The sequence below is a fragment of the Ursus americanus genome, chromosome 21 (assembly GCF_024610735.1).
Source record: "Ursus americanus isolate L20-20 chromosome 21, mUrsAme1.1.p, whole genome shotgun sequence".
Taxonomy (NCBI): Eukaryota; Metazoa; Chordata; class Mammalia; order Carnivora; family Ursidae; genus Ursus; species Ursus americanus.
In genome coordinates, this window is record NC_142147.1 from 39,588,139 (window position 1) to 39,730,144 (window position 142,006).

Here is a 142,006-nt window from a genome sequence, read left to right on the forward strand (position 1 = left end):
GGAGATTTTTCAGATCTACGTGCTATGTGTTTTAGTAATTTCCTGTTCTTTCATTGTTTTTAGCCCTTTTACTCACTTAATAATTTAGAACATAATTATATTATCTTTTTCAGGTTTTTCCTGTATTGCAGGTTCAGAGAGTACTAGTCCTTCTGTTTGTTTGTCCGCTGAATTTTCCTTCTGGTGAATCATTTCCTTGAGCAGATTATAATTTTTTTTAAGATTTTATTTATTTTAGAGAGGGGCAGGGGCAGAGGGAGAGGAGAATCTTAAGCAGACTCTGTGCTGAGCGCAGAGGCAGACACGGGGCTCGATCTCACGACTCTGAGATCACTACCTGAGGCAAAACCAGGAGTTGGATGCTTAACAGATTGTCCCACCGAGGCGCCCCCAGATTATAATTTCTATATGATATTCTAGGGAAGCAAAAATTATCCAAACTAATTTAAGATTGGTGATTTTTTTTTTAACTTTTTATGGTAGCCCTGTGCTTCCTGGGTGGTACAAGCATTGCTTCAGAACATTTTAAAAATTGTTTCTGCCCGCAGTCCCATGGATGCCTCAGTTGGGACCCGTTTTTTGCATTATTTCTGTATGTGGGGATTCCACACTGCATAGGGAGTGTACGTTTGGACCTCCAGAGCCACGGTGGAAGCTTGGGACTGCCTTTCTTTCTGAAGACTGCCCTCCCCCCCAAGATTCTTTGTATTCCCCAGACTGGAGTTGAGTGCTCCAGGCCCGTTTCACTGAATGGGATGCTTTCTAGAGCCTGAGTTTTGTGCAGGACCTCAAGTCCAGCCCCTTGTCATGGGAGGGATGAGAGCCCAGGCTGGATCCCTGCCCCTCGTGGACACCGGCGTCCCTGTCCTGGCCCCTGGGAGCTGCCATCTGTCGCTCAAGGCCTCTGGGGCACCAGCTGACAGTGTAGGACTCCAGCGCTCACATCTCTTCATTTCGTGCACCTGAGGATTTCCTTTTCTTTCCTTCAAGCTCAATTATGTCTTTAATTATTTTATATTGTGCTTTAGCCAGCATTTCCGTGCATTAAGACCTGGGGGTGTTAATGGTGGGGGGGATGCTATGCGTGTCGGCCATGATCTTTTATTTAGGATTTTTATATCTAGAGTGACAAGCAAGATTAGTCTGTGATTTTCTTTTTGTTTCATCTTTGGTAGGTTTTGGTACCAGGGTTATGTGTTATTCATAAAATTAATTAGGAAGTTTTCCTCCTTTCTTTATCCTCTGGAACATTTTAAATAGCATAGAAAATTTCTGTTCCTTGAAGGTTTGAAATTTTCCAGTGAAATCTGTCTGAGGACTACGCCTCTGGGGGTGGGGATGATTGTTTTCCATACTTATTTTCTGGTCGGCTTTTCTACTTCTTAAATCCGTTTGTATAACTTCTGCTTCCCTAGACTATCATACATTTAATCAAGATTTGAAAATTTATTAGCATAAAGATTCCACGTGGTATTCTTATGTTTAATAATTTTTTTTTTTTTTTGCATCTCTGGCTTTATCTCTTTCTCATTAATGCTGGTTTTGCTCTCTTTCTTTTCTCAATTGGACTTTGCCGGAGATTTATATATTTTATTGACCCTTTCTGAGAAACAGCTGTTGAGTTTATTTATTCATCTTACTATTGAATTCCTAAAAATCAGTACTTCCTCCTGTCATCTTTAATTTCTTTTTAAGGTTTCTTATCTTGCTCTTTTTCTAATTTTTTAAGTTGCATGTCTAGCCCATTTATTATTTTTTTTCTTTAAGAATAAAACACTTTAGGCAATAAAATTTCCTCTGAGTACAGTTCTGGGTACATTCCATAAGTTTTGGTGTGCATAAATTGTCACCATCATAATTTTTCATAGCTGAAAATTGCTATTTTTATCTCCTCTTTGAGTATTTCATAGCTTCTAAGTTTCCCTCTTGTTGTTAATTTCTAGTTAGAGTATAGCATCCCATCCATTTTATCAAAACCACCATATTTTTTCATGAAATCGGAATGATCTTGATTGTAATGCATACCATTATTTTCCATACCATGAAGAAAGAAAAAAAAAAATCCGCCGGTACTTAAGTTCTAACATCCCGTCAATTGTAATATGTGCCTTGGTTTCAGAGATGATGTGAAAAAAGTACATCTTAGAAAGTCTGAAAGGTGGAATTCATCGTTCATTTTCTTTCTTTCTTTCTTTTTTAAAGTAGGCTTCATGCCCAGCGTGGAGCCCACCTCGGGGCTTGAACTCACCACCCCGAGGTCAAGACCTGAGCTGAGATCAAGAGTCAGATGCTCAACTGACTGGGCCACCCAGGTGCCCCTGATTTGTTTTAAATTTAAGTACATTGTGGTTTGAGACTGTGACCTGTATTGTATTAGTTCTTTGCAATAGAGTTTAACCTGGTATGTGGTCAGTTTTTTATAGAGGTTTTACAGATATTTGAAAATAATGTCTCTTCTCTATCTGCTGGCTAGAGGAAGATACACACACATACATATTTCTGTACATTCCATATATATACACATTCACACACATGCATATATAAAATTGATCTTGAAACAGTGCTTTTCGAATTTTCTGTATCCTTGCTAGCTTTTTCTAGTCACTTGATCTTTTCCATTTCTAAATGAGACCTGTTCAAATCTTCCACTCTGGTGGTACATTTGTTCATTTTCCTCGTGATTGCCATTTTTTGCTTTACAGTTGACCCTTGAATGATGCGGGAGTTAGGGGCACCCACCCCCATGCAGTTGAATATTACAGTAACTCTTTTGACTCCCCAAAACTTTACTAACTGCCTACTGTTGACCAGTATGACGATAACGGAAACAGTTGATGGACGTATTTTGTACATGTATTATATACTGTATTCTTACAAGGGCACCTAACTTTTCCCTAATGTTTTTGCTATTTCTAGGCTGTGTGCAGTTGAATATTACAGTAACTCTTTTGACTCCCCAAAACTTTACTAACTGCCTACTGTTGACCAGTATGACGATAACGGAAACAGTTGATGGACGTATTTTGTACATGTATTATATACTGTATTCTTACAAGGGCACCTAACTTTTCCCTAATGTTTTTGCTATTTCTAGGCTGTGTGGTTCATCTGTGAGTTTTTTCAAATTATCACAAATTTCTAAAAATTTCCTAATATACTATTTGCAAAATATTTGTGTGTGGAGGACCCTGCATAGTTCAAACCCACGTTGTTCAAGAGTCAACTGCGTATATTTCGAGGTGCTTTTGTTAGATGCCTACAAGTTCCTAATTGTTAAGTCTTCTATTTTAGACTGTCCTTTTCCTCGTTATGTTGTGCCAGTCCTTACCCCCCCCCCCCCAATTTCTTTTGGCCTTGAATTCAACTTCGTCTGATAATAACATCACAACATCAGCTTTCCTTTGGTTAGTATTTCCTGGCATTCCATTCAACATGGACTTATTTCTGTTGCTTTTGAAAGGCTTTTCCACCAAGATTGATGGCCTTCGTCCGGCTGGCAGTAGGCTCGCTCTGTGTTTAAGCGCGTGTTTCTGAAGGCAGCAGACAGCACAGGGAAATGCACAGCCTGGGGAGCCCCCATGCCTGAGTCTGGTTCCTGGCTCTGTTCAACCAGGAGTAGGCACTCGCACATATTCCTTCACCTCCCAGGGCCTTAGTTACCCCATTTATAAAATGTGATCATAACAGTACCTCGCTCACGGGCTTGTTTTGAGCATTCAATGTGACAATGCATGGAAAATGCTTAGACTGTGGCTTGACATATGGCGAGCATTGCTACATGGCAGGTGGGCCTAATCCCTCAACCATTTATTGTCGTCACTGATATTTTGGGTTTATTTATTTATTTTTTTCTTCCTTTCTTTTTTTAAAGATTTTATTTATTTGAGAGAGAGTGCCTGAGCAGGGGGAGGGGTAGAGGGAGAGAGAGAGAGGGACCAGCAGACTCCCCGCTGAGCACAGAGTTGGACACGGGGCTGTATCCCAGGACCCTGAGATCATGACCTGATCCGAAGTCAGGTGCTCAGACAACTGAGCCATCCAGGCGTGCCTTTGGGTTTATTTCTATCATCTCATTTGTGGCTACTACTCTCCTCTCTTGCGCTCAGTCTAATCGATAACATTTTCTTTTTTTCCTCTGTTGATTTGAAAATGGTGGATTTTTTTTCTATGCTTTGAGTACCCTTAAAATGTTAAATACATATTTAAGTATAAACTTTTAGCATGTCTAAAGTTATTATCTCGGTCATCCTTCAGAACAATCAAGGATCTTCACACGCGGGGACTGCACACTGAATAGTCTCTCCCTCTGTCTTCCCTCTTGTGAGAGTTGAGGATTTTTTTCAACCTTAATGCAAAACTGGTGGATTACACACATATCAATATGTAGAGTCAATGGTTAATTCAATTTTCTAATAAATTTTTATCAATGCTTGTATTTTTTAAATCCTGCTCATTTCTCTCTGGGTTCATTTCTCTTGCAGAAATGTATCCTTTTGTTGTTTTCTCATTAAAAGATGCAAGTTTTTTCATTTTTCTTGTTTTTCGTTTAAAAATTAGAATGACCCCTATTTACCTATAGCACTTGGAAAAACTGTATACTACACTGTCTGCTGTTGTTCAAACCATTGGTGGGTAATCTGTCTTTTCTTTCTGGTAAAGTTTAAGATTTTTTTTTTTGTTTTTTATTGTGAAGTTTTACCAAGATGGTTGAGCCCTGTGTATATACTTTCTGTATACGAAATCATGTGTTTCTTCAATTCCAGAACATTCTTAGCCATATCTCCTCAGTTTCTTGCTTTTCCTACCAGTACCCCATTCTCTTCTTTGGAAATTCTGTAGTCAGGGAATGGGGTGATTTTTTCCAACAATTGCATAGGATTCCAGAGTTTGGATGGACCAAAAAAAATTTTTTTTAAAGATTTTATTTATTTGAGAGAGAGAGAGAGAGAGAGAGAAGGAGAGCACAGAGGGAGAAATAGACTACCCTCTGAGCAGGGAGCCCAATGTGGGGCTCGATCCCAGGACCCTGAGATCATGACCCCAGCCGAAGGCAGACGCTTAACCAGCTGAGCCACCCAGGCGCCCCAAGGTGGACCAAAACTTAATTAAACTTTCAGCTACTGATGGGAATTTATACTTTCCACCTTTTTTTCTATTAAAAACAATGCTGTAGCCAACATTTTAATCTCTTTCTTTTTTCTTAGATTCTATTTTTATAGCATTCTGTTAGATAATGACTTCTATTGAGGTTTTCTTTTCCTGGAGTGTAATATAAGCCCATTTTTCTAAATATTCTATGAGTGATTGAGAAAACTGTATTCTTTTTGCTGAGTGCAAAGGTATAAGTGGGAGTGCCAGAGTTTTATTAGTCAAATCTTTAATATTCTTACTTAATTTTGCTTGCATACTTTGTTCATTTAAAAAGTGTTAAAACCTTTATGACTGGGATTTATTAAGTCTCCTTTTGCCCTAATCATTTGCTTTATAGACTCTGCAGCTATGTTGTGAGATGTATCAGTGCCTATCTGGAGAGGTCACTCCACAGGGTTGACCCCCCCAGTGTCCCCCTGAAGCCACCTTTTTTTTTAAAGTTTATTTTTTATTATTTTAGAGAGGGAGAGGGGCAGAGGGAGAGAATCTCCAGCAGGCTCCCTGCTGAGCGGAGAGCCCACCCCAGGGCTCGATCTCATGACCCTGAGCTCATGATCTGAACTGAAACCAAGAGTCGGATGCTTAACCCACTGAGCCACGACCTAGGTGGCTTGGACCTCCTTCATGGGTGCTCGGGCTCTGCCAGGCACCCTGACTTCCCAGGGGCTGCCCAGTCACCCATCCTGTGCCCACTGCTTTAGGTTTGCAGGAATTCCTGGTGGCACCTGCTTCCCTGCTGTACCTGGCACAGCTTTCCTCCATGAATACAGGCTCCGTGCCCCCGCCCCGTTTTTATATCAATTGGGTGGGAAAGGAATTAGGCTATTGGTGCCTGATGCCACCCTTGGCACAGAAGTCCCTTTCCTCCTGACGGCTGCTTTCCAAGCATGAACGTTCTTTCCCTTACACAGCTTGACCTCCTTCCTGAGCTCCAGTCTACCCATGTATCCAGGTAAACGCTGTCTGTGTATGCACACGTTCATGGCAGGAAGGAAGGGTGCCAGCACCCTTGGCTGCAGCGAGGGGACACAGAAGCTGTGTGGCACTGACAGCCTGGGCTTGATTCCAGGAGAGAGGCTTCCCGGCTTGTTAACAAGTCCCGGGAACTCGTTCTGCTGATGGGATGTCGGCGCGCACCCGCAGCGGCATCGGCTGAATACCTGCGGTGGGCCCAGCACTTGGTCGGGTACAGTACTGTGTGACCTCACCTTGCTCTTAGAGCAAAGCCCCGAGAACCGCTAATGCAGAGGAACCCGAGGTTAAGGGCCCGTGTGTGTGGTCTTCCAGCCAGTCAGAGGTCCGGTGGGGTTTTCACCCGGGGCCTCCATTCCTGGCCATCGCGTGAATTTCAGCTGGGTCAGAGCTCAGTACCTCTTGGCCCCACTTTCTCTCCCAAAGGGAGGGTCCATGGAGCCCTTTGCCACGGCTGGACCATCAGGGGAGAGGCAATGCCCATGCCCAGCCACACTGCCCTGCAACCCGCGCAGCCCCTGCCCCAGCCGCGTGTGGGAGCCCCGCTCCTTTGGCCAGCCAGGCGTTTACCCAGAGCTACTCAGGCTGCCTGTGGGTGGGAGGAATGGACAGGTGGACAGCAGCCCTCCCTTCCCCAGATCTCTTCTCCACCACCAGCCAGAGTGGGTCTTTTAAACAAGAAAATTGCATCCATCTGGTGGGAGAGGTTCAGGCCCCTGCTACCAGACCTTTGCTTGGGGGTACCCCCATCCCTTACCTTCCCCCTCCTTTAGTTCCCACCTTGCACATCCTAGGCACAGGCGCCTTCCTTTGCCCAGACCAGGGCCGCACACCACGGGGTCTTGCTTCAGGACCGTCTGCATGGGAACCCCGGGAGCGGGGGATGTACCGGCCGCACATGGCAGGTGCAGTGCTCAGCGAGGATGGTGCAGCAAAGGGGATGAGGTGAAGGTGGGGGAGCCAGTGAAGGCAGGGGGGAGAGCAGGATATAAAAAGGTGGGGGAGGCTGCTCTTGAGCCAAGCTCCCAGCTCTGCCTGTTCTGAACGCCTGCCCGCCTTTGCTGCACCGTTCCCAGAGGGTGCCAGCTCTGAATGCCTGTTTAAGTCACTCCGCAAAGCTCAGCTTCTCAATCTGTTTTTTATTTGCAAGGGCCAGATTCATCTTCCTTTTTTAAAAGTCAAGCTTCTGAGAAAGTCATTTAAATTCACAGTGATTCTCCTTTCAAATAGCTCCTTTTGAATGGGGTTTTTGGAGTCATGGATCTTAGGGGCTCTGCCAGGAGAGGCTGAGGGTCGCGCAAAGACTCACTGACAGGATGCTCATTGTGGACAAGGACCCAGGGGCCCCCAGGGTGGGGGGTATCTTCCCACAAATGGGGTGGGCGCCAGGGGCCCGCAGGCCCTTCGCTGAAGGTCACTTTCCAAGGTGCCCGGTGGTATTGATTCTCCTAGGAAGGAGAGCCTGTGTTGCCAACTCCAGATGTTTGTGTGCGTTGAGATTAGACTTTGCAACACCCTCACCTTGGAATATTCTGGACAGTTAAAAAGCATGAGGTAGATCTGTAGGAACTGCCTGGGAAACACGTCCAAAATGTATTATTAAGTGAAAAAGCCAAGTAAGAACAATGCATACATGTATAACACGTATGGCTAAAAAACACATACGTGTGAAACAGCCGCAAGGATCGCTTCACTATGTACATATTTGTAAGTACGTATCTAGAGAGGAGTCTGGAAGCGATTGCACCGCATTTCCCCCGGGTGGAGTGGACTGGATTGGGGTGACTTCCAAAGGGATGTTTAATTGCCCTGTTTGGGGTTTTTCCCTGTGAGAATGTATTCCTGTGCGTGCGTGTCATTTAAAAAGATGTGTGGATCTGGAGTTGGGGTTTTTCATGATTTACCATGAGCTTCTGGGATATTCATTTTTATTTCTTCAAGTGATGGTGTTGAATGACTTACCCAAAGTTTATTAGACATCCCCAAGTGTTATTTGATGATTGATAAATAAGTCACATTTATAGTTCAGGTCAGAGGTCAGCAAACTTTTTTCCTAATGGGCCAGACAGTAAATATTTTAGGCTTCATGGTCCAAAAGGTCTCTTGCTGAAACTGCTCAGCTCTGCCACCTTCCTGTGAGGCAGCCATGATGATATGAGGACGATGGACGTGGCCGTGTCTCAATAAAACTTTATTTATAGATACTGATGGCAGGTAGGTTTTGACCTGTGGACTGAAAATGGCTGACCCCTAGGGGTTTAATTGAACCTTAAGACACAGATGGGTATGAAAATAGAGAAAAATGGCAAATGGAAATATTTTAGGAGTTTAGTCAGAACTATCATGTTGAAAGCATTGTTTGAAGGGCCACAAAGTTAAAAAAAAAAAAAAAAAGTAATGCTTTTCTCAAGTACTGTCCTGCATCCTCTTCCAGCCGGACCAGGGTGAGGGTGTGGCTGCTGGAACCCAGGAGAAAGGCCCCAATGAGTGCGTTCGCTGTGGCTCTGTGGGGAGCAGGCCCTCTGGAAAGTGCTCTGATCCTGTGCAAGTCTGTGAGGTGCCTGACTTTGCACACGGTTGGCCCTCAGTAAGCTTTGGTAATGTGAACAGGGCTCCAAGTGACCCAGGCCACCCCCCCACCCCGGCCCGGCCCTGAGGAGGTAGTGGACAGGGTCAGACTTGGAGAAGATGAGTGGCATCGCCAGGTTTGGGGAGACACTATTGGCATCCCCTGCACTTAGATGCTGAGAGCCAGGCCTCTCCCAGGCTAGCCTCCGCCCTCCTGAATGGGGTGTCGGAACCCTTCTGCCTCAGCTTTCTCCAGGGTCAGAGGGCTGAGGTTAAGCACCGTGGGCTGCTGGACAGGAAGGACTCATTAGCATCCAGCTGTCTAGGCCACTCTCATTAGACATGTCGCTAGAGATGGAACACTTGTGTCTAGCATTGAGCATTTCACACCGCACGTGACTTGGAAGGTCAGGGGACCCCCACAGAGTGTGTTCCCTCTTGTCCACACCCCCTGCAGTCTTCCAGGTTGAAGGAGTGTGCGTTCGCGGGCACAGGCGTGCCCCTATACATGCAGATGAGTGTGACAGTGAAATAATCACTAACAGACCAGGACTGGCACGTCCCCTCCTCCCAGCCTCACAAGGAGAATTCTGCCTGCCTGGCATTTCCTGGGCCTCTGTGTAGTCCGGGTAATAAGAAAAACGAATCCTGCTGGTCCTGGAAGCAAGAGGGGATAGGGTTACTCAAGGAAGAGCAGAGTTATCACAATGGAGGAAAGAAGGGAGTAGAAGGAATGGGAGACCATTGGCCAAGGAGGCTGAAAGCTAGGGGCAGACGGTATTTGGGGTTGGCTGCTGTGCATACATAGGAGATCTCGAGGCAAGATGGAGACTGGGCTCTAACGGGCAGCCGGGCATTACCAATGGGATCCCTTTGGTTACCTTAGTGAGCTTTGGGGATAGGTTTAATTAGAGGTTGGTTGTTAAATGGGTATTTTTTTTTTTAAAGATTTTATTTATTTATTCGACAGAGATAGAGACAGCCAGTGAGAGGGAACACAAGCAGGGGGAGTGGGAGAGGAAGAAGCAGGCTCATAGCAGAGGAGCCTGATGTGGGGCTCGATCCCGCAGCGCCGGGATCACGCCCTGAGCTGAAGGCAGACGCTTAACCGCTGTGCCACCCAGGCGCCCCGAAATGGGTATTTTTAAAATTCAATTTGTTTAAACTACAAAAACAAAAACAGTTCGTTTCTTCCACCCCCCGCAGCGCCCCCACCTCTGGCAACCACCAGTTTGTTCTCTGTACCTATGAACTTGTTTAAAAAAAATAGATAGATAGATGATAGATAGATAGATGATGATGATAGATAGATAGATGATAGATAGATAGATGATAGATAGATAGATAGATAGATAGATAGATAGATAGATAGATGATAGATAGATGATAGATAGATAGATGATAGATAGATAGATAGATAGATAGATAGATAGATAGATGATAGATAGATAGATAGATAGATAGATAGATAGATAGATAGATAGATAGATGATAGATAGATGATAGATAGATAGATAGATGATAGATAGATGATAGATAGATAGATAGATAGATAGATAGATAGATAGATAGATAGATGATAGATTTCACATGTGGGAGAGATCCTATGGTCTTTGTCTTTCTCTGATTTATTTCATTCAGCATTATGCCCTTGAGGTCCATCCCTCTTGTCACAAATAGCAAGATTTCATTCTTTGTTATGGCTGAATAATATTCCACTGTGTGTGTGTGTGTGTGTGTGTGTGTGTGTGTGTGTGTATCACATCTTCTTTATCCATTCACCACTTAGGGCGTTTCTGTATCTTTGCTATTGTAAATAATGCTGCTGTGAACCTTGGGTACAGACATCTTTGCAAGTTAGTGTTTTCATTTTCTTTGGATAAATACCCAGAAGTGGAATCACTGGATCATAGGGTAGTTCTATTTTTAATTTTTTTGAGGAACCTTCATACTGTCTTCCACAGTGGCTGTACCAGTTTGCATTCACACCAACAGTTTATGAGGGTTCCCTTTTCTCCACATCCTTTCCAACACTTGTTACTTCTTATCTTTTTGATAATATCCATTCTAATAGGTGTGAGATGATATCTCACTGGTTTTGATTGGCATCTCTCTGATGATTAGTGACGTTGGATATCTTTTCATGTACCCGTATGTCTTTGGAAAAATGACTATTGGATCTCCTGCCCATTTTTTAATTGAATTGTTTGTTGTTGTTGTTCTTGCTATTGAGTTGTATGAGTTCTTTATGTATTTTGGGCATTAGCCTCTTATCAGATATATGATTTGAAAATATTTTCTCCCATTCAGTGGGTTGCCTTTTCATTTTGTTGATGGTTTCCTTTGTTGTGCAGAAACTTTTTAGTTTGATGTGGTCCCACTTGTTTGTTTTTGCTTTTGGTGTCCAGTTCAAAAAATCATTGCCAAGACCAATGTCAAGAAGCTTACCACCTATGTTTTTTCCTAGGAGTTTCATGGTTTCAAGTCTTTCATTCAAGTCTTCAATCCATATTGAGTTATTTTTTGTGTATGGTGTAAGAAAATGGTCCAGTTTCATTCTTTTGCATATGGCTGTCCAGTTTTCCCAACACTGTTTGTTGAAGAGATTGCCTTGTCCCCATTGTATGTTCTTGGGTCCTTTGTCATAAATTAATTGACCATATATGTGTGGGTTAAATTCTGGAATCTCCATTGATCTATGTATCTATTTTTATGCCAATACCATAATGTTTTAATTACTATAGTTTTGTAATATAGCTTGAAATCAGGGAGCATTATACCTCCAACTTTGTCCTTCTTTCTCAAGATTACTTTGGCTATTTGGGGTGTTTTTATAGTTTGGTACAAATTATAGGATTGTTGGTTCTATTTCTGGGAAAAATGCCATTGGGATTTTTATAGGGATTGCATTGAATATGTGCATTACCGTGGCTGGTATGGACATTTTAACAATATTAATTCTTCCAAGCCATGAGCATAGAATATCTTTCCATTTATTTGTGTCTTCTTCAATTTCTTTTCATTATTTCTTAGAGTTTTCAATATATGTCTTTAACATATTGATTAAATTTATTCCTAGGTATTTCATTCTTTTTGATGCGATTGTGAATGGGATTGTTCTTTTAATTTCTCTTTCAGATAGCTCATTATTAGTGTATAGAAGTGTATCAGGTTTTTGCATATTGATTTTGTATCCTGCACTTCACTGAATTCATTAGCTCTAACAGGTTTTTGATGAAGTCTTCAGGGTTTTCTGTATATAAAACATTATGCCATTTACAAAGAGTGACAGTTTTATTTCTTCCTTTCCAATTTGGATGCTTTCATTTCTTTTTCTTGCCTAATTACTCTGGCTAGGACTTCCAATACTATGTTGAATAAAAGTGGCAAGAGTGGACATTCTTGTCTTGTTCCAAATTTTAGAGGAAAGGCTTTCAGAGTTTCACTGTTGAGTATAATGTTAGTTGTGGGTTTGTCATATGCAGTCTTTGTTATGCATAGATACATTCCTTCTACACTTGCTTTGTTGAGTCTTTTTTTAATCATAAATGGATATTGAATTTTATCCATTTTTCTGCATCTATTGAGATGATTATATAATTTTTCTCCTTTGTTTTGTTAATGTAATATATTACATTAACTGATTTGTGAATATTGAGTCATCCTTGCCTCTCTGGAATAAATCCCCCTTTATCATGGTGTATGATCCTTTTAATGTATGTTGAATTCAGTTTGCTAATATTTTGTTGAGGATTTTTGTATCTGTGTTCATCAAGGATATTGGTCTGTAATTTCCTTTTCTTGTGCCATTCTTGTCCATTTTGGTATCAGAGGTTGCGGGCCCTATAAAAAGAGTTTGAAAGAGTTCCTTCCTCTTCTACTTTTTGGAAGAATTTGACAAGGATTAGTATTAATTCTTCTTCGAATGTTTGGTAGAATTCACCAGTGAAAACATCTGGCTCTGGACTTTTGTTTGTTGGGAAGTTTTCCATTACTGATTGAATCTCCTTACTAGTTATCAGTCTGTTCAGATTTTCTATTTCATCATGATTCAGTCTGGGTACCTTCATGTTTCTAGAATTTATCCATTTCTTCTAGGTCACCAAATTTGTTAGCATGTAATTGTTCAAAGTAGTTTCCCAAGATCCTTTGTATTTCTGTGGTATCAGTTGTAACATCTCCACTTTCATTTCTGATTTTATTTATTTAAGTCCTCTTTATTTTTTACTTTTTTCTCTTTATTTTTTTCTTGGTGAGTCTAGCTAAAGGTTCATCAATTTATTTTTGTTTTATCCTCAAAGAACTGGCTCTTAGTTTTGTTGATCTTTTCCATTGTCTTTTTAGTCCCTTATTTATTTCTGCTCTGATCTTTGTTATTTCCTTTCTTCTACTAATTCTGGGCTTCTTTTTTTTTCTTTTTTTAGTTCCTTGAGGTATAAAAGTAGGTTATTTGAGACTTTTCTTGTTTCTTGAGGTAGGCATTTATTGCTATTAACTGCTCTCTTACACCTGCTTGTGCTGCTTTCCATTTATTTTGGTATGTTTTATTTCTGTTTTCATTTATCTCAAGGTATTTTTTAAAAATTTCTCCTTTTATTTCTTCTTTGACACATTGGTTGTTCAGTGGCATATTGTTTAATCTCCACATATTTGTGAATTTTCCAGTTTTATTCATGTAATTTCTAGTTTCCTAGATGGTAGTCAGAAAAGATGTGTGATATGATTTTAGTCCTCTAAAATTTATTAAGACTTGTTTTCTGACCTAACACATGATCTATCCTGGAAAATGTTCCGTGTGCATTTGGGAAGAATGTCTATTCTGTTGCTTTTGGGTGGAATGTTCTATAAATATCTAAGTCTATCTGGTTTAATGTGTCACTTAAGGCTGATGTTTCCTTATTGATTTTCTGTCTGGAAAACCTAATCCATTTATGTAAGTAGGGTATTAAAGTTCCCTACTATTATTGTATTGCTGTCTATTTCTCCTTTAGACCTGTTAATATTTGCTTTATATATTTAGGTACTTGTGTGTTGGGTGCATAAATATTTATAAATGTTGTATCTTCTTACTGGATTGACCTCTTTATCATTATGTAATGCCCTTCTTTCTCTTACAACTGCTTTTATTTTAAAGTATATTTTGTCAGATATAAGCATAACTACCTCAGCTTTCTTCTGGTTTCCATAGAATACCTTTTTTCACTCTTTATCTTCAGTCTATATGTGTCATTACATCTGAAGTGAGTCTCTTGTAGGCAGCATATAAATATATCTTTTTGTTTTAAATCCATTCAGCCAGTCTATGTCTTTTGATTGGAGAATTTAGTCCATTTACATTTAAAGTAATTATTGACAGGTACATGCTTATTGACATTTTGTTCACTGTTTTCTGATTGTTTTTGGAGTTCTTCTTTGTTCCTTTCTTCTTGTGGTTTGATGACTTTCTTAAATGGTATGTTTATATTCCTTTCTCATTATCTTTTGTGTATTTTCTATAGGTTTTTGCTTTTTGGTTACCATGAGGCTTACATATAGCAACTTATATCTATAATAGTCTATTTTAAGTTGATAACAACTTAAGTTTGATCCCATTGTAAGCTCAACGTTATTATTCTACCTTCTCCAATGTCTTACGTTTTACATCTTTTTTTTATATACCCCTTAACTAATTGCTCTAATCATAGTTATTTTTACTACTTTTGTCTTTTAACCTTCATACTAGCTTTATGAGTGATTTTTTTTTTTTTAGATTTTATTTATTTATTTGACAGAGAGAGAGACAGCCAGCGAGAGAGGGAACACACGCAGGGGGAGTGGGAGAGGAAGAAGCAGGCTTCCAGCGGAAGAGCCTGACGTGGGGCAAGATCCCAGAACTCCGGGATCACGCCCTGAGCCAAAGGGAAACGCTTAATAACTGCGCCACCCAGGCGCCCCTAGCTTTATGAGTGATTAAAGTGGATTAAGTAGGTGTTTTTCTGAAAGGGACCTAAGGATGCCAAAGGTGGCCTCATGGGCTAAGCCCTATGTGGTCACAGTTGTGTGTGTGTGTGTGTGTGTGTGTGTGTGTGTGTGTATGTGTCTAGGTTTGGACATACTGACATTAGCCCAAATGGGTATAGCCGGCATCATTTCACCTTTGCAGAATGGTGTTCATAGAAGGCGGGTGAAGAGTGCCTTCATTTTTCCTGTGTCCTGGCAGGCAATGGCCAGCCTCATGTGGATGTTGCCCAGAGCCCTGGGTCTGGACTTGGCTGTGGGAAGGGCAGTGGGAGAAATGACATAGGAGAAAGTCTTCACGCAGCACCCAAACGGAATTTCCTCCCCTGCTAGAAGTTAGATCCAATTCACACCCTCGCGCAGCTTGAAGGCTGGCGCTGGCTCTGTTTGGTAACATCACAGCAAACGGCTGCTTCGTCTCTATTTTGGTTCTTGCCACTGCAGCTTCTTTCTGCACCTTTCAAGAAGCGTTCCTTCCTACTGGAAGGCTGGGGTGCCAAGCTCCCCCCAGCTCCTTCCCATTTTGGTAAATTAAGGAACAAATGGTGCCAAATTGTCCTCGTCTCTTTCACAAGATTATTCGTAACCAGCTTATTTTCTTTCCCTCTATTGAGTGAACGCATTAAAACTAAAATTAAATCATTACCCGAAGCACAGACTACGATCCCTTTCATAATTACATCCTCTTAATTGGCATCTGAGGGCCCAGCTCATTTTAATGCTTGCTGGAAAATGTCTCAGACACGTTTAATTTTTTTTTTTTTAGGTTTAAAGGTCAACAAGAATATCTTACCTTAATTTGACAAGAGTGTAAGAAATAAGGTAAGACTGGTTTATGTCCAGGTAATGCACAAAGAAATCTATAAATCAAGCTGGGCGAATATTAGATGATGCCATATCGGAACCATCTGCCTTCATTCTCAGAAGAATCGATACCACAGAGAAAGCGCCGAAGATGTAGTGATTTATGCCCTTGTGTCAGGGGAGAAATATTGGCCATTTTTAGAGTCACTTCATATCATCCTAAAACAACAGGGCCGGAGGGAAAGAATAAGAGTGACCATAACCCCACACGTGTCGAGGAGCAAATCTGCTGCTTGGTGTTTGATTATTTCCGCTTGAGAAGGGGTGAGTCTGAGGTCCCTTAATGCCCATGACTCTGCCCCCTCTGCTATTGTGTGTGGGAAGGCTGCCATGAACGCTGAGATGGCGCGGAAGGGAATTCACTGAATTGCATCTGAGTGATCGTTGCCAGGGGATGGAGGCTTAGAGCTTGGGGACTCTGGGTTTTCCATGCTAGCACGCTGCTTAAAACCCTGTCTTCCTTTCGAGAGCCTTCCCTGGCCTCCTTCATTACTGCGCTGGGAGGACGCATAGCTTCCAGAAACTCCACCCTCTGTTATGTTGGATGGTGGGGCTTGGTCCCCACCAAGACGTCTGCAAGGGGAACAGGTGCTGTGTCTATGGTAGGAAGATAAGTCTCTGAGCAATTAGGGTTTAGAATAACAAGTGACGTTGTCTTACCGCCTTCCCCAGAGGTGGTGGTCGACAGCGGGACTTCTCCAGGGAGACAGAGGAGGAGGGACAGATCAGGTGAGCCTCAGGCAGGTGTATCCATGTCTGGGGAGGGAGAGGAGGATTTATAAGGCTTGAAAAAGAACACTTTGTAATTGGAGAATTTTTCTTGTGGGAGGGGTGGTTCGAAGCATACAATTATATTTTCATACTCCAACTAACAGAAAGCAAAGCTTTTCATAATTTTCCTGGTGGGTGGGGCTCTGCAGAATCTCAAAGAACAGAGATTTGGCGGTTTCGCTCTGTGACACCTGTGGTGGGTACCTGGTGGACTGCCGTTGTGTGTTTGTGTCGCCACGTGTCCTACGGCTCCCATTCCATGTCATGTACATCAGAAGCGGTTCCTGCTTTACGCTGAGGATGGGCTTTGAGGGAAAGTTTGATTTTTCTATTTACTACAGAGCAGCACAAAAAAGGGACTGGGAGCCTGTTACACCTCCAGTTTTATCCTTTCCGAGAGTCGAAGTTGGTCCTAACACTACAAACTGGAAATCAAAGCAAGATCATTTCCATCGCCATGGGCGCCAGTACGCTGTGCTCATGACTTTTTTGTGCGAAACAAACCCACAGACACATCCTGCTTCTTGGAGCCTGGGCATGGCTGGATGCCTGGCCCACCACACCACCCTCTGGCCGCCGGCCATGGAGGTCACATTGCTGTCTGCAGACCAAAATCGAGCATCAGGACTCCCGATTTTGCTTTTCTTTGTCTCTTTTGGGGGTAGCTGATGATACTTGAGGCTCAGATCAAGGACGGTTTATATCTATTGCAAAGATGGGGCACACCTTCCTTGAGGTGTTGGCAAACTCTGGGCAGGGATGCCAAACCACCCTCATCCCTTAAATAGTGTTGGACCAAGATCACATGAAATTTATTCTAAAACCTGTGGGTTTCATTTTTGCCTGTAAAACATCATTCTCTGCTTCACATGAAAGAAACCGGCCGCAGAACACATCATCAGGATCTGAAATGCTTGTCACCTGTGTGTGCAAACCCCTTGGTCTCCTTAAGGACACAGACCCTCGCCTTATTGGAAACTCCCGTGAAACATATACCGAGGGCTGCCTGACCTTGCCTCAGAGAAGAAACTGAGAAACACAGCCTGGTGAAGTTCATTGCCAAGGCCAGACTAGCGACTTAGTGAGGGCAGCAGGTTGAAAGTTTTGCCTAAAGTGGGGCTCCTGGGTGGCTCAATCGTTAAGCGTCTGCCTTCGGCTCAGGGCATGATCCTGGGATCAAGCCCCACATCAGGCTCCTCCACTGGGAGCCTGCTTCTTCCTCCCGCACTCCCTCTGCCTGTATTCCCTCTCGCTGGCTGTCTTTCTGTCAAATAAATAAATAAATAAAATCTTTAAAAAAAAAAAAAGAAAGAAAGTTTTGCCAAAAGTGAAATGTATTATTTGGCTATTAGTTGTCATGAATGGATGACAAAGGACCCCATGCACACTACCTGGGTATAGGTGACCTGTGGCTAAAAAAGTGGATTGGAGGAAATGCTGTTTTCGTGAGCCTTCGAGACCACTGATAGAACTGGTTATTTGTCTGAAGTGAAGTCAGATTTCTTGGAAGTGAATGAGCTTAATTGGAAAGTAATATTAGACTTCCATGATAGGTGTTTTTGCAATGCCAAACTCAAGATAAGGAGTGTGCGTGCATGTGTGTGTGTGTGTGTGTGTGTGTGTGTCTGTTTGTGTGAATATAGAGGAAAACCTCACAAATATTTTCAGAATATGCTCCATCATTCCTTGGCAAGCTTTAGCTTCTAACAATTTTGCCAATTTTTAAAGAAGACTTCAACCTTGCTTGCAAAGTAATTAATTATGTACAAAAAGAAAGGAAAAGAAAAAAAAAGAAACCAACCAAAAAAATACCCACCAAAACCCAAGGCCTTGAACGCCATGCTGTTTTCCTAATTCTGTGACGATCTGACCGCCCGTGAGCTCCCAGCACATACTGAACTCTTTGGTTGAAGATAGAAGGTACCAAATTTTTAATCATCAGGGAAAAGACCAACTGCATTCAACTTTCAAAATTGATCATTCTGACATGCTTGGCATACTCAGCAGACGAGACTGAAATAGCTTAGCCAACACGGAATGTCAAAATAAATACCAACCCCTTTGCTGGGCATGACCTGCACTGCAGTGGTAGCCCAAGGCTGGCGCTGGTGGCAGAGGCGGGGTGCCGAGAAAGGCTGCGCGTTCTCCCTTCTTGGTGAAGTGCTCAAGGGCCAGTTTCATGGAAGCCCTTCCCAGGAAGGTCACCGTTCTCTGTGGGGCTGCCTGTAGCCTGGGCTCCTGAGAGATTCCCTGGAGAGCCCCATTCAGAGCCTCCATGGCGCCTGTTTCTTGCTGACCTTCAGGCTTTGGCGGGTGATGACCAAGAGTGGATTGTTGCCCCAGCTCCAGGTTGACGGACTTGCCTGGGAGAGAGCACTTTGAGGAGCTCTGGTCATTTTCCCAAAGGAGTCACTAACACGATGGAGCACTCCCTGTGCGCCTAGGTCTGCCCCTTATTGCTCAGCTAGTCCTTAGGACAACTTGTGAGGTAGCCATTATTACCCCCATTCTGCAGGTAGGGAAACTGAGGCACCAAGAGCTGAAGCAGCTTGCCCAGAGTGAGGCAGTCAGTGCCTGACAGAGCTGGGATTTGGACCCAGGCTGCCTGGCAACTCCAGGGCCCTGTTTCCAGTCCTCACCAAATGTCTATATCCCATGTCCATTTCACCCACACGTACCAAGCCCCTGACTTCCCTGCACTTCTGGCTCTGGAAACGAGAAGGGAGGGCCAGGCTCAACGTTAAGAGTGACTTACTGATTTTTCAGGATCCTGAATCCTCACATCAGAAAATCTCATGGCCCAGCAAGTAGACCAAAGACACATAGTGATATCAGAGCATCAAAGTAAACATGTAATTTTCAATGTCAGAATAAAGTCCTCTCGTCACACTGCTAATTCTCATAAGAATGGCAGACCTGCATTTTCACATCATAGCCGAAATCTCTCACCCAGGCTAATTTCCTCCCTGGCCTTCCTGCTTCTGCCCTTGCCTACCTATGTGGCCAGAGGGGTTCTGCTGCAATCCAAGCCAGATAATGCCCCCATTTTACTCACAGTAAAAGCCAACTTCTTTTCAGTGGCCCACCTGACTGGCCCCCTATTACTTTTGTGTGTCTTCTTTCCCTCTTCTTTATGTTCATTCCTCTCCAGACACACTGGGTGTCAGGAATGCTCCCACCCCAGGGCCTTTGCACAAGCTGTTCCCTAGATATCCACACGGTTCAGATATCACCTTCTCAGTGAGGCCTCCTTCTATACGCTTAGGTCTTGAGACTTGCCTCTAGCCTCCAGCCCCTAGCCCCCCTCACCTTGCTCTGTTTTTCTTTTCTTCGTAGCGCTTATCACCCTGTCATGTTAAAATAATTTGCTAATTTCTTTTGTTTATAGTACTTACAGTACTTATACTGTCTGTCTCTCTGCTAGTTGGAATTTAATTCTATGAGGGCAGGATCTTTATCTCTTCTGTTGATGATGGATCCTGATTGCTTCAAACAGTGCCAGGCACATAGTAGGTGCTCATTAAATGTTTACCCCACATCTGGTTACCTCTAGAGGGGAGGGAGGGGGGCAAGTAACAGGAAGGGGTGCAAAGGAGACTCCACGTATTGGTCATTGTTTTATTCTTGAAGTTGATGGTGAGTGCACTGGTGGTTCTTCATGTTGTTTTTCCTTTGAGAGCAAGAGAATGCGTTCAGGTATGCAAGCAGGCTTGGGGAGGGCAGAGGGTGAGAGAGAATCTTAAGCAGGCTCCATGCCCAGCACAGAGCCCAGCGTGGGACTTGATCTCAGGACCCTGAAATCATGACCTGAGCAGAAATCAAGAGTCTGACATTCAACTGACTTAGCTGCCCAGGGCCCCGTTCATATTCTTTATATATATATATTTTTGTGTATCTGAAATGCTTCATTTTGAAGAATCAAACAGGGTCAAAAAGTATAATTATCACGTGATTTGTGTAAGTGGAATAGTCTCCTTCCCCGTGTGAACATATGGCCTTATTTGGGGGTATTATCTTGTGTCAGTGGCCCAAAGTAGAGGTCCTTGGACAGATGCATTTGTAACAGGGAAGCTGCAGAGGGATGGGGGAAAAATGGTGAGGCAGGGGCTCTGACCATCAGGGCAGCTTGGCTTGGAGGGTGAACAAAAGGAGGGGTGCCCCAAGCTGACTTGCAGAACTGTCAAAGCATATTGGGGACTGTTGAGAAACACGACGGGTCAGCTAAGATCACGACTGCCTGGGACCAGCTTCCACGACAGCAGGGTGCCTGGGGGCAGGTGTCTGATGACTCTTGGTGGAAGGGCTTGCGTCTCCTCTGTCTGCCGGAGGAGAGCTGGAGAGAGGGATGCTGTTTCCTGAGCCACGGGGAAGGGCAAGGCCAGAACGGGAAGGGCTGGGTTCAGGGATCTGGCCAGAGACATCAGACGGAGGACTCCTCTGGGTCGGAATTGACCCGAGCAGGACAGAACTCAGAGCTTGGCCCATTGATACCTGTGGCCCCTTCAGATCCCCAGATCCTCAAAAGGAAAGCCAGTTTCTGGATTTGTTTTTAATCATGTTCGGCTTACATCTGTGACACTGAAGGAGTGAGCGTTTCAGCTGCGGAGGAAACTCTGGCCCAGCCCAGGGCCCGTGGTCTACGGGTGAGGTGAGCTTGTCCAGGCTCTCAGCGGGGCGGACACATGTCATCCCTGCACACGCCGGGAGCTTCAGTGCCCCTGATGAGCACGATTCCTTCAGAGAAGTGCCATTGATCAGGCCGGACGGAAAACAAGTGGCCAGGACAGGAATGAGTGAATATTCATTTGGAAATGTCACTGCGCAAGGGGAGATTATGCCTGCGGTGACGTGCCTGGCAGGATCGATTCAGGAACTGAGGTGAATCAGATGTCTGCAGGGGCTGAGGGCTTGGCCAGGATCCTGAGGAGCGTGGGGGAAAAGGGCCCTGAGAACGTCTGGAGCAGTGAGGTCAGACATTTCACGGCTGTTCCACCCCTCCTCACAGATCTCGAGATGCTGATGGAAGCTGGGGCTGCCTGTGTTTATGGGCTGTGGGTATCCTGTCCCGGCCTTTGTGTTCAGGGGCCACTCCCCGCACAGTGGCCACCAGGCCTGGGGACATCTGTATGCATGGCTAGGGGTTGAAGGACCCCAGGACACACAGTTGCTGGGGGAGAGGGGGCCTGCCTAGCCTGCCTCAGTCTGAGGGTCCACTTCCCTCCTGGGCACCCTGAGGGGAGGGGCTTCAAGAGGTCCAGCTGGGGCGATCTCTAGTCTCTAGCTGAGCCCCTTCTCCCTGCTTCCATTAGTGCAACCCCACTGTGCACAAATGGGGCCTGGGGCCAGGGGAGGCTGGGAGATTTGGGACCAGGGTCCAGTCTTCCTCCCCTTGCGGTGGGTGGGTGGGTGTTTGGATTTACCCACTTCACCCTGGGAGCCCTGGTCCCTTGCTGGAAGCCTCCTAAGCAGAGGTGAGAGGTCATCGCCACTGGCCTGGGAAGCCAGGACCCCTGCCAGCTCTTTGCCAGGTGCACTGTCACCTGGGTGTGGTCTGCCTCTCCCCACCAGCCCCAATTAACCATCTGCGGGAGCCGCTATCGGCATGGGGGAAGGCCGTGGTCCCACTTCTCTGTGCAGACTGCTCAGCTAATGAGGGGGTTTGTGAAATTTTTAATTATGGCTTCCATGCCTGGCTTAATTATTTGCATATGGCTTTTACAAGTGAGAAGAGGACGCCTGCGTGCAGCGCTTCTCCTCAGCCCCACGTTTGACTTTAATTAAAGGCAGAACCTGAGGTCTTTCCATCACTAATGATCGTGGAAAATTAGCTTCCAATTCCCAGGGGTCACCGGAGTGATGCACCCTGAGGCGGAGAGGGGACGGAGGGGGAAGCGGAGCGGGAGGCACAGATGGCAGATGGCCCTGCTGGGCTGCCACTTCGGAGCCCCTCTCCAGCCCACCCTCCACTGCCCCCCCCCCCCCGCCGCCTGCCCTCCAGGCCCCCATGGAAAAGGAGGCCTTGCTCGCCTCTGCCAGGAAGGAGGGCTGACCCCAGGCAGCAGCTGGTGGGGGGAGCGCCTCTGAGCTGGGGGTGATGGCTCCTCATGGTCATGGTCCTGGGGGCCACAGGGCAAAGGGCCGGGAACTTCTGAAATGCCCACACACATGCGCACATGTGTGAACACACATCCCCTCACACACAAGCTCACCCAGACACACAGACACGAGCCCTCACCCTCTCCATTCACAGGATGGAGTCACAGACATGCCTCACACATGCATGTGCTCAGACGCACAGTCACAGACTCGTTCACAGGTGAGCCGAGGGCTCTCGCGGAGGCCGGGGTCCCCGTGGGAGCCAGCAGGCTAGTGCTGTGGGCAGGACGTGGGTGTGCTGGGAGGGCAGGCCAGCAGAATGGGTGCACAGAGGGCTTCTGAGAGGGATGGAGTGGCCCTGACCCCCTGCCCGCGGACAGACCAGGTCTGTGCTGGCACGTGTGTAAGGTGCGGTTTCCTCCATCACAAGCGGCAGGGTTAATCCTGGGATGCAGCTCTGGGGAGCGGCAGACAGCTCTGCTCTTGGACTGAGACCTGAATTCAAATGTGCCTCCATCACTTCGCCATGGTGTGGCCTTGACCAAGTCACTCAGCCTCTCTGAGCCTCTTTCCTCATCTGTAAAATAGGGGTCAGAGTTTTTCACGCAGCTTTTGTACATAAGGGACTCAGTAGCTGACTCTGGGTCACGCCTTCCCCTTGTCTCCCGGTCTTTGAGTTTGGAGGCGCTGACCCCACTCCCGGCACCAAGAAGGCAGTTCCATTCCACTGGTCCCAGGCCTGCGCCCACCAGCACGGGGCATTCCCCCAGCCTCCGGCACTGGGTCAGGGAGGTGCCCTTGGCGCAGGGTCTAGGAGCTTTGTTCCACGGTTAGGGACCGGGCTCCCCGCCGGATGTAGTGAGGATGCCCAGAGGCCGGACTGTGGCTGCAGCCGTCCAACAACCACGCAGAAGCCATCTGAGGATGAAACCTGCCCGAGTACAGAGGAGTGGAGCCTCAGGAAGGATCCGGGTCCCGATGACTGTGGAGCTGCAGGATTCCCAGTGAGATAGGTTTGCTGTCACTCCTCAGCACATCCTGCTTGTCACAAGCCTTGTGTCAAATGCTGGCCTGACACTGTCTATAGCAGTTGATAGGAACCACTGAAGCAGGCAGGAGCTGGTCTCCTGGCAGCAGGCCAGCCATGTGTCCCCCTGCCCCCCACTCCCCGATGGCGCCGTGCACGCTGGGGCTGAGCCTTCCCTGCAGGGGCTGTGGTGCTTGGCTGGGGTCGCTGTAACAGCTCCACTCAGACGAGGGGGCTTCAGCAGCCGCAATGCGTTGCCTCTCAGTCCTGGAGGCTGGAAGTCTGAGCTCAAGGTGTCAGCAGGGTTGGCCCCCTCAGAGGGTGGTGAAGGGAGAAGTCTGTTCCAGGCTTCTCCTCTAGATTCTGGGGATTTGCGGGTAATCTTTGGCATTCTTTGGCTTGTAGATCTCTGCCTTTATCCTCGCATGGCGTTCTCCCTGTGTGTGTGTCTGTCCACATTTCTCCTTTTCATAACAACACCGGTCGTATTAGGTGAGGCGTTCAGCCTACTCCAGCGTGACCTCCTCTTAGCTCGTTATCCCTGTGATGACCCTTTTCCCAAATGAGGTCATAGTCTGAGGTACTGGGGGTTAGGATTCCAACATGTGAATTTGGCAGGGGTGACACAGTTCAACCCGTAACTGGTGCGTAGGAGTGTGACTGTGGGTGCGTGTGTGTGTGCGCGCGCTGCTGGGTGGACCATGTGACACCGCAGTGACTGTCCTCGGGCACAGCCAGATGCCCTGTGCTGGAAGCCCGTGTTTCTGCGTGAGCGCCATCCAGCTACAGAGCTGTAGGAGCGGCTCCTGACCAGCGAGCCTGCTGCAGCCTCCATCCACACCAGCTGACTCACAGGCTTTTTCTCCTCTCAGCTGTTTTTGCACAAAATTCCTTGAATCGTTTTTATCCTGAGGCCAGGTGCCTTTTCCCGGTCTGGGCGATGCTTTTCATGGCTGCAGTGGCCATGCGTGGACCCCTGGCCAAATCCAGCTTGGACACGAGTTTTAATTGGCTTGGGTAGGTTCTAAAAATGTGTGTTGCTTGCTGATTTGAGAATCAAGAAATTTCAAGTTCAAAATCCAGGTTTCCAGGGTGCCTGGGTGACTCAGTCAGTTAAATGTCCGACTCTTGATTTGGCTCAGGTCGTGATCTCAGGGTCATAAGATCAAGCCCTGTGTTGGGCTCTCCCTGCTCAGCAGGGAGTCTTCTTGAGATTCTCTCCCTCTCCCTCTCTCTCTGCCCCTCTCCCCCTCAAATAAATAAATAAAAATCTTCAAAAAAAAATCCAGGTTTCCAAATTGGAAGATCTGAAGGCCTGGATCTGCTACCAAGGGTCACTGGCTATGTCATTCTGAAAATAATTTTCACTACAGAAGTGTCATATAGTTAATATAGGAAATGGACTGCTTTCAACAGGTGTGCTCACTGAAGACTGATGATTGGCTACTCTGGATCTCATCGTAAAAATGTGTATTTCTACCTGTGTCTTTCTCCTTGCAGCACCCATGCAAGAAATTAGGGCTTAAATGCACCTTCATTTGACACGGTGACACAGGGACATGGGTGGGACCTGCATGGATGCCATTCTGCTGTGGGGTGCTCCCAGTCAGCTGAGTGCTGCCTACATCCTTGGCCCAGCACACATACCATAAAATACCATGTCCTGGGATCATAAAGACTTAGCACCTTTTCTGTGTCCTTGAGGTGGAGAGACGAGAACTCAGGGACATGGGACAGCAGGAAAGAGCCCAGAGCTCTCACCTGTGTTAGAGGAAAGTTCAGGGGCTCTGGGAACACACAGGAGGGTGCCTCACCTGTGGGGGCCATCAGGGAATGGTGAGAAATGAGACTGAAGATAGGAGAGCAGCAGACACTGGATACTCAGTGGGCCTTGCAGGATATGCTAAGACATTAAAACTTGGACCACTGGGCAACTGGGGGCCCTCAGACCCTTTTGAACAAGGGAGTGACAGCAACTGTCCTTTGGGGACTGGAGTGGAGGTAGGGAGCTGTCCAGGCCCCCGGTGCTGAATCATCCTCACTGAGGGGCTGACAAAAACAAACATGGACAGGAAACACACAGGAGGCTGTCTACAGGGGGAGGGGCGGGAGGGTTAGGGTGGGCCCAAATTTCTGGCTTTCCAATACCCTGTGGTGAAAGAGGGGGGAGGCACTGGAGGGTCAGTGGGGTACTCGAAGCACAGGATGTCCGCTGGAGGGAGACATGAGGCAGAGCCTCATGGAGAAGACAGCCTCCTGTCTTTTGCACAGCCACTCACTAGGACTTCCAGGTTACTCACAGCTCTGGCCCCCTCCTGGTAGCCTGAGGGAGACCCAATTCTCCACAACTGGGATACGGTGAACAGACTTGATTGCTCTGCCATATTCTTAGTCTTTGAGCCCTCAGGTTGGAAGACGTGAGCTGTTCTGAGGAGAGCTCCAGGGAGAATCATGCTGGACTAGTGAGGATCAAGAATGTGATGGTTAGCCATGGAGCCATCTTAAAGAGGCCAGCCCACTCCCAAAGGGGATGGCCGTGCATGCTCACGGTGCCCACACACAGGGCACCCCTGCTGGACTCCACATGTCCTCAACCCAAAGGACTGAGCTGGTCCCAGTGTGCAAGGATCTCTTCCCCTTCTCTGTCCTCTTCCTACTCTCTCTTTGCTCACCACGTTGCCCGAGCACCTACTCTCTGCCAGGCATTCTTGGCAGCTGGGAACACAAAGGCAAGTCCTCTGGGGCCTCCCTGTGCCAGCCACAAGGAGAGGGATTCCCTGGAAGAAAGCCAAACCTCTTTGCCATTCTCTCTTCTTCTGGAGTCTATGGATTGCCGTTTGCAGCTTGGAGGCAGCTGCACCCTACCAGGGGCCAGGACATTCTAGGTTTACTCATACACTCCTTTCTGTCCATATTATACCCCAACTTTCAATTTTGAGAAGTAAATATGCAATTTTTTCCTCCCTGTAATTTTCCCTGCTGTGGCTGTGGATGTCAGAGCAGCTGGAAAATGTGAAAAGCTCAGTGCTTTCTAAAAGTAAAAGGAGGCTGTGCAGCAGCATACATCATCTGCTGCTCTTGGCAAGATCCAGTGGTTCTGCCAGGGGGTGGGGGGGCAGATGCTCTCCAGGCTGTACTGTCAGGGGAACTTTTAACCCAAATAATCCATGCCCCCGCTTTCCATTAGCAATGAGAGAATCGCCAAGAACTAAGCATGTGTGTGCACACACGCGTGCGTGTTGCAGGGATGTTAGCAGAGGTGAGGTAAGGGTATCTGCTTACGCAGTCAGACTTTCCGTGTGTTCCTCTGGAGACTTTCAGACCTTCATGTCTCAGTAGCTGAAGGTCAGGACAGTCTGATCTATGCTTTTGTTTGGGAGAAGCAGTGAATGGGGTGCAGAGAGGCAAGATTTGAGTCAGGCAGATCTGGGATGGCTTATGTAGAATGTAACCTTGGCTGTGTTTAGTCTCTCTGGGTCTTAATTTCATCGTCTGTAAATGGTGGTAGATTTGGAAATGTGCTGTCCAGATCCCTTTCCAAGAAGGACTCACTGACCACCCACAGGACATGTGATCAGCAGCCATCTCCCAGCTGTCAGCTCCTTCAGGATCTGCTTTGGCTGCAGCAAACTGTCCTATTTGGGGTTGTGCCTTTCCCTGGGCATGCCACATCCAGTGACTGAGTAGGGTGACGCATGAAGGTGCAGCCATTTCTGCCTGTTACAGGACACTCCCATGGGCTACACCTACCCACCCAGGCTGGGTTGGACCTGCAGCCCTGTCTAACTTCTGCTTGCTCTGGCTTCCTCCCTTTTCCCTTCACAGGTATTGATCCTTAATAAACGTTTTGCACCCTAAACTCCATCTCCGCATCTCCTTACAGAGAACCGAATCTGTATCAAATAGGGATAATGATTTTACTTCAAGAGGTTATTGTTCAAAAGCTAAATGGGATGTTTATATAGTACCCAGCATGCTACCTGGAAGGTTAACAAAGCATGATCTACATCTATTCCTTCTCCTTGCCCTAAAAACTATGACTCTAAATCCCATCCAGGCCTTGAGCAGTCATTCACAGCCTGTGCTTTGTAATATTGGCTTGGAGAAAATGGCCCTGTGAGTCTGTGCTGTCTGCTAAGTTTGAGGGCCCGGCAGAGGACTCTGGAACCAGTCTTGTCCCTGTGAAGTTCATTATCCATGGATCACATCAGCCCTCTTCAAGGTTCCTCACTGAAAAGAAATTGAGCATGCAAATGCTCTTTTATCATAATCACCACATATCCACAGGGTAATTCATAAAAGAGCTGGAAATATATTGAAATTCAATATTGTTTGAGTCCGAATCAATATTAATAATTGTTTGCATTTTTAAAGTGCAATTTGCAATTGAAAAATGCACAAAGATCAACCAGTAGTTGCTAACACATCAAATTTTCCTATTAAAGGCATAGTCCCTTAACTTTAAAATGTTTTTTATACAACAAAGGATGGCGCTGATCCATGAAAATGGTTATCTATTATTTACGTGCACAACATTAGAATTTGCTTCCATTATGCATGAGTTCAAAGGCCAGTTACTTTCAAGTTCTTGATTTTTAAGAAATTAAACTGTTCATTTTGAGATAGTTTCAGAGTCACATAACAGTTGTAAGAAATAATACAGAGTAATTTCAATGTGCCATTTTTCCTGTTTCCCCCAGTACATCTAATAAAAGTATAGTACAATATCACAAGGAGGATGTTGACATTGATACAGTCAAGATAGAGGACATCTCTGCCACCACAAGGATCCCTCATGTTGCCCTTTTAAATTCTTTAAAAACTGAAGATACTTATTTATTTATATATTTGAGAGAGAGACCACGTGAGTGGGAGGAGGGGCAGAGAGAGAATCTCCAGCAGACTCCCCGCTGAGCTTGGAGCCTGACATGAGGCTCAATCCCACGACCCTGAGATCATGACCTGAGCCAAAATATAGAGTCGGATGCTTAACCGGCTGAGCCACCCAGGTGCCCCCCCAAATTAAAGATTTTTAAATGACAAAGGTGACTGTGGTTACAGTGGGATCCCCATCATTAGCCCCATTTAGATTTCTGCCTTGAAATGAATTCTCACTCAATGAGGCACAGTCTCAGCTGGGCTCAGTGTAGATGTTGTAACAGAGAGCCATGGTCATGTAGGGAGGGAGTGGCCTCAGGTGGGACTCACCTCAGCCAGACAGGCCTCCAGGAAGCAAGGCTTTGAGGCTCAGAAAGAACCTGAGAACACAATTTCCAGATTAACACTTGCATCAGAGGCCTTGGCTCCCTCCACAAGGACAGAGTTGTCTTAAAGGGAAAGAGATTGGCAGCTTTGGTCCATAAGAGCCGAGCAGTGATCCAGATTCGTGGCAAGGACAGGTGAAAGGTGTGCGTAAAGGACGTCTTAGCCGAAAGGCCTCCTGCTTTGCCTGAAAGTGGCTTCGTGCAAATGAAATTCACAAAAACACCTTTCTGTTTGGACATTTGTTTGACACCAGAGCTGCAAGGAACTGGGAACTCATCTACAACAGATATTTTGGATGCAGGCTGATTCTGAGGTTAGGAAATCAAGTCGTGAGAGTCCCACAGCTTGGAGGGACAGCCAGGCCTAGAACCTGGGCTCCCCACTCTGAGCCTGGTGTCCAACTCGTGACATCTGACTACTTCGTTCAGGCTGCCTGGGCCGCAAACCCAGCTTCTGTGTGTCCTGGTCATGTTTCACACGGTCATGAACTTAAGCCCTCTCTGGTCCTCAGCTCCTGAGCCCACGTGCAGTCATCTGTGGGATGAGGGAAACTAACAGGTAGAGGCTGGTTTCTGCTCAGTTTCAACCTGTAGTTTACTTTTGTTGATTTTTTTTTTTACTGTGGTAAAATGTATATAATATAAAGTTTACTGTTTTTTAAAAGTTTTTATTTATATATTCATTTAAATAATCTTACACCCAAAGTAGGGCTCAACTCATGACCCCAAGATCAAGAGTCACATGCACATTTGACTGAGCCAACCACACAGTAAAATATACTATTTTAATCATTTTTAAGTCCAGGGGCATTAAATACACTCGTGTTGTTGTGCAACCATCACCACCCTCCATCTCCAGAACCTCATTCAATTTCCTCAACTGAAACTCTGTACCCATTAATTAACAACGCCCCATCCCCCTTCCCCTGGTAACCAGGATTCTGTGTTCTGCCTCTGAATTTGACTGCATGGAATCATAGAGTGTTTGTCCCACTGCTAGTTTCTTTCTTTCTTTCTTTCTTTCTTTCTTTCTTTCTTTCTTTCTTTCTTTCTTTCTTTCTTTCTTTCTTTCAATATTTTTATTTATTTATTTGACAGAGATAGAGACAGCCAGCGAGAGAGGGAACACAGTCAGGGGGAGTGGGAGAGGAAGAAGCAGGCTCCCAGCGGAGGAGCCTGATGTGGGACTTGATCCCAGGACCCTGGGATCACGCCCTGAGCCGAAGGCAGATGCTTAACAACTGAGCCACCCAGGCGCCCCTCCTGGTTAGTTTCTAACCATGTGGAGGACTAATGTCCTCAGTGCTCCTCCATGTTGTAGCACGTGTTGTGTTTGTTGACTTGTTCGTGTGTTCATTTGTTTTGTTTTTATTTTTATTTTTTTAAAGACTTTATTTATTTGACAGAGAGAAAGAGAGAGAGAGAGCACAAGCAGGGGGTGGGCAGAGGGAGAAGCAGGTTCTCTGGCTGAGCAGAGAGCCCGATGTGGGACTCGATCCCAGGACCCTGGGATCATGACCTGAGCCGAAGGCAGACGCTTAACCGACTGAGCCACCCAGTCACCCCGTTTGTTTTTAGATTCCACATGTAAGTGAAATCATATGGTATTTGTCTTTCTTAGTCTGAATTACTTCACTTGACATAATACCCTCTAGTTCCATCCCTGTTGCAAATGGCAAGATCTCATTCTTTTTTATAGATGAATAACATTCCATTGTGTGCATGTATGTATGTGTGTATATATATACAATATCTCTATCCATTCATCTATCGATGGACACTTGGGTTACTTCCATATCTTGGCTATTGCAAAAAAATGCTGTAGTGAACATAGGGGTGCATATTATCTTTTTGAATTACTTTTTTTCATTTTCTTTGGGCAAATACCAAGAAGCAGAATTGCTAGGTCATATAGTATTTCTATTTTTAATTTTTAAAGGAACCTCCATACTGTTTTCCATAGTGGCTGCACCAATTTACATTCCCACCAACAGTGCATGAGGGTTCCATTTTCTCCACATCCTTGCCAGCATTTGTTGTTTCTTGTGTTTTTATTTTAGTCATTCTGACAGGTGTGAGGTGATATCTCACTGTGGTTTTGATTCGCATTTCCCTGCTGATTAGTGATGTTGAGCATCTTTTCATGTGTCTGTTGGCCACCTGTATGTCTTCTTCGGAAAAATGTCTATGCAGGTCCTCTGCCCATTTTTAAATTGAATTATTTGTGGGTTTTGTATTGAGTTGTATGAGAGTTTTATATATTTTGGAAACTAACCCCTTATCAGATATATCATTTGCATGTATCTTCTCTCACTTGGTAGGTTGCCTTTTCATTTTGTTGATGGTTTCCTTCACTGTACAAAAGCTTTTTCATTTGATGTAGTCCCAATTGTTTGTTTTGCTTTTGTTCCCTTTGTCTGGGGAAACATACCTAGAAAAATATTGCTAAGGGGCGCCTAGGTGGCTCAGTTGGTTAAGCATCTGTCTTCAGCTCAGGTCATGATGCCAGGGTCCTGGGATTGAGCCCCCACAGCGGACTCCCTGCTCAGGGGGGAATCTGTTTCTCCCTCTCCCTCTGCCACTCCCCCTGCTTGTGCTCTCTCACACACACTCTCTCTGAAATAAATAAATAAATAAAATCTTTATAAGAATAAAGAAAACTGTTGCTAAGACCAATGCCCAAGAATTTACTGCCTATGGTTTCTTTTAGGATTTTTTATGGCTTCAGGTCTTACATTTAAGTCTTTAACCCATTTTGAGCTAATTTTTGTGTATAATGCAAGGGTCCAGTTTCATTCTTTTTGCATGTAGCTCTCCAGTTGCCCCAACACCCTTTATTGAATAGACTGTCTTTTTCCTGTTGTTTATTTTTGCCTTTTTTGTTGAAAATTAATTGACTATATAATTGTGGATTTATTTCTGGGCTCTCTGTTTTGTTCTGTTGATCTATGTGTCTGTGTGCCAGAACCATACTTTTTTGATTTCTATAGCTTTGTAGTATAGTTTGAAATCTGGGATAATGATACTTCCTGCTTTTTTCTTTCTTAGGATGGCTTTGGCTATTTGGGGTCTTTTGTGGTTCCATATAAATTTTAGGATTATTTGTTCTAGTTCTGTGAAAAATAATATTGGCATTTTGATAGGTAGCGCATTGTATCTGTAGATTGCTTTGGGTACTATGGACATTTTAACAATATTAATTCTTCCAATCCATAAGCATGGTATATCTTCCTATTTATCATTGTCAGTTTCTTTCATCAATGTCTTATAGTTTTCAGAATATAGGTCTTTCACCTCCTTGGTTAAATCTATTCCTAGGTATCCTGTTCTTTTTGATGCAATTATAAATGGGATTGTTTTCTTCATTTCTCTTTCTGTGAGTTATTAATACATAGAAATGCAACAGATTTCTGTATCTTGATTTTGTATCCTACAACTGTACTGAATTCCTTTATTAGATCTAATAGTTTTTTGGTGGAGTCTTTAGGGTTATATATGTCTACTTCTGTATATAGTATTGTCTGCATGTCATTTACAAATAGTGACATTTTGCTTCTTCCTCATCAATTTGGATGCTTTTTCTTGTCTGATTGCTGTGGCTTGGACTTCCATTACTGTGTTGAAGTAAAGTGGTGAGAGGAGCATCCTTGTCTTGTTCCTGGTTTTAGAGGAAAAGCTTTTGGCTTTTCATCATCGAGTATGATGTTAGCTATGGGTTTGTCATATGTGACCTTAATTATGTTGAGGTATATTCTCTTTATACCCACTTTGTTGTGAATTTATCATGAATGAATGCTGAATTTTGTCAAATGCTTTTTCTGTGTCTATTGAGATGATCATATGACTTTATCCTTCATTTTGTTTTTTTTTTAATATTTTATTTATTTATTTGACAGAGAGAGAGATAGCCAGCGAGAGAGGGAACACAAGCAGGGGGAGTGGGAGAGGAAGAAGCAGGCTCCCAGCAGAGGAGCCCGATGTGGGGCTCGATCCCAGAATGCTGGGCTCACGCCCTGAGCCGAAGGCAGATGCTTAATGACTGCGCCACCCAGGCGCCCCATCCTTCATTTTGTTGATGTTATGTATTATGTTGATTGATTTGTGAGTGTTGAACAACTATCCTATATCCCTGGAACAAATCTCACTTGATATGTTGAATGATGCTTTTAATGCATTACAAATTCAGTTTGTTAATATTTTGTTGAGGATTTTTGCATCTGTGTTCATCAGGGATATCGGTCTGTTATTTATTTATTTATTTGTTTATTTATTTATTTATTTATTTATTTATGTCATGTCTTTTGTCTGGCTTGGGTATCAGGATAATGCTGTCCTCATAGAATTAATTTGGAAACATTTCTTCCTCTTCTATTTTTGGGACTAGTTTGAGAAGGCTAGGTATTAACTCTTCCTTAATTGGTAAAATTCACCTGTGAAGCCATCTGGTTCTGGACTTTTGCTTGTTGGGAGTTTTTTGATTACTCATTTAATTTCATTACTAGTAAATAGTTCAAATTTCCTATTTCTCCCCGATTCAGTTGTGGAAGATTGTATGTGTCTAGCAGTCTATCCATCTGTTCCAGGTTGTCCAGTTTGTTGGCTTTTTTTTTTCTTTTGTAGTAGTCCTTTATAATCTTTTGTATTTCTGTGTTCTTGGTTGTAACTTCTCTTTTGTTTCTGATTTTACTTATGTTAGTCCTCTCTTTTTCTTGATGAGTCTAGTTGAAACTTTATCAATTTTATCTTTTCAAAGAACCAGCTAATAGGTTCATTGGTCTTCTCTATGGTTTGTTTGTTTGTTTTATGGTCTCTATTTCATTTATTACTGCTCTGTCTGATCTGTATTATTTCCTCCCTTCTACCAACCTTGGGCCTTGTCTCTTCTTTTTCTAATTCTTTTAGGAGTAAGGTTAGATTGAGATTCTTCTTGCTTTTGGAGGTAGGCCTCTATCACTATAAACTCCCCTCTTAGAACTGCTTTTGCTATGTCCCAGAGATTTCGAACCATTGTGTTTTCGTTTTCATTTGTCTCCGTGTATTTTTTGTTTCCTCTTTGATATCCTCTTTAATCTATCGGTCGTTTAGTACCATATTGTTTAGCTTCCACACATCTGTGTTTTTTCTAATTTTTTTCTTGTAATTGATTTCTAGTTTTACACCATTGTGGTTGGAAAAGATGCTTGATATGATTTCAATCTTTAATTTATTGAGACTTGTTTTGTGGTCTAACACATGATCTATCCCTGAAAATGTTTTATGTGCATTTGAAAGGAATGTATATTCTGCTGTTTTTAGATGGAATGTTCTGTATATATCTGTTAAGCCCATCTGGTGTAATGTGTCATTCAAAACTACTGTTTCCTGATTGATTTTCTGTCTAGATGATCTATCCATTGTTGTAAGTGGGGGTGTTAAAGTCCCCTACTATTATTGTATTACTCTCAATTTCTCTCTTTATTTCTATTAATATTTGCTTTTTAGGTACTCCTATGTTAGGTGCATAGATATTTACAGTGGTTACATCCTCTTGTTTGATTGATCCTTTTATCGTTATACAATGCCCTTCTTTGTCTCTTGCTACAGTCTTTGTTTTAAAGTCTATTTTGTGTGATTGCTACCCTCGCTTTGTTTTTGTTTTTTGCTTCCATTTCTGTGGAATGTCTATTTTTTCATCCCCTCAGTTTCAGTCTGTATGTATCTTTAGGTCTGAAATGAGTCTCTTGTGGGCAGCATATAGATGGGTTTATTTTTCTGTACATTTAGTCACCCTATGTCTTTTGATTGCAGCATTTAGCCCAGTTACATTTAAAGTAATTATTGATAGGTATGTATTTATGGTCATTTGTTAATTATTTTTGTGATTGTTTTTGTAGTTCTCTGTTCCTTTCTTCTTCTCTTGCTCCCTTCCTTTGTGTTTGATGACTTTTAGTGTTATACTCGGATTCCTTTCTCTTCGTTTTTTGTGTATTGATTATAGGCTTTTGGTTTGTGGTTACTATGAAGTTCATACATAACATCCTATATGTATAGCAGTTTATATTAAGTTGATGGTCATTTAAGTTCGAACATATTCTAAAAGCACTAAATTTTTACTCCTCCTTCACATTTTATGTATATGATGTCATGTTTTACATCTTTTTACTTTATGTATCCCTTGACTAATTTTTGTAGATATAATTGATTTTACTGCTTTTATGTTTTAACCTTCATACTAGCTTTATAACTGATTGATCTACTACCTTTACTGTATGTTTGCTTTTGCCAGTTAAATTTTTTCTTTCATAATTTTCTTACTTCTAGTTATGTTTTGTTTTTGTTTTTTGTTTTTTTTTTTACCTGAAGAATTCCCTTAAACATTTCTTATAGGCCAGTTTAGTGGTGATGCACTCCTTTAACTTTTGTCTAGAAAATACTTTATCTCTCTTTCGATTCTTAACATTGCTGGGTAGAGTATTCTTGGTTATAGGTTTCTTCTTTTCAATACTTTGAATACATCATGCCACTTTCTTCTGATCTGCAAAGTTTCTGCTGAAAAATCAGCTGATAGCCTTATGGGGTTTCCCTTGTATGTAACTGTTTTTCTCTTGCTGCTTTTAAGATTCTCTCTTTATCTTTAGTTTTTGCCGTTTTAATTATTATGTGTCTTGATATGGACCTCCTTGGGTTCATCTTGTTTGGAGCTCTCTGGGATTCCTGGACCTGGATATCTGTTTCCTCCTCAAGTTAGGGAAGTTTTTCATTATTATTTCTTCAAATAAGTTTTCTATCCCTGCTTCTCTCTCTTCTCCATCTGGGACTCCTATAATGTGAATGCTGTTTTGCTTGGTGTTGTCACAGAAGTCCCTTAACTTACTTTCATTTTTTTTTTTTAAATCCTTTTTCTTATATCAGTTTAGTTTTTTTTTACTACCCTGACTTCCTGGTCACTGATCTGTTCTTCTGCATCCTCTAATCTGCTGTTGATTCTTCTAGTGTATTTTTCATTTCAGTTATTGTATTCTTTAGCTTTGACTGCTTCCTTTTTATACCTTCTATCTCTTCATTAAAGTTCTTACTGGGTTCTTCCAGTCTTCTCTCAAGTCTGGTGAGTATCTATAACCATTAATTTGAATTCTTTCTCAGATAGATTCCTTATCTGTGTTTTGTTTGGCTTGTTTTCTAGGGCTTTGTCTCGTTCTTGTGTTTGAATCCTATACCTCTGCCTCCTCACTTTGTCTGACTCTGTGTTTGTTATATATGTATATACATGGTGTTCCCCTATGTGGGCTGAGAGCACCCGCCAATTATGACTGGGGGTGCACTGGTGGGTGGAGCTAATTCTCAGCCTGACTGTCTGTAGGAGCACAGGTGGGCTGGCTTGCCTCATATGCAGTGGGCTAAAAGGGTCATGCGCTTGTTGGTAGGGTTCATTCCCTCACTCCCTGGGTCAAGATTTGTTCTGGAGATGTGCCAGTTCTGACCAGAGCTACCTGTTGGGTGTGGGAGCTGATAGTCACTCTGGCAAGGCATGGGTCCTGGCTGGGGCTGCCCAGTGTGGGAGCCACTGTGGAGGGGTGCTTGCTAGAGCATTGGTTTGGGTGGAGCTAGGCTTCAGGGGGAATGCCAGGGCAGGGCAAGGTGCTAACAAGGTAGATAGAGAGTGTGTCAGAACTGACTCCCACAAGCATCTGACCAAGGCAAAAGGAGGGCAAGAGAATAGCACCTGCCAGCACTTTCTGTTCCTGGAAAAAACTCTTGCAGATCCCTAACCCTCCAACACATATCCTAGAATTAGTCAATAAATCCCCTTCATGTATACCCCAGACACGTTTTATTTTTTTATTTTATTTTATTTTTAATGATTTTTTTATTATAGTATGTTAGTCACCATGCAGTACATCCCTAGTTTCCGATGTAAAGTTCGATGATTCATTAGTTGCTTATAACACCCAGTGCACCATGCAATACGTGCCCTCCTTACTACCCAACACCGGTCTCCCATTCCCCCACTCCCCTCCCCTCTGAGGCCCTCAGTTTGTTTCTCATAGTCCATAGTCTCTCATGTTTCATTCCCCCTTCTGATTACCCCCCCTTTCTTTATCCCTTTCTTCCCCTACTGATCTTCCTAGTTCTTATGTTCCATAGATGAGAGAAATCATATGATATTGTCTTTCTCTGCTTGACTTATTTCACTTAGCATTATCTCCTCCAGTGCCGTCCATGTTGCAGCAAATGTTGAGAATTCGTTCTTTCTGATAGCTGAGTAATATTCCATTGTATATATGGACCACAACTTCTTAATCCAGTCATCTGTTGAAGGGCATCTCGGCTCCTTCCACAATTTAGCTATTGTGGACAATGCTGCTATGAACATTGGGGTGCATATGGCCCTTCTCTTCACCACGTCTGTCTCTTTGGGGTAAACACCCAGTAGTGCAATGGCTGGGTCATAGGGTAGCTCAATTTTTAACTTTTTAAGGGACCTCCACACTGTTTTCCAGAGTGGCTGTACCAACTTGCATTCCCACCAACAATGTAGGAGGGATCCCCTTTCTCCACATCCTCTCCAACAATTGTTGTTTCTTGCCTTGTCTATTTTTCCCATTCTAACTGGTGTAGGGTGGTATCTCAGTGTGGTTTTGATTTGAATTTCCATGATGGCTAATGATTTTGAACATTTTTTCATGTGTCTGTTAGTCATTTGTATGTCCTCATTGGAAAAGTGTCTGTTCATATCTTCTGCCCATTTTTTGATTTGTTTATTTGTTTCTCGTGTATTGAGTTTGAGAAGTTCTTTGTAGATCTTGGATACCAGTCTTTCATCTGTAGTGTCATTTGCAAATATATTCTCCCATTCCGTGGGCTGCCTCTTAGTTTTTTTGACTGTTTCCTTGGCTGTGCAGAAGCTTTTTATCTTGATGAAGTCCCATAAGTTCATTTTATCTTTTGTTTCTCTTGCCTTTGGAGATGTGTCATGAAAAAGTTTGCTTTGGCCGATGTCATAGAGGTTGCTGCCTATGTTCTCCTCTAGAATTTTGATGGATTCCTGTCTCACATCAAGCCCAGACACGTTTTAAACTGCTGCTTCTGTGCTGGGTTTTGGGCCCAGTGATACAGTGCACTGGCCCTTTAAGACTGGAGAATCAGTTTCCTATAAACCTCCAGCTCTTCCGAAGGGAAGCCCTGCTGATTTTCAAAGCCAGACGTCATGGGGGCTCATCTTCTCTGTGCAGGTCCTCGGGGCCAGGGATGCCTGGCGTGGGGCTGATCCTCTCACTCCTCCATTCTGCCTGCTTGTGCGTTACCACGCTGAGGGTTTGGTTCCCGACTTTGTCTCTGCCCCTCCTATGCTTCTCAATATGGCCTTCTCTTGATGTCTTTAGCTCAGGAAGATCTGTTTGGCTAGTCTTCAGGTTGTTTTCAGAGTGAGTTGTCACACATGTAGTTGATGCCTCGGTGTGTCCACAGGTGGAGGTGAACTTAGGATCCTACTGCTCTACATCTCCCCCCCCCATTGACTTTTGATCAACACATTCAAACTTTCATTTTGTGTAGGAGTTTCCTAGCGTGATCCATTTTATGGCATCTAAATGACTTATATATTTGTTTGTACATATATTATGTATATTAATACACATGTATATATAGCAATAGAATCTGCATTTACCTCCATGAGTGTATTAGTCTTCAGGCCCCATGATCTGCAATCTGCCCTACCAAAATGAGGATACAAATGTGGCACCTGGTGGTGAGTGTGTGTTGGGTATGTGGGAGCTGCCAGGTTCCATCAGGATCTCTAATGGAGCTCACTTCCTTGCCTCCTCTTTACTCACAGGATTGGGCTACTGTTTGAGCCTAATTCTAACCCAGACCTGATCAAAACAAACCCATAGCTCCCTGAAACATGCATGACCTTTTAGAAATTCCAGGTTTGTGGAGTGCCTCTCTGCAGACGGCCCAGACATCTCCATCTGTTAACCCCTGTTCACACCACATGCAGCACAGGTTATGCTGACCACCTGCCCTGTGCCAGGCACTATGCTAAGTGCTAGGAATACAAAGATGGGGAGAGGCTGTGACACTGCTCTTGGGGCTCCAAGAGTTTGAGGCAGGTGTGTGAACACTCTCCACACGGTGGGAGAAAGGCACTTGCTCATGGGATTGGGGGGCTGAATCCCCATCCCAGATTTGGCCAGGGTGGGACTCAGTTTCTCTACCTGCAGAATTACTATCCCCTATCCTGTCTCATAAAATGCCCTGAAAATGAAGTCCGGGGCAGAGATGGTATCCATGGTGTGGTCCTACCCCTGAAAGCAATCAAGGGTATTGTGGCTTGTGGCACCTTGGCGAGGCTCTCGGGAACCCCTTACTGCAGCTGTGTGTTTGCAGGCTTCCCCTCAGCCTCTTTGTGTAAGCAGTGGTGGGAAGCTTGTAGCCTAGTGGATCTGTGGGGACAAGACTTCGGGGCTGTTTGAGCCTGATTTATGCCTTGGCCTCTGCCTTGGGTCTTCCTTTCTCCCACCCAGCAGAAAGTATTGGAGGGAATCCTTGCCTTGTAATGGGGATGAGTGTGGCAGATGAACTGCCTCCCCCAGGAGTGGGGTCACTCATGCGGGCTAGGGTGTGCGGAGGCTGGGCCCTGAGCATTTCAGGACCCAGGTCAGCACTCTCCCGCAGCAGGCAGGGCAGGAGTCTGCAGCCCCGCCTCAGTCTGAGCACTTGCAGCCATTCGTCACCCTCGCAGAGCACTGCAACTTTATGCCTACGCATAAAAACTGGAGGGACTCATCCCAGAGTTTGCTGCCGCCGCCGCTGCCGTTAGAACGGTTTTAATTAGCTGCAGGATTTTAATGAGCTGAAATCAAGAAGAACCCCATCTCAGAAGCAAGCAAGAGCCGCACACACGGAAGAACTTGTCTGACAAAACAGATGGAGGTGGTGTTCTCGGGGGATTGGGCTGTGTGCTCCGTTTCAGTGAGGAGCAAATGAGTTACTGAGGCCAGGAGGCTGAGCAGGGAAGGCGGGAGGTCAGCCTCATCGCAGGAGCCTCGGCAGGGGCTGAGCGGAGGTGCAGCCCCCTCTGCCGCCACGGTGGAATGCTTGGTGCCGGATTCAAGGTGACGGCAGTGCCTGGCTCCATTCTCCTCAAGTTGCCATAGCAGCCTCTCTCCCGATGAGCAGCTCGTCCTGGAGCCCTCAGCCGGGAGGGACGTCATTGTTCGCTCCTGCCCGTGCAAGGAGGAGGCTGACTGGACAGAGAACTTTCTGGGGCCTGGGGTCCACACACCAAGTGGCTGTTCCCATGGGCACATGGCCGGACGCCTCCGGCTGCCTCCAGTAGGGCACGGGAGAGGGTCCTCACAGCCAGAGGGGGTCCTCTGGGTGATTGGGGGGAGCATCCAAGCCTTGGAGCAGCCGCAGCCAAGCGTGTCCTTGGAGCCATCCATCCATCCGCCGGCCGGCCTGTCGTCATTGGAGGTGCGTGCGTTTTGGCTGAATTCCCAAGTCCTTGCTTGTGCCCTAAAGTGAATTTTCCCAAGAGACAAATTTTTAAATCAGATAAATAAGGAAATTGGAGGAATCCTTGGCCCTGACCTGTGTCCCAGGAGGTGTTTACAAGATTAATTGGATTTTTTTTTTCTTACAGTAAAAATTGGTGATGCCATTCAGGCCTCAGGGAGAGCAAGCCGTTGGGAAAACTAGGGATTGTGAGGACAGGACCTTCTGGAAACTAAGTGGGCCGTTTATTTTTCTTGTCTTACTCCTCCTGGCTCTGCCCCTGGTTATTTGAATTTTCGTATTGTCTGTTGGTCCTGGAAGGGAGGCAGGGAGGCGGGGTGGGGGGCACTTGTCAGTGGAGCCGAGAGTGATGCAGCGTGCGGTGAAGACGCAACAGTCCCAGGTGGGAACAGAGTCCTGTGAGTGTGTTTATGGGGTCCTGGGCAGCCTGGCCCCAGCCTGTGACAGATCACAGAGTCCACTCCCCGGGCAGCAGCTCAACTCCCAGGAGACAGAGACAAGCAGCCTTTGGACCAGCATCTAAAATACCATGTGACTTTGAAGACAAGGACCCTCGTGGAAACAATAGGGGATCAGATACGCACACTCTCTGGAGTGTCAGGTGATCTCCCATCTACCCTCCACCTTTAAAGGAAGGAGTTTCCTATGGGTTCTGTGATGTGGGCCCCCTCCTGGGGCAGTGAAGACCCGGCCACACTGCAAGCCAGTTACCCAGGAGGGGAGGCATGCTAACCTTTTGATTCCATTTGTACATGGCAGGGAGTTGGCTGGGTAGATGGTCTGCAGTGAGAACAAACACTGAGCGGAGGGCGTCTGAGGGGAAGGCTGGGGTCTGATGCTTGAGAGGAGTCAGGGAGAGCCACGGGTGCCTCTAATGCCAGCTTCCCTGCGCATGGAGAATGGAGAGGGTGCTGTATTCTCCTGGGGGGTCAACCAAAGGGAGGGTCTCTGAGACCAGACGCTTGAATGACTGCTGCTCCTGGTGTGGTGAAGGTGCGGGTCCTAGGGCTGGCTTTCTCCCCCTGCCCCCCAGACTGGGAGCAGGGATGTGGGCCTCATCCTGGCTCCCAGGCACGTGGGCTGCTGGAGCCCGGCTCCACGTGGAGGGTTGGGCTTGGGGTGGGTTCAGAAACAAGCGAGGACAGGTCACTGCTGCAGGACAGGGGACGTCTGTACTGGCTTGGACGGTGTGACAGGGTGACAGACTGGGGAGAGCAGGGGACTGGCCAGTCCTTCTGGAGCCACGTCTGCAGTGCTGGCTGCTGTAAACAATGCAATGATGATTGCACGTGCTTCTAGCCCCCCCCTTTTTTATTTTTTTCATCCAACAGAGCCTTTGGGCCAAGATTAGGTGGCACTTTATTACCTGTTTTACTGAGCAGCGGTGTACCCTAGCCATAAACTTGCTGCTCTCTTTCCCCTCCTTCCTCTCTCTTTCCCTCACCCTAGGTCAGATCCCTCCCTGACCCAGGAGGCTGGTGCGGCTGCAGGCAGCCCATGTATCAGGGCTTTGTGGCACTTTCTTTACGGCTTGGGGCCTTGCTGGGGACTGTCAATGGTGTGTGTGTGCCGTGTGTGCATACGTGTGTATCCGTGTTAGAGCCTGTGTATCTGCTCTGGAAGGGCCCTGAGCTGCCTCCCCTGCTCCCTGAGGGTCTTGTCCCTGCCGAATCCGTGTGTGTGTGACACACTTCCCACTCTTCTGACTCCTTTCCGTGGGGGTTAACTCCCGGGGGTTAAGCCAACTGCTTTGGGACAGAGGGCCTCCGCCCCCGTCCCCCGTCCTTCCCCCAGACCTCAAGGCTGGCCCGGGCGACCCCTCCACACAGTGCCTGTCATCATAAAAGGAAGGGCTGTTGAGAGTGACCTTGTCCTTCAGTGGGGCCCAGGGCCTGCACCGCTGCGTGTGTGTCTTTGCAGGACAATGAGCCAGGCCCCCAGGACAGTCCAATCCCAGGCAGCCACGGAGGGAGAAGCCACAGGGTCCCATGAGGGACTTCAGGGTCTGAGCCTTTGGGGACATGCAGCTGCTTATTTTTACCCCCTGCAAGCTCCGTGCAGGGGTGTCCCTGGCGATGGCAGGAGCAGCCATCTTTCTCTGGGGCAGGGGCCGTTGCAGTGAGGTCGGGGCCAATGGCAAACTGAGCCAGTTCCAGAGACAAAACAGCCCTGCTCAGTGCTGCCTCCCGAACAGAAAAGCTGGGAGGTCGTGGGAACCACCTGCTCAGCACAGCCCAGAGAGCCCAGCGCTCGAGCGTGTTCCATGCAGAGAGGCCCGGGGCAGGTTAATTAAAGTTAACTGAGTGAAAACATAATTACAGAGACTGCAGAGGGGAGAAACCCAAACCTGCAATTTACCACTCTTCAGCCCCAGAGCTTTGCTGAGAACAGTCTAGACCTTGGGAATTTTTGTCTGGGCTGGGGAGGGAAGGACTCCTCTTACCACTTCCTTCCTCGTGCCCCCCAGGAGCATGAGGACACAGAGGGACGGTGGCTGGGGCTTCCTCCCCCAGCGCCTGGGTGCCTGGTCAGGAATGGGTTCCCTGACCAAAGCGCTGTGCCCAAGGAGACTCCAGGCAGGGAAATGTCCTTGTGCCAAGCAGCACATCTGGTCTGGGGTCCCAGCCACCCACCTGTGATCTCAGAGGCTGCTGGAAGCTGCCCACCTGGCCTCAGCCTCCCTCTAAGCTGCCCTGTGTCAGGGCTGGGGAAACTCCTGCAGGGCTTTTTGGGTCGAGAGAGGGCGGTATTTCTGCACCTGGACTAGCAGGAGTGGCTGAAGGCAAGGGGACAGAGCGGCCCTCCTCTAAAAGGGGGAGTCCTGGAATCCCTGCCCGTCTAGCACGGCCTCCTGTGCAGATCCCACTTGAGCACCTGTCCCACTCCACCCATCCTCACCCCACTGCAGGAACTTACATCCTTCCTATGAGTGGATGGCCTCGGGTGCCCCCATCTTGGCCCACAGCCTGGCCCAGTTGGAGTCACTTGTTGGTATTTGGCATTTCTTGCTCTGCCCTTCAAGAGGACCCAGGGTGAGGGGCAAGTCACCTGGGCATGCTCTGGGTCGGCAGTGACCAGAGCAACAGGCGTCCATCCGCAGGAACACAAGAGATGCTGTCACCAGCCTCTGAGCCGGGGAGCTGTCAAATGCAGTCCCAGCTCCAGTCCCAAGGGCCTCAAGAGTGGGACTAGTTGTGATCTGGCCAGAGCTTCAATTCCCCCCTGACACAGCTGACTAACCAGTGGGGTCTCTATTCCGCTAGCCCACCCATCTGTTAGGGAGACACAGCTCTGGTGGTGAGAGGAAGCTCAGATGGGGGAGTCTCTGTCCCTGGTAGCCCCTGGGCCTAGGAGGCTCCTTCCCAAAGCATCTTGCTCTGTGGAGACACTTGTCCCCAACATCCTGCAGAGAGGAGCCAGGGCAGAGAGATCTAAGAGCTTCTCTGTCCACCAGGCCAGTTGTAAGGGACAAGGACGCAAATTGCTAGGCCGGTACCTAGGCCCTCTATAGGGCGCACACCAGTTCTTCTGGAAGCTCGGAGAACCTGGACAGTGCAGGGGCTGTTACTGGCTGTGGGTCTCTGGGGGTGCCAATATAGGAGCCCCTGCTGGGAAGCTGGTGTCCCAGCCACAGGTGGTGACTAGACTTCCCTCAGCCTCCTTGGGCTTGGAAAGGTGGAAGGGACATACCTGAGTAAGTTCTAAAGGATGGACGGATCGGGGATTATGCTTGGTCCCAGCCAGGGACTGGGGCCTCAGACCACACAGGATGTTGTGTGCCTTGGTGATGGATCCTCTTTCTCCCCATCTGCCCCGTAGACCGTGGCCTGATGGACGCTTGGTGTGGATGATGAGGGAAGAACGCACCTCCCACACCCGAGAGGTGACCCCGGAGCAAACCCCGGATGACCCTGCGAGCCGGAACCATGCGGCTGGCCTGCATGTTCTCATCCATCCTGCTGTTCGGAGCCGCAGGCCTCCTCCTCTTCATCGGCCTGCAGGACCCCACGGAGCTCGCCCCTCGGCAGCTGCCAGGTGAGCCCCTGCGCTCGGCCCTGCTACCCGCTTGCCCCAGCTTTCCTGTCGGAAAGGCAGGCCTCCGTGGCTGCCCTGGGGCCAAGTCTACCAAGAGTCCTGGCAGGCAGAGGAGGGAGCCTGGCCCCCTGCTGGCGGGCATCAGCCTCTGGCCTCTGACCTCTAGCCTGTAGTCTCTGGCCCGCGCCCTCCTCTTGAAATGATAGCCAGGCTCTCATCCACTTGTTGCCTTTGGTGAAACTGAGGTTTATAGAGGATTCTGTTACCTCTTGGGGCCTCTCCCACATGGTCTGGGACATCAGAGAGGGAATGGCTTCTTCTTGAGCCCATGCCCCACATGGGACTCTGCTTCTCTGCCAGCCCTGGGACCCCTTGAATCCAGGTCCTCTGGCCTGGGCAGAGAGGGTCAAGGTGCTTCCTGCCTCTGCGAAGCTGAGCTTGCTCCTACTGGCCCCCTCCTGCTGCCTGCATCCCACGTGTCCCTTGTGAGCCATGGAGGGAGCGCCCTTCTTGACTTGCAGAGATCTGCTGAGGACAGGTGGGATCCAGCGTGGGGAAAGCGGGAAGGATGATTCTGGAGCCTCAGGCAGAATATGGAGAGGGGGAGCTCCGGCAAGGTGTCTGCTGCTGAAACACAGCCCCCGCTCATCTCTCAGCAGTGGGCCTGGGGGCCTTTAGCAGGGAAGTCTGTGAACACACCCCTGTGCTCCAGGACACAGACAATATGGAGGAGTAGAGGCTGTGGGTTTAGGCAGAGAGATTCCTGAACCATCTTACAGAAGAGCAGGGCCCAGCATAGGGCACCTGGCCCTCAGGGAGGGGGCCCCGGGTACTCGGGCCTGCAGCCCCCTCTCTAGCCCCACCCTCAGCTCTGGCTGGCTCAGCCATCCTACGCACAGCCTGAAGGCCCGTAGGCATCAGGTAGAAAGTCAGAAAGCGCATCAGGAGGCTAGAACGGGGCCCCTGGGCCTGGCAGCTGCTACCAGAGGCCCTGGGCGGGAAGGCCGATGAGTTCATTCTTGCATCAAGAATTAGCAAGAAGCAGCCAAGGTGGTGGGTCCCCAGGAGACAGCAGGTGAGTCACTGGTACTGACTCACTCCTGGGCCAGGCCCTCAGGGGTGGTGAATGTCAGAAGTGGCTGGCTCCTCTGTGGGGACTTCACAGCCTCACGTGCGCTTTAGAGTGGTCGGTGGCCCTATGCCAGCAGAAGCTGGCCCTGTAGGGCAGGGCTGTCAGGCGGGCTGATCCCCCCCCCTCCCCCGCCCCGCGCAGTTGTCCCGAACAAGGGCCCTTAAATACGGCTTGGGGTGAATGGTGTATCCATGGGGTGACCCGTGGATCTTTGGTGCCCGTTTTGGTGTGTGTGCGGCTTGGCGCACGCATGGGCAGAGGGTCCTTGTGTCCAGGGTCTGCATTCTGTGGGATGAGCCTGGGAGAGAAGGCGTGAGTGTGTGTGGCGTCCGTCTGGGCAGGGGCCACGTGCCCATCCGTGGTACCCTGCAGAGACAGATGCTATATACCTGGGGAGAGTTGGGGTCTGGTGGCCAGACCGCAGTCAGCCGGCAAAGCAGAGCGCTTGCGCATCGTGTCTTCCTGCCCCTCGCTCCAGCCAGCTGCTCCTGCGCACGCACCCCTGCATAGCTGGCCCGCGCATGCGCCTCTGCACAGCTGCCCAGCGCATGTGGATCTTTTCCATTCCCAGTAGGGCCAGACCCCACAGGAGGCTGGGATTTCCAGGGTGGAGCGGGGAGCTGGGGAAGGAGCTCCGAGGCTCAGCAGGGCGTGGAGGATGACACGAAGCTTAGGCTCCTGTTCCCCTGACCTGGGGACGGCGTGGGCTTGGCTGACCCATGTGAGGAGGACGCTTGGAGCTTGGGCCGTGTTCTTCTGGCTGTAAATGGAGCCGGACCACCTTCGCCACGTGGCCGGGGATGGGCAACCTTGACGTTCTACGTAAATCACATCAAACACAGTCATAAAACTTTAAGTAATGCTTATGTTACTTTCCCTGAGCAAAGTGTTCCTGACACAGGCGGTTTGTGTTGATTTGTTACTATTCATTTATTCTTTCCCTGTACTTCTCACAGCAGCCTAATTGTGATTCGGTACCAAGAAAGCAATATCAAAGTAATTTTCCACAACATTAGTTACAATTTTCTTCTGATCTTTCAAGTGAAACAATCCCATCCTGTTGGCTTCTCTGAGCATATAAACCTTGATTACATTTATCTGTTGGAAACCAGTGCTTACAAAGTGTATGTATCCAGTTGCATGGGTGGGTGGCCCCAAGGGCCTGGACAAGCCTTCTCCCTGTGGAGTTCTGCTGGTGGGAGGTACAAAGTCAGGAGGCTGCCCTGTCATCCAGATTGGGTAAGGCCATTGGGGATGCCGCCTGGAGAGGAAATTCCACACAGCCTGCTCTGGCTTTCACAGTGCCGGCAACTTCCCTGGGAACGCAGTGTCTGGGAGCCACCGTCGGTGGCGTTGACCAAGGTGGGAGGGGGAGGGTGGGCAGGGGAAGGTCCAGAAACCAGCCTGAGAGTAGGAGAAGGAGCCTTCAGTTGCCTGTGGTCCCTCAGGGTCAGGGTGTTGCTCGGATTTCTCCCATGCAGTTATTAGGTGGTAACAGCATGCAAACCTCTCCGGGACCAGTCAGCAAACCTCACCTGACTCGTGCATCATATGGAGTCTTATGGGCTTGCCAACTTTTTTAAATCAAGCCATTTTTAGAAAATGTTTGCTATATTTTAAATCAGTCAAACCGTTTGAAATGTGAATAGCTGCTGGTTAACCTGTCTTTCACCTAAGATGAGATTTTGGTATGTAGTGTGTATCAGAGAAGTTACCTCTCTGATTATTTTCCGGTCTCCAATATTGCCAGACCCTGAGGCCTCAGGCAACTCACTCCTTGACTCAAGGGACTAGGCTTGCCCCTCCTCTAAGTGGAAGACACAGGGAACAGGCCAGAATCAGGAATAACACATCCTAGCCTGCTGGCCCTGGGGATGTGGAAGACAGAGTTCCAGACGTGTGACTGGGCAAACTGAAATTTTATGAGTGGCCTTTGTTTATGAATTTTTTATTACGGAGGGTTTGGAACACACACAGAGGAGATGAGCAGAACGCAGTGACTCCAGGCACCCGGCACCAGCAGGCTCCCTCAGGGTCAGGCCTGCCCCACCCACAGCCGCTGGCACCTCCCTCCTTCTGACTTTTGAAGCACAGACCAGATAACGTATCAATTCAGCCATAAATATTACAATGTATTGCTCAATTTAAGAGATAAGAATTCTTTTTTTTAAAACATCCCACGATTCTTTAATATCATCCAATATCCAGTGTTCCAATTTCTAGCTGAATCACAAATATTATCGGTACCCTTATTTCCACTTTGTTTTATCCAGGATCTAGATCAAGCCCACACATTGCAGTTGGTGGTTGAGTCTTTTAAGTCTCGTTCAATCTGTGAGATTCTCTCCTCATCTTTTTTTTTCTCTTGCTATTTATTGGGGGAAACTGGGTCCCAGGTCCTGCTGAGTTTCTCACTGTTGGGGTTTTTGTCGATTGGGTGTGTTCAGTATATTTCAACGTTGTTTTCTGCTTTTCGTATTTCTTGTAAATTAAGTAAATCTAGTAGCTTGATCAGACAAGGTTTGCGAGTTTTTTTCTTTTCTTTTCTTTTTTTTAAGATTTTATTTATTAGAGAGAGAGAACACATGTGCGTGTGTGCACATGCCTGGGGTGGGGAGGCAGAGGAAAAAGGAGAAGCAGACTCCCCGCCGAGCAGGGAGCCTGACGTGGGGCTCTATCCCAGGACCCCAGGATCATGACCTGAGCCAAAGCAGACGCTTAACCAACTGGGCCACCCAGGTGCTCCTCTTTTCTTTTTGGGGGGCAAGAATGCACATGTGATCCTCCGTTCTTCCATCAGGAGGCGCACATCTTCCTGGCTTTCTTGTGCGATGCCAGTTAGCCACTGATGAGGCACCTGGCTGCATCCATTCATTCAGGGCTGCATGATGCAGTGTTCTGAGTTTATCACTCCTCCTTCATTCTTTTAAGTGGGATGGATTTTGTTTTAATGGGGCGAGGTGAGTCGTTGTTAGTGACCCATGCAGCCAATGTGATGGTGGATTGATTGGTTTATTCATTGGCAAATAAAAAACCATGACCTTATGATATAGATTCTGTTGCGAACACAGTATAAATAGTTCTTTTTTCTTTCCTTCTTTCCTTTTTTTTTTTTTTTTTTTTGATTTTTGGTTTCTAGAGTGAGTTTCCTTAAAGCGGGGCCACCCCATGTTTCAGAGAAGTAAGCGTGTGGCTTTCCTGAAGCCATGGAGTTGTGGCTGGTGGAGCTGGGGATGGGGCTGATGCTGGAGTGTCGAGGACAGAGGCAGCCACAGTGCCAACAGGGGTTCGTGCTCAGGGGCCCCTAGTGGAGACAAAGGGACTGGACAGCCCCTGGTCCCTTCCTGGTCTGCAACAATCTGCCCGGGGCATTCCTTCCACAGCACAAAGGCATCCAAGGATGGTGGTGATTACAAACACTGATCAGGCCTTTGCCACGTGTCAGATCCTGTGCCAAGCCCTTTACATGTTTTAATACATATAATTCTTTTTTGTTTGTGTTTTTTGTTTTGTTTTTTAGAGATTTATTTATTTGAGAGACAGAGAGAGCGTGAGCGGAGGGAGGGGCAGAGGAAGAGGGAGAGTTAGAGAAGCAGACTCCCCACTGAGCATGGAGCCCGACACGGGGCTCGATCTCACAACCCTGAGATCACGACCGGAGCCAAAATCAAGAGTCGGACACTTAAACGACTGCACCACCCAGGCACCCCGGTACATATAATTCTGCTAATAACTCATTATTCCCATTTAGAGATGAAGAGCTGAGCAGCCGTTGGGTGGGCCCACGGCAGCACTGTTCTCAGTGCGTTACTCGCTGCGTGCTGGGCACTGTGCCAGGCACTTCACACTGAGTCCTTTCAAACCGCCATGATTTAAACGCTATTACACCATCTGACAGATGAGACTACTGAGACAAGAGAGGTTAAGAGCCGTGCCCAAGACCACACAGCTTAGGGTTTCAGAGCTGGGATCTGTCCTTGGGCAGCAGGCTATTGCCATACACCTGCTCCCCTCCTAACCACCGTGATGCTCCCTGTTGCCTGCCCTGGCCTCAGAGCAGAGCCAGGGCAGAGAGAGCCTGGATCAAGCCTTGGAGGTGTGCGGGGGTTTGGCATGGGAGGAACTCCCAGTGGATTAGGGACCAGAGTGCGACCTGTGGGTCTAGACTCGCACTGCAGACCCACAAGCCCTTCCTTGGAGCATTTCAGAGGAGCGAGCCTTCGCTCCAGACCAAGGGGAGCTCCCAGGGTCCTGAGGTGGGGATAGCCATTAGAAAGCTCATGTCTGGAGCTGTGGGCAGGAGCAGAGGAGGGGACAAGAGCACGAGGAACCCAGCGGGGAGGATGGGAGTGTGGGGCACAGAGACCAGAGAGGGTGGATCCAGGGGGTCGGGGGAGAGTCGGCAACCACATGGTGGGACAATGATGAGGGTGAGGAGGGCTGCTGTCTCGGGTCAGGGTGACTCTGGCCGGCCCTGGCAGACTGGGTCGGACGTACCACTCACGGTGGCAGACGCACCAGATGGGGAGCGGCTTGGGGGAGGGGGCTGGAGGTGGGCAGAGCTGCTCGGTAAGTCCTCCACCTGGGACTCCAGACTCACAGGCTGCAGGAACAAGCTCTCCTCCCCTCCTCCACCTGCCTCTCTGCTCTCAGGCCGCATACTCACTTCTTCTGCCTCCTACACCCAAGGGCAGAGTTGTGGCTGGAGGAGCCAGGAGGGCTGCCTGGAGGAGGGGGGCTGTGGGTGGCTTGTTTGTCTTCCGTAGCACGCAGGAGGTGACCAGGTGCCGACCTAGCGTGGAAGCCGTGAAGTAGATTGGGGTGAGACTCTCTTGGAGCCTCGGGCCTCTCTCCAGAGCGCGTGCCCCAAGCATCTTGCCTAGTGTCTCACAGCTAGAAATCGACAGAGCCACAATTCCACTGCCCAGGGGCCCCACCAACCTGGGGGCTCCTGCTTTTGTGCCCTGGAGGCAGGGATGTGTTGGCTGGAAAAAGCATGGCCCTCACTCTCGGTCCCATGGTTACCAGGGACACAGCCCTGCCCGCACCAGTGCTGAGCCTACACTTGGCTCGTGTGTCTTGTTTCTACAGCAACTCTTTGCCAGGGATGTCCACTTGGAGCCCTGAGAACACTGCCAGGCCAGAGGTGCCTGGTGGGCCGAGGCCGCAGGAGGGACTGCCGAGGGGCTGTCAGCAGCTCCCCCGTGGGAGGTTGACGGAGTAGCCAGAGGTGGGGTGGCTGTCCCTCCTCTACCCCCGCTGGCCCCGGGGGAGGGACAGCCTGCGGGGGGAGAGACTCCTTCCGGGCAAGGCAGCCAGCCCCCCTCCTGCCCCAGTTTCCATGCAGCCATCTGCGTTCCCCGGGCAGGTGGGTTTTATTGGAACCCTCTTGAGTCTGTTTCCTGAAACCATTTTCCACCAGCATTGCAGAGCACCATATATATTTTCTACAAACCTTGCGAAGCTGACACATCCTTGTTGTGACTGTGAATATCAGAAGTGACACGTAATTGCAGTGATCCATCCTGTTAAGTAGCTGGCAATATATCATTGCGAAATCAGCAGGGCTGGGACTCTCAGAACCCTGTGTTTCTGAACAACGCACCTGCAGCGTGTTCAAACTCGCTCACCAAACGGCGCCGAGGGCTCGCGTGGGCCGCCTCACCCTCCCGCACCTCGCTTTTCTGTGACCACAGCAGAGAAAATTCTACTCTAGGTAAAACCACCCACTGTGCTCCCTACGAGTCTTTGGAGAGCCCTCTCCTCGTCACAGAATGTACCGGGCTCAAAGTCAAGGCCGTGTGTCAGGATCCTTGCAATGCTGCTCCATGCAAGTGTGGCCCTTGGGGCTTCTTGGCCCCCCTTTATCCTTGTAATCTCCAGGGCAGCTCTGTGGGGTTCCTTCTGGGGCCACGGGGTGGGCAGTCATCACTGTGCCGGCAAAGAGAGGGAAACCCGTGGCCTCAACAATGGCAGGATTGGAGACCCACATGGCCAGAGGCCCAGGGGCATGATGGCTGGGGCCGCCTCGACAGGGTGGGCGCACTGAGGCAGAGGCTGCATATTTTGGGGGCACCATTCACATTGTGTTCTGTGTAATTCTAAAGGAGTGTTGACTTAGACTCTACAAGGGTGTCAAGGGTGCCCCCGGCAAGTGCGGAGGGCAATACTGATGGAGGGGGACAGACTTGGGTCCCCCACATGGTAGTCAGCCAAAAGGTGCTGGAAAGGGGGTCGGTGTCAGAACACTCAGCCCTCAAGCATGGGTACCTGGAGCCCACTGATTTGGTGGGCCCTGGGGTGCTGGCTTTGGAGCCTTGTCTGGAGTCTGCTTTTGGAAGTGGGGTTCATGAAGGACCCTCACTGCTGCCCTCCCTGGAAGACCTTGTGGGCCTGTTTCCCTGTCCCCACCCTCTCTCACTGCGACTGGCCCGTTCCTAGTGGTACCGCTGGCCCGCAGCTCCCCAGCATCTGCTTCTCTGATTCGGGCCTCAAACGTTCCCCCCATCCCTGCAGAAGATGCCCCGGGGGTCTCCAGCCAGAATATCACTTTCCTTTTGTCCGTTAAAATATGCTAAATGAAAAATAATGAACATGTAGGAACTAATAACAGGAATCACCTAATTAAATTAGGAAACAGACATCATATCGCCGTAATCTGGAAATTGATATTAATAGAAAATGGTCCCAGAATTGTTATGCTAAAGGTTCCTAGGGGTGGGGGAAATTCAAAAGGAGAGCAGAAGGGAACACTGGGGCACCAGATCCAATAAGAGCAGGACTTCAGTTTTAAAGAAACTAAAGGGAGGGGCACCTGGATGGCTCAGTCGATAAGCGTCTGCCTTCGGCTCAGGGTGTGATCCCAGCGTTCTGGGATGGAGCCCCACGTCAGGCTCCTCCGCTGGGAGCCTGCTTCTTCCTCTCCCACTCCCCCTGCTTGTGTTCCCTCTCTTGCCGGCTGCCTGTCTCTCTGTCAAATGAATAAATAAAATCTTTGAAAAAAAAAAAGAAAGAAAGAAACTAAAGGGAAATGATAAAAATAGGAGACGGGGTCACTGCGTGGATCTAACCGAGTCCTGGACGAACATGGCTCAGAAAGCCACAGAGCCCCACGCGCGTGTACGATGATAATTCTTTAAACGAGACGGTGTAATTAAGCTTCAGTGTGCGTGACACGTCGTGAGAGTCACGTTCCTTGGCGTCTGGCACCGACCCCGGCCCTTCCCTTTTTCCTCCACACTGGGAGGCAGGCACGATTGTCTTCAGCTTGGACTCCAGAGAGGGTCAGTTGGTGGCCCCAAGTCTTGTGTCCAGGGTGGCCCGAGCCAGGACTCGAACCCGGATTGGCCTGATTGCAAAGCCCCTCCTTGGTTCACCCTGCCCTCCTTGCCTGTTGCTACTGGTAGATGTCATGGTCTGCGTTTCTTGTACGTTCTGATGTTTTTCTGCTATTTCCTCAAAGTGCATTTCTTGCCGACAGCCAGCGGCAGCCGGACATGCTGACCCCAGGCCCCAGGCTCGTCTGGCAGCTTGGCTAAGTAAAGCCCACACAAAGCCACCTTCTGAAATTACAGGCCAGTTGGACAACTGGGTCTCCTATTGTGTCCGGGCCTGGGCGGGGGGCTGAGTGGGGCCCTCGCCGGCTCCCGGAAGCCCCGGTTTCAGGTTGTGTGGCCATGGCGGCCTACTGTTCCCCTGGGCCCCTTACTTGGGAATGAATCGGGCTCTGTTCACCCGTGATGTGAGTCACGGCTTGGCAGGCCCAGAGAGGGGCTCAGGTTTGGGGTGTCCCCTTTCCCATTCTGCCTGGCCCAAAATGAACTGGAGGGACCCAGGGAGGAGAAGGAGGGGCTCAAGACCTGTTTGTGAGATGCCCCTCAAATCACATCCAGTCTGGGACGCTGTGACTGCCCCTTGGCCACCATGAGTCCCAGGAGGACTTAGGCTCGGGGGTTGGGGAGGGCTTACTCCCAGGACTGAGCTTCCTCTCCCCCAGCGTGGACCCCACCCCTGCCCCACCCCAAACCCCATTCACCGCCCAGGCATCTTATTGGGGGGTCACCGACATCAGAGCCAAGGCCCCCACTCAACTCAGGAGATCTGCCAGCAGGGGCGGGAGGGCAGAGCAGAACTCCAGTCCCGAAGTGGCACAGGGCTTGGAGGGGTGTGCCCCTCTGCCTGGCTTACCTCCCCCTCAGCCACTTCTGCTCTGTGGCGGGAGAGGGGGAGCTCAGGGCACACAGTGAATCAGAATGCTGTGTTCACTGCCAGTGTGGGGTCCTAACGTGTGCTTATGGAGGACCCTCGGACCTTCCTGAAGGCCTAAGTTGCTAATGTGGGCAGCAGAGAAATGGTTCTGTGCCAGAAGATGGTCCGAGGACAGGGCTGTTGCTATGGTTGCTGTCTTTCTCCATGGCCACCGGACGGTTCTTGGTTTTTTAAACCCTGAAAAGGTCATGGTGGTAGTTATGACAACAGCAGCGCTGGAGAGTTGGTTCTGAAGGCCGATGCAGGTCCACGGTGCAGTGAGCCCATCAGGGGTGCCCTGGGGGTGGGCTGAGGCCCACAGGCCTTGGGTCAGGCCTTGGTGGGGCTCTCACCAGGACCCCACCCGCTGTCCCCTCCTGTTGATGGTGACACCGTTCTTGTGGCTTGAGGGTCAGTATGTGTCTTCTCCCTCCTGAAATATTTGCAGGAAATTAGGAGCTCAGGCGGACCCCATCTAAGCCAGAAGCTCACCATTACCTATCTGCTGGTGTTCTCATTGTAAAGCTTATTTCTGGGATGTGTGACTCGGCAGTTTTATCTTAAATCATGGTAAAACTCAGTGGACAGTTCTTTCATTTAAAACGTTTTACTTATATGGGAAAAATAGCCCAGCTGCAATGGAGTCTATTGCCCCCCAATAGCTGCTGCTTGGGAGCCCCGCCCCCTTGCCAGCACAGCCACTGCCCCTAACAGAGGGGTAAGAAGCACCCGGGGTCTTCCCATTCTCATGGCCTGGGGTCCAGACAGAAAGTTGAGGGCTGCTTCTCACCCAGCCTTGAGGCCTGGCAGTGGCATTTCCAGCCCTCCCAAGAGGTTCTGAAGACTATTTGTAGACTAGCCCCCATCCAAGTTCCCCTTTTCCCCCAGGTTGGTTGTGCCAAAACCCGGTCAAGGGTCCAGTCCCTGGCCAAGCGACTCTCAGGCCAGGTGGTTCCCAACCTGGATTGGACTGAGGGGTGGTCTGTGAACCTTTCTCCACGTTTTGGTTGTGTATCCAGATGTGTTTCATCCTGGGAAGGAGAAGGCTACAAGCATTTGTGAATGCATTCGACCTTTGCCCTCAGGGTCTGGCCTGTCCCAGAAGGAGGGAAATGGGGAGGGAAAGGGAAGAGGAGGGATGTCAGTGAAAATTGTGTGGGGTCACCAGGTCCATCAGAAAATGTGTCCAGGGCGGGGAGACCATAGGGAACCAGGTGGGGGAAGGAGGAGGGAAGCAGACAGGCTTGAGCCATCACTCAGCTCCAGCCAAGAGTTCTGTGCAATGTGGACGCAGAACGTCTAGACCCTCCCTTTTATTTATTGTTTTCCAAAGAAGCTAGGGATCTGTAATGTACTTCTGTGAATTCTCCTGATTTTTAAGTGGCAGCTCAAATTTTTGAGAGTTGGACTACAGTTCACACGGGTACCTCCTATCGGTTGGATGGATAGCAAGGAGAGGGTTTGTCCCATATCCCAAACCTCCCTCAGGCTGAGAACTGCCCCCTCCGGCCCTCCTTGGGCAGCCCCCATCCCCCAGGACAGAGAGGTGGTGGGTCTCCCTGGTGGGGAGGGGACTCGTGAACTCTTTCCAGCCCTGGCAGGACTTGCGTCAAGCCAGACCCCAAGTGAGTCAAGGCAGAGCCTCTCGAGGTGCCCACGGGCCAACAGTGGCCTTCTGGAGTCCCAAGGGGCCCTTGTCTGGTTCAGGAGGCCAGGAGCCCCGCCAGGTAACTCTCGTGATTTCAGCATGGGGCCTGGGGGGCCCAGAAGGTGAGTGGTCAGCAGAGGTGTGGGGGAGCCAAGGGCCGGGAGTAAGGGTCTGGGGAGCCACACAAAGGAAACCTTCCTTCCTTCACACATAGTTGCTCATAGGCAAATACTTGCACCACTGGCCCCAGCAAGCTTTGGTTGCTTTGGTTGCTGTGAATAAAAGAAGGATCATTTCTGGATCCTTCCTGCAAGGGTGAGCCCTTTCACCAAACGGCTGGGAGTGGACTCTGAGCCCCCTGTGGGGCAGGCTTGGGTTAAAATGGAGATCCCGTTTCCTATAGTGATGGCAAGGTTGGCTACACTGGCCTTTCTTCCCCGCCTAGGATACTGTCTGTGGTAGTCACATCTGTCCGGGGTCTCCTGGGAGAGGGACCAAGCCTGGCCCAGCAAGGGACGCTGTGCACTCTTCCTTCCCTGCTGTCTCCTTGTCAGGAACGGTGCCACCCGGGCTGTGAGTGGGACCAGACCAGAGAGTTCTAGAGAATCCGACAGCATCCAGGAGGTGGAGTGCTGAGCGCCTGCTATAACCAGGCAGTGCACTGTACCTGCTTTACCAGGACCCTCTCCCTGAAGCCTCACAGCACCAGGTCTCTGTTTTAATGGGTGGGGAAACTGAGGCACAGAGAGGCAGAGTCATTGGTCCAAGGTTACACAGCCGGGAAGTGGCAGTGCCTAAATGAGATTCCAAAGACACAGGGTCTCATTAGTGACTCTGACAGCCACTCGGAGCTGAGACACCGTGCTGGAGGGCCAGCCCCGGGGCCTGTGCCACCCTGCCAAGCCAACGTTGGGGCGTGCTTCCTTCCTGTGCGTTGCAGACACGTTCTGGTCTGTGCATACGTCTTTGCTGATGCAGGGATGGGACCTCTGTATATGTGCGTGTACAAGTGTGTTTGCGCACAACCCGGAGGTCCGCGTATGTGTGCTTGGGGTTCACTGCTCATGTGGGAAACACCTGCACGTGGGACAGTTTGGGGCTGGCTGGTTTGAGGGCACACCGATGCTCCCCCTGCCCTGAGCAGGTGACGGACACACATAGGCAGGGCCCCGGGCTGGGACAGGTGACTTAGCAGCACACGGGGAATTGTCTGAGGGGCCGGTGAGGAATTGCCATTCCAGCAGGAACGTGGCGAAACCGGTTATTGTAACCCTCTTGCCTGACGCGACCTGGGTAGACCAAATAATGAAATTACGTTCATAATATTTCAAGTTGAATGATCACTGCTCGAATTAGTTCCTTCCCAGAACCAAGCCAGAAGTAGCGGCGGTAATTAAAGGATTTGTGGGCTTAAACCAAGTCTGCTCATCAGGCGTGTACAATACACGGACTGGCAAGATGGGGCTGGGCCTTGCCCCTTCCTGAGAGCCAGCGTAAGAAGCCCACAGGCCAGCAGGAGGTGGGTTCTTAACGGCTGGGGGCGCTTTTCCACTTTCACTCAGTTATTTCAGAAATATTTACTGAGCCCCAGCCTGGCTGGGCACTGGGATTTTGCAGAGAGCGGGACCACAAGGTTCCTGCATGGACAGAACTCACAGTGAGTGGGGCGATGGGGAGCTCCTGGTGTCTGCCCCAACTCCTTCCCAAGCAGGCCCTTCAGCAGTGTCCCGGGAGTGCTGGGATGCCCGATCCTCGTTCCACTTCAGAGCTTGCAAATTAAGGTCTGAGGCTGGGACCGAGCTAGGATTCCTGCGGATCAGAGAAAGAGCAGGAAGGACGTTGGTGTGGCTCGACCCCCCACTTAACCTAGCCTGCGTCCTAGAGAGAGGATCGGGGGAGCCAGACCCAATCAATAGCATAATATGCACCCCAGTGTTCATAGCAGCATTGTCCACAATAGCTAAATTGTGGAAGGAGCGGAGATGCCCTTCAACCGATGACTGGATTAAGAAGTTGTGGTCCATATATACAATGGAATATTACTCAGCCATCAAAAAAGAACGATTTCACAACATTTGCAGCAACATGGACGGGACTGGAGGAGATTATGCTAAGTGAAATAAGTAGAGCAGAGAAAGACAATTATCATATGGTTTCACTCATTTGTGGAACATGAGAAATAGGAAGATCGGTAGGAGAAGGAAGGGAAGAATGAAGGGAGGGTAAACAGAAGGGGGATGAACCATGAGAGACTATGGATGCTGGGAAACAAACTGAGGGCTTCAGAGGGGAGGGGGGTGGGGGAATGGGATAGGCCAGTGATGGGTATTAAGGAGGGCATGTATTGCATGGTGCGCTGGGTGTTATACGCAAATAATGAATCGTGGAACACTACATCAAAAACTAAGGATGTACTGTATGGTGGCTAACATAACATAATAAAAAATTATTATTAAAAAAAAAAAAAAGAATCACACCCGAGGCCTGAACACCCCTCCATCCAGCCAGTTTTTTTTTTTTTTAATTTCTTCCATTTGCTTCACTGAGAGGAGCAAATGCATACATTCTGCTCTCCTTGGGGAGCAGAAAATGCCAGAATCCCATGAAAGCAAATACCAACTGCAGGATCAGCTTCAGCAGTGTGGCCACCTGCCCCGGATAAAATAGCACCTAAAACTTCTTTAAAACCCAAGAAGGAAAAAGAAATCCCAGGAGCCAGAAAATGAGAGGGATTCAGGAGAAGAGGTGAGCTCCCGGAGATGCCTGCCACGGCGCCTGGGGCTAGGGCTTTTGTAAAAAAACTGCTTTATTCAGGTATAATTCAAGTGCCATAACGTTCACCTATTCAAGTGTACACTTCAGCGATTTTTAATAAATTTACAGAGCTGTGCAACCATCCCCACAATCCAATTTTAGGGTCTTTCCATTGCCCCCAGCCCAAATCTCTTATGCCATTTACGGTCACCCCCCCTTTGCCCCCACGCAACCACAAACCTGCTTTCTGTCTTTCTAGATTTGCCTTTTCTGAACATTTCACGTAAATGTAATCCAACGATATGTAGTCTTTTACATCTGCCTTCTTTCTCTGAGCATAACGTTTCTGAGATTCAACCACATTGTAGCATCTATTAGTAGTTCGTTCCTCTTTATCCCTAATACTCCGTCACATGGCATCGTGCTGTATCTGTTCAGCAGGGGATGGGCATTTGGATGGTGTATACTTTTTTGGCGATTATGAAAAATGCTGCTATGAACGCTCTCTTGTCTCTGTGAACACATGTCCCCATTTCTCTTGGGTGGAGGCATAGGAGTAGAATTGCTAGGCTGTGTTGTAAATTTATGTTGAATTTTTCAAGAAACTGCCAGCCTGTTGCCAAAATGGCACCGTTTCCATTCCCACCAGCCACGCACAAGGGCTCCAAGTTCTTCACATCCTCATCAACACTGGTTATTATCTGTCTTTTTAATTATAGCCATTCTAGTGGGTGTGAAGTGATATCTCATTGTGGCTTTAATTTGCACTCACTAAAGACTAATGATATTGAGCATATTTTCATGTGCTTATTAGCCATTCGAATATCTTCTTTAGAGAAATATCTATTCCAATCTTGGCCCATCTTTTAAATTGAGTTATTTGTCTTTCTACTGAGTTGTTATTCTTTATTTTCTAGATCCAAGAACTTATTAAGTTTGCAAGGAAATTCTCCCATCTGTGGTTTGTCTTTTCATTTGCTTGATGGTGTCTTTTGTAGTGCAAAAGTTTTTAAATTTGGAGAAGTTCATGCCATCCATTTGTTTTCTTTTGGGAATCATGCCTTTGTGTTGTGTCTAAGAAATCTTTGCTTAACCCCAAAGTCATAAAGACTTTCTCCTGTGATTTTCTCTAAAAGTTGATTAGTTTTAGCTCTTACATCTATGTCCATGATTCATTTTGAGTTAATTTTCATGTTGTGTGTGAGATAATGTTCTAACTTCATCTTTTTGCTGTGGATATCCGACTGTCCCAGCACCACTTATTGAAGACTGTCTTTTTCCCGTTGTACTGCCTTGGTGCTTTGGCCAAAAATAAATTGCCCAAATGTAAGGGTTTATATCTAGGGTCTCAATTCTATTTTATGGAGCCTTATGTACATTCTTACAGCAATAGTACAATGTCTTGATTACTGTGACTTTATAAGTTTTGGAATCAGGAAATATAAGTCCTCCTGCTTTGTACTTCTTTTTCAAGATCATTTTGGTTATCCTGGGTCTTTGTAAAGACTATGTAAATTTCCATGTAAATTTTAGGATTCATTCATTTCCGCCAAAAAAACACTTACTTTGATGGGTGTTGCATTGAATCCAACCATCAACTTAACAATACTGAGTCTTCCAATCCATGAACATGGAATGCCCCTCCATGTATTTAGGTTTCCTTAGTTCCGATTAGCAATATTTTGTAGCTTTCAGTAGACAAGTCTCATCTTTCTTTTGTTAAATTTATTCCTAAGTATTTTATTCTTTCCAGTGCTGTAGTGAATGAAATCGTTTTCTTAATTTCATTTCTAATACATTAGATATTATTGCTAATACATAGAAATGTTCATTGCTAGTATATAGGAATACAATAGATTTCTCTATATTAACCTTATACCCTGCAACACATTAATTCTAGTAGTTTAATTGTGTGTGAATTCCCCAGGATGCTTAAAACACAGGGTCATGTTGTCTGCAAATTGTACTTCATCTTCCATTTGAATTCCTTTTTTTCCTCGCCTATTTGCAGTGGCTACAACCTCTAGTACAATAAGAAATAGAAGTGGTGAGAGTAGACTTCCTTGCCTTGTTTCCAATCTTGGGAGGAAAGCTTTCAACTTTTCACCATTAAGTATAATGGTAGCTGTAGGATTTTTGTAGACCTTTACCACTTTGAGAAAGTTTTTTTCTACTGCTAGTTTGTTAAAAAAAAAATTTTTTTTTACCATGAATGTCAGGTTTTGTCAAATGCTTGTTCTATATCTATTGAGATGCTTATGTGGTTTTATCCTTTATTCTGTAAATATGGTGTATTAAAGTAATATATCAACCTTGCGTTCTTGAGATAAATCCCACAGGCTCATGGCATATAATCTGTTTTATATGTTGCTGAATTCAGTTTACTAGGGTTGCGTTGTGGGATTTTTTGAGGAATAGTTGTCTGTAGTTTTCTTGCAGTGGCTTTGTCCGGCTTTGATATCAGATTAATGTAGGTCTCAGCATGAGTTGGGAGGTATTTCGTCCCCCTCTTCTGTTCTTCTGGAAGATTTTTTGTAGTATTGACATTATTTCTTCTTTAAATGTTGGGTAGAATTTGGGGCGCCTGGGTAGCGCAGTCGTTAAAGCGTCTGCCTTCGGCTCAGGGCGTGATCCTGGCGATCCGGGATCGAGTCCCACATCAGGCTCCTCCGCTGGGAGCCTGCTTCTTCCTCTCCCACTCCCCCTGCTGTGTTCCCTCTCTCGCTGGCTGTCTCTCTGTCACATAAATAAATAAAATCTTAAAAAAAAATAAAAATAAAAAAATAAATGTTGGGTAGAATTTGCCATTGAAGCCATCGGGAACTGGACATTTCTTTGTGGGAAGATTTTTAAATTACTAATTCAATTCCTTTACTATATATCTATTCAGATTTTCTACTTAAGTCAGCTTCAGTAATTTATGCCTTTTTAAGGCTTTATTCATTTCATTTAAGTTGTTCCGTTCATTAGCAAAAAGATGCTGACAGTATTCTCCTGTATTCGTTAGTGACGTCCCTTCTTTCGCTCCTGATGTTAGTAATTTGTGTGTTCTCTTTTTTGTTTTCAAGCCACGCTGAAAGTTTATCCATTTTGTCACTCTTTTCAAAGAACCAACTCTTCATTTCATTGCTTTTGTCTTTTCTCTTTTCTATTTCTTTACTTTCTATTCCAATAGTCATCATTTCCTTCTTTTTGCTTGCTTTGAGTTTTTTCTTTTTCTAGTTTCTTAAGTTTCTAGTTTCTTAAGTGACTGATTTGAGATCTTTCTTTTCGAATAGACGTTGCTGCTATAATTTCCCTCAAGCACTGCTTTATCCGTAGTCCACTTTAGTCATCTCCCATCCCACAGCTGTCTTTAAATATCTGTCTGGTCTGCTGGTCTCTTGCTCCCCCCAACCTGTATCACAACCTCAAATAGCTGAGATTTTGGAATTATTATTTTCAACAACATTCCTGGACATGGAATTTTTCGATCTTCGCGGCCTGCCCTGCATTGGTAGAACTTCAGTCAATGGGGGAACTGGGTGGGAGTGATGAAAGACGACCCAGGCTAAAATGTCATAGGCTCACTCTCTTCTTCCTGAGGTTCAGTAGAATTTCTTGACTAAATGCTTCTTCCTATATTCTATACCTCTGGTCAATTTCCAGAATCCTTAAATGGTAGGGTTTTTTAATTTTTAATTTTTATTTTTTTCCTGTTCTGTCATTTTTTTCGGCGGGGGGGGTGCAGAGAATTTGCCAACCTCCTCACTCAGTCATTCTAGAAGCCTTACGTTCAGGACCAGAGTCATGATGTCTATACAGACAGGAGATGAGGTCTCTGGCCTGACCAAGGTGCTGAGCTGGACTGCAGCCGCTCTGTAAACAGCATGCTCAGGAGGCATCAGAATCCCGCCCACTGGCCCAGTTGGCTTGAGACGGTCCCAGTTTACACCCGCAGTCAAGGGTAGTTATTATCAGTGCCCCTCCCACTCTTAGAGGTGGCTTAATTTCGATGACAATCCATAGCGTAGATGTAATTCTGTAAGACGAAAATTTAACCAGAAAGAGTGGGAGGCGAGAAATAATGGTAAGATAATATGTTGTCAGTCGGTAGATAAATATAAATAAGTCTTGACTTCAAAAATAGTAATAAGCACTCATTTTTGCAGGGGTTTCGGATCTGCAATGATGTGGAAGTTCAGATGGGGGATAGTAATTGGGGTTAAGAAGTCTGAGGGAGTCTAAGTCTGTCATGTGGGGCCTGTGCCCGGTGCTTGGCGTTACCTGTAACAGGAGGGAGTATGAGTGCCAGAAACAATGGAATGCTGGGATCGTAATAAACTTTGGACTTTATTTTAAAATATGGCTAACCCCTGGAAGTATAACGTATATCCCCTGAGCCTCTACCCTGGCCCCTCTGAGGGTAGGTAGCCCCACTCCTAGGGCTGGATGCTTGTTTAATTACCTCCTGTTTGCCTCACTGTGACAGAGGGATTCCCAGCCCATGTTATGGGGATGGCCAACAACTCAGCATGGGACAGACAAGTCACATGTGCTCACGGCCTGGGGAGGAGGACACCCCGTTCATGCAGGGTTGCAGGGGGAGTGAACGGCAGGGGCTGTTGGAAGCAGACCAGTAGTATGAGGAGTGTGGGGTGCTCCCCGGTTTTGGGGGGAAGATGTCACGGGCTTATTTGAATAATTCCGTGGGCTGGCAGGACATCGCCACTTGTCCTCAGGTAAGCAGGAACTGTGCTTGGTCCCCTTGATGAGGACAGTTGTTTGGCTATGGGACCTCACGTACAGGATCAGAGGGGAGAGAAAACTTACTTTGGCCCCCTTTGAGGGTCTCCCAGTTTTATCAGATATCAAGGCAGCATATGACCTTGGGCCTCATTGTTAGGCCTTACAGCATGGTGGCAGACTGTCCCTCAGAAGCCTGGGGAGAAACACGTCATCCTGAGCGGAAGCCGCCTTGAGGCAAAGGAAGCTGGAGAGAGGAGGCTCCTTGCCCCAGTCTCAGGACTCCCCCAGCCTCAGCGAGGGTGCTGGGACCCTGCTTGGCTCCTGCCCTGGTCACCCTCGGCCCCTCCACCTTGCCCGTCTGCGTATCCATCCCTCTCTCCACCAGCTGGCTGTCTGGCTTTGCTTATAGGGACATGCTATAAACCCACAGTCCTGGGGCCTAGTTTGTGCCTCCTTCAAACACAGCATTAGTGGAAACTGGCCAGCCATGCGACCTGAGCCCAGCATTGGTGTTTCTGGCACCGACACCCCCTACCTGTCATAGGTAAACCCAGGGCACCTGGCCCAGGCCCCACTGTCCCTGCCCCACGCAGGGGGTCTGGAGCCTGGTAGGGCTCACTGCCATTTCCAGAACCACAGTGGAGTTCAGTGGGTTGGTGAAGTGAGGTTTCAGTGGCCACTTGGGGCTTCTCCCAGCGCATGGGGCTCTTCAGACGTGCCCTGTCTAGTATCTGCTCCCCCCGTGTAGGAATGATGATTGGGCACCCCTGGTGGGCACCAGTGCCTGAGAGCCGCCCTAGCATTTGGGTCAGCAGTAAAGGAGTGGCAGGCCCCCACCCCAGCCGTCTCTGAGGCACTGTCTCAAATGCTGCCAGGCATGTAGGGGCAGATGCGTGGGCAAAGCAGTTGCCTCCCCTCCTTCTCCCCCCTCCCTCACTCCCTCCCTCCCTGGGTTATTATACTGCTGGAGAGGCTGCGACTGGGGTTTTGAACCTGCCAGTTATTTTGAGCCACTGAATCCCCGCAGAGCCTGGCTGGGGAGTGCAGAGCCAGACGAGGGCATTCGGCTTCCAGCTACCTGGAACCGGGAGGGTCAGCTGCTACTTACAGCTTGTTAATCAGGCCATCAAAACCTGATGTCTGAGCTGCCCCCTGGACCAAGCAAATCTGAATCTCTGGGAGAGCCCATCGGGCAACACCATTGCACGAGCAAGTGTTAAAGCCATTGGATTCGGGAGAGTGTTTCCCCGCCGTGTAACTACAGATCCCTTGGATCCCCTGTGAAGGTGCAGATTCTGATTCTGTAGGTCTGGGTGGGGCCCGAGAGCCCTGTGTTTGTTTGTTCTTTCTTTCTTTCTGAGATTTATTTATTTGAGAGAGAAAGAGAGAAGAGAGAGCTGGGGAGAGGGGCAGAGAGAGAATCTCAAGCAGACTCCCACTGAGCGTGGAGCCTGATGCAGGGCTCGAGCTCAGGATTCCAAGATCATGACCGGAGCTGAAATCAAAAGTCGGACGCTGGTGGACGCTGCAAGATCCTGCGTTTCTAGCAGCAAGGGTTTATATTTAGAATCATGCTACTTAATGTCTCTGTAGGCCAGTAGACTCAGTGACATTTGGGAGCTTCCTAAGAATACAGATTTTCATGGCCTGACCCCAGATCTACTCAATTAGAATCTGCATTTTAACAAGATTCCGGGGGGTTTGAATGCACTTGAAGGCTGAGAAATGCTGGTTTAGGAGACCTTAATGGCCCAGCAAGCCTGAGAGAGAGGATTCTTTCAGCTTCTTCACGGATCACAAGCAAACACAGCTTCGTCACCAGATGACAAAGCCCAAACTCGGGTCCTTTCAGCTGCTGGCAGCTCTTTCTTCCTTAGGGACTAGGACACAGCTGAATGTGGCTCTCCCTTTGCCTTCCCCATGCCCCCTGCTCCTGCCCCCTCCCTCCGTATCCCACCCTGGTGTGGGATCCTGACTCCCGGCTTGCCCATGCCTCTGAACTTTGCCTCTGAACTTGACTCAGCTTTGCAAAGCAGTCCAGCCCACGGGGAGGACTGTGCAGCCTCCTGACCACATAACACTCTCTCCAACACAGCTTACCCCCCTCCGGCTCACCCTGGCAGACACCTGACCCCAGCATCAAGGCCACTGTCACCTTTTCCTATACACCCACTTCTCTCTAGATGACTCATCCAGGATGCTTGCTCTTTTCATGTTTGCCCAGCTGCCCTCTGAGCTGCACCCTGCTTCTCCAGTGGGTAAAGAGCCCCAGCCCTGCCCATTCACCCCGGGCTGCTGTTCATTTAAGGCCACAGGTGTGCTGGGAATAGCCTGAAGCTCCTAATCCACCATCTGGCTGTCATCCCCTGCCTTGTCCCCAATCTGGTCTGAGCCCTTACAAGAGCTCAGACCCAGGCCCCCACTCCCAGGGGTGGGTACCATGGGGATCATGGCTGCAACTTCTCCTGCAACTGGCATCAGGAAAGGAAAGCATACCCAGAGGGTTGGTTTCTGAACTGATAAGGACAGGCCTTGAGGGAGCACTAGTAGGTCTGTTGTTTAGGAAATGGAATACAGTACTTCCTGGGACTGTCAGTCCTGCATCCCAACATACCTCTGGTTGCCTTGTCAATTCAACAGGTTCAACTTCTTTTTTGGGCATCGGCGTCTGCTCGGGCAGGAGGTGACAGGACCCCTGGAGGTGTGCAGATCCTCAGAGGGCAGACAACTTGGCACTCAGGATGGCCTTTACCTTCTTGCTGTATTAACTGGCCTTGGTTGTCACCCAGCTACCTGCACGATCATATGATCATGTCCACCCATCCATCTGTGCATCCATCCATCTATCCAGCAAGCAGTTGTTGAGCGCCTGCTATGGGGCTGGCTTCTCCAGGCATGTATATGAATTCCCAGCCCTCCAGGTCCAACAGGAATGCCTCTGTGGGTCCAGAATACCTAGGTAAGCATGGAGGTCCAGAGGTCCACGGGGATTTTTTACCAGCACCTATGCGAGCCCATTTAGAAGATACTCTCAAACACATGTACACGCCTGGCCTGCCTACCACCTTCTGCCAGACCCTTCCTATATACATGTATTTTAGCGTGAACACAGTCACACTCCACATACTATGGTCTGTTTTCGTGCACCTACCACTACATGGTAGACCGCTTTCCACACTGATACATGCAGATTGCTTTTACCCCCGCTCAAAGGCGGCTTTATGGTTTATGTTTTGTGCAGCCAGCTCCCTATTGATTCATGCTTATGTCGTTTGCAATTTGGGGCTAGTTCCTGAATCATTTCTGTTTCCTCTGGAGTCATCTTTTTCTATTTGCTTCTCTTGGTCTCTCTGGTGTTGGAGGCTGTCCTCACATGCTTGGTGGGCCCTCCATTCATAGTTGAGAGTGGGGCACCCAGCCCCTGACTGGTGTGGAGTGGGGGACAGGGCTTTCCTTCATGGTGTGTGGTGAGGAGTTAGCCACCTCGCTGGAGATTTTCCATGGGGAGTGTGTTAGTTCACTAGGGCTGCCGAAAACTACCATAGACTGGAGGCGGGGGGCTCAACAAGAGGACATCTATTCTTTGAGTCCTGGAGGCTAGGAATCCAAGAGCAAGCTATCGGCAGGATTGCTTTCTTCCGAGGCCTCTGTCCTTGGCTTATAGATGGTGTCTTCTCCCCGTGTCTTCACCTGGTCTGTCCCTCCCTGTGTCTGAACTTCCTCTTCTTGGGAGGACACCAGTTATATTGGACAAGGACCCACCCCAGCGACCTCATCTTAGCCTCCTTGCCTCTTGCTTGACATTCAGCTCCATGTCCCCTTCGCCCTGTGGAATCTGTCACCACCCTCCATTCACTTTCTGATTTCCAAAAATTTGTTGGAATCTGTGCCGCCCCCTTTCCCCCTCTTGTTGTTCCCATGGCCTTCTGTTTTATTCCTTTGCTGTCATTACACTGGGATCTTGGGAGGAAGATGAGACAGATGTACATGTTCTGTCCACTGTGCCTCCCCGAAGCCTCCTGGCTTTTCCCCCAGGAAGAGGGACGAGTGCCAGCCTGCCAGGGAGGGCTCTGAAGCAGGACCCAGTGGGGAGGGCTGCAGCTGCCTGGGGCTTGGGTGCAGCCTGTGGAGCTCCCTTTGAATCCCGAATCTCTGTTGCTGCTCAGAGAGGGAAGGAGCCTCCCTGGGAGGCTCAGGTCCCCAGGGCCTGGCACCTGCCTTGCCTGCCAGCCTCCTCTCCCCCAGTGATGTCATAGGTGTGACACTCTCGAGCCAGAGACAAGGTGGGTGTCTGACACCTTCAAAATACTGTGTGTTTTCCAAACTGTTGCTGAAGCTGCTAAAATGTTTTTTAAAACCATTTACACTTCCCTTGATATAAGGCAAATACCTTCTGTCAGCCGGGCGTGGGTCGGGTGGGGGCGCCTGAGACTGGGGAAGCCAGATCAGAGGAACCCTGGGCCTCCGGGCTCCGTAGGACATAAGAGGGTCTCGGGGGAGACCCAGGCCTTGGGGTGGGGTGGGGTGGGGGGTGGTGGGCCCTGTGTCTTCGAGGGAAGGGGACCCGCAGGACGGGCAGAAGGGCCGAGCAGCTGTTAGATCTGTATTTGGCTCTGGTGAAATTGTCCCTTCCAAGGCCTCTCTGCATCCTTGCAGAGGAGTGGCTTTGTATCTGAGGGTACACCCCCCACTTTTGGCTTCTGTTTTGGAAGGTCTGAGCTCATCGAGGAGTTGTTCTAAGGAAGAGGAACAGAGAGGGAGTCTTTGAAAGACACGCATTAGATCCAATGACCGAAGCGGAGAGCAACAGGATTTGCCCGAGGCTAGGAAGAGATGGGCATTTGGGGTTCCCTGGGTGGTGAGTGACGGGCCCAGGGAGGTGGCAGGACTGTGGGGCACACCTGTGGAGACTGGACAAGGCCAGAGGCTCAAACCATCCACTTGCTTGCAGTGGCCAAGGAGGACTAAACCGGAGAGCCCTCCCTGGACACCCCAGACTGTCTCAGCCTGGGAGGGGAGCTTCTCGGGACCCCAGAGAGGGGGAAGGGCCACACATGACTTAGCAGGATGGGGCCTGCAGTGATTTCCTTTGAGTTACAAGAAATAAAGGAACTTGTGCAGTGGGACCCAAACCATTCACTACAAGCCCGGGCTTTCCACGGTGTGTGCCCTCCTCCTGTCAGCCAGGGAGGCTGGCCGGCCTGCGTGGTGCTGGTGTCCCCGGTGAGGCTGTGCACGCATGTGTGTCAGCTGCTGGGTGACTATGGGGAGACTCAGGGCCACAAGGGCCACTTCCCATTGTGGGAGCTTCAGCACTGTCTGCTTTCTCCCTGGGCAGCATCTGGGAGGCCGGGCAAGCCTGCTGTCTGCCTCGGGGGCTCGCTCCCGCAGAGGCTGGGCACTTAGCCGTTTGAGCCAGGCCTTCCGGACTCAAGAACCCAGGCAGAGGAGCGAGAAGGACCAGAGGTTCCTGGTACACTGGGGAGTGGCAGGGAGGGACTGTCTGGGCCCTGTGGTATGCACCACACCCGCTCACATCACACACACTCATTACTCACACACCACACACCATATGCGTACACACACGCACACGTGTACACACACCATCGCCCCATGGCATCCGTTCACTGGCCAAAGTCATACCCAGCTAAACCTCTGCCGAGCCTGGCATGTGCTCCTGAAGAGGGGGCGCCCCTTCCCCGCCTTCACCCTTTGAGGCCCCCACGGGGTTTGAAGCACCCCAGGCTGGTGAGAACTCAGTACTTCTCCAGCCCAAAGCCACAAGGACGCAGGAGACAGGGAGCAGCAAAGGAGCGCGGTGTTGGAGCTTCCCAGGGCAGGACCATGCTCACTTATCCTGAACCCCCCTCAGGGTCCAGCCTCGCCTGGGAGCTGGGGCCAGCGGTGGGGGAGCCCCATCAAGCATGACCAGGCCCATTGTTGCTGAAAGCGGAGGCGGCCAGCCCTGTGCTCTGGCCTAACCCGGACACGGGGGCAATGGTGCGTGGATGCAAGCAGGCCCCAGCCAGGGCAGCCGAAGCTCCGTCCGACCAGAGATGCTCTCGGCCCATCCTTGGCCTGCACCTGCAGCCATCCCCAGCCTCAAGGCCATTTGTCCCAGATACGCGTGGTCTGTAGCAACAGGAAGCCCAGAGTCCTCGTAGCCACAAATGAAACCCCTGTGGGAAGCAGTAGGGCCGGCAAGAAGGCTGGCGGTCTCTGGAGACCTTCCTTGGGGTCCCCACGGGTACTCCTTGGGAGCTCAGTTCTAAGGTCCCTAGAGCCAGTGTGGGCATTAGAAGTGTGCACTTGCCTCACCACCAGCAGAGGGTGCCCTGAGCCAGCTCACGACGTTCTAGTCTGCCCTCTGTCCTCTGACATGGGGCATCCCCAGGACAGGACTCAAGTCTGTTCCTGCGTCTGTCCACCTCCAGGCACCTTCCCACCTCCCATTACTGTAATGGATGCAGGACCAGCACATGCTTGGTACTTAATAAGTGTCTGTTGGGTGGCTGCGGGGATGGGTGGATGGATGGAGGCATGGGTGGATGGATGGATAAACAGACAGATGAGTGGGTGAGTGGATGAATGGGTAGGTAGATGGACAGATGGATGGCTGAGTGGTTGGACAGATGGACAGTATGGATGGATGGGTGGGTAGATGGACAGGTGGACAGAGGATGGACAGATGGCTGGGTGGGTAGATGAATGGGAAGGTGATGGATGAACAGACTGCTGGATGGACAGACAGATGGATACATAAATGCACCATAAGAAGGAACCAAAAGGTCAATAAAGGCTTATTGATGGACTGAAGCCGTAGTCCCAGCTATGGATGAAAGTCTCTTAGGAAACAGAAGCAGCTTAACAACATTCCAGGAAAAGAGCCCAGGTGTTGACATGTTCTTGCAGGCTCTGTGCCCAGTGCTCCTGTGGTCTTGTCATCAGATTTCCCTCCGTCCTCCCTGTGCCCTGGTTACTCCCCTTCCCCTCGCCAGTCTGGACTGGGCAGTCACGGCCGGAGACGCAAACCTGGCAGGCGCATGACTGCCGAGATAAGGTTTCTGGGGAGCAATAACAGTCTCCCCCCCCCCCCCGAGTATAACTGCGGGCCCAGCAAGGGCTGTGGGTGTGGAGCGGCCTGGCGGCACCGCCTGCCCCCTGCACGGACACGGCCCTTCCCTCCCCTGCTTCCTGTGGTCTTTAGCCGGGGCGGCGGTACGAGTACACTAAGTGGATCAATAGCGTGTCAGGCCTTTGCTGAGAGCAAGCTGCATTCATCAAGGGCTGAATGACAGCTAATCATTTCTCACCTGGCGTTCACCCTTGCAGAGATCTGTGGCTCGGCTGCCGGGCCGGCTGGAGGCCAGGAGGCTGACAGACCCTGCCCCACTCCCCTGCAGGCTGAGGGCACCCTCCCGGGCCACATTCCTGCTCCCTGCCTGCGCTCCCGGACGAGGGTACAGCTCAGTGGGCATGCGTGCACACCCGGGGCCTGTGAGCACACATGCGCCTGGGAGTGTGAGATACCTGGAGCGTGCAGGCCTGGCCTTTGGGGCGCACCTGAGGGCCCATCTGCCAGTGCGTGCAGATGGCTGTATTGGTTTGACCGTGCGCGCATCTGTGTGCACGTCCGGGCAGATCTCGGAGGGTCTGTCTGAGCGTGTGCACGCACAGGCATCTAGGAACGCACGTCTGTGTATGCAGCACCGTGTACGTAAAGGCGTGTGCTCGGTGCTGTGTTCGTCATCAGGGTGCCGCTGTACATGCCAGAAGCTACAGCCCCTGGGTCCTGCCGAGTGCTCTCTCCGGGAGGGGAGTGCTTGCACGGTGCCATCTCACTCTCACTCCCACCCTAGCTGCTGCCTGGAAGTGGGGAGGAGTGGTGGCTGGAGCCTCGTGCTCACGCATTATCCCTTTCCACTGGGGGAAAGCAGGTGCCAGAGGGAGGAGGGTCCTGGGTGGACAGGAACATTTCTTTTTTTTTTTTTTTTTTAGTTTCTGAAGTGTCTTTATTCTTTTATTATTTAAATTCGATTAATTAACATATAACTTCAGGAGTTCAGTGATTCATTAGTTGCATATAACACCCAGTGCTCCTTGTATCACATGCCCTCCTTAATGCCTGTCACCCAGTTACCCCATCCCCTCACCCCCTCCCCTCCAGCAACCCTGTTTGTTTCCTATGATTAAGAGTCTCTTATGGTTTGTCTCCCTCCCTGACTTCATCTTGTTGTATTTTTCCCTCCCTTCCCCTTTGCTCCTCTGTTTCGTTTCTTAATTAACACATATGAGTGAAATCATATGATAATTGTTTTTCTCTGATTGACTTATTTCGCTTAGCATAATACCCTCTAGTTCCATCCACATCATTGAAAATGGCAAGATTTCATTTTTTGATGGCTGTGTAATATTCCATTATATATATATATATATATACCACATCTTCTTTATCCATTCATCTGATAGGAACATTTCAGTTGAAAGGGATGGCATCAGGTAGGGCTGTATTCAGGTGCTTGGTGTCAGAAGAACTCAGCTTCTCCACTCCTCCCCTCTGCTTTCTCCATGTGCTTCACCGCCAGGCAGCCTCACCCCTAGGGGTGGCCCTCTCATCCACTCACTTCCGCTGTCCCCCTAGCTTCACCACCTGATGCTCCTTGAGCCAATTCTTATGGCTGGGGGATGGACTAAACTGTGGGATCACCCCCCCTCCTGGTGTGGACCACAGGGTCTGAGATCAGGGGAGGGGAAGGTGGTGCAGTGGGACATGAATGGGAGATTTGGTGGGTAAAAGCCATGTAGGGGTACTTTTCTCCCTGCCTGAGGTCTCGCATCCGAGGCATGAACAGCTGCATCCGAAAGGGCCCTGGGCCTGCCTCCTTGGTGCCCCCAACCCCACCTGGGGGCTCACAGCAGCTACTATGCAGGCCCTGGCTGAGGCCAGCTGTTCTGGCTTCAGGCTTTCAACGAGCCTGGCCTCTGACCATGTGCCCACGACCAGGAGCGACTGGTGATTTCCAGCCACCCAGGCCCTGAGCTGCCTCCTGCTCTTAAAACCCCAAACCCTGGCCAGACCCCATCTGTCTGATCTACAGACCTGGACCCGCAAGCAGTATCTGCCCTGAGTGGGGGGCCTCAAGCCTCTCACAAAAGCAGCCTCTCACAAGAAGGGGAGGGCACTGGGCCAAGCCCCCTGCCCTGGGGTCTTACAGTGGGGGAGGGACTCGCCTTCCCCAGTGGTTCCCCACCCCCTGTCCTAGGGGAGGACACCCATGGCTCCTCTGGGTCACAGCCAGAGGAGCCTCGAGCAGCCGTTCTGCAAAGTGTGGCTTCAGGCTTGCTCGCAGCAGGCAGGCAACTCTTCCAAGTCCCCATGAATAATTGAAAACACCTTAAATGTGCGTCCGCAGCATGGAGAACGCCCCCTCCCCCGTTGTGTGCAGGAGCAAGCTCAGACAATGCTGCTGGGTGGGCCCCATCTGCCAGCGATGGCACTGAAGCCGGGGGAGACCAGGCCCAGGCCTGCCTCTCTTGGGCCTGCCCCCTCTCCTTCTCCAACCCCCTACCATCAGAGCCCCCAGAGCAGGAAAGGGTCAGCTGGGAGGGCTTCCTGCAGATGGCAGGCATGGCAAGCCCCCCCTCACCAGCACAAGGGCTCAGGAGACAGGTGCACCGAGAGGCTTGCTTTGGGGTGGGGGCAGTGGTGGGACCAGGGAGGACGGACTCCAGGGGGACTGTCTCGGGCCATCCCCGGGCCGCCCCCTCTCTGGGCAGCTGCTGCAGGGAGTTCAGAGGGAGGCAGACCCCAGGCAGACCCCAGCTCGGGGCCAGGCTAGAGCATAGCCAGCCTGCAGCCTCTTTGAGGCATATCCCTGGAGGAGGGACCTGGCAGGTGATGGGTAGAGGGGGCAGGTAGGTAGCGACTGCCCTGAGCTCCAGGGAGCTGTGTGTGTGTGTGTGTGTGTGTGTGTGTGTGTGTGTGTGTGTGTGTACATGCTGAGGCGGGCAGATGTCATGAGGGCCATGAGTGTGTATGTGCACGGGTGTGTCACATTGTGTGGGTACGGCTGGGTGTGGGGCTCAGGGAACACACTTGGGCCTCCGCGTCTGTGGCTTTACATGTCAGACGTCTGCTCGGGACTGCGTGGTCCCGGAAGGGCATCTGTCTTGGGCCCCAGGCTGACCCCCCACAGCTCCAGGGCCTCCTGCACTGGAACCCTCTCTCCACTGCGGCAATTGGGGGCTCCTCTCAGACCCTCTCTCTGAGAGCTGAGCCTGGCATCCTAATCCCTCCAACCTGGAATTCCTGGTAATGACATTTATGAAAGGTGAAAATTAAAAGCCGACTGCCACATGCTCTGGGCCCTGGGCCAGCCCAGCTCCCTGCTGGGCTCTGCGTGGGGTCTCGGAGGCCACACACGGCTCTCCTCCTAGCTGTTCTCACATGGAGGAGCCTCCTTCCTCGCTAGCAGAAAGCGGTGACTCCCAATGCCACACGGACGGGAGACAGGATTTCCCCGCAGCTCTGCCCCATCCTTACCTGGGACTCAGGGGGTCTGTGTAGACAGCGTGCAGAGGGAAGGGGTGGCGGCACAAGGGGAGCCGGGAGAGCCAGGCTCAGCGGTCAGCAGCAGTTCACCTCTCACCTCTGGCCCTGCCATTCCCTGTCCCCTGTGTCCCCTTGTGTCCCATCATCCAGGAATGTTAGATCCTTTGGAGAGACTCGGGCCAGAGTGGCCTGGGCTTTGGTCTGGTTCTGTCCCCGTGAGCCCACAGAGAAGCCGCCAGGATGGGTACGAATATCGTTGCTTCCTGTGGTGGGAGGCGGACCTGGAGAGGGTGGTCAGCCGGGCATGAGGCCAGCTCTGCTGTGAGGCCTTTGTGGCCAGGGCAGAGGGCCCTAGGACCACTGATCTCTTGAGGTGACCGTGCTGCCCGCCGGGAGCAGAGGACGGGGTGTTGGGTGGGGCAGGGGATGAACCCAGTTGCGCTCTAGATCACGCAGAACCCGCCACGCTGGGTGGGGGGCACTGAGCCGCTTACATGTGAGGCATCAGCCTGGGGGTGGTAGTGAAGCACAGACCCTAGAGCTCCCTTCTGAGTGGGAGACAGGACAGAGCTGGGCCTGCGTCCCTGGAGCAGAGAGGGCCACCAACTAGGTGCCTTTTGACGACAGTGCCAAGCACCTGACTGGGCCTGGGAAGGTCTGGCTTTGCTCGAGAACTCCCCCGGTAAGGAGCAAGGGAGATGTGGCTGAGGGCTGTGAGCAGAGGCAGGAGGAAAATGTGACAGCAGGCCTGGCCTTCAGGTCCCCTGCCTGCTGAGCCTCGGGACCGCGGCTCCCACCCTAATCCGCCCTCCCGCCTGCCCGCGATCCCTGATGGCTCCTGACCTGCTGTCCCCCTTCTAGCACAAACCGAGATGATGCACAGTGTCCAGAATCACCTGGGGACCATGGATGGCCATGTGTCCGGCTCCCCAGAAGTGTCCCACAGGTCATGATCGCCCCCACCACCACCTCCCTGCAGGGGAAAAACCTGGTATCTGGAGCATCCCCTCCTCCAGGAAGCCCTCCATCTGTAGAGCTGCGGGTGGACAACTTGTGCTAACCAAGGAGGCAGGACCAGTTCCCATAGCAGCTGTCAACACCATCGGAGGGGTCCCCGCCCTGTGGGAGCTGGGCACTGGGCAGGGGGCTGGGGTTTCATCTGTGTGTGCATCACGTGTGCATGGACTTCTACAAGCCTGGGGGCATGTGTATCCTCGCGCATGCGTGTCTGTGCACGTGTGTGTGCCCCAGAGTCCCAGGGTGGGCCACGGGGGGGCCCAGAGTCTGTGGCCGGGCCGGCTCCTGCTCCCGGCCTGAGGAGCCAGACGAGCAGGGCTGGGGCCTGGGGCCCGCCTCTTGCTGGGGGCTGTGCTTCCTGTCGAAGCTGACTTCTTTATTAATCCCTTTGTGAGCAGACTCAGGAGTTTGGTTGTGAATCTGGCCGTTTGCTCCCGTTTCCCCCGCACCCCCCGGGAGGAGGAGCACATGTTCAATATTTGCGGTTTTGCTGCGTTAGGTTTTAAAGTTCAGCAGTAATTACCGTGACCAGGTGCCAAGTGAATCTGCTCCCTGGGGAAGCCTCCGCCGTAGCCGGGCTGGCGGCTGTGTTCCAGGCCCGCCTCTGTGTGCCGTGTGCACAACCCTGCGTGCCTTCCCTTCTGGACCCCACTGCCTCCCCAAGCCCTGACCCCCAGCCAGGCGATACCACCTGTGCGTGGTGTGCAGACGGATGCCTCGCAGCGGGTGCTCTTGCCCAAGTGCCAATGTGGGGGTGCTGTGAGCGGAGCCTGGGGGACGAGCACGGCTCTCTGCGCCCACAGTGGGCTCCCAGCCACGCCTGTGATCATCCACACTCATCCTGGCCGAGCAAGCAGAACGGTTTTATTTCCAGAATCTATTTCAATTGTTCAGTTCCAGACCCCCAGCCTGCCTCATGTCAGACTACTTAGCCCTTCTTTCAGGTAAATTCAGTCCAACCCATGATTTCTTGGACAAATTCCGGGTAATTAAGACAGACAGTGCCGTCCGCTTCAGAAATCCCTCCCGGCACAAGCCTGGGTGGGCGATGGCGTTCGTGTCCTCCACTTGGTTGTACGTAGCTGCTACTTCAGGGGTGGCTCCGGGGGCAGAGGTGGTGCCCTCATTTTCTGGGGAGCAGCTGCTTCGCCCCTTGGCTTTTCCTAGGACTGCGTGTCACACCCCTCAACAGTGGGTGTTCTTCAGGGTAGCTGCCAGATGCAAAAAGTGGTGGGTGTGCCAGGTGCAGAAGGGGGCAAATTCAGGCCAAAGCTCCCATCAGCATACCCCACAGACCTCATGCAGTCCCGGGAGGGAGCTCATAGCCCAGCCCTGATACTTGGGTTGGACTGGCCTCCTAGATGCTCTTCTGGCCATCCCTGGGCTGGCTGCAGGCATCCAGCTGTGCAGCTGCCCTCAACAGGCTCACAGCCCGCTCGGGGAGAGGTGTGGGAGAGCCCAGAGCAGGGGAGGGAGGAAGGAGAGGAGGGAGACAGACCCCACCCCTGACAGCTCCCTGAGTGGCTGGGAGCTGGGAGCGAGAAGAGTGGGGACCCCCTGGGAGAGAATGCACCATGAGGCAGGCTTGCCCCACTGAGGGAGGCTTGGGCCTCTGGCAGAGGTATTGGCCGCACCCTCACTGGACCACATCCCAGTTCTTTGCGAGGGGCTGGGAACGGACGAGAAGGCATCTCACTAAATGCCAACAAAGCATTTTGGCATGGGGGGCTGCAGGAGTGGGAGGGAGGGGAGATGGGCCCATTTCTGTGCTATACCAGGATGCCCTGCCTTTTGGCCATCCCTCGAGCTCCAGGCCTCAGTTGCCAGGGCAACTTAGAGGGAAAGCCAGTGGAAGCCCAAAGGGAAACAGGCTTCAGTCCAGGTGTCTGGAGCAGTAGTCTCATCTGAAGTTTCGGCTGAGGGCAGATCCATTTTTAAGCTCAGCCACATGGCTGCTGGGAGGTTCCTTCCTATCAGGCTTGGCCTGAGAACTCCCTCAGTTCCTTGCTGTGCTAGCTTCTCCCAGGAATGGCTCACAACACAGGAGCTGGCTTCTTTCAGAGTGAGTAAGCAAGAGAGGGCAAACAAAAGAGAAGGCTGGGCGTCTTTGTAACTCACCCTCAGAAGTGACATGCCATTTAGGGGGCCCACGCTCACAGAGAGTGGGTAACAAGGGCAAGTCACCAGGCAGTGAGGTGGGAGGGTGCCACCCCAAGGTGGGCAGTGATTGAGGGGCTTTCGTGTGGGAAGTGGCATGTTCTGGTTTACAGTTGCAAAAGGACCACTCTGGCTGTTCTGTGGAGAAAGTCAAAGCCAGGAAACTATTTGGGAGAAACCTTACTTCAATGGGAGTTGGGTGTAAAGCTCGTAGTCGAGCCTTCCTCAGAGAATTAAGTCAGATAATACAGAACCATGCTTGGCATGGGGCCGGATAGACACATGGGCTTTTCTCTTTGGACATGGCTGTTGCCTTCTCTACCGTCTGGCATTTGCTGCGGGCCCCCTTCAGCTCACTGGGGGTGTCTTTCTGTGTCTATGTGAGTGTGAACAGTGATTGGAGACAAGGTTCGGGGTCCTTCTGGGGAGCTCTGGGCCCCATGCAAGAGGTGCAGCCAAGTTCCCTGGTTTGCCTGAGAAGAGCCTGGCAGAGGACAGGTGTGAAGACATGTCCTCCTTGAGGGCTCCCTTGAGAAACCCCGTTTCTACCTGAAGCAGCTCACACCTCAGGGAAACAGGAGGGCCGCCCAGCACCTCCACTTGACGGGCAGAGCTGGGACACAGGCATAAGGGGGTCCCTTATCCACCTGCTGGGAAATCTTCCCCTACAGCCCAGCTGGGTCTGCTGCCAGCACTGAGCATGGAGCACTGAGCCCTGAGCGTGGCCGTGTGGGTTCAACTGAGAGCTGCGTGTGTTCCGTTGTGACGCTGCGTCTTTCCTGAGCGGGTCTGAAACACAGCCCCTGAGACTCCCGATTGCCCTTTAGGGATGAGGTCAAGCATGCTCACCCATCCTGCAGGAGATCCCCTGGTTTCTGCACAGGCTCTTGGGAAGCTCCCGCCTGAGGTGTGAGCCCACATTCTATTTCTCCCTGGGCTGGGCTGTTACTGCCACTCAGTCCGGATGCTAATGCCCGGCGTCAGCGTCACACCCTATAGGTTCATACTGCAGACGCCAGCCGCGGGGGGGGGGGGGGTTGTCTCTGGGCCACCTGCACTGCTGACCAGCAGGCCACAAATTGGGGGGTTCCCACAACCCCTTCTATTTGAATAATTCACTAGAATGACTCACACACCCAGGGCGTGCTCTATTGACAAGAACAGCCTTGTTATAAAGGATACGTAGGGCCAGGTCTGGGAGGGTCCTCAACCCAGAGTTTCCAGGCCCTTCCCCCACGGAGCCTGAGCACATGGCTCTCCCAGCACCGCCGCATGCCCACCTCAGGGGAGCCTCGCTGTCCGGACTTTTTGTGGAGGCTTCAGTAGGTAGGCATGATTGATTCATCATTGACCGCATGATGGAAATCAGTCTCAGCCCTTCACCCCTCCTCGGTCAGGCGCTGAAAGTTCCAACCCTCTAATCAAGTGGTTGACCTTTCTGGTAACCAGCCCCCATCCTGAAACTGTCTGGGGCCCCCCACCAGTCATCTCGTTAGCATAACAAAGACACCTGTCACTCAAGAAATGCCAAGGGTTTGGAAGCTCTGTCTGGGAGCCTGGAGACAAAGACGGGTTCTACTTTTTGTTATACGACAGTCCAGCCCCAGGTGAAGGGGTCCTGGTGAAATGCAACTTCCAGCCTTAGTTCTGGATCCATTTATATCCCGCCCCTCCAGGTTTTTCCTTCTTCTGCCAGACCCGCTTTTAATTTATGCTATCATTTCTTGTATGCCGAGATGGAGTATAATAGATACTTATCACTGGTTCCAGCTTCAGCTCCAAAAGCACACCGAGACCTCAGAGCAGAGGCTTCCTGTGTGTCACACCTCACGCCTGGGAGCTCCGTGCTCCGGGGCCTGCCGTGCACCTGCAGCCTGAGGCTGACACTTCAGCCACTGAGCTGTGCGTTTTCCAGGTCAAGGCTTCTTGGTCCTTTCTCTGCGAGCAGACAGCGGCAGGACCCACTTGGCATGACACAGGCGTGGAGATGAAGGGCCTGGGTGGTGGCTAGCCTGGCCAGACCCCGGGCTCCTAACTACCAAGAGGATGCCTTTCCGTTGTCACCCCGACTGCAGGGGCTCGGTGAAGGGCCAGGAGGGAGGAGGAAGAGCACTTAGTTGGAGCCCAGGCACGGAAAGCACCAGCCATGGAGTCTGTTGGGAGTGGGGACCCACCTTCCTGCACCCAGAGCCGCCCCTAGCTGGGCCTAGCCTGCCCCCTCCTGCCAAGCCCAGAGCCCCACCCTGGGAGCTCTGACTCACCTGGAGTACTTTTCCCTGCCTAGGCGGTGGGGAAGTGGGGGAAGAAGACCCTGCTGGCTGACTTGGAGGTGAGGTTGACAGCCATGAATATTCCACAGTGGGTTCCCGAAACATCCCTCGCCCCAGCATCAAGCCCAGCAGAGGGTGAGTGGGGTCTCTGTCCGAGGGTCCTCCGTGCCGGGAAGTCCCCAGCCCAGGGGACAAGGAGGCATCATTTAAAGGCATGAGCTTGCTGGCAGGCAGCAGTGCTAGGCCTGGCTTTGGATCAGAAAATCCCAGCTGTTGGCAGAAACCGAAACAATCCCTGGAAACAGCCTGGCTGAGGGGAGATAGAAGAGAGGGGTGGGGATAGCTCCAGACCCCCTCCCCTGCTGGCACGCAGCCTCCCACCGCAGAGGCCGCCTTACTTCTCAGCAGGGAGTGGGGGGCACGTCCAGACGAGGCTTAAAACGCCTCAGACACAGAGGAAGCAATTGAGCTGGAGAAGAGAACTCACAGACTGATGGGAAAAGCATCAGATGTGCCCCTGGCAGCAGGAGAACTGGAATACGAGAGAGGACCGTGCCCGCCTCCAGCCAAGCGCTTCCCCCTCGGACACCCCAGCCCGTGGGCAGCCAGAGGGCTGGCTCTAGTGCATTCTGTCCCTCCCCACACACCCTGCGCTGGAGCATGGGGCACGCACGTGCACGCACAGACACGCACGCACGTACACACACTCACACACACGCTTCGCTTTCCACAGCAGCCGTAGAAAAATCATCCTCTCTACCTTCCGCCAGAAGGATCACTCACACCTGTAAATGGAAAAGAGGGTCCTCTGCACCTGTTTCTACAAGGGTAGTGTTTGCTCAGGTCCCATCCCTCCACCTACAAAGAGGACAGCTCCCTATCGAGGGGTCACAAGTGGCCTCAGCCCAACAAAGCCAAGAACTTGTGACCCAGGAAGACACTGGGGGTGTGCTTGGATTGAGGACCTAGCTCTCTCGGGGGGGGTGTGTCTCTAGCCTCACTCCCCCGCATGGACCCTCAGCTGGGGACCGTCTCGGAGGCTGTCTCTGGAATCCTTGCCTGATCTTGTGCTCCACTGAGTTTAGGGAGTCTGGCAGCACCCCAGGCTCTGCCCTCGGGCTGCATGATTTGTTTTCTTCATTCTTGTCCGCATCAGTTGTGCTCACACAAGGGAGGCCTGGGCCCCTGAAGGGCAGAAAGGAGGATAGAGGACCTGCTAGAGAGTGCTTCGAAGTCGAGTTGTGTTTTGGAAGTCGGCAAGGAGGAATTAGCCAGGAACTAGGTCCTGACCGGGGTCCCGCATGCCTTCCCCAGTGTCCTCGGGGACGTCCCTCCCAGTCTTGCCCGCTCCACCCCAACTCCTGAGGGCCCCACCTTTCTTCACAACTGTGAGCATGGATGGAGTGGGGGAGGAGGCCATGCCAGGATCACATGGGTCTCCCAGACCCTGCCAATCACAATGGAGGCCTGGGGTGGGGTGGCGATCTCCCTTCCCCCTGCCCTGCCTGTGATTGGCACCTGGCTGCTTCTGTAGCCTGGCACTGTCATCTCCAGAGAGCGAGACCTCACCTTTACATAAAAGGTCCCTCTGAGGGCCCTTCTGGGGTGCTGTTGGATGTCTGCTTGAGCTCAGGCTAGATACGTCGGCCAGTGCCTCTCAGGCTAACTAGGATGACCGCTGCCCTGGCAGACGAGTGTGTGGGGGCAACTTTGACACATGGGGCACTGCAGGGGGTCCCATGTCCTTGGGGCTGTGAAAATGTCCTGTCCAGACTCCCTTCCTGTGCTTTTTTTTTTTTTTTAAGATTTTATTTATTCATTTGAGAGCACAAGCAGGGGGGGAGTCAGAGGGAGAGGGAGAGCAGACTCCCCACTGAGCTGGGAGCCCAATGTGGGGCTTGATCCCAGGACCTGAAGATCATGACCTGAGCTGGAGGCAGACGCTTAACCATCTGAGCCAGCCATGCACCCCTCCCTTCCTGTGATTTAAGGGATTCGCTAGCAGCAGCAGACACACCGGCCACCACCCTGTGCCCCCAGCCCCACTCCATAGAAGTTGTAGGTCTGCGGCCATGCAGGATACAGCCCACAGCCCAGTCCCCAGCCCACGTGAAAAAAAGGATATGTGCTGTGTCATTGTCATTCCACATCCAAGTGCAGGACCGGTGGGACATGCATTCAGAGCTGTCTCCAGCAGTGGGGACTTGCTAGGATAAGATGCATTGTGGCCATGATTAGAGCCAAGACAAATGAAGGAGACAGTTCGCCTCCCCATGCTGTCAGGTGCCACAGTCAGCTTTTCAAAACCCAGGAAGAAGCCTTAGGACAGAACTCTGGGGAGTGAATTGTCCCCAGGCAGTGCCTGGGCTGGTCACACTCTCCTCTGAAGGATGGCCACCCTCCCAGGATGGATGCCTTAGCCGACTCTTTTGCTGGGCTCCCCCTGGGCCTTCTCCAGTTTGCTCTCTGCCCAGTCCCCTTGCCTGATCCTGGGCTTCTCACTCTCCCCGGGACTGCCTGTTACGTTGCCTCTGCCTTTGAGAGCCATGCACCTGGCCCCGGGCTGTGACTCAGTGCTTATCTCCAAGTCCTGGAGAATTTTCTCCTGTCATCGTCAGCAACAAGTGGTTGCAGTTTTCATTATTGTAACGCCGAAAAAAAAAAATGTAGCTGAGAAAATAGATATGTGCCTTCTACCCTACGCTGGGAACATCTTGACATTTAAATCCAATTACCCTTTTCCCATTCTTGATGAGGATATGACATGAAGCTAGAGAACATTCTGCTAGATAAATATATCATATTCCCTGACTGCTCAAAACTTCCCAGGGCTGATCTGGAGACCATGTGTCCCCCACCCCTGCTGGTCACCATCAGCCTGTGGGAGAGGGTAAGGTCATGGACCGGCCAAGTGAAGAGCCTGGGCCCTGGTTATGTTTGTTTGAAGAATTTGGGCAGTGTTTGACCTCTGCCCTTCCCTGAGCCATTAACGGGGAAAATGGAACAACTAGAGAAGTAGGAAGACTCTCATCAACCTTTGTAAGGAGCCTGTGGTCATTCCAAGCTCCCCATCCCTGGGCTTTCAACAAAACGCCACAAACCAGTTAGTTGGTGGGATTAATGAAACACAATCCCATATTCCTTCAGAACTCCAGTGGTCTCAGAAGCAAAGAGTAATTGACTACGGATGAATCAGGAAGCCAGCAAGGAGCCCCTGTACTATTATTCTGATATAAATGCCAGTTCTCTTTGACATCCGGAGGGATGGAAGCCAAGTTACTTACCAAGTGCACAGACCCATCCCTGGCTGAAGAGAGACAGTGGGAGGAGAAGAAATTGCCAGGATTAATTAAGGCCATGAGAATCCTGCCTCCTCTGCCTTCCAGAAGGGCTCCCTGGGATGGGCTGTGTCCGAGGAGATCAGGCAAAGCTCTCCACCTCAACCCTGCCCCGCTTCAGAAATCCATTTACCACTTGAAGATACAGAGTTTGCCTTGACGCTCCTGGCTCCATTTTCATCTGTGAGAGAGAGATTGAGGGAGAGAGAGGGAGCATTGGAGCCCAAGGTAAATGTAAGTTCATGGAGATTTAGAGTCTCATCTCAACTTAGTTCCAAACACTTGATCTCTTCCCCAGCCTTGACTGTTAGCAGCCTGAACTGACTCTTTTCTCCACCCCCAGAAGGTGGAGAGCCACCAAGCAGAGAAACGGACCCCACCTGACTTCACCCATCCCCTGGAAATAATCCAAGCAGAAAATCTTCCCTCCCTCCCCTTCCATCAGGGCGGGGTGACCAGCTCTTTCTTCCCCAGAGGATCAGATCATCCTCAGTAACCCCACACAGTGTCTGTAGCTGTTCATCCCAAATTAACACTGTTGTTTTGGCCTGTGTGCTCAGCCCTGGCTAATAAATAGAAATTAAACCATTCATCTACTTTTTGCTGCAAATCACAGTGTGAGACTCGAGTGTCACTTCTGTTTGTGAATGCATGGGTGTGACACTGTGCATCTGCTTGTGCGCTAAATGGAATTCAGGATTCACTCCATCAGCCCTAACACACCATTCCCAGGAGTTCCCATGTATTTATGGATTTTTGCAAAAGCACATTTTGGCTCTTTTAATCTTCCCTGAATGCTTAGCTAAGAGTTGAAAATGAGATCTCTCTTCTCTCTGACATCCACGCTCTGGGCATCTCTTAGAAAGAGAAGGTCAGAGGATCTGATGAGGTCTTGGCTGACAGACAAGGTGCCGTAGAGAGACAGACATGCCCACATCCTGGCAAGTGGCGTCTCGTGCTAAGGGCTTTGGTCTGGTGCAGTCTCATTAGAGGAGGCCAACTCTCAGAAGCAGGGGTGGGAATGGGGACCCTGTCATTTTCCTTATAAGTCATTACATATTGCCTTTAAAAAGCAAGTGTGTGTTCTAGTGTGTTTTCTAAATCAATTTGCGATAGATGCTTGTAACTTGTCCTGAATTAGATGCCAATAGAAGGCTGTGCTGGAACCATCCAGCAAATGCAAAAACTCAGATTGGCTCATAGGAGCAAATCTCACACAGCTCCCTCCAAGAGTGCTTCACAATGGGTGGTGGGATTCCTTGGTGGATATCCCCAATTCCTGAAGGCAAGGAGACCCCTCCAGTGACCCCCCAGGGATCTTTCTCAAGTCTGCCAGTATATTTTCAGAACTGTCTCACGGAAACCACATGCCATACTAAGGTCAAAGTCTGAGTACCTGCCAGGCTGAGAAGACTGGGGATTCCCTGTGGGCTTTCAGCCTGTGTGGCCATGTGCCTTGGGACATTGGGTCTGGGACAAAGATAAGCTGCTGGACTGGGTCAGCTCAGAGAATTAGTGGAACAGTCGTCCCAGAAAGCAGAGAATCACACTGAAACTGATCAAGACTGATCGTTTAAGACATACTCTTAAACTCTTACCCCAGCCAAAGGTCGAGACCAGTGCATCTTAACATTTTGGGGCCTCCCTCTTTCTCCTCCCCACCCTCTCTCTTACACACACACACACACACACACACACACACACACACACTTTGCTCACCATTTGAAAAGATTCAGGGACTCTTAAAGGCCATTACACTTTCACGTCCTTGGACAGTGAACCTCTCTAGAGATAAATTATTTATTTTGGTATCAGCTCCCACACTGGTATCTTGTACATGTGCAGATCTTGGGTTCTGAGCTTAGATTTGAACCTTGAGGAATTGTCTGTGGTGTTAAAACTCACTGGTGGCCATGCTGATGGCCAGACCTCACATAGGTTATACAGGATATTAACATACTTCCCAGCATACATTTCCAGATCATCCAGGAACAGGAGAACAGAGCCTGGGGCTGAACCCATAGCGTAACTTTAGGCGCTGTCCATTGTCCTGAAAACGGCCTCGCTTCTTCCAGTTGGCTGAGCTGGCACCACAGGGTCCCATACTCAGAGATGTCTGTGGTACCAGGACTCAGCCTGGCTTTGATAACCTCATAGCTAATTGCTCTGTTTCTTGGTCCAGCTTAGATCCCAGCCAGAATGTGGCCTTTTTCTTCTATCATGCTCCTCAATCTGACATGATCCTGACAGATCTAAATCACGTCTGCTTCTGACCTCAGTGCTGCCAGCCCCTGAAGAGGGTTGGCCTCTGACCACAAAGCTTTATCTCCATTTCAGCCTGTTGCATGTTGGGTTCCTTAGGAAAGCAGACTCTGAGACAGAGATTTGTGTGCAGGAAGTTTATTGGGACGATGATATAACAGAGGAGAATTAAATTAGCTTTGGAGCAAACTATGAACGTCTACTGTTGTCCATCCCAACTCAGCACGAACTGTTTCTGATACTCCTTTTTGACAGGGATGGAAAAGAGCCTATTTGTCAGACCAGTGGTTACATACCTGAGGCCATGTAAATCTTCTGTAGCTAAGATACTACACCTGACATAGTGGTTACAATTAGGGCTATAGCTTGATGGAGTTCATGGTCATCTCCTATCATCCTCCAGGACCCACTCATCTTTTGTAGGGACAAGACTGGTGAATTTCATGGACATCTGTTGGTATGACTCGTCCTGTATTTTTAGGTCTTTAAAGGTAGCACTAGTCTCTGCCATTCTTCCAGTTATATTACTTTTGATTCAAAGCTTGGTCCAGGTGATATGGTAATAGGTGATATTTCCACTAGGCATTCCTTATTATGATAACTCTTGTCCCGGGGGTCAAGGACATGGCAGTTCTGCCAACTGTACACCCAGAGACTGGGGAAAAATGGTCCCTGGGGTGGGGGAGTCTTTGAACCCAACTTGAGCCAGACTTGGGCTATTTATTACCTGACCTCTGTATGTCCTCACCAGGGAGGCTACAGTGACTCTTCAGTTGGCCAAGGATCAAATCCGCATGTGTAAATGTCAACTCAGACAAAAATCTAGACATGTTTGGGTGTTCCCCTTACCCCACAATGTACACTTAACCAAGTAAATGGCTCCAGGTCACTTTGGGGAAGGACCAGGGAAAGTTTACTATACACTTGCCATGATGTAATAGAGTTCTACCTCTTGGGGACTTAACCTGTCCTTCAGTCATTGAGTTCTGGATCTGAAAACCAGCCAGGAGATTGTGCCCTGTTGTTAGGACAGCTGCCCTGAGCCTCCTGATTCTCCATCCCTGATTTCTTTTAGTTGTATGTATTGGTCAATACCTTTGTTGGCCGCCCATCTTTCCTGCCCTTAGGGATGTCATGTTCTAGTAACCATCGTCACAACTCGCTGCAGGTCAGCTCCTCTTGGCTGCCACACTGACAGTGCTGCTCACTGAAATTCATTTACGGTGGCTGAGTACTGCCATGTGACTTCTATTGTTTCAAGATCCTAGCATTCCCCGGTATCTGGGAATCCAGGTCTGCAGTGGCATCGCCCACATTCAGCCCGGTCCTACAGAGGAAAGCCATGTCTGAGCTTCTCATTGACACTGGTGCCCCTCCTACCAATGAATTCTCTATTGCTTTAGACAAGGGGGTAGCCTCCAGAACCTCCCACAAAACATAGTCATGTGGTGGGTCCTCCAGCCTTTCATAGATCACTCTGGCACAATCGCCTCTGAGAGCCCTTCGATCTCTTCCTCCAGTGTCCGCCACAGCAACTCTGTCATTTCTGCCTCATTTAGTGTGGGCATCTCTGTGTTTCTGAGAGCATCCCAGCAGCATGTTAGCATCATCATCTGGGGTCCTTGCCATACTGTTAAATCCTGTATCCCAGGAGAATGCTCCCTTATAAATTATTCCTCCGTATCCAACCTTATGTTCTGCTTTCTTATGTAAGATCCTCTGAATCAAGTTTGGTGTATACTCTCTGGCTCCCACCAGGACCTGTTTCCTGGGTCCTTCACCTTTTTCTGGGTGTGGTCTCATTCCTCTTCAAATGCATCAATCCGGATGTCCCCATCCCATTTCTCAAGGGCCTATTTCTTCTTCATCAGGTGCCTGACACCGCCAAAAATTAACCTTCTCTGGGGCTCTGCTACTCTTACCATTAGGACCTGGAACTGTCCTCCTGCCACAGAAGATGTGGGTCTCTTGTAGGCTGCCAAAGAGGCAATAGCCAACCAATTTCATTGTCCCTAAATTATTATTTGCCCCATATTTCTCAGCCTTTTGAAGCATTTTGGTACACACCAGAGCAGTTCCTTCCGTATGCCATCCTAGTTCACCCCCAGTAAAAAATTTAACAGTTGCATTACTGCGTCTTGCCAGGGGCTATCTGCACTCCATCTACAGCCAGTTCTGGGGTCCTCATTGGTGGCTGGTTGCCAGGCAATTTGAGTCTAATGTTTCATCTTAATATCTGCTTTCTTGGGCCACTGGCACCAACTGTCACATTCCTGGGGAGAAGACTCAGAGGAAGTGTGGGGAGTATATGGTGGGAGTGGGAGGAGGTCCTAGAGGATTGACACCTGTGGGGGAAGGGAAGGAAGCGTAATCAGGCAGTGGGGAGAAGTCAGACTGTGATGGAACGAACCACTCCTACACGGAGCTCTGGAGCTGGGTCCTGAATTGATGTACGAGGTCTGAGCCTTTTTACTCTGCATCAGCCCTTTGCTGGTTTATGGGCAACCCCCAGGAAGAAGATGCATCCTTAGGTGAGGTGACCTTCTGTAGCCCAGAGAAATCTCTGCACAGAAAGTGGGCTGTGAGCCGTGTCACTGTGCTTCCACAGTGGCCATGGCGCCCCATCATCCCCCAAATTTCATCTGATTGCAACCTTCACCTCTGGCTCCCAGCCCCCACTCACCCAGCCCCTCTGCCTCATATGACCAGGATTGCCTGAGGCTTGGTTTGTGGGGGGACAGTTTTTTCCAAATTGCTTTGCTTATTCCGGGATCATTGAAAGTTAACGGTAGCTGATGCTATTGAATTCAGTTCTTTTTTCAGTTTGATAAAAGCTTTTTCCTTCCAGGTATTGCCATTTGGTTTTTGAGATACAAGCACGATCTCTGCAAAACTGAAATAGCATTTTTTTTCCCCACATAGCACTTTAGAGTTCTAGAATATGTTCACACAATTTTTTAGTGACTTAATTGAGGTGTAATTTATATAGAGGAAAACACATGCATGGTGAGCCTCGACAAATGTATACCATCACCCCAATCGAGATAGACAACATTTCCCTCACCCCAGAACATTCCCTCATGCCCCTGCTCACTCAACTCCCCCCTTGTTCCTGTCCCCCAGGCAACCACCGATCTTATTCTGTCGCTAGAGATTAGTTTCGCCTATTGTAGAATTTGATAAGTGAGATGCGAGAGTACGTACATTGTGGTTTCTTTCTGTTCAGTCTGTTTGTGACCTTCATCCACATTGTCATGCGTATGGTGGTTTGCTGCTTTTTTGTGGACAGCAGCGTTCCGTTGTATGGAAATGCCATCCTTGGTTTATCCGTTCCCCCATTGGTGGGCACGGTCTTAGAGTTTCTTGTCCCAGCACACCTGGACGCGGGCAATGCTGTCCTTAGTGAAGTGGAGGCAGGAGGTGGGACGCGTGCACAGCCATGCAGCCGGGGGTGGCGGGGGCCAACCGCTACCCTGCACTCCAGCATCACTTAACAAAAGAACCCTAGGAAAAAATGATCTGGCCAGATCACTGGTGCATTTCGTCATTTCTTCCAAGGCATGTGTTATTTTCTAGAAAATGCTCTAGGCATTTTCTTTGGATGCTACTTGAGGTAGCATCCTGCCAAGCAGTATTAATTCTCCTTTTTAATTCAGGGTAATCGCAATTGAGGGGCAGAGCGAGAGTGATCGTTTTTGGCACATGCATGTCAAATGGACAATATATCATGACATCAGACATTCTGAGAAAATTGCTTTTCCTCCCTGAATGCCAAGTCATAAATAATTTCAGGTTGGGAAGAGCTCTGGTAAGTATGTGCTTGACTCCAGGGAGTGGCCTGTAAATAGTGTGAGTCCCAGAATAAAAAATGAGTGGACAGATTTGTGGGGTCACTCAGAGTATGGACCTTGGTATCAGTCCTTGTAGGAGATGCTGTGGGTGCCCAGCCCAGACCTGCTTTCCTGGGGGGGGTGCCCCATCCCGAGGCACTTCGGGCTGCTAATTCCTCACAACTGCGCCCTTCTTCAGAGGCTTGACCTCCACTGATAGGAGCTGCTTCTGGAAGGTGATGCCTTCCCCCTGAAGGTGGTCTACCACCAGACACATGGTGGCCAACGTGGTTTGGAGGCAAGGGACAAAGCCCTGATTGCTAGCATTCACTTCTTTCTCTGGTATAAATACTCCCACTGTGGCCAATTCCAAGCTATGCTGCAAAAATAGATGACAAGTTGCTTAGGGTACAGGCACATGCAAATAATATTTAAAAAGACAGGAGACGGCACCTGGGTGGCTCAGTTTGTCTTTGGCTCAGGTCATGACCTCGGGGTCCTGGGATCGAGTCCCACATTGGGCTCCGTGCTCAGCAGGGAGTCTCCTTCTCCCTCTCCCTCTGCTCCTTCCCCTGCTCATGCTCTTTCTCTCTCTGCCTCTCGCTTGCTCTCAAATAAATAAAGTCTTTTTTAAAAATTAAAAAAAAATAAAAATATAAAGGCAAGAGAATGATTAACATAGAATACACTATAGTGGCTATTGCGGTCGGGGTGGGATGGGATGTCTGGAAGTGGCATGGAGGGAGCCTGGTATTGATAAAGCTCTGTTTCTCAAACTGGGTGATGAATACCTGAGTGTTTGGGGTTTTTATTCTTCATATTTTATATGTATATTTTATACATTATGTATCTTCTTTTGCATGAATGAAATGTTTCATGACAAAAACAAGTCTAAGGAAACCCTTTCAGCTTCGAACTCGATGTCACCTAGACGTACGGGGCGGGGCTTTTTGGTGGAGACTGCAGAGGCAGAGTGAAGACTGTTCTGGGCTTTGCCTGCATCCACCAGCTGGGCATAACTACCAATTTCACACTCCTAAGAAGTTCTGGGGTGGGGGAGAAGTGTGGTCCCCGGATGGAGATTGTCTTCTCAGATGGGCAGTGAGAGGAAGTGAATGAGGGGCCGTGTGGCGTCCCCTCCCACCAAGAACACAGGGGAGAGCTGCCCTTGGGCCTGACGCCCAGCCTCCCCCCCCGCACCGAGAGCAATTCTTCTTTGGACCTGGAGGGGCTGTTAAATCCACACCAGGCCACTGTTTGTTTGGTACTCCGCATTTGGGCCTTGAAAAATCGTGGTCTGAATTGCCCCAGGCACTCTGCTTCCCACCTGCTGTGGGTGGGCCTGGCCGCCCTCCCCAGTCTTTATCACCAACAGCTCTTCGCAGGCATGGTGGCTCTGGCTCTGGAACTGGTCGAGCCCCTCCATGAGCCCCGTGGCCCGTGGGAGGTGGATCCATGACTTTTGCCGCCCCACGGTGCCCCTTCAGCAGAACCTTCCTTCCCTGAGGTTCCTCTTCTGCTTGTAGCCTGGGCCGGGCTCCCTGCTGGGGAGGGGGAGCTAGAGAGTCTGGCCCCCACCCCCGGGCACCCAGAGATTCTTACTGCATGAACACAACCAGGGGTTCCTGCGTGTACCTTCACCAAGACTGTGGGCCCCGTGGTTCACACCGTCCTGTCATCTGGGAGACACAGTGGTCTTTGGGTACAAAGCCACTGGTTTCTCATTGTAGAGATGGCGAAATCAAGGCTGCAGACAGATGTTGGCCACCGGCTATTGGCGGGGGGTGCGTGCCGGTACAGGGAGGGAGGAGGGACCCCAGCTCAGGCGACCGCAGCCGGGACTGAAGGCAGAGAGCAAGGGGAGTCTGAAGAAAGAAGTCAGGCTGCAAAGCTCACACCCCACAGGTATGCACAGATACCTGAGGGCATCAGAGAAGTTCCAGAAGCTGTTTCTGATAAGTCCTGGGCTGAGGCGGGAGGGAGAGCCTCAAGGAGAGTCCCACCCTGAGTGGAGCACATGTGGGGAGGAGGGGTGCTGAGCACTGCAGAGAGGAGGAAAGGGCAGCCCCTGTCTGGCGCTCAGCAGGTCCCTGTGGGGGGCCCCACCTTGCCGCCAGCAGCAGAGCACCATGAGAAAGCAGCAGATTGAGAGGAGAACAGACCGTGGGCCCAAGGACAACTGGGTTCAATCCTGGCTCAGCCACTGACCAGCTGTGCACCCTGGGGTGGCATAACCTGTGTGTATGTCGGTTTCTTCACGTGTTCCGTTAGGTCAAAATGGCACTGACCCCATGGGCTTCTGTAAGGGCTCAGTGCTGCAGGCTCTTTGCAGCTGGTGGGGACCTGGAAGCAATCTTCCCGCTGAGGAAGATGGCTGGGTCAGTGTGGGGGCCAAGCCAGGCAGGGATCTGCTCACCCCGTCCCTGAGCAGCCCCTGGGGATGGTCCCTCGGGTGGGTACTGCAGCCCCTATTCTGTCAACAAGCCAGCGCATCCACGTCTCCCCTTGGGGGCACTGTGGGTGCTGTGGGTGGACGCACCTCCCTGAGGCCCCAGGCTGCTGAGGCAGGACACCCAGGCTTCTAGGCCGGGGTCAGACTCCCAGGAAGGGGAGGCGTGAGCTCTTTGTGGTGGGTACTGTGCCGGCGACTCACGCAGTGCCGGGGTCACAGAGGGGTTGGGACATTGTACCCCTCAGGCGAGGGGCTGTGGCAGGCACTCCAGATCTCTGAGTGGTTCTTGACCTCCGTCTGTTCACCAGCTAGCTCGCAGGAGTCCTGTAGGGCCTGAGGGCCTCTGTGAAGCCTGGAGCCGGGGCGAGTGGTGGTCCTAGGTCCCAGGTTCCCTGAGGTGACGGAGGGACCACAGTGCTCAGAGACAGGCCAGTGGGGTGAGGCCTGCAAGGACCCAGACTCTGCGTCAGGCCTGCCTGAGAAGTGGGGACCCTCCCTGAGGCGAGGCAGAGAGGTCTGGAACCTGAGAGAGAAATGCCCAAGAGGGGGGGTATCCTGAAGGGGATGGTGACACTTAGGAGGTCCTCTTGGAGTCCACGAGTGGGGTCACAGGGGTCAGTGAGGGTCGGGAGGGTCACAGCTAAATTCAGTTTTTCCAGCTGCCTGCTAAACTACATGCCCTCACCAGGGGCTCTGGTCCCCAGCAAAGGCATGAACGGTGACAGACCCTTTCTCCTCAGAGTCTCTTGGTCATTCCCCTCTCGGGTTTTCCCGGCCTGAGGGCCTGTCCGTGGGGAGAAGCCAGAGTCAGCGTCTCCCTGTGTCCTGGGCCGCTCCTCTTTCCGTGCCCCCTCTTCAGCCCCAGGCCAGCCAGTCCACAGAGTCTCCCCAAAGAGATCACCACACCCCCACCGCGCCAGCAGCCGGGCTCCTGGTGGCCCATCTTCTAGTCTCCCTGTCAGGAGTCCAGAACTATTGATTCTCTTAATTGGTTGCTCATAGGAGACCAAAGGAAAAAAACAGGCAAAGCAAAAGCAAGCATTCCTTGTAGTTTTCCACAAGGCTGAGCACCAAAGCCTCGCGGTTCTCCCATGAGACCCCGGACACCAAGCGCTGCCCCCTGCCCCCGGGGAGAGGAGAGGCGGCGTGGGCACTGGCCCAAGCCCCTCGGACCAAGCCTCCTTTCCAGGACAACACCTGTCCCTCAGCAGCAAGCTGATGTGCCCCCACCAGCCCCTGCAGCCTTTTAGCCGTGCCGGGGGGGCCTGAGGATTTCATTATGAGCTCAGATTATTATCAAATACAAGGGGGAGTGAAGGGGACGTTATAAGCTCTCCTTTTAATAATGAATCCCATTTCCTCTTGCATTTGGTTTTCTTGCAACAGATGCTGTTGCAGAAAATGGAACAAAATGGAAAAGATAAAAAGGCGGGTAATTAACTGGGCCCAAAAGCCTTCCCAGCAGATGTCAGGGACGGTGGGGCAGGGTGCCCAAGGCCCACCCACTGCACCCTCGCCTGGCACGGCTGCCCGGCGGCTGCTTGGGGGACCCATATGTTCAGATGATTCTCGGCTTGGCTTGGTGTTGGGGAAGCATGGAGCCGCCCCCCTGCTGTTCAGTAACTGATGACCATTTTTCTCCAATTACACTGAAATTGAAGGATCCTCAGACTTAGACACCCAAGTAAAATAATTAGTGCTTAAAATGTTAATTGTGCTCAGATGTGCCTTTGCCGGTGGAGGCTGTCTGCAAAGGAGCATGCGGGACGGCAACCCGGTGCGGAGAGAGCTCTGCCTCGGCACCCCTGCCTACCCCCCACCCCAGCCACCACCCAACGGGCTGGCCTCCTTGGGAACCCCAGGGTGGGCCACTCGAGGCCATGAACCCGGTGCCCGTTCTCACCAGTGATGGCTGGGTGAGGCCTGCTGTGACCACCTCCCGGGCCAGCCCAGGGGTCCCCAGGCACTGACAGGAGAGTGCCGCGTCGTGGTTAGAACGAGGGCACACGGACTTAGGTCTGCCCAGCTCTGCCACCCTCCAAGCTGGCAGTGTGGACGAGGGCAAGGCAGCCAACCTCTCTGTGACTCATTGCCGTCACTCAGACAAGGGTAGTCACACCAGCCCTGCTGAAACGCATTAACAGTCCAGAACTTGTCCGTATCTGGCCTTCTGTCCTCAAGCCCCCACCGGGTCCTGCATGAACAATTACAGAAGCGATGCTACCCCTCCTCCAGGGCCAGGTGGGTTGGGGGTCAGGGCAGAGCTGACCTGTTATGCCCTTTCCGGGCAACCTGCTGCACCCCAAGCGGGAAGGGCTATAGGGGTCGTCCACACCCACCACCGTCCCACCACCCTGCTCACCGACTGGGGGAGAAACGTCTCCCCGCCCCATGGAGAGGAATTCACTCTCCCCGCTTGTGACTTGGCCCATGCGTGCACCCCAGGTCCATTCTCTGCGGAGATGACACGCCTGAGGGGCTTAGGCTCCTTTATGCCGCGTGTCCCAAGGAAATACACTTAGATATTCTGTGTTCCAGATCCGCCACATAATAAGATTCCTTTATCTCTTGTTGTCATGGGAAGTATATATTAACTGATTAATATTAATGTGTTGGCCGATTAATATTAATATCTGAACCGATTCCTACTTCACAAGACAACGATGTTGATGAGTGCCGCAAAGCCCGACAGCTGTCGGGTTTTGGCAGTTCCCCGGGGAGACGGCAGAAGTCAGTGCTGACCCTCTCCACCGCGCCTCGTTACGGACACTGTCATTAGCGGTGTCTGTCAGAGCTGGCGTGGAAGTGTGTTTGGACTCTGATTGTGGCAATTAAAATCCTTGCCATCCAAGACAGCATATTTTATCATTTAAATAGCATTTTACATTCTCCTAACATATTTTCCCAGTAACATTGTTAAATTAGGTGATAAAAGGTTATTTCTTGCTTCTGAAGTTGAAATACGTTACCATTATTCCTTATCTGTCTGGAATTAGAAAGGTTTCGGTATTATACATTCTAAAGGTTTCATTATCAAAATTTGCCAGACTTTAGAAAACAAACATTTTTTTCCCCCTTATTTTAATCAAAGATGGACGGAGCTTTCTTTGTCTTCTGAGATTGGAGATTGCTTCCAGTATTTGGTGAAAAGGGAAGGGCCATTTTTCCCAGCAGCCAGGGAGGTAGTCTCAGGGCTCAAGGGGGTCACTAGGGACCCTGGCTTACCTTTGATTTGGACCTGTCACCTGTGCCACCTCCAGGAAAGCCAAAGACAGTCAGGAAGGCCTGAGCATCTTGTCCCTTTTGCCTGCAGGGAAGGCACAACCAGAGGCCACACTTTTAGCCAGGGGGGCAGGACTGGAGCCTGTGTGTGGCATGTGGCTTCCCTATCCCTGTCTCCTCTCCAGCCTTGCCTGGTCTGCATCTCAAATCCTTTCCTCTAGACCTCGAACCATCTGCCCACCATCCACCTGTTGCCCACTCACCATCCATCCATCCACCCACCATCCACACACCAGCCCAGCTGCCGTCAGTGCGCCCCTCACAGGCCATCTCCCCATCACATCTGACTTGGAAGACCCCCACACACACACCTGAGTCCCCCACCCACACCTCCCAGTTAAATGTGCCACATGCAGGGGCTGGGGCCACACCCCTGGTAATGGCTCAGTTTCCCCCCATGCCCAGCATCCTTGAGTCACCCTATGTCATGACTTCTTAGAGGTAAAGTGTCTCTGATGTGACATTTTTAGCCGTGGGCTCTTGTGAGAACACATTTCTGCCTGAGGAGGAGTGAACATGGGTGGGGAGAGCAACTGTGTTGCCCTGGGATGAATAGACCTTCCCTGAAACTTGACCCCGGGCCCACCTGCTCCCATCCTCTTACCCCGGGCTTGGATGCTGGGGGCAGGAATAGTTTCACCAACGAGGAGGCCCATGCTCTCCCAGACTTCTAAGCTGTAACTGGGTTCGTGGGAATGGTCCTGTTGCACCGTGGCCGTCCCCCAAGTATGCTCCGCCCCCGCCCCCCCCCCCCCCCCGCATGCCATCTCCAGTCTCTGCCAATATTGGAGGCATGGGTGACAGCGTCTCTGACAGAATACTTCAGCCAAGGGCGGGCGCTGGGGAAGCAGAGCTACCAGTTTCTTCCTGAACTTTGATGCTCTCCTCGGCGGGGCGAGGTCTTGGTGGAAAGGGATCACTCTGTGCTGATCGTCAGAGCGGGAGACGCCAGCCCAGGGGCACCTGCATGTAGCCAGGTGGGTCCTCATTCGCCCGAGGAGCTCAGCCCTGCAGAGCTGCCCTCACCTGGACTATCCAGGTCTCTCCCCACCCAGGACAGGGCTGCAGACTGGAAAATGGCCTCAGTGTATTCCAGAAGCTGTCCTGAGCACAGAGGAAATGTGTAATCCTCGGGAGGATTCCTTGCCCTGACCTCATGCTCTTAATTAGGGGTGCAGCAGGGCAGACAGTGGTTGAAAGCTGGAAATAATGGTCCCAGGAGGTCCACTCCCCCCATGCGCAGTCCCCAGCACCCAGGATAGTGCCCTCCCTGTATATTTCCAGCTCTCCCAAAATCCCTGCCGTCTCCAACCACAAATTCTTGCAAAAGCCTCAGGCATTCCAAGCCTGCTGCACCGTATTCACGCTGCCCACCGCCCACACCCCCATGTGTCCTGGGCTCTCCCTGCCCCACGCGGGCCATTACACAGTACCCCTCACTCTGTAACTACCTCCCCAACAAACAGAAAACAAGCTCGTTGCCGTTGTAAGCACCCCCGGCGTGATTTATGGCCATCATCACAATATTTTGTTTGGAGCTGTACACCTCCAGGCATAAATCAAGTCATTAGAAGGAATGACGTTTAATCCTGCAGAAGATGGCTCGGTGGGCTGAGCAGCCCTCACCCAGCTAGCGAATCATTCATTCTAGAGAGGACGTCCCCATACACACCTCCACGGGCAGCTCCCCGTCTGCACCACACACAGGCGTGGCAAGCCGAAGGCACACACCGAGCTGCTTTTGTTTCTTGGAATAGCATATTCACAACTGCAAAGAGATGCCCCAAACACATGCCCTGGAATCCAGGCGGGAGTCTTCATTCTGCAGGAGAAGCACGCAGCCGGGTGGGGCTGTCTCTGTGCCTGTGATGGCTCGCGTCGTCCTGAGAGCTGCCGCTGGTTGGACTTCAAAGGAAGCAGGGAAGCAGCTCAGAACTGTCTTCAGCTCTCCTTGCACAGAGACCCCCGCCACCTCGGAGCAGCCATTACACGGGACCATATTCTATATGTGAGAGCGGAGGGTCTAATTTCCAGAAGACACCCGCTGAGCTTGAAGGGGAGGTTCAGGGACTTCAGACAGTGCCTTCCGGGAACCCTGCACCCCCACCCCGCCCCGGCAAAGAGCATCGGGCTCCCGGCACATAGCAGATGGCGCCTCTCATAGTGAAAGAGGCATCCCCAAAATGCTGGAGAGGGGAGGGGACTGAGGGTCTCGGCTGAGGGATCGCCTTAAAGACTTTGGCAAATTCTCAGTGCACATGACAATTGTGAAAATTCTGGATGACATTTCCAGGGTTTAGTTCTACTTAATATTCCTGTGCTCAGAGCTAACGAGGGTGTTGTTATGCAGCGTTATGATGGCTGCGCGTGTCAAGGATGTTGGAAGTCGCAGGGCTGGGATGCGTGGTTTGCGTCTGGACGGTTCTCACCCACACTCTGCACTGTCTCCATCTCAGAGCTCCTCGCTGCAAGTCCTGTGTCTCTGGGTCCGTGTGGCCTAACTCAGGGCTGGGTCTTTGTCCTCTATCGGCCCCTCTGTCCCCCTGGACCTCCCTCGGACAGCACGTGGGGGCCCAGGCATTTTCCTGCCCTCCCTCCTCACACCCCGACTCACCAAGCCCTGCAGCCCTCCCTCCCTTTCTCATCTCCCTGCGCTGCCTGAGATCAGGTGCCCCATCTGTCACCTGCATTCAGATGTAAGAACCCTACGCAGTTTTGCCCTTTCTTTAGGACCTTATCCTTCTCTTGGCCATTCCCCACTTGCCTCCAGAAGGACTTTTGAATATACAGCCCACAGGACTCCTCTGCCAGGGTGGCGGGGGAGTGGCACTGTGTACACAGGATCTGTGAGTATTTTTGTGACTGTGTGATACCGATATGGGGCCCAGCCCAGCCCACTGTGGTGGGGCAGTGAGAGCAGAGGATGTCTGCTCCCAGGATGGCCTGGGGGTGCTGTGGTCAGGCCACAGCCAGCCCAGCGTGGCCCTCAGCTGTCCAGAGCCCAGGGCGCCGGGCTGGGCAGAGCCAAGGGCAGGCCAGCCAGAAGGGAGAGAAGGTGGGTGTTGGCTAGATGTCCAGGCACGGTGGTGCCCCCACAGTCAGCATCCACCTAGGCCAAGGTTAATGCTGTACTCCAGGCCTTACCCCTCAGAGAAGCTGGCCAGAGGCTTCCTGAGCTGCTGGTGGCCCAGTCCTTGGCTGGACCCGACTTGACGTTCAAGAAGCAGGGAGTCCCCTCTCCTCTCTGATGTGGACTGCAGCTACCCAGACCCGTGGCAGGGCCCCCCTGAGTGCTCCAAGCACCTCCAGGCCTCCCCTTGCCATCTGCGAGTTGCCAGAGGCTCTGTTCTGCTCGGGGGCACACGGGAGGATCCCTGAAATGCAGATGCCGTTCAGAGGTGTCTGTGGAGGAGAGTCTGCAGCTGCCTATCACGTCGGGCCGGTAGGGAGGGCTTGCTGCCCCATCTCGGGGCCCCTCTGGGTACAATCCATGGACAGTGGTCAGCACCCGTACTCGGCCTCTGGGGCGCTCTTCTGAGGATCGGCACCTCCATCCCTGAGCACCTGTGTGGCCCCTTTGCAGTCCCACCTCCAGGAGCCTGACTACACCCCCCAGGGGCCTGGGGGGCCTCCCTGAGGACAGAGCAGCTCTGGCCGCAGGAACAGAGGTGCTGGGGAGTGGGGTGCTTTAAGGAAGCATTGACTAGAATAGATTGACTTTGGTGGCTCTCAAGGTATGGAAAGCAACAGCCGTGACAGGTGTGACAGCCACAGGCCAGCTCAGTAATTGACGCCACAGCTGGGAGGACACATCCTGAAGCCGGCAAGAGCTGGACCCATCATTACCTTGTGCCTGGGACACCACAGTCGTGAGGCTGCCCCGCCGGCAGCCTCCGATGGCCCGACTAGCTTCCGGGGAAGAAGCACCTGTCATGGGGCTGGGCCCATCGGTGTTGTTGGCACTTTCCCTGCAAACAGGTCACCCCTCGGTGGGGCCACCTCAGCCTCGGGCCCACTCGTTTTTTATTTCTTAGAAACCTCTGGTAGGAATTCACCAATACTTAAGCCAAATTGGGCCCCTGACGGCCAAACAGGAGGAGTCCCATTTGACGCAGCCACAGCAGCCCAGAGCCTGAGCTGGGACTCTCTGGGGGCTCTGGACAAAGGCAGATTGCTGGACTTGCTGCCGGGGCTGCCGCAGGCCTGCTGCCCCTCCTCTGCGAAGGGCCATTCCTCCCCCCTCAGCGGGCCCTCAACAGCCACGGGCCGCGGACCGTGCTCCTGCACACAGACGTCTGCCCCATCTCTTCCCCTTCTCCCACATCCTCCACCTGCCCTCTGGATGTCTACACTCGGAGACCCATCGGCATCTCAGACTCAATGAGGATCTGCTCCCCTTCCCAGGACATGGCACCTGCGTCCTGCTGCTCAAGCCAGAAACCTGAATCTCCCTTATTCTGCTCCCAGGAAGTCCCCAGTTGGTCCTGGCCCAGTGGCGTGCAGGAGCTGGCTGGTACCAGCCCACGAGGGCCCAAACCCTGTTTCCCATCAGTAGCTTGAAATAGGCCACAGATGAAGTGTTTACACCGCAGGAATCAGCAAACGCTACAAATGAGGTCCTCCCCACCATCCCAGGAGCCAATATTAAAATCCACCAGCGAACCACCCTGTTTATTCTTCCTGAAATCGTCCTCACGTCTTCCTCCGCATTCCCGCATCACCACCTGGGTCCGGCCCTCAGACATCTCCTCCCCGGACGGTGGCAACCACCACTGACCGACTGGCCTTTTTGTCTCTGTCTTCAGCTCTTCATCTCAGAATGGTCCTTAGATTCAAAATAACTCCCAGCTCAAAGCCTTTGGAGACTTCCCTTGGGCCTTAGGAAATCAGATCGGGAGTCTTTGTCAGAACCAAGGGGCCCCTTGCTTGCTGTCCCCTGCCAGTCGCAACAGTCCCACCATTTCTTGACACCATTCAGTCTCTATGTCCCTTCATCCCATAAGGCCACCAAGTTCTGCCACAAATGCCCTCATTACCCCCAGGTGTCAGTTAACCGTCACTACCTTAGGGCGACCTGCCCTGATGCTCTGGGCTTGCCGACATCCCTGCCCCATGCTGCCTCCTGTTCACCCCAGTGCCACTACTGCACATGGAATTACTGTTCGGTGTCTCATTTCCCTGCTAGACCGTAAGCTGCACGAGGGCAGGGGCCATGATGGTCCCATTCATTGCCAAGACGCTGTCACCAGTGTGTAAGACACCGCCAGGCACACACAGGTATGTGTGGAACGAATGGACAAACGACGTTGGCCAGTATGACCGAGTTCTGCCTGATTTTGCGGCCAGCACACTGCAGGGGTGGCAAGGGCGGCCGCCAGGGGGCACTGTGGCTTTGCCGGCAAGTGTCATGAACTTGGTTCTTTCTCATCTTCAGCAGCCTTCCAAAGCTCCTGCTAATCCTTCCAGGCTCAGATGCGTTGAAAGAACACACAAAGGGAGGAAAGGCATGAGCTGCTCTAAGCCATGTGCCATGTGCTCTCAGAAACTGGATGCGGACTTGAACACACACGTTCCCCTCCCAGAGCACGCGCATCACGCAGCAGGGTGCGGGCGCTGAGAAGCAGTGTGAGGCATCCCTTCAGTATGCATGACATACCACGTCGGTTCCCCGTGACATGCACACACGAGGTATGGTGGAGTGCATAGCACCTGTGTGTGGGGGCCACACAAACCCCCCGAACATGGTAAGAATCACCCCCAGGCTCTGACAGAGGAGAGCTTTGCAGCAGAAGCTGGGGACCCCCCTCTTGTGCACAGGCGATCATACGGGCGGGCGGGATGAGCGGGGACATCCCACCCCCCAAGTGATGGGCAGATGGGGGGGTGTGGAGCAGCAGGACAGCTGTTGGGTTTGCAGACCGGCTAACCGGCTGGCTGGTTGACTGACAGGCAGCTCCAACGCTCCACTCTGACAGCTGCAAGGGAATTCACAGCCAAGGCTGAGCTGACAGGGAACTACCCAGTTGAATCGTGGATCCTAATCACGGAGGCGAGGGAATGGAATCGCTAAACAAAACAAGTAGTGGTCAGAGCCGTCGGGTGCCCATCAGCCCACGAAGGGAAGATTCCCGCTTCCCTCCTCTGCACACAGGTCCCAGAGTCCCCGTGCTGGTTCAGGAGCTGGGCTCAGAGAAACGCAGCTGCTACGAAGGTGACCTGGTGATAGGAACCCCGGGAACCGGCAGCTTCCCTCCCACAGGCTCTCTTTGTGCCAAGCACTGTGCATGTTTCATTTGCACATTTATGGAGTTTCCAGATGGGTATTTTTATTCCATTTTACGGAGGAGGGAACTAAGGTTCGAGAAAGTCAAGGGATTTGTCCAGGGTCACACAGCTCTGCTCTTGCTCTCGTTTCTTTTAGAATGTATGAGCCCTTGTTAGAAGCTATGATTCAGAGTGGAGTCTGCAGGCGAAGGGAGGGGAAGCCCCTGTTCTGGTCTGGGCCAAAGGTCAGGGGTTACTGTGTCGCCCCACCATGAGTTTGGTTGTCTCCAAGCCTACCCGCAGAGGCTGAGGCAAGAGGAGAGGGGCCTGTGGCGCCGCCTGCTGCCCTGCCCGGGAGTGCGCCCGGCCACCTCCTGCCTCCATCCGAGGCCCACACAGAGCCGCTGGGAGCCCCGCCCTGGGCCTGGACAGCAGAGGTGGGCGCGGCTGTGACTGAGGCTGGTCTCCAGGCCGTGCACAGAGCCCGAGCTGAGAATATAATGAGTTGGATTTTCCTGTGATCACAAGTGAGAATTTAAGACCCTTTGGTGAGGCTCCTTCCGTCTGAATTCTGTGCCTGGAGTCCGGGCTGCCTGCTAATTGCTGAGTGTGTTTAAACTTCGGTTTTGCATCTCATCTGCATAAATTAACAGCCTGCCCAGAGGAAGGGAGCAGCTCACAATGAGGCATCAGAGGCCGATGGGGGCGGTGGGGGGGAGGGGGTTACCCCACGAAAGGGCAAAGCCTGAGCTGGTGGGAGAAGAGCCAGAGCAGATGTGGCCACGTGGAGGCCACAGGCCCGTCCTGGTGCCCCACGGGTAGCAATGGGGGGCAGCCAGTTGGGTGCATCGTGGATCTGGCCGCACCGCCTGGGTGGGGGTGGACGGACCGCTCAGCCCAGGCAGGTCCTGTCTGCATCTTGCCACTTGGCTGGCAGCTGCTGCCCAGACACACAGACCCTTCCCAGGCTGCTAGGCCAAGCTGGAGAAGCTCCTCCAGGGGCTGGCGGGCTCCAGCCGGAACCCTGGGCCCGCTTCTGCCAGGAGAAGCCCTTGCCCATCCTCACTGCCAGGGGCAGCTCTCAGTCCAGGCAGCATCAGCCTTTCCAAGAGCATTTATTGAGCTCTTGCTGTGTGCCTGGCATGTTGCCAGACAGTCTGACGCAGACAGACGAGATGTGGCCCCTGCCCAAGAGCACTGAGAACTAACACAATCTTTCACTACTGACTAGATCTCCCAGCCCAGCTGGGGAAATACTTTCTTACCTCCTCCAGGCTGTTCCTGGCCCTGCCTCCAGAGCGCTCTGAAGTCACATTACCCACCCCACCCCTCATGTTATGGCTTGAATTGTGTCCCCTCACCCAAATTACATTGAAGTCCCAACCCCTGGGACCGGGGAATGTGACCTTCTAGAGCCCTTGCTGATGTCATCAAGTTCAGAGGAGGTCATTAGGGTGGGTCCTAATTCAAAATGACTGGTGTCCTTGGAAGAAGAAGAAAAGGCACACGAGGGGAGACAGCCATGAGAAGAGGGGAGCAGAGGCTAGACTTCAGTGGCCACAAGCCAGGGAACATCTGGGGCTGCCAGAAGCTAGAAGAAATTGCAGCGGGCACACGGCCCTGATGACACTTTCATTTAAGACACAGCTTCCGGAACCGTGAGAGGATAACCGTTTGTTATTTTAATGGCTTAAAATACCAGCTTTGTGGTACTTCGTGACTGCAAGCCTTAAGAAGTTAATATACCCCTTGCGAGGGTGAATTTTGTGTCGACTTGACCGAGCCATAGTGCCCAGTTGTTGGGCCAGACCCCGGTCCAGATGTTACTGTGAAGGTATGTTTTTAGAGGTGATCAGTATTTAAGTCAGTAGGCTTTGAGTAAAGCAGATTACCCACAATGTGGGTGGGCCTCATCCAGTCAGTTGAAGGCCTTCCGAGAAAAGACCGAGGTCCTCCGAGGAGGAAGGAACTCGGCCTCCAGGTGGCCCTCAGCCTCAACCTGCAACGTGAACTCTTCCCCGTGTCTCTAATCTGCTGACTGGTCCAGCAGGTTTTGGATTTGCCAGCCTTCCACAACCGCATGAGCTGATTCCTTACAATAAATCCCCCCGCCCCCCCCCCACTGGCTGTATATGGATCCTAGTCATGGAGGACTAATTGAGCCCCTCCTTCAGAACCCTTCCATGCTTCCTGTAGAGTGGGCCCTGGCCATTCCCTCGGGGCTTTACTCCCCGACCCCAGCGAGCAGCACAGCCTCCTGGCTGCATTTCTCCTGCCACCATCCAAGCTTCCCGCCTTGCGGCTCACCAGCACTGTGTGAGGACCCGAACACCGCCCGGCCGTGCAGGCTGTCCCCCGGCACACACGTGAGGTTCAGGAACTGCTACTTTCTAAGGAGGACATGACACAGCAGAGCAGGGAATCTGCTCATCCACCGGACGCACCTGCCAGGGAATCTGGGCTGGGACCAAATCTCACATGGCGGACAGCACGATGCAGTGGGGGCCTCGTTTTCAGTGTCTTCCCTGGCTCAGGCCAACCTGGAAGCCCTGGAAGTTTCCTGGCCCGATGGGCAGCTTAAGTGGACATGTGGGGAGACAGCACAGACGGTTGTGGCCATGCAGGCTCAGCCACCAGAAGATCCAGGACATGGAAAAGGAGCCAAGGAAACGTGGTTGGGGGTAGCTCTGGGGATCCAAGGACCACAGGCTGATACTCTGCACAGAGCAGGGACTGTTGACTCACCTCCATGCCCCATGGCCCATGCTGGCCCCTTCGGTTCTCTCCCATCTGTTTCCCTTTGCGGGTCCTGGCTCCTTCAGGACAGCCCTGCCTGCCCCCAGGCCGCAGTGCTCAGAGTAGCAGGACCCTGTCACCATGATCAGGGCCTGGGGCTGGGATTTGAGCAGCCAGGGTAGCAGTCATGCCCCTCAAACTTGGTCAACCAAGGGCTCATGTGGCAGCTTCCAGCCCTTTCTAGGAACTTGGGTCCTGTTTTGACCCACGTCAGTGTCGCCAGTCTACACAGCCTGACCCTCAGTGGGTCCTGGGCATCAGAGATGGGGGCTTTTGAATTGAACCCAGCAGGTCTCTCTCCTTTTCCTTGGAGAGGTGTAGGCAGCAGCCCCCCCTCCCCAACAGCTCATGTGCCTGTGAAGCCCCCTCCACAGCTCTGCCTCAGACCCAGGCTGCACAGCCTAATTATAAGAAACTGGCCACTCCGGGGCACCCACGCAGGGGCTCAGTAGGTTGAGCATCCGACTCTTGACTTGGGCTCAGGTCATGATCTCAGGGTCCTGGGATTGAGCCTCGGATCAGGCTCCGCACTCAGCAGGGAGTCTGCTTGGGGATTCTCACTCTTCCTCTCCCCCTACCCTGACTCACACATGCAAGCTCTCTCTCAAATAATTTAAATACATCTTAAAAAGAAAAAAGAAAGAGGGGCGCCTGGGTAGCTCAGTAGGTTGGACGTCTGCCTTCAGTGCAGTGTGTTGTCCCAGGGTCCTGGGATAGAGCCCCGCATCAGGCTCCCTGCTCCGTGGGGAGTCTGCTCCTGCATCTCCTTCTGCCCCCCCCCATTGCTTGTGTGCACTCTCGCTCTCTCTCTCAAATGAATAGATAAAAAAATCTTATAAAAAAAGATGATGTGTCAGTTTTCCATCTTTATAAAAAAGAAAGGAAGGGAGGAAGGAAGGAAGGAATGCGAGAAACTGGCCACATACACTGTCATCAGCCTTTGCCTCCCCTTGGCAGGTAACCAGTAACCTTTTCAGCCAAACACTCTGAAAAAAACCCCGAGCCAATGAAGAGTTCACAGCGTGGAGCCCACTTGGCAGTCCCAATAACTCACGCCTTGTTTATTCTCACCAGTGCTCACTCTTATCATACAGCATGTGTTTCAACCACTCTGCAAATGTCATCTGTCCAGAAAGAGAAAATGGTTGTTGTTTTTTTTTTCTTACTGCACAGCAGATGGAGCTCCCTTACAGATTGTTAACATTATGTTGAAAGGAGAAGACAGGTAACCCAGACACAGAACGTGGAGCATGTACATGACTGGCCCTGGGATTTCCGTGTCGCAGGGTGGGGGTGAGGGAGACAGTGGGGGCGTGTGGTGGCATTGGTGCCATTGGATGGAAAAGGAGACTAAGGGTTGTGGCTTATGTTGTTCGGCAAGCCTACTGTTTCTCTCTAGACTGCATGTTCATTCAAGGGCTTGGAAGGGGCTGGTGGTGGTTATATTGAAGCCAAGTCCCCCCCCCACCCAAGTATTTCCCTGCCCCGCGTGGCACCAATTCTTGTGGCTCCTGGTGGCGCTCCATCCTTCATGAGTGCAGCAGAGAGAGGCCCGGTCCTCAACTGCCCTCTCCTGGCACCACACAGAGCTGTCCAGAGTGCTGAACTGCAGGATACGCAGACCCCAACCTCAAGACTCCCACCTTCACTTGCTCAGAGCTAGGGTGGTCTTTGCTTTGGCGTTTATCCAAGCAGTGCATGAAGGAGTAGCTTCTTCCACAGAAAAAGTAGGGACAGTGGGCCCCTGGCAAGGGGGGGAGAGCCTGTTATATTTCCTTCACCAAGCTTCTGTCTTTATTCTAATATGGCATATGGGATAGACTATCCCATATGCCATATTAGAATATAGCTCACCAAATGAGCTATAATAAGTTTAAAGGTCGAGAACATACAGCTTGTATCAAATTCTTAGGCCCCACCTAAGGTCTCTTTTTGGGTTTTCTACAAGACATTTTTTTTCTTTTCAAAAGGGGCAATTGCAGCCAGGTTGGTTTTATTGGGTAAAAGTGGCCAAGAGGTCAGAGAGGCCCCCAGCCCCGGGCTCCGTCCAGCAGGGATGTTCTCTCCAGCCTTCAGGTGGGCCAACCTGGAAAACCCCTTGAGGCTCAGCATCCTTCTGTCCAGTCTGCACAGATATAGTGGGACGGGCCCCACACCCCACCACCCTCCACAGTGCCAGCGGGAGGTCACAGCCGTAGGGCCCGACATCTCCATAAGCACAGCCTCATCCAGCTCCACCGGCTGGCAGGGTGCCTTTTGTGAGTGGCTCCTGAGTCCCACTCTTGGCCAGAGCTGGCATGACTCATTTGCTCCAGAAAAGGGATATAAATAAGTACCACCGCACCTTGACAAGTTGACAGGATTGACAAGCAGAGTGAATTCCTGCATCTGAGACTCTGAGGAGGAGAGAGGATTTAGCAGAGCCAGCTGCCGTCACCAGAAGAAAATAATTAAGGAAACCCAGCAGCGTGGAGGAAAACTGAGTGTACAGCAGGTCCCTTCTGCAGATGGGATCTGTGATCACTGGCTGCAGGAGGGAACCTTCATGTGCTGGAAAGAAATGGGCTTGAGAAGCTCATGCAGGGATGAGGCAGAGCAGGGGAGGGGTGGCCGGCAGGAGGAAGGAGGCTCTGGGCTGAGAGGAGGACCCTGGTGAGGGACTCAATTCTCAGAGACTCCTGTCTCGGGGCCAAGTACCCACTGCTGGCACCCCATACCCCGAGAAGTACAGCCAGTTCTACATGGAGCTTCCCCTCAGCCTCCCTGGAAGAGTCTGGATGCCTTGTTTCAAAGTTCCTCCATATGTACACACATATTGCCCATAAGCTTGGGAATGCCCAGGAAGATATGTACACTCTGTCCTCTGCCCAGGGAAGGGTACACCCCTGTTCCCAGCCCAAAGGGATCCAAGAAAAGTATTGCAACAGAAGAAAGATGCAACATGTCCAAATTCCACCTTTCTTTCACTTCTGGAACTCGAAGAAGTTCCCAGGAGGCTCAGGAAACGTAGGCTTTCCATCCCAGGGGTGACCTCGCATCCCCACCTCCTCAATAGCTGGTGAGTAAAGGAGATGTATAGGCACATCCTCAGACTGACCAGTATGAGGCCTGGGTCACAGCAACAGCTGCACCTGTAAACTGGACCTCGGGGAGAAATTGGCAGAGCCCCTGGGTCGGGGCGGGGGGGTATGGATGTTTTCTCACCAGCTGGGTTCCAGCCCCTGGACATATGCCAAGTACACAGAGACAGCAGGGGACATGCCAGGCTGCCAGAACATCTCACACATGCAGCCCAGGAATAGCCAGAACTTGGTAAGGTGTGCCCAGTCATGCTCCCTGGCAGTTTGAGCCCTCTCTTCTTTAAAGGGTAGCTGGTGCTGATTGTGACTGTGGCTTTCGACAAAGCCTCAGGGTAGAAGCAGGCACTTACATAGCACAAGAGCAGAAAGAGCCTCTGATGCCTCAGGGGCCAGGCAGGGATGGGGGAAGGGGGCCAAGACTCCTAAAGAGGTTCCCCCAAAGGAAATTGTCTTGTCCTAGGACCTCCCCGAAAACAAACCAGAGCATGAAGCAGAATCCTCCCCTCTGGCTGAAGGTTCACTTCCCCAGAACTTGTTATCCTGGGTGACCTCAGCCCCAGCCTAGCTATAGGGCCTCCTTGGTGGAACGAGAGAATATCGTGGAGTGCGGTCAGCAATGCACTTATCTGTCTCCATCTCCCTCAAGTGACAAGCACTTGCCGGACAGTCACGCTGTGCCTGGGCTCTGCTCAGCCGTTTGCAGGAGACCAGGGTGAGCAGAAGGGGGCCAGCTCACACCAGAGTCCCAGGGCCAGCTAAGTTGGCCAAAATCTCAAAGTGATGCCTAGGTTAGGGGACTTCCCAGAGCAAGTGGGGAGGCCCCAATCCAAGGGAGGAGTGTGTTCCACTCCCAGGCCTGTGTGTGCAAAGGTGTGAGTGTGAATGTGTCATATTCCAAGCACAGAAAGTCCACATGGACTAAAGCAAAGGCCGGGCCAATGGGGCATAGAGAGAGGATGGACAGAGCTTTCAGAGGGTCCTTTCCTCGTGACTTAATGAGAGTGAGGTTGCACGGGGGCGAGGGGTGGTGCTGTGTGGTTCCTGGCTGTTCCATTGAGCAGGTGGCCACCTTTTGAGAACTCCCAGGTCACATCGGGAGGTGAGACACAGAGAAGCCATCATCAGCTGGGAGCCAGTGGGGCCACATCTTGCTGCACTCCCGTTTTCCACATGGGTAAGGGGGTGGGGGGCAATCATACTGAGCCATGCCCCCTGGAACTGCCTTTTCACAGAGCCCACCCCAAGTGCCCTCCAGCCCTGGGGCCCAACCGTCAAGAGCCCGTAGCCCAAGCGGGTCCTTGGGAGCCACGTAGTACTTCTGCTAATACTGTCCTCTCTTGCTTTTCAGGAATAAAGTTCAGCATCAGGCCACAGCAGTCCTACAACGTGAGTTCTGAGAGTCAGATAAATCTCAGCACCGGCAACCTGGGGCGAGTTGGGGAGGGCAAGGAGGAAAATCCAGAGCTCATGTCTAATCCATTCTTGGAAAGAAAAACGTACCCGGTCCTTCCCAGGAGCCTTGGGAACAAAGCCCAGGGCTTTGGACCCATGAATTTCCCCTTCCTGTTAGCTGGTGGCTTTGGACTTGCGGTAATAGAGGCAGTAAATCTGAGCCAGCCTCCTCAGGCCACCAGCTCCCTGCCCACTCGCCTGGGAGGCCAGCGCCATCTCGTGGCTGAAAAGACACTTACACCTCTGGCCTCAAGACCATGGCCAGCAAGGGATGGGGCCTTACAGGACTGGGGCCTTAGAGGACTGGACCTGGGCTCAGGCCAGAGGGGTCCCCTCCCGCAGGGTCACCTGGTCTCCTTCTCCCTCACCTGGAAAAAAATCTCAGGCCACAGAGGGGGTTAGGGACCCCGGCCATAGTGAGGACCTGACCTGTGTGACCCTCTGTGCCCTGCTGATAATTGTTCTGTCCACCCTGATAACCATTTCTCTTCTTGCCCCAGGACCTCCCACCAGGCAGTTCCCAGGATGGTGACTTGAAGGCACCTACGGAAAAGGTCCCCGGAGACTTGTCCAGCCGGGCCCCCAGGGGCTTCAACCTGCTGGTACCTGACCAGCCTCAAGGCCACCTAAACGCGGGGGCCCGGCCCCGGCCCCGGCCCCGGCAGCGCCGCCGGCGGCTGCTTATCAAGAAAATGCCAGTAGCGGCAGCCATCCCGGCCAACGGCTCTGCCCGCGCCTTTGTGCGGCCGGCACCCTGGGCCCCGGACGGCCACTGGGTCAACCTGCACCACCGCCAGCAGGAGCGCAAGCGGGTGATGAGGGAAGCGTGTGCCAAGTACCGGGCCAGCAGCAGCCGCAGGGCCGTTACCCCCCGCCACGTGTCCCGCATCTTCGTGGAGGACCGCCACCGCGTGCTGTACTGCGAGGTGCCCAAGGCGGGCTGCTCCAACTGGAAGCGGGTGCTCATGGTGCTGGCGGGGCTGGCCTCCTCCACCGCCGAGATCCAGCACAACACCGTGCACTACGGCAGCGCCCTAAAGCGGCTGGACACCTTCGACCGCCAGGGCATCCTTCACCGCCTCAGCACCTACACCAAGATGCTCTTCGTCCGCGAGCCCTTCGAGAGGCTGGTCTCCGCGTTCCGCGACAAGTTCGAGCATCCCAATAGCTACTACCACCCCGTGTTCGGCAAGGCCATCCTGGCCCGCTACAGGGCCAACGCCTCCCGGGAGGCCTTGCGGACGGGCTCTGGCGTGCGCTTCCCCGAGTTCGTCCAGTACCTGCTGGACGTGCACCGGCCCGTGGGCATGGACATCCACTGGGACCACGTCAGCCGGCTCTGCAGCCCCTGCCTCATTGACTATGACTTCGTGGGCAAGTTCGAGAGCATGGAGGACGATGCCAACTTCTTCCTGAGCCTCATCCGGGCGCCGCGGAACCTGACCTTCCCCCGGTTCAAAGACCGGCACTCGCAGGAGGCCCGGACCACGGCGCAGATCGCCCACCAGTACTTCACCCAGCTCTCCGCCCTGCAGCGGCAGCGCACCTACGACTTCTACTACATGGACTACCTGATGTTCAACTACTCCAAGCCCTTTGCGGACCTGTACTGACGGGTGGGGCCAGGTGGCCACGGGCAGCCCAGACCCACGCGCGCGCGCACACCTGTCCGCAGGGGCATCCCGCTCTCCGGGACGTGAGGAGCCGTGACTGCTCGGTGCCGCTGGCCCTACGTGGGAGACAGAGGCCCGGGCTTTGGATGGGGGCCTCTGGCCCTTGTCCCGTCCCCACTTCCTCACTCCCCAGCTGAGGAAGATGCCGGGGGTTGAGCAGGACCCCAGGAGTCCCAGCTGCGGACACCCAGCTCAGCTAAGATTCAAGATGACCAGGGAATTCGGAGGCCCGGAAGACGAGGGCCCCAGCGGTGAGGGACTTCCTGCGGTCCTGTCGCCATTGCCTTGTACCAAACCACATGGTTTGCAGCTTTTCTATGACCCAGGGGGGGAGGTTCCCTCGGAAGGAGGTTCCAAATAAAGCACATGGTTTCCAGAGTAGCAGTGTCTACACTCTGTGTTGGTATGGGAGCACATGGCCCCTTCCCCGGGCTGCGGGGAGATCTTTCTCCCTCCCCAGGACGGCCTGGGCTGTACATCTGCAGGTCTGGCTGCAAGGAAGCCCTGGGGGGGGGGGGCTATATGGGATGGGAGGGGAGGCTCCTTTCAGGGCCAGAGGCAGCACCTCCCACTCAGCCTCCTGAGGCCAGCACTCGGTCACCTGGGGCCTCTGGGCTCAGTACCAGCCCATTTAGCCTGAAAGGAGAAGCTCAACCTGTCCCTGTGGAGGCCCACTGGGGTCCCTTCTGGTTAGTCACTCGGTGGGGATCCACGGGGCACAGCTCGGGGGTCTCGGTCGGTGTGGCATTTCCTGGTGGGGCGTGGTGCTCTCCCTCTCTCTAAGCATGGCCTTATCTTGAAGCTGCCCTCTGCAGACCCCCTGACCTTGGCCTTGACGCCTGGCTCCATTCACCTGTCCAGACCACCTTAAAGCTTTCAGGACTGCCCCCTTGGGGGAGGAGGAAGAGAAGCCCATAGGGGGAGCTTCACCAACAGTGTACCTTCTCACACACAGTTATGGCTCTGAAGTTGTCCAAAGCCAGGGTGATTCTTGAAAGGTCCCACAGACAGTGTGTTGGAGCTTTGAGTGTGGCTGTGGCTGTGACTGTATTGTGTCTCATTTCTTTTTTTTTTTTTTTAAGATTTTATTTATTTATGTGACAGAGAGACAGCCAGCGAGAGAGGGAACACAAGCAGGGGGAGTGGGAGAGGAAGAAGCAGGCTCCCAGCCGAGGAGCCTGATGTGGGACTCGATCCCGGAACGCCAGGATCACGCCCTGAGCCGAAGGCAGACGCTTAACGACTGCGCCACCAAGGCGCCCCGAGTATTGTGTCTCATTTCTAATGGAAAGTGCTGCCTGTTTCTAAAAGTGTCTGTCTGTCTGTCTGCTTTCAGGCTGCATCTCTCTGTCAGCCTGTGTCAGCTGCATGCCCTTCTGTATCTTTCTGTGCTCCTCTCCGTGGATCTCCCCGGGAGATCGCTCTCAGTCTGTCCCCACGGGCTGGGGGAGACCCTGCTGGTCTCTAGCGGTGTGCGCTGCCCCATCCCCCTTTCTGCCTCCTCCATGGGCTCCAGAAACTTATAAAGGTGGGACAAGGAACTGAGGCTGCCTCCCACCTGCTTGAGGTCATGTGCATCCAGGAACCCCAAGCAGGGTGAGGGCCCCCCCTCTCCCCAGGTTCCAGCTGAAGCGGCCTGGCCATCTGGCAGGAGGAACTCAGAGGGGTGGGAGGGAGGCTGTGGTCAGGGCCTGAGGGGCTCTCGGGTGTGGAGGCAGCGAGACAGATGCTAGGGGTTCTGAGGCCAGGTCAGTGTGAGAGGAGGCAGGGAAGGGCCCGGCCCGGGAATAGCTGCGCTTGGGCTGCGGTGCTCACAGAGCGGGAGGGAAGTCTCCACGCACAGCTAGTGTCTCTGGTCAGGGATGCCTCTGATGAAGCCTGAGGCCAGGTGTCACCATGTCATCTGATGAGCCAGGGGGACACCTGGGAGCCCAGCTTAGGGGCCTCTCTTAGGCAGCCTCTCTTAGGCAGCCTCTCTTAGGCAGCCTGCGGGGCCCCTTCACCCACTGCTGCTGCTTGGAGACAACTCAGATTGCCATGGGACCATCCTCCCATCGCGTGTGTGCATGCACGTGTGTGTGTGTGTGTGTGTGTGTGTGTGTGAGCGAGAGAGAATGAGAGAGGAATGTGTGTGCTCAGGGCGGGGGGACAGGGAGCAGGAAGAGACATCTTTACTCGTGTCATGCCTCAGTCCGGCCTGAGTTGGGCAGATGGACACACATAACACGTGCATCTAAGAGGGGCTTTCCTGGGGCACCTGGGCGGTTCAGTCGGTCAAACCTCCAACTCATGGTTTCAGCTCAGGTCATGATCTCAGGGTCATGGGATCGAGCCCTGTCTAGGTTCAGCGCTCACCGGGAAAGGCTGCTGGAGGATTCTTTCCCTCTGCCCCACCCCCAAATTGCATCCCTCTCTCTCCCTTTCTTTCTCTCTCAAATAAGTAAATCTTTAAAAAAAAAAAAAAAAGAGGGGAGCTTTCCTTCCGGGTGGTGATGAATGGAGACCCAAAATCCAGGCAAGGATCATGACGACCACTGGATGGCCCAGCATGACGTCCAACTGCAGACCAGAGGCCCAGCCCTGCGACCTCACCCCAAATCCACTGAGGTAGTGCCAAACCCGGCTCCAGCCCCCACCCCCCAGACTCGAGCCTCATAGAGCCCGAGGGCTTGGAGACCATGGATTCAACTGCCGACGCAAGGATGTGTGTGGGTGCTTCCTTGTGGGTGTGTGCCTGTGTGGGTGTTTGGGTAGGTGGGCGGGGGGCAGAGTGTGAGCGTGTAAGTGTGTGTGTGTGTGTGTGTGTGTGTGTGTGAGAGAGAGAGTAAGTGGTAGGTCTGCTGGGTGTTGGTGTCTGGGGTGAAGGTGGTATGTACCGTGCGTGAGCCTGTGTATGTGTTGGAGTGGGGGAGGGTACGGTGGACAGTCCTCCCTCCTCTCTGGAACCATCTTGTGCTGCTTCTTCCCTGGCCCACCTCTGCCCCTTTTCATCTGCTCACCATTTTGTGGGTATAGCCTGGACGAGTCCAGAGGCTCCTCCCAGGGGTCAATTAGGCCCATGAAGTTGTAATTCCCCAATCCCCAGTGCCCTTCCCCAGCTGGGTCCTCTACATGGGGGCCTCGCCGGGACAGCCCGCAGTGAAGTCCCTGGCAGGCCTTCCCAGATGTGAGTCTTGCTCTCTGAGTGGTGAAGAGCATAGACATCCCCAAAACCTAGGGTTCCCACTGGGGCCTGTGAGCCCCAGAAGCCCTGGAGTCCCCGGAGGAGGTGAGATGTCAAGTCCAGGCAGGTGGTCTCTGGCCTCAGACATGTGGCCAAACCCTCCTTTTCCCCTTGTCCCAGGGGCAGCACATGCAGGGGCCCAGGACAGATGTGGTCAGGCAGAGAGACAGGCTTCTAGCACCCATGTCCCCGCCGAAGCAGGGCCCATTTGCCAACTTCATCCTCCAGGTACAGCTCATTGGTGGGGTTGGGAGCCCCAGGAGAACCCAGAGGCCAGGAGGTGGTCTGCCCTCACTCCCCCCATCTCCTTCTTGGCCTTTCCTCTCTAGGGAACACCCATGGGTGATGCAGGGTATTGCCTCCTGGTGTCTCCCCACCACCCCACCCAGAGCTGGGCACTGGGGACTCAGGAAGACCATGGGCCTCACAATGGAGCAGGTGGTCTCCAGGTAGTCTGGGGCTGAACAGGGGACCCTGAGCATGGGGACCCATGCTGATGGTGCAATGACACTGGATGAAGAATAAACAGGCATCCTGGGGTGGCCTCAGAGGAGCGTCACCTGGTGGGGGAGAGGATAGAGTGTTAGCCCTGGCTGCTCCTGCTGCAGGGCTGGGGGGTTGGAGAGGCAGGGGGAGGGGAGGAGAGCATGGGAGAGCCCTGAGCTCTGGTCCATCCTGTCGTGGCCGGGAGGTGAGGCTGGTACTGTGCCCTGACTTCATGCTGTGGGTGTGCTAGGCTCGCTGTTAACAGCCGGATAGACCCCTCGCAGCAGCCCTGACCTTGCTTGCCTCGCCCAACTTTATAGGTGAGGAGACTGAAGCACAGAGAGGTTGCCAGAGCTGCACAGCGACAGCACCCGGAGCTGGGATCCCACCCAGGCAGTGGAGTTGGGACCCCTCACTCTGGAGCCGTCTCCGCCCCGCCCCCTCCACGTTTGTGCGGTCCTGGGTAGGGCGCTGCGCGGCTCTGGTGTCCGCTGGCAAGGGCGGCACTCGGCCACCAGGGGGCGCCAAGTCCTCGCTCTTGAGCCGCGGCCCGGGCTTCCCCAGCCGGCCCACGAGGTGGCAGCAGCACTCTGACCGTGCAGCTCCAGGAGGGGTGGCGGATCCCCTAGCCCCATGGGAGACCGGGTCCCCAGCCTGACCCCAGAGTCAGCCGGTCTTCTGCCCTTTTTCCCGCCATAGAGCCATGGGGGTCCTGCCTCTCCAGCTATCTCTGGACAGACCCAAATCTCACCCCCAGTATGCCAGCTCCAGAGGACCCACCTGCCCTAACTCCAAGCAGGAAGAGGTCCAGTGCCCCCCTCCCCCAACCCCCTTCTCCGCCTCCCCACGTGGGCCTAACGGGGGCAGGAAGGTCCCAGGATTCCCTCCAAAGTGCAGACACAGAAAGGACACAGAGCATGGAAGGGCCACGTGTCCACCACCTGTGCTGGCTCCACTCTGGTCTTTGGCACAGGCTTAGACTTGGGGGTGGATCCTGACCTGCCTGAAGACCTGAACACTGCTCTGTCTCATTGCCCAGGCAAACCCCAAGCCGGCCAAACCCCCGCCTCCACCCCCACCCTGACCACCTCACTGCGGAGGAAGTGATCACCAAAGTCCCAAGCACAAACCTCACAGGGCGTTAACCACCTGCTGTGTCCGTCCCCCCCCCTGCCCATGAGGGTGACCTCAGGCCTTCTGTGACCTCAACAGGCATGACACACTCACGCAGACGTGCTCCCCCACACAGACCCACACAGACCCACCCTCACCAATATACACGCAGACACAGAGATGCAGAAGCAAACACACATGTGCTCGTGCAAGCACGCCTACGTGCAAACACAGACCCAGGCGCACACGGACACAGACACACATGAGCACACTTAGGCAGACACACACAGAAGGGTACACAGCTGATGGTGTGCCTCTCACTGTGGCGAGGTTGACAGGAAAGAGTGGAAAGGCCCTCGCTGTCTTCCGTCATATTTATTTCTGCTCCTTCTTAAGATTTTATTTATTTATTTATTTGAGAGAGAGAGAGAGCACAAGCAGGGGGAGCACTAGAGGGAGAGGGAGAAGCAGATTCCCTGCTGAGCAGAGAGCCTGGCGCAGGGCTCGATCCCAGGACCCTGGGAACATGACTTGAGCCGAAGGCAGATGCTTCACTGATGAGCCACCCAGCCGTCCCACCACGCCTTCTGTCCATCTCTCCTCCCTGCCCTTTCAGAGCCAGCCCTCCACGCACTCTGAAACCACAAGCCCTTTGTCTCTCCCACAGAGACATCGCTCACACACTCACCCCTCCTTCCCTGGGTCATCAGGCTTCCCTGTCAGCACCGCATCTTTGAAAGCAAAAAAGCCATAGCCCCACATCCCCTCCAGCTCTTGCCCTGTTTCTGTCCCCTCCTGCCCCTCACCTCCACTGGCCTTTGACTCTTGAACCTGCTGTCTTCCAGTCCCACCCCCCATGGAAACAACTCGATTCCGTGTCTTCAACTACCCCACCATCTGAACACTGTCTACACACTCCCTGGGTGAGCTCAGTGGTCTCACGCACTTACACTCCCTGACCTGCAGACCCCTGCAGCCACCAGCCTAGCCCTCACCTCTGTCAGCAGGTGTAAGGGCATGTTGTCCTATTTCTCCCCTATAGGTCTCCCCTGCCCAGCCTTCCCATATAAGCCCCCATCCCTGGATCGGCCTGGACTTCCCCCTTCACACTCATTGTTTCTGCCCCACCCCCACCCTGTCCTGAGGTCGTGTTTCCCCACCCCCCTCCAGCAACCTTCATCGTAACATCTCCTGCCCAGACTTCTTTAGAAGCTAAACGATCATGGTATTCACTGGTTTACCAGGGACTTCTCTGAGCATTGCATATATATTAAATTATTTAATCCTTACCACAAACCTCTAAGACAGATACTATCGCTAGCCTCTTCATTTTCACAGATGAGGAAACAGACACAGAGAGGTTAAGTAATTTGCCCAAGCTCACACTGCTAGTAAGAGGATGTTGCAGGACTCAAACCCTGGCAGTTTGGCCCTGGAGTTCACCAACGTGCCATCCTGCTTTTTGTGCAGGATGGAGGTCAGAGCTGGGCTCTCCCAGACATATGTGGTGGCTGGAGGGAAGGGGACAGACAGATGGTGGCCCAAGGGATCTAGAGCAGACAAGGAAGGGCTGCCCGGCACAGGGAGGATGGGGGTGGGGAATCTGTGAGTTTGGAGATGGTGTGGCTTCTTGTGGCAATGAGGGCAGACTGTGGCCGGGGTGGGGTTGGTGGCTGGCCAGGACAGGAAGAGGGAAAGGTCGCTAGACAGAGATGACCTCAGTTCCAGAACTTGTAGACAAGTCATGTCCCACAGACATACCCTCTTCAGCCTCTGAGGGGGATCTGAAGACACCATCATCCTATACCCATGCTGGCTCCCAACCCAATCAGATCATGTGTGTCGCCTGGGACAGCCCATGTCTACCGCACCCAGGTCAGCCTGCCTGCCTGGGTCAGTGTCGGTTGCCAGGACTACAAGTCAGGCCTCTCTGTGGGGTGGGGTGTCAGCAGCCTGGGAGCCAGGGGTGACCGGTGGAACCCCAGGCTGCTGACACCTGGAACCTGCTTGGGGAGACCTAGGTGCGCCAACGGCGACTCCCACAGACCCAGGGAAGGGAATGCGGTGTGGCAGGGCAGTCAGATCGGGCAAACGCAGGCCAGGAGGGGAAGCTACATTCTTACTCTGCAAGCCCATGTGCTGAATTTTACTTTTCCTTTTATTTATTTCTTCTTCTTAAATCCTGTTTCTCTCCCTGAGGCACCTAATCTATTATTTAACATTGGATTGTACGATTGAAACTCCCAGGCAAATTGAAAATTATTTGTGTTTGAGGTTTCAGGCATGAGGCTGAGGCAACCATTTCTGGGAGATCCTGGGAACTGGGGTGAAAGAGAAGAACCCGCAGCCCTGCTCCGTCAAGGGGCTAGGGGGGGAGCAGGGGGTCTGCAGGCCCGCAGGCCCGGCCTGGCGTCTCTCAGCCCTCCACGCCCAGAGCCCACAGCTCAGGGGTCATTAATCTCCATGTGGCATTTCACTTGGGAAACGCCGTCGACACCTCCCACTGGCCAAAGTCCTCGTAGGCCAAGCAGGTGCAATCAGTCACCCCAGCCCTGTGCCCACCCCAGGGGAAGGGCCTCGGTCACAAGAGAATTAATGACATGGGGACAAGGGCTCACCATCATTTCTCAGGGGCTGGGCTCTCCCGGAATTGGCGGCCAGGGTTGATGGCCTAATGGGGTCCCCAGGGGTGAACCGAGGTGGGAGGTAACCGATGGGCGGGGCAGGGGTGGGGCCAAAGGGCTTTTCAAAGGGGAGAAACTTGATTACATTTCCACAGCAGGGAAGACCGATTGTGAAGCCGGGAGGCCATCAGCATGCATCCATTCCACATTTTCTGTGCAGTCACACGTGTCCGATGCTGTGCTAGGCCCTGCGGGCACACGGTGTTGGCACACATGTACTCCAGGCCCAGAACCAGGGCCCAGGACGAAGTGAGGCTCAGGGTTTCTCCACATGGCCCTTGGCCACTCAGACAGGAACACTGGGAGGGGAAGGGTTCACAAAGGACTCTCCGGGACCAGCCTGCTGCCAGCCCCTCCCGCAAACCCCTGATGCTGCCAGGACTCAACCCCTCAGGCCCCTTTGCGCAGCGACGCCCACCTCCCACCCCACCCCGTGATGTCCACAAACATCTCAGGTCCTGGACACAGCGTTTGGCACCAACACTGAGCTGAGCGATGCACTTACCCATTTCACCTCCTGTCCTCCCACCTGTGACCCAGAGCCAGGCCTGGGTACCCAGCCTGGCCCCCACCAGGGCCAACAAGGGGCTCATGCTGTTATGCTTACATTTAGAATGAATATACCTTTGCAAACCGCAGAGGATTCACCATCTTTTCCGAGGCCTCTGGAATATATACAAAAGCTTTTCACAGATCTCTCTCTCCCTCTCTCTCACACACACATCTCAGTTTTCAAGGAAGGAATGTAAAAGCCACATGTTTAGACAACAAGACAAGAATTGGAACTTGGAACAGCTGCGCCTTTTGGTAGCAAGTATAACAAATCAGGAGGACCGACTTCAGATAAAGGAGGCCTTACGAGAGCTCCGGTAACGTGGGGACACACACAGCTGGACCGCAGAACCTCAGGACCTGGGACCCTGAGTACTACAAAGGCTTTCGCCATCGGGCTCACCTCCACTCCCTCTGTGGGATGTTTCATGCTTCTCTGTCCCACTGGGGATCCACTTCCTCCGCTCTTTCTATGCCCACAGCAAAAAGCCAGGCGGAGAGCTCACTGTGGGCTCTGCTGTCCAGGGAGGAGCTGGCCCCTTCATTCCCAGTCCCAACCCCAGGAGACAGATGGGCCCAGCAGAAATCTTTCCTGCAGAAACTGCCAGCAAGGGGACAAGCACGTGCGTGGAAGATATTCACCGAGCATGACATGAATTATCAAAGGATTGTAAACAACCTCAATATCCATGAACAGGGAAATGGATGGACAAAGTGGGATCGCTTATGCTACCAAATACCATGTTCCCACTTAATTAAGAAAGCAGAGTCCCGTCCATTCATTTATTCCACAGATGCCTTCTCCGTGAGACCCACCGTGCTCAGTGGAGGGCATGCCACAGTGAGCAGTAACAAACCCCAGCTCGGTCTACCTGGGGGGTTGGGATCTGACTCTAATGAAATAGTAGTACCCACAGTGCAGCATCGTGACCTTCAAAGAGCTATGAAGACAACCCAGACAGAGAAGTCAGGGAGGGCTTCCCGGAGGAAGTGGCAATGGAGCCAAGATCAGGACAAGTGGGAGAGGACAGGAAGAGTATGTGCAAATGTTCTGTGGCAAAAGATTCCATGGCCAGGTGAGGGACAGAAAGGGGTTGTTGGGGCTGGAACAGAGGGGCTGTGGTAGATGCCAGGATGTGTATCCCAGGTCCCTTTCAGGAAAGAGAGACTTCCAGTCACTGGAGAGCTGCTAGCAGACAGTCCACCACTGCCAAGCCTCTTAAGGGCTAGCCCCGGCTAAAGACAACTGTCTGCCGAAAGTCACATCACACCCAATGACAAATCAGCATGAACGTAGAAAGGCCCAGTGTCCCCACCCAACAATTCTGAAGGGTCATCCACCTTCAAACTCCACATGCATAGATAGAACAATGGCCCCCCAAAGATGTCTAGGTCCTAATCCCCAGAAATGGTGAATGCGTTGGCTTCCATGTCAAAAGAAATGTTTCTGCTATAATGAAGGATCATGGCATGCGGAGATGACCTTAGATTACCCAGGTGGGCACAATGCAATCTCAAGGGAGGCAGCAGGGTCGGAGTTGGGGAGGAGATCGGACAGCAGAAGCTGGGGTTGGAGCGATGGAAGAAAGGAACCTTGAACCAAGAATTCAGGAAGCCTTTAGAAATCCCTTTAGCAAGGGAACGCATTCTTCCCAGAGCCTCCAGAAGGAAGATAGCCCTGCTGACCCATTTTAGACTTCTCGACTCCAGAAGTGTAAGAGAATAAATATGTGCTGTGTTAAGCCACTAAGTTTGGGGTGAAGTGTTAAGAGCAGCCCTGGGAAACTAACACCGCATCAGAGCCCAACTCCTCCTTCTGCCTTAGCCTGCTTTCCTCCCCCCCACTCCATGCACGGTGATCCTGGGAACCCTTCCTGATAAGCCTCTTACATGCTAATGAGGTCTGCTTCCAGGGAACACCCCCTACAGCAGTGAGTGCCCAGTGGTCTGAGAAAGCAGGTGTGGGTTGGGATTTCAGAGCCAAGTCAGCCCTCTCGCCTGCCTGGCAACAGGGGCCCCTGTCATAAGGTGACCAGGCAGTTGTCAACACTTTTCCCCATTGGTGAACTGGGATTGTTTACCCATGGGAGGGAATGCAAAGGTACTTGAGAAACATCAGGGAAAAGTGAAATCGGTGAAACTAGGTGGCTATCGCTAAATTTGACTAACACTCTGAGAAAAGATAATGGGCTGAGAGCAGTTAAGAGCTAAGTATAGAGAGCCAGAAGACCCCTGTAGGGGGGTCTTCGGTCTCCTGTAGCGAGAGAGTGGAGAAAGGTGAGGATCTCAGAGCAGCCAAGTTGCGAAGAAAACCGAACAACCTAAGCAGGTCTTCTGTGCCAAGGTCATGCTCTGGTTGGGCAAGAATGGCCCTCTGACATTTCAGATGGGACACCGGAGCTGATGCACCCCAAAATCTTAAATCCCAAGATTGCCTTGAACCCCCTGAGCCTGAAGAAAGTGGTCCGGTCTTTACTAGTAAGGGCTAATGCTCCCCTATTCTTGGAAGAAATGCAGAGGTCTCGGGTCTGCAAGACAGTGTGCAGCCCCTCCAGGATCTGCCCCACCTCCCCTTCTGGCCACCAGACTTGTAGTCAGGGGTCAAGTCACAACATAGCTGGGCCAGAGGAGTGTTGGGTTTGATAAGGAAGGAAAGGAACTATAGCCCAAAGGAGCTCCAGGACCTGTGGCCCGCTGGAGCCAGAGAGCCAAGGTGGGACGGGATTCTGAAGGGGCTCGATCCAAGATCACATGGCAGGGAGGGGTGAGGGGCAAGGGGAGGCACATAGGTTAGAATAGGGTTGGTGAGCGTATCAATATAGAATTCAATATCCTAGGAAGAACTCCAAGAGATGGGGCAGAAGGCTCCTGGGATGGGTTCTAGAATTGTGAACAAAGTAATGGCCTGTCGTACTCTTAGAAATGCCCAAACTTCTGCGTTAGATCATGGAAAACGGTATTAACGGGCTCTGCAACGTGGGTATGCTGGAGTGAATGTAAGTCCCGAAAAACAGTAGAGGACCACGCTCATTGGGAGGACCCAACTGAGACAAACCAACAAGGAATGTGCTGGTTAGAGGAACACCAATGTCACCAAGGGCGGGTGACAACTTGCCTCCCCAGGCCAGAGCTGCTGGTAGGAAAGGCACTCAGCAGCGAGGAGGGCAAGAGCACCCAGCAGCCATAGAGGTCTAGTGGTGATACTTCCCCATCAGAAGCAAAGTGGCCTTGGTCAGCAAGTGGTCAGGTCAGCGTGGCTGCTCACGTGGCCTGGCTCGAAGAGAGCCAAGGAGCCGGTCCATAGAGCAAGGTGTTCCCTGGGGGCAAAAGAGATGGGTAGCCAACAACAGTGCTACTCGATGGGTACAATCAAAGAAATCAAGAATGGATAATCAGGAGCCTGAGGGTAATCCTCCTAACAGGGGAAAAAAAAAAGTCATGATGCTTTTCCCAGTTTCTGGATGTAAGCCAGCTTTCAGGCCAGGAACCCTGTGACTGAAGGAGAGGCCAAGCTCCCAGTTGAGCCTATGACACCAAAGCAAATATATCTAGTAATTCTCATCGTAGTTCTTCCCCAGAAAGTACACTGGAGAAATAGGATACCCAAACAACTGAGGACCGTTGGACAGGGTCTGACTTGATATTGACGTGCTGAGATCGGATCTATCAGTGGCCTTCCATTACAGCGGGGGCATATAGGGCCAGATAATCAATGGAACACTGCCCCACTCTGGCTTACAGTGGACCCAACCAATCCACAGATTTCACCGAGTGGTCATGTCCCTACTCCCCAAATGTGTTATGAGAATAGACATAGTAGTTGTCACAGCTCACTCATTGACTCTTCGGCCTGTAGGGTAAAAGCTTTGGTAGTGGGGCAGGCCGGGAGGAAGCCTCTGAAATTGCCTTCTGCCCCCTTCTAAGATAGTCAATAAAAAACTGCATTGCATCCGGGGGTGTGGGGGGAGGGGCAGCAGAGATCAAAGTTACCCTTTAAAACCTAAAGGATCCAAGGGTAGTGGTCTTCAGTATAGCTCCATTAAATTGACCAGTGGGGGCCCTGCAAAAACAAAAACAGATCCTGGAGGATAGACTATTGCAAACCCATCCAGGTAGTGGTCAAAATCACAGCTGCCGTGCCAAACATGGTATCCTTGCTAGTGCAAATTATCACAACCTCAGTGCATGGTCTTTGGCCATTGATCTGGAAAACGCATGATTTTCCATCGCTATCAGCAAAGAGGATCAAAACCAGTTTGCCTTCGGCTGGAATGGTTAACAGTATTCATTGATAGTCTTGCCCCGGAAATATAACTCTCCAGGTCTCTGCCCAAGTACAGGCCCAAAAGATCTGGATTGGCTAGACATCCTACAGAACATCACATTGGTCTGCCATCTCAATAACCTCATGCCAATCAGAATGAATGGGCAAGAAGCGGCTAGTACATTGTGGTCTTACAAAAACCCATGCATTCCAGCGGGTGGGAGGGTAGCCCAATTAAGTTTCAGGGGCCTCTTGTATCGGTAAAAATTTGGGGAGCTGTAGTGGTCTGGAGTATTCCAGGACAACCAAAGTAAAGGACGGATAGTGGCATCTTGCACCTCCAAACTCAAAGAAAGAAGCACAATGCTTGGTAGGTCTCTTTGGGTTTGAAAGCAGAATTCCCAAGGAGGAATACCCCAAACCACATATCAGAAGATATGAAACGCTGTTAGCTTCAAGTTAGTTCAGAGTGGGAAAGGGCTTTGCAGCAGATCCGGGCTGTGGTATGAGAGATGCTGGCTTGGGCTCTATGACTCGCAGGACCCTATGGTATTGGAGTGTCGGTAGTAGGAAAAGACATCAGGTAGAGTTTCTGGCAAAACCCAAAGAGGGAATTAGAATGTAGAGTCTTAAGCTTCTGTCACAGGCCATGCCATGTGGAAAATCTTTTGAAAAGCACTTCCTGGCAGCTATGGCCTTTGGTGTAGATGGAGTGCTCGGATGGCCATGGACACGGCAGAAATGCAGCTATAACCACCTATCTAGGTCCGTTCAGGCTGCTATATAACAAAATACCACAAACTGGATAGTTAATAAAGAACAAATCTTCATTTCTCACAGTTCTGGAGGCTGGGAAGTCTAGTTCAAGATCGTGACACCAGCAAGGTTGCTGAGGGCCCCCTTTCTGGTTCATAGCTGGCACCCTCTCACTGGGTCCCCACATGGTGAAAGGGGCTAGGGATCTCTCTGGACCCTCTTTTATAAAGCACTAGTCTCTTTAACAAGGGCTTCATCCTTATGACTTACACACCTCCGAAAGGTCCCATCTTAATACCATTGTGTTTAGGGGTCGGGATTTCAATAGATGAAGTTTGGGGGGTGGGGGACACAAACATCAGAACATAGCACTGCCCATCATAAACTGAGTTCTGTCAGACCCACCAAGTCACGAGGTCAAGTGGACCCAGCAACATCCGTCGTAAGACAGAAGTGGTGCATCTACGACCAAGTGAGAACAGGATGAGAAGCCACATACAAGACGTTGCACCAACACCTCTCTTTGTCTCACACCTATAGCCACATTGGCAGGGTTGGGGGGTGTACGATCAGCTAATGAAAGAAGGAAGAGCCAGAGCTCGGTTCACAGGGGTATTGGCTTGGCGTGTGGAAGCAAGCAAAAAATGTATAATGTGTACCCTGCAGCCCCACTCAGGGGTGGTCTTGAGAGAAGGTGGGTGAAGTGAAATCCCCTCAATGGGTAAGGCTCTGAGCAATGCACCTGATTGTCCTCTTCAGTAGAAAGAGAAGTACTTATGGGCCCAGAAGGAAACCAATTAGAAGAAAAGACAGGGCTGGGGGGCAGTCATGGGGATGGGACTTGGATCAAAGTGTGAAGCTTGCTCTCTTACATGTGAACATTCATTGGAGAGCATCCATCATGGAAAGGGCACGAAACAATTAAATCAACAGAAAAACTTAGCTAAGTACATTAACCAGCTTCTGTCATTGGCCTCTTCGTTGCTGGCACTAAGAGTACACGAAAGGAGTAGCCGTGGTGTCAGGGATGGAGGCTATGGAAGGTCTAACACATAGATTCTTACCCACAAGGCTGATCTGGCTATTGCTACCGAGTGCAGTGTTCCAGCAACAGAGCCCAGGGCTAAGTCCCAAACCCAACGCCATTCCTAGAGGATAACAACTGGTTGCCCACACTGGATCCTTTTCATCCTGGAAGGAGCAGTGATTCATTTTGTTAGGAATGAACACATATTCTGGGTACAGGCTTGCTGTTCCTATCCGCAGGGCCTGAGCCAGGCTACCCTCCAAGGACTTACAGGTGAACCAGCACAGGACCCCACAAAACGTGGGTCAGATAAAGGGTTACAGCAAAGGAGGTGGGAGGGGGTGGGCACACGACTATAGGATAGGTCATATCACTTACGACAGCACCCAGAATCTGCCAATCAGATAGAGCAAAGAAAGACTGTTATAAACACAGCTAACGTGCCCGCTCAGATGTCCTATTTTGCAAAGATGTGGTCCCAATCTTGAGAGCAAAGTGTATACTTGAAATCAGCAATAGTTTGACATGGGTCTACTCCTGTGGTATGCAGAATAACGACCCTTTCCCCCAAAGATGTCCATGTCCTAATTCCAAGAACCTGTAAGTATGTTCCCTCACATGGCAAAAGGGATTTTGCAGACATGATTAAGTTGACCTTGAGATGAGGAGAGTGTCCTGGATTATCTGGATGGGCCCAACATCCTTATAAGTGAAAGAGGGAGGTAGGAGAGTGTCAGAGTGATCCAGGGTGGGAAAGACTTGACCAGCCATTGCTAGCTTTGAAGATAGAAGGGAGCCATGAGACAAGGAAAGCAACCAGCCTCTAGGAGCTGGAAAAGGCAAGGAAATGGATTCTCCCCTAGAGGTTTCAGAAGAAACGCAGACCAGACTACACCTTGATTTTTAGCCCAGTGAGACGCATTTCCGACATCTGACATCCTAAACTATACATAAGAAGACAAATTTTTGTTGTTCTAACTCATCAAGTCCCTGGTAGTTTGCTACAGTAGCAATAGGAAACCAGTACACTAAATCATAGGTAGGATGGGTCTGGGAGCCAAGGATTGGACGTAAGGGTGTCCTGCTTACCATCACTCCTGGCTGCCTATGTGGGGAATTTGGGCTACCCATTCCCACAGCCCTGGGTTCTGAGGGTTCAGACATCCAGGTTCCAATGAGGAATGCTTCTGTCAATAAACACAGCAAGAGTTTCGTGAACTCTGGAAGCTATATGGATGCTGCTGGGGCATTTTATGTCCCTTACGCCAAGGGACCAGCAAGCAGGAAGAGTCCCCATCTTAGCAGGGGTAAAGGACCCTGGTCATCAGAAAGATGTAGTTGTGAGATACACACACACACACACACACATTAGGGGTAGGAAGAAGCATATTTGGTACCTGGTTAATTAATCCACTTGTGTGCCTCTTGGTACTTTGCTCAAATTTGACAGTAAGAGGACAAGCACAGCAACTCTGGCCTGGGGTCACATTGGCCAGGGTCTCAGACCCCTCAGGGATGAAGGGTCTGGTTACTCCACGAGGTAAGCCACTGAAGCCAGGACAGTCATTAGCTGAGGATGGGGGAAATTCAGAATAGATAACCAAGGTGAGAGAAAATGAGTATCAGCTGTCACCTCAGACTACCTACATCAGTAGGGGATTGTCGTTAATCCCACTAAACTTCTTTTTGTCTCCCCGAGGGAGAGGCACACCAAAATCCTGGACGGACTACCCCCTGAGCATAGATGAAGAAGTCGAGCCTGATCATGCAAGAGATGGACTGTGTTGGATGCTGTGGTCCACCACCCAGATCCCCCTTCAGTGAAGAAGGACTTATCTCCCCAGGTTGTAGGGATGCTATCACCAGAGAGCCTCCCGCCATCAGCTCCCTGCAGAGATGGCCTCAGGTGAAGAGTGCTGCCTGTATCAAGGTTACTTTCCCATCCATCATGCATCCAGTGATCAATATGGTGACACAGAGGCCCAGGACGCTCGCCCCAAATGAGGGACAATTCCATGTTCCTTGTGAGGTCAAACACGGCCACTGTCGAGACTGCGTGAGAGCTCAGCTTCTCCCTCTGCCCACTCCTCCCTTGCTCTCTCTTTCACAAACATCGATGTGAGGCCAGGAGGACACCTGCTGGGGACATGCAGATGAGAGGCGATGGTAGCTGGACAGGGGTGGTGATGGAGGAACACGGGTGGGTCTGAGGAGGAACTGGACAGAAGGTGAAGGGCTGGAAATGAGAGATGGACAAGAGGGTAAGGAAGGGGGCGGATCCAGGATGACTCTTGGCTTCCAGCTCCCACAACTGAGTTCCAGGGTGAGATGGGAACACTGAGGAGGCGGCCAGGCCTGGAGGGGTCAAGATCATGAGCTGGAGTCAGGACATGTTGAGTCTGAGGAACCCCTGAAACATCCCGGGGGAGGCGTCGGGCAGGCGGTGGGGCCTGCAGGTGTAAATCTGAGGGGCACTGACACTGCAGAGCTACACAAGATTACGCGGGGAGAAAGTGTGAGAAGAGAAGGAGGCCTGGGAATGGCCAGATAGAGGGAATGAGCCAGCAAACCACACTGAAAAGCCATGGGCTGAGTAGGAGGACAGGGAACAGGTGTGAGTTCTGCTACGGGCAGTGCGCGAGATTATGCTGCAGACACTGCGGCCCCTAGAGTCTCCTAAAAAGACGAAAATCTATTTCTCCCTCACCGTACAGGTACTGTGTGGGTCAGCAGGGACTCAGCTCATCATGGTCTGTCGGGCTCCAGGTTGATGGACCCTCCATCTTGAAACCAGCTTCCACGATTGCCCAGGCAGGGAAGGCGAGTGGGAAAGGCACACGGACTCCCTGGGTCTCTGCCTCACATAAAAGCTGCCAAAGCAAGTCACATGGCTCCGCCTCACTTCAAAGGAGGCAGGGAGGGACAGAGCTGCCCTGGAGTCCACTGAGGAAGACAGTGGGAAGCTCTCGGTGGCTACCGTCCAACACACAGAGGAAAGAGGAGTGGCGGCTGAGCCCGGGGAACAGGTGGACAGAGTAATGCCCTCTGCATGAGGGGATATGGGTCCCAGGTGACCTGGGAAAGAGGGGACTTAGGAGACTTGAATGGAATCAAGGCTGGAAGGTGACTGGGATTGGTCGAGGAGGGACTGGAGGTGTGGAGGAGACAAGAAGTGCCAACTGCCCTTTCCATCATGCCAGCTGGGATGGGTAGAGGGAGGTAGGGAAGGGGCTGGAAGGGGATGCCTGGAACAGTTAGAGTTTTGTTTGTTTAGTGGGAGATAACTTGAATGTGTGTCAAGGCCGATGGAAAGGATCCATTGCAAGGGTGAGGTTAACTATGCAAGAGGAAGACAAGATGAGCTGAGCACTGGGGTAAGAGGACAGACAGGTCTCTGTGTGCCAATGCACCTGAGACCCTTGAGTTTCCTGCCCAAACAGCCCTGAGCTTACTGCCAGGGCCTGCCTGGGGGGCTTCCTCAGGTCCATCGTTCTACAGAGTGGACAGACCCACCGGCGTGTGTACCCCCAGGTCCATGGGGTGGCCAAGGGCCAGCCACTTGTGGGGTATGTGCATACAGTATGGATGAAACCCCTGACAGTCCAGGACAGAGCCAAGCGAGGCGAGGGCAGCCATGGGCCCAGGCCAGCTCTTCCCATGCTGCCACGTTCCAGCACGGCACTGCAGAGAATCCGAGAACTCCAAATTGAACCCAACCTGCCGGATCATGATACAGGTGTATTTGTACACATATACAGTTGGCCCTTGAGCAATACAAGGGGAAGGAGTAAAAAAAAAACTCCCCACACAGTTAAAAATCCATGTATCACTCTGCCCCTCCCAAAACTTACCTACCAATCACCTACTGTTCACCAGGAGCCTTACCAATGACATAAACAGTCAATTAATACCTATCGTGTATGTTGTATGTATTAATACACTGCATCCTTACAATAAAGTCAGCAGGTAAAAAAGGAAAATATTAAGAATATCATAAGGAAGTGAAAATACATTTACTATATTGTAAAAAATCTGCTGTCAGTGGACCCGTGCCATTCAAACCCACGTTGTTCAAGTTGTTCAAGGGTCAACTCTATACACATTCCCACACAAATTAGATTGGGAGTACACTGTATGGTGACTAACATAATATAATAAAAAATCATTATAAAAAAAAAAAGATTGGGAGTACACACACACACACACACACGCACACACACACAAAAGGATACAGTTTGTATCGGTCAGCTTTTGCCGTGTGACAAAGAAACAAAAATCTCAGTGGTCTACAACAAAAGGCGTTTATGTCTCGGGCATCTGCGGTGGCTGGTGCGGCCCCAGCCCACGTGGCTGGTTCTGGGGCTCAGCCTGGAGGCTCGGCATTTCCTCCTACTGCAATGGCAGGAGTTCAAGAGGCAGGCTCAGCCACGAGCGTGTATTTCAAGTCCCTGCTCATGCCACGTCAGCTAACTTCCCTTTGGTGAAGCCCAGTATCAGAGAGCAGAAAAGTGCATTCCGCAAGCATGAAGCCGTGGCAAGTGCATAGATGTCTAAAGCTACCACAGGGCAGGGAAAAATTGGAATCAATAATTGAACCTATCACATACCAACTGAGATTCCCCAGGAGAAAAACGAGGTTGCTGGAGGGGGGGGGGTGTAATTTGTAATTAATTCTAAATACTAAAAAGAATTAGTATAGATGTTTTAATTTTTTTTTACAACTTACATTCGTTCCCATATTCCTGTAATTCATGTAATGAAGCAAAAATAAGAAAACCTCAAGTCTCTCCAATTCCAAGCAAAATCCTAATATTTTCATATTACATATATTTTTACTAGCTGATTCGCCTGGAAGACTGGCTACCCATCTTTAAACAACAAATTCTGTTTTAGATCCTGACCTCAAACTATAAGCAGAAGTTAATTATAAAAGGATAAGGGACCCAAATGTAAAAATAGAATTGTAACACATAATGGGGAGATCATATTTTGAAATATATCGAGATGCCTTTTCTTTTTGCACTTCCTTGGGTGACCTTCCAGCTTTTCAGCCAGAGGTTTGCATTGCCTCTAGGCGAGGAAGATGGAAGAAGGGAGAGGAGAAGGGAGGGGAAGGGGAGGAGAAAGGGAGGGAAGGTGGGAGGGGGAGAGGGAGGAAAGGGAGGAAGAAGCTGGGGAGAGGGAGGAGGGGGGAGAAGAGGGGAAGGAGGAAGAGAGGAGGAAGGAGAAAGGAGAGAGGACAGAAAGGAGGGAAGAGGTGGAAGGGAGGAGGGAAAGAGTAGATATCATCCCCGAAAACACCTGCCAGAAAATGCCCTCTTCCAAAAAGCAGCCTGGTGGGAGGTAGGAGGTGGGAGGTGGGAGGTGAGAGGTGGGAGGTGGAGTCTTTCCTTCCCTCCACATCGACATGTACATCGAGGTGGTCAGAAACCACTGTTTTCAGCAAATGCATCAAAGACCCAATTCCAGCAGGAGAGGCCCCTTGGGGCCCATGGCTTATAAGACACAGAAAGAGCTGGCTGCGGGAGGGGGTGGGGAAGGAGGCGGAGGCCCGGTGTGGATCAAAGGAGTGACAAGGGAGGGCACTCACCACGCCCAGTAATGAGACAAAAGTGAGTGGCAAAAACAACATGCAAGAAGATACACAAGTTGGATATCATTTATATAAAAGTTTAACACTAGGGGCGCCTGGGTGGCTCAGTCGTTAAGTGTCTGCCTTCGGCTCAGGGCGTGAACCCAGGCGTTCTGGGATCGAGCCCCACATCAGGCTCCTCCGCTATGAGCCTGCTTCTTCCTCTCCTACTCCCCCTGCTTCTGTTCCCTCTCTCGCTGGCTGTCTCTCTCCGTCAAATAAATAAATAAAATCTTTAAAAAAAAAGTTTAACACTAACACAAATGGTATCATGGTTTATAAATACGTTCATATGTTGCAAAAAGTATAAAACTGCGCTCAGGAATGTTGCAGCTTCTGGGTAGCAGTTAGCGGAGGGGAGAAGAGAGGGATTTAAACCGGTCTGTATCATTTCATTTGATTTTTAAAAGAGGAATCTGAAGCAAATATTCAAAATGTTAACACTTGTTATATCTGGGTGGCGGGTATCTGGGTGTCTGTTAGATTATTTCCTATATTTTGAAATACACAGTGCGGGAAAGAGAGGCTGCGGATTAGTCTGAATGGTTTGATGCCATAGTTTAAAAACTATGTACACGTGTGTGTTTGCGTATCTGTGGTCAGGCGTGTGTGCACGTGTCTCGGTGCCTGTGGTCCTATGGGACTCTGTGTCTGTGAACCTTACGTGGGGGGGGAGGGGCTGTGTCCCTTTGTGTGTGTCACTGTGTGTGAGCGTGTGAGCATCCAAATCTCTGTGTGCCTGTATGTGCCTCTGTGATCTCATGTGTCTGTGCAGCTGCGTCTGTGGTTGGGTTTGTGGGTGTGAGTGTGCGTGTCTGTGTGGGTCTATGCAACTGTGTGTGTCTGTGTGTGCTTGTGCATCTTTGTGTGTGTGAACGGGAGGAAGACTGGCTGGACAAACACCAAATCCTTGACACATTTCTCTCTGGGAAAAGGAGACAGGATTTGGGTTTCCCCTTCATACATTGTTTCCTGTGTGTGTGCACGTGTGTGTGTGCATGTGTGTGTGCATGTGCACACATGCACGTGCAGGGTTTTTTTTACAATAGTAATATATTCTTTATTAAAATTTCAAAATACTTTGAATAAGACAGTGAAGACTTTCACAGTTTGAAAAATGAAAAGAATTCACCAGCAGATTGCTGATGCCCTCCAGGGCTCCTCTTTGCTCCCTGGGCCCCAACCTGGTGGGGTAGATTCCTTCTATCCCCAAGGGCCCTGAGGACAGAAGAGCCCGAGGACACTTCCTAGCTCCACCCCAGGGGCATGGCCCCCAGCAAGCATGAAATTTCTCTGAAGTCTTGTGTCTTATCTTTAAACATTAGGCAACTTTTACATTCTCCTCTTTAATGTATACATGTTTATCTTAATTATACAATCACGAGGTTTTAACCCCCAAATCTTGGAGTCCAGGGAGCCATTCGAGGGGACTCCCTCGCACTCACCTTCCCCAGCTCCTCTGCACCTCCTGTGGGTGTGTGTCTAGCCAACTGCAATTGGAGTCAGGTGAGGGTGTAACCGCGGTCTCTGGTCCACCAGAGGTTCTTGGAAAGTCCGCTGCAAGAAGGAGCTAACCATCATCCTTTCGAGAGCACTGACACTGGGCTGGGCCAAGTTCTTTGCCCCTGCCGTCACACGGAATTCTCCCAGCCACCAGGCAGCTCGGTACTCTTACTGCTCTCCTGTTATGCAGGACGATACTGAGATTCAGAGACATTAAGCCCAAGGTCACACAGTTGGACTCAGACTTTCAAGTTCATGAGGGGCACAGACTGTCTCCCTACAGGACAGGCCCAAGGAGAAGGAATTGCCTGTGACAAGGAAGAGGGTGGGTGTACTGAGCACTGGCCAGAGGGAGGAGCCCGGGGCAGGGTCTCTGCTTTCCTCACTGTCTCAGCTCTGTTTCACCCTTGGCCCCATGCAAGTGCATCTTTAAGACCCTTTGTGTTGTGAGCCCAGGGCCACTTCAGCGGTCCCTTGGAGCCAGAGTGGCAGCCAGACAAAGTCATTTAGGGGCAAGACTTGGCATTTAAAGCTGTTTTCTCAGGGATACAGACTAGGCTTACCTTGATTGAGTGACCCGGAGAACCCTAGAGAGGGTCTCGCTGGCCCCCAGGGACTGCAACAGCTTTCTAGAAATCTTTTCTGTGTATTACACAGTGAGAGCGGTCCTGGGGGCTGCTTTTGTGCTTCTTCCTAATATGGGGTGCCAGACCTGTGTGGAGACCCTATTGCCCTACTGAACCGCAGGTGCTGCCCAGGGAACAGGGAACAGCCTCACTGCCCACGCCCTAACGGCCTGCTGGGAGGACCTCGGGACTTTACTCATGCAGCTGGCCCCAGGCCACCTGCTCTGCCAGGCCACATCCATGTTTGGGTCTGGTGTCCCCTGGGACGCAAGGAGGATGCGGAGTGGCATGGCTGTTTCAAGCTCCCCTGGAGGTGACTTCGGGGTTTGAGGCCTCTCTTCACTCGTTAGCTTCTACCTCCCTTCCAGCTCAGTGCTGGGTGGGCCCCAGCCCCCAGAACCAAGTCCATCTCTCCCCGAACACCCTGGACTGTGCCCAGGGTCCACCTTCCTCCCCAGTGCTCAGGGCAGCCACGCTGGCCCCACAGGACAAGGGCTAAACCTGATTGGTCCAAGTTAATCCCCTTCCCAGGGATTGGCTTCTAAGTTGGCCAATGGGATCATTTCCCTGCTCTCCATGCGTGCCCAAGTAGGTGTGAAGCTTGGAGCTACATGAATCTGGAGACCAGAGAAGAACGGGTGTGAGGACAGGCCAGTGTGTGGAGGACTGCAGAGGAGAGTGGAGGGAGCCTGGGTCCTTGAATACACTGCTAAGCCCCCTCAGACTCCGCTCGCCATTATGTGAAAGAATCAGCTTTCCCCATCTTGAAGGTTTGGTTATTTGCACCCACGTTCACATAGACCCTTTGGGAATCTGGTAAAAACACTGAAACTTCCCTTGGAAAAAAGGCTCAAATGCAGAGTGTTGAGCAACTGGGGGGGAGGCGGGTCTCCTGGTCACCCAAAGGCCATCCACAGGCCACCACTAAGAATGCCTGGTCAGGAGTTCTCAGTCTTGCATCATTACTGTCACCCCATGCTGGCTCTCAGGGAAAGCAGGTTGGTTCGGTGCTGCATGGACCACCAGGGCTATAGGTGGAAGGCAGGAAGGATGGGGTGGTCTATAGCAGCCGGAGGCAGTTCCTGCTTTCTGTCCCACCAGAAACCATAAGCGCCCCCTGCGCGTAGTGCGGGGCTGGACAGAGCCCCATGAGAGCTGCCTGGTCCTATTTGATTCGCTTCAAGGACAGGCAGAGGCAATCTGCCCACCCCACCCCACCCCCAACTGCCACCCCAGGACAAGTTGGGACCTCCGCTCTCCTGGGAGTGGGTCCCCAGCTGACAGTGGCACGTTTCAGCTCTCCAGGTTCTCTGAGGTCCTAACCAGGAGGGATTTCTGGGGTGGAGGCCATATGGATGTCAGACTGATCTCTGACCCAGGCTGGCTCCATTCTATCCTGGTCAGGGGCCATCTCTGAGCCTCAACATGGGCACAGACCTAGAAGGGCCGGGCTTTCCGCCCAGGGGGTCTGGGGCTGGGGGAGGAGACAGCCCTGCTGTAACACCCCAGCATCCTCCCTGCGGGGCGGGGGGGAGCAGCAGCTGGGTCTCAGTCTGCTCATCTACTGTTTGTCTGATCACAGCCTTCCTGAGAAGGATGAGTTCCTCCAGCAGACTCTGGGATCTCATTTCGAGCTCATTTTTCTTTCCTTACTGAGGTTCTCATTTCTGACCACTGTCGGCAAACAGCAACAACAAAGTACAAAAGCACACCGGAAGTCACTATGAAACATCTGGAGACGGGGGTCTTGTCTGCAGCACCTGGATGCCAGGCCTGGCACCCGCCCCGTGCTTCACGTGAGCACCTACAGAGGGGCCTGAAAGCGAACACAGGTGTGAACCCGCTTTTTAAAATATGAACCGTAATGGCTTAAGCTCTAGTCAAATCTACTGATAAAGCAAGTTACATTCTGATTAGACTCGCATCCAATTTTGTCTCAGACCACAGTAATGAAACAAGATGTATTTCACAAGATGTTTCAATATATTTTCAGTCCTAATTATACATCTTCAATTAAAAAAAAAAAAGCCTAGCCATTGCATGATATATCACAGATCATTAAATGCCTATCACAATCCATGCCCGTCTTGCAATGCAAAAGATGGTTGACATTTAACCGGGAACTTTTAAAACACTTGAGAATAAATTATGACCCAAACTTACTCTTCTTAATGACACATATAAAGTTCAACTCTTTAATAAAAGGATTCAGGAATACGAAAACAAAGTTCCCAGCAATATTAAGGAAATAAAGGTCCTGCAAAATGGTCAGTTCTTGTTTCGATTAAGTTGTGCATTTTTAATATAGTTGGTACAAAGTGAAACCTTTAAAAAAACATGTAGGAATTTAAAATAAAGTGGAACATCCTATTTTCAGGGTCACCAGTACCACAGTGAGATTTGTCTCTTAAACAATGACACTTAGTATCTCTGTAGTTCCATGAATACTTTTGAAGTGTCATATTAAAACCAAACTCATGGCCTTGAGGCAAAGAGAAGCAATTAGTCTTGGAGTTGTGAATAAATAAAAATCCATTTATACACCCGTCCTTGACATGTACCTTGCAAATCTTAGAAACTTCATCTAGTGGGAAAAGAAATGTTAAATCATGAATACCAATACTAATCACATCACCATGTGGCTTCCTAAAACAGTTTGGTTTACACCAATCTTTTAAGTATGAATTTATATGTATATATTCATCCACGTTGAACACAAAACAAAGCCATTCTGGCTGGCACCTAGGAAAGGGTGGGGGAAGAGTGAGGGACACTAGGGCCCCAAGGGCCATGACAAGTAGGTTTTCGGTGGGTCCGCTCTTCAAACACCAGCCTGGTGTGTTTTTCCTCATGCTCCCCTTTCCCTCAAACACTCAAAGGCCTGGAAAAATGGGGTAGACTCTGTCCCCGAAGAAGTTGGGGTAAGTATCCACACCCTGCTCCATCTGTGGTCCGAGTCCCGTATTTTAGGGAGGACTCAGGAGGTCAAAGTATTTGGACACTTGCTTCACTTCTAATTTGGGTCTATTCCTTCAGTGCTGGGTGGGGTGAGTATGGATGGGGACTTGCTCTTCCGTAGCCCCCCCCCCCCGGTCCCCCCCCCCCCCCCCCCCGCAGCCCTGGAGTGACTGGGGCATTCTGGCACCTAGCAGAGTAGGCTCCCGGCCTGGCCTGGCCTGGCCACAGTGCAGAGAGCAGACAGTGGTGCTGTCAGGTCAGAGCTAGAAGCCAGAAGCCCAGAGGCGCCAGGGTGTTGGGGAGCTGAGTGGGCAGCCCATGGGCCGGGCTGGAGCTGCTGCACAGATCCCTGACCTACTTCCAGGCCCCCTTTCTGTTCTAGGAGCAGCTAAAAATCCATAAATTAAGGAAATTAACTGATGGGGCCTGCGGCATCTTTGTAAGCTATTTAAATCTATAAATTTACAACATCTTCTGCATATATCAAGTAATTGAACTAACTGCAGGGATGTAACTTTAATGAGAAAATTTCCCCCTTCTCCTGTAGTTCGAGCTCTAAAATAAATAAATAAATAAATAAAACCTTCCCTTAGGAGGAAAGTTTCTACTTATTCCCGCGTGGAGAAGTTACAGGAGCGCCGTCCGGGCGCTCTTTCCACGCGCGAGGTGCCCTAGTGAAGGGAAGCAGGCCCTGACTTGGTCCTTCTGCCACCGGCGCCCCCCCACCCCAGCCCCGGGCCGGCCCCGAGCGCCCCCCTCGCCAGTGATCGAGGCCGCTAGAGGGCGTCTAGGTCCGGCTGGAGCTCGGGGTGGGGGCCTCCGCGCAGCTCCGGGCGGGAGCGCACCGCCCTGCAGCCCGAGCCTGCCTCTGGCCCGGGCGTCCCCGGAGCCGGACGGGGGCGCAGTGCAGGCCAGGCGCACTGGAGACTCGGCGCTCCGTTTCCTAGGAGTCGGGAAATGGAGTTGGGGCGGGGGGGAGCGGGCGGGGCGCACGGGAAAGAGGAGAAAGAGGAAGGGGGGGAGGAGGTAGAAGAGGAGGAAGAGGCAGCCGACCCGGCGGCCTGGAAGGGACGCCCCGGGCGCTACCCTCTGCGCCCGGGGGAGTCTTGGCCACAGACGTCTCCACCGCGCCGCACGCGGAAAGGAAATGGCGCGTCTGGCCGCGGGCTGCCGGCCGGGCGCCCCCCGCGCGCCCCTCCCCCGCGGTGGCCGACCGCGTGTCCGCAGACGTCACGGGCGGCGCTGCTCCCCGGCAGAGGGGCAGTCGGGGCCGAGACCCGGGGAGGGAGGCCGTGGAGGGGGAGGGGCAGCCCTGGCCCCCGGCTCCGCTCCAGCCCCGGCCGGCTCGCAGCCCAGTTTCTTCCCAAGTCCCGCCCCTACCCTCGGGCGCCGCGGCGGCGGCTGCTCTCTCCTCTTTGTAACCGAAGAGTCAAGAAATGTGAGAAACGTGCCCTGTGTTACTTATTTGGGAGCCGAAAATTTATGCCCAGCTGAAAGCGCCCGGGGAAATATTACATCAGATGAAATGACAATGATTAAAATCAGCTTCTCCCCCGCCCCCTCCCGAGCCCGGAGGAGGCCCGGGCGCCGCGTGGCCGGCCGGCGGGGGGCGGGGGGCTGGGCGGCGGAGGGCGCGGGGGCCCGGACGCACCGCTCCCGGGAGGGTCCTGGCGGAGGCCCCGGCGGGAAGGCGCAGGCTCCGGGAGAGGCGGGTGGGGATCGCCCGGCGAAAGGAGGGGAAACAGCGCATTTTTGTCGCCGAGCGCGGCAGGCGCGGGCGCGCGGAGCTAATTGCGACTCTAATCCTCTGCCCCGCGGCGCAGCCGAGCCCCGAGCCAGGAGTCGCCGCGCGCTCCCGCTCGCGCTCGCCGCGCTGGGTAATTTGGAGCCGGATCGCTGCCCTTTGCGTCGGGGCTCGGCCGCGACGGGGCGCGGGCTACGGACTGGGGTGGGGGGCTGATTTTCTCGCCAGCAATCAGGGAAGGCCGCTGGAGAGAGAGGAGGGAGGAGAGGAGGTGGGAGCGGCGGGAGGGCAGCCGGAGAGCGGCGCGAAGAGGAGGCGGAGGCGGCGGTGGCGGCGGCGGCGGCCGCGAGGAGGGGAGGAGGCGAGGGGAGGGCGGGGAGGGGAGGCCCCGGCGCGCCGCGCCGCGAGGGGCCGCGCGAAGCGGGGGCCGGGGCGGGAGGGGTGGGTGGGGGGAGGGTTGGGGGCGAGAGAGAAAGTAACTCCAGGACGAGACCGGAGCGACCCGCGCAGCGAGCATAGGCGGCGAGGCTGCGCCCGGCGCCCGAGACCGGCGGCTGCGGGGGGCGGGGGCTGCGCCCGAGCCCGATCCGCCGCTCCGGCTCCGAGGTAAGCCCCGCGCGGACGGCCACCGCTCAGCGCCGCGCACCCCTGTCCCCAAAGTGGCGGCGATACCGAGAAAGTCGCTCGGCTGGGGTTCGGACCTGGGTGGGGGCGGCTGCTTTGTCCCGGTGCCGGGCGGCGGGGGCTGGCGGCGCGGGGGCACCCAGCACAAAGGCCTGGCGCGGGAGGGGGGGATTGCCCACGTGGGCTGGCCCTGGCCCCGGGTGGACCCTCCCCACGCGGGCGGGCGCGGAGCTTCCGGCCGCGCGGGGCGGGATGTGGGGGGGTGTTGCAGGTCCCGGCACTCGGGCCTCAGTGCAGGGCCGAGCGCCCTGCAGGGCCAGCGAGTTTCCGGGGTCAGAACCGGGCTCACGCAGCTGGGGCTTTGGGGCGCATAGGGCCCGGCTTGGCGCCCAAATCAGAAAAAGTCTCTAACGGGACAGATGTGCGTCCTCTGACGCCCACCCCCCGCGTCCGAGACGGGGCGGGAGGGGCGGGCGAGCTGGTAGTGGTCCCAGGTGCACGGGGTCGGGGGCCCAGCGCGCCGCACGGAGACGCGGTGGTCGCCTCCGGCTGGGGCTGCCCGCGGGTCCTCCCTGACCTGGACGCGCGCACGGGGCACACACTCGCAAACGCCCCTCTCCCGTAGCCCAAACGCCTTTCCGTCCTCCCGCGCCCCCCACCTCGACTGCAGAAAGATAAGCTTCAAGTTTTCACTCCGTGTCTCAAATGTGCATGAAGGAATTTAACTGCACGAGTGAATAACAGCATTAGTTTCAATTAATTTTTTTTAAATCCCGGCAACAATAAACTTTGAGAACAAAAGCGCTTTTACGTCCTTAATTAGGCGAGCTTCCCATCTGTGGTCTCTAAGTGTCTGCCTCTTGATTTAACTTTGTCCTCCGCCCCGCCCCCGCCGCACACCCCTCCCCGCCCTGCCAGGCACTTCGGGTTCCGCGGCCACCCCCGCCCCGCGGCGCCGCCGGCCTTGGCCCAGCCGGCTCTGGCCGCCCCGAAGTTCACACCGGCCGGCGGGCTCTGCGGCGGGGCTGGCGCGCACCAGGTGGCACGCTCGCCCCCCTCCGGGCCCACTCCCGCCACCCCCACCCCCCGGACCATTCTGCAGGCCCCTGGCACTCTAGCCCGCGGCTGGCGCCCAGGGCGCAGAGCTGAAGGGAGCTCGGGAGGCGCCTTCTGTTTACCTTTTATGGTTAAAATAACAGCTTAGCAAAGAAGCGACTTCACGAAGAAGCGATTTAGTGAAATCGTCTCAAGCTGCCGCAGCTCAGCCAGTTTAATCACCCCCAGAGAGCTGAACAACTGCGAGCACAATGGGACACAAAATCATTTTGTGTGTAAATGAGCGTGGCATTCTGCTCGCTTCCCTCTGCTCGGGCGGGCGGGGCTCGGCGGCGGCGGCGGCGGGCGGGCACGGGACCCGGGGCTCCCACCGCAGCTCCGAGAAGCAGGTCAGTACCTAGCCAGTTTTGAATCCCGCAGGCCCCGGAGCACACCACACCGCGGAGGCCCCTGCAACAGGCGGTTTGGGCGAGCCTCGGGACGGCCGCTGCGCGCTGGGGCTGGGTCGTGGGGTCGGGGGTTTGCTGGTGGTGTTGAAGGACTGAACTTGTGTCTTACTGCCACCCACTTTTGTGCTTCTGACCGCAGCAGTGGTGTCCGGGAAAGGTCGTTGTCCTGCACAGATGCGTTTGCCCGAGGCAGCCCTGGAGGTTCTGGTCGAGGCGTAAAGCCTGGGGCTTCCAATGGTGAGTTTCTGGTTTGCTGTGAACATCAGGTTGCGCTTGTGGTGGAAAAGAGGCTTGGATGACAATTGGACTGAAGAGCTTTTGTGATGGGTACTTGGTGTTAAATGTCACTTGAGTCGCGTTCCTGGTAGTTGGGAAAACATTGCGCAGTCCGCTTTGATAGAATTTCCATCGGAATTCCTTCCAGCACAGTTTATCCTCAGTGTGGCTTTCCTTCTGACTCCTCCCCCAGCAGAGCTTCCCAGGGCAGGATCACCCATCCTGAGATCTGTTTTGGTCTCAAAGAACTTCCTTGAGATAAGTGACCTGCTTGGCTTTTCTGAGCTGGCCAGAAGTCAGGAATGTCACAAGCAGCAGACCCTGAGTAAACCCCAGTGAGAGTATAAATTAAATATCACTGTCTAGTAGCAAACCCCCCCCCCCAATCCCAGTTTCGTGTCAGGGAACTTTCTAGGACACGAGGGCAGAACAAATCCTGGGAGAGGAACCTTACTTCAATTGGCAGGATTGATGATGCTCATTGGACCTTGGTCCATGTTTTAAAATTGGAGGTTGAATTTCAAGACATAAGTCAAACCTGTAAGAGATAAGTCCAGGGTAGGCTTGCGGGAGCCAGCGTGTGTGGGGTGGGTGGCTGGGTGTGGGTGTTCACTGTGCCCCAGGAGACAGCCTCAAGTCCATGCAAGGGGCTGCCTAGACCTCCACCCCTCCTTCATGCAGTGTCCTAGGGTTCAGGTGGTCGTTGGCATAGAGGAAGGTTGCTGAGTGACTGGGGAGGACCAGGAGAGAGGGTCCATTTGCTGAGCTGCTGACTGTTCCCTTCTGGCCAGCTCTCTAATGCCTGGTGGGGGGGTGATTCCCGAGGGGATCTGGAATACATTAGGCACAGACAAGACCATACTGTGGGTCTGGGGACAAACTGCAGAGGTGCAGGCTAGGCAAACAAAGACAAGTTTCCTCTCTCAGGAGCCCTAGGGAGGAGGTGGCTTCCTGCATGACTTTGGCTCTTCCCCTGGCTTCTGCCAAACGAGGCTGCTCTGTGTCAGGCCATCCACAGACTGCATCTTAACCACGGTGGAGACGGTTTTCAGAGAGGTCCCGGGCTCCCCAGCCCATGGAGGGTGGGGGATCCTCCCTGGGCTGTGGTCCACGGGGTTCTCTGCTGATGCAAGAGGAGACACGCTTGGTAACGCGGCTCTGAACCAAAATACCAGGAAAATCAGATTTGTTCTGAAACATTTTGGGGCAATAATGGTGAGCATATGCTTCAGCACTGTCATTAACCGAATTAGCAGACATGGGGCTGCCCAGAAAACACGTGTGTGAGAGTGTGTGTGTGCGCGCGCGCGCGTGATTTTGTGTGTGTGTGTGTGTGTGTGTGTGTGTGTGTGTGTGTGTGTGAGAGAGCTTTTACGGCTTTGGAACATGGGGACAGGGTAGTGGCGGGTGGAATCTAGAGAGGGCTGTGTGGTGTGGGGGTCCCAGAGAGCACAGGCGGAAAGGATGATTCCAGGCATCTTTGACTCTGGGCGACCGGGCACCCACGACTCCTGAGGAGTAAAAGCCCTGTGGTTTTGTCGGTGCTCCCCACAGATACTCTGGGCAGTGATGGAAGCCTAGATGCCTCACCGCAAGGAGCGGCCGAGCGGGTCCTCGCTTCACGCCCACGGCAGCGCCGGCACTGCGGTGAGAGCCAGCAGGGTGGGCTGGGGCAGCGGCCGGTGGCCCCCTCTTTGCCCTTTTCCCCAGCGCCTGCCTGCTCACCGGCCGCCCGTCCTCACAGCCACCACATTCATGGGATGGCTGTTGACTGGCTGTACGATTATGTATTTTTTGAAACAAAAATGCTCTTAATTTGATGTGAAATTTACTACATGTATAAAACTCAACGCCTTAGGTGCTGAGGAAGTCACTAATTTAGAGGTGTCTCGTTACTGAGACAAACTTGCAAAAACCCCTGAATCCCAATTCACAAATTGGTGATTCGTTTGTCAGGGGATATTTCACATCTAACACATAAGCCCGCGACCTTTAATTAGAATTTTGCAGTTTGTTTTATGCCCCTGGAGGCTGACACCTTGAAAATTTTTTTTCTTGATTTCTTATTGCTAATAAGCATCTTTCTTTTTTCCCTCTGGTACTTTGAAGAAAATGATGCAAATACACTTAATTACAGTGGTGGCCATAATTTGTCAGCTGAATATGTGATCAGGCACAGGCAGAAGTGATCTGATTAGATCTGTGATCACATTGGCAATAAAGGGAGTGCACGGCTCTGTCGTGGAGAAACTCTTGTTCTCGCCTTGTCTCCATCTCCAGGAGGGAGGAAGCATGTCCCGGTTATCTCTTACCCGGTCGCCCGTGTCTCCCCTGGCTGCCCAGGGCATCCCGCTGCCAGCCCAGCTCACCAAGTCCAACGCGCCTGTGCACATCGACGTGGGAGGCCACATGTACACCAGCAGCCTGGCCACGCTCACCAAGTACCCCGACTCCAGGTAAGAGCCAAGCCCCACGTGGCACCAGGCGTACCATGGCTCCTGGCAGCATCGGCCGCCTGCTGCCAGTGGGGTCTGTCTCCTCTGCCAGCCAACAGGCAGGCTCTCCAGGGCCCACCTGCTCTCCCAGACCTGGGGCACTAGGGTTCCGGAGGCCAAGACTGCATCTCGAAAGATGCTTTTATACAAGGACTTGTGATCCTGTGTTGGTGGCATCAAAAGTGCCGGGTGGAGCTTCTGACCCACCGGCAGAAGCCCCTCATTCAGAGCCAGCCCCACCTGAAACTGGCCAGCAGCTGGCTGGGGAATCTCAGGCACCTTTGGGTTCCTCTGGACTGAGACTCAGGTCTGGCCTTTGCAGAGGATCATTTGTGAGCCACGCTGTGTACTCCTTGGGATGGTGTTGGAGAGAAGTACTGAATCCTATTTCCTACTCCAACCCTCGGTTAAGTACATAAGGGGAGGGAGGAGTGGGAGTTGCAATTTGCCATCGTTGTCTGTTTGAGCGGCCCCTGCTAGACCCTGAGGGGTAGCAGCAGGGTCCCTTGGGCGGGGCCGGGGGGTGACTAGGTAGGAATTCCAGGATGTTCAGACACATCCGGGGCTGTGGATAAACATGAGCCTCATACCCCCGTCCGCAGTCGAATTGTCTGTGACCAGGAGCCTCCCAGCAGGGCACCTTGCTGTCTGCCCAGCTCCCTGGAGCTCCTTGGGCCCATTTGTGGCAGGTGCTCGGCGCCGCCGGCTCCCCAGCTCCTGCCACTTGGGCATGACCCTCCCGGGGGCAGACCTGGTTTCCTGTTGGCATAGCAGCAGGGCTGACAGGAGCAGGAATGGGTCTCTGAACATCTCCTGGAGGTGACACAGCGTGCGGCTCGCAGAGCCCATGACTGCTTGCTTCTGGCACGGCGAGACAGCCACCATGGAGGGCTGAGCAGCAGGAGGGCCAAGGCTGCAGGGTATCGCCCTTGTTTTATACATTTAAAAAAAAAAGAGAGGAGTTAATTAATCCCCCAGACACCGAGGGATCATCTCTGGGAAGCTTTCTTGTCAGTCGGCCTTGTCGCCGGTGCGGTGGCTCAGCGCCGAGGCTTCCGAGTGCGTGGCACCTTGAGGAGGGCCGGGGTGGAGCCACCGCAGGGGCAGGAAGGCTCTCTCGAGGAGCCAGTGCTGGAGGTGGGTATAGCGTCCAGTGCGAAGCTGGGGAGTCCAGGGCACAGGTGGCAGTGGGGACTCCATTCCCTCAGCCCAACAGAGGCTAGGCCTGGGGCGCTTGTGAACCCGGGGCCTTGAGGGGGCAGCAGCCACGAGGCCACACCAGCAGTGCCGGCCTGCGCGCTCGCTTGCGGAGCTCTGTCTAGGATGGGAGATGGATTCTGCTTATTTAATTTCAATTTTG

General features: G+C 51.8%; 2 protein-coding genes across 9 annotated transcripts in view; both read left to right on the forward strand.

Annotated features, from left to right (window-relative positions):
* Positions 1-44,044: 44,044 nt before the first annotated feature.
* On the forward strand, positions 44,045-109,546 carry CHST8 (carbohydrate sulfotransferase 8). The gene is made up of 3 exons (XM_045796237.2): positions 44,045-44,244; positions 107,402-107,439; positions 108,006-109,546. The coding sequence occupies exons 1-3, from the start codon at positions 44,115-44,117 to the stop codon at positions 109,116-109,118; spliced, it is 1,281 nt and encodes a 426-aa protein (XP_045652193.1). The 5' UTR covers positions 44,045-44,114; the 3' UTR covers positions 109,119-109,546.
* A 26,650-nt stretch (positions 109,547-136,196) lies between these two features.
* Positions 136,197-142,006, forward strand: part of KCTD15 (potassium channel tetramerization domain containing 15) — a 14,968-nt gene continuing 9,158 nt past the window's right edge. The window contains exons 1-4 of one of the 8 annotated variants that reach the window (XM_045796179.2): positions 136,197-136,352; positions 138,015-138,112; positions 139,706-139,798; positions 140,432-140,607. In XM_045796179.2, coding sequence (XP_045652135.1) covers positions 139,733-139,798; positions 140,432-140,607 — 242 coding nt within the window. In that variant the 5' untranslated portion in view covers positions 136,197-136,352; positions 138,015-138,112; positions 139,706-139,732. Of the gene's footprint in view, positions 136,353-137,490; positions 137,816-138,014; positions 138,113-139,705; positions 139,799-140,431; positions 140,608-142,006 lie in introns of those variants that run through there. The other 7 variants (XM_087870677.1, XM_045796181.2, XM_087870675.1 and 4 more) reach the window with 7 other exon arrangements.

Coding starts and splice junctions, on each gene's coding strand:
- CHST8 (XM_045796237.2), top strand. CDS start 44,115: ATGACCCTGCGAGCCGGAACCATGCGGCTGGCCTGCATGTTCTCATCC. Junction 44,245..107,401: donor CGCCCCTCGGCAGCTGCCAG/GTGAGCCCCTGC, acceptor CTTGCTTTTCAG/GAATAAAGTTCAGCATCAGG. Junction 107,440..108,005: donor GGCCACAGCAGTCCTACAAC/GTGAGTTCTGAG, acceptor TTCTTGCCCCAG/GACCTCCCACCAGGCAGTTC.